This window comes from Ictidomys tridecemlineatus, chromosome 3, assembly GCF_052094955.1.
Source record: "Ictidomys tridecemlineatus isolate mIctTri1 chromosome 3, mIctTri1.hap1, whole genome shotgun sequence".
In the NCBI taxonomy this organism is placed as follows: domain Eukaryota; kingdom Metazoa; phylum Chordata; class Mammalia; order Rodentia; family Sciuridae; genus Ictidomys; species Ictidomys tridecemlineatus.
The window spans coordinates 205,971,589-206,079,600 of record NC_135479.1 but is presented as its reverse complement, the minus strand read 5'-3'; the positions used below and the strand labels follow the sequence as shown (position 1 = coordinate 206,079,600).

The following is a 108,012-nucleotide window of genomic DNA, read 5'->3' as shown; positions in this document are numbered from 1 at the left end:
CAAGAACATTTTGAATTTCCTTTGCACTTGGTGCCTGGGTAGCAAGGCTCACTGATTCAGTGGTCAAATAGGACCAGGCTGTTTAGTTTCTATGTATCTGTACAATTCCCAGGGGTTCTTTTATGGTTGATTTCTAATTTTATTCCACGTGGTCAGAGAAGATGCATGATCTAACTTCAGTTTTTAAAAATTAGTTGAGACTTGTTCTGTGGCCTAACATGTTGTCTGTCCTGGGGAATGCTCCATGTGCTAATGAGAAGCCTGTATTCTGTAGTTGAAGTGGCACCCCCTTTCTCCACAGAAAAGCCCGCTTCACCATGGCTGATTTTAGGACTGTCAGCAAAAGAGTCTCTGTGAAAGAGTCCAATGTAGATAAACTTCTTATTTTCGTGTTACCCTGTTTTACTTGGCCACTGGCCCGGAAGATACCAGCACTTCAGGTGATGGACACCCCCTTACTAGTTTTTCACAAACATATCCAGTATAGTACCTTGTAGAAATGTGCAAACAAGGCCTCTGGCCTTGGGCTGGGCTTCACAGAGATGTCTACATTTTTAAGATAAGTTACAATTGGGCTCCATGGTAACAGCTGGCAGGGGGAGGAAAGAGAGGGGAGAAGAAGCTCTCCCCTTCTCAGGTGTTGTCCTTGAAGAGTTAACTTGCCCAGAACAGTGAAAGAAAGAGCTGCTTTTATGTGAACTTCTGCAGACTGTGAACTTCTGAGCCCCTCCCCTTACATGCTGGGTATAAAATTCTGAAATTCCCTGAAGTCGGGGTTCAGGGGATTAATTGATTACAGCAAAAGCTGTGCCCTTTGAACCTGGCTGCAGCCAAATAAAACTATTTCCTGCTATCTTCGGTGCCTTGCCTTGTTTGTCCCTACAACATAGTCACTGGCTGAAACGACTTGCACATATCTGTTAGGTCCATTTGGCCTAAAGTAGAGTTTAACGTCAATGTTTCTTTGCTGGTTTTGTGTCTGATCAGCCCATTGGTGAAAGTGAGGTGTTGAAGTCCCCAACTACTATCATATTGGAGTCTATCTCTCCCTTTAGATCTAGTAATGTTTGCTTGGTGTGGTCCAGTTCTGGATTCATAAGATCTGTTCTACATGTATGAGTATAGCCATTCCTGCTCACTTTTAGTTTCCATTTGTATTGAATATATTTTTGTTTTTTGTTTTTTTTGGTACCAGGGATTAAACTTAGAGGTGCTTAATGACTGAGCCACATCCCCAGATCTTTTTATTTTGAGATAGAATCTTGCTAAGTTGCTTTGATCCTCCGTAAGTCATAGAGGCTGGCTTTGAAACTGTTATCCTCCTGCCTCAACCTCCTAGTCACTGGTTATATAGGCATGCACCACTGCACAAGGCTTGTATTCAATATTTTCCCCCATCCCTTCTCTTTCTATGAGTCTTTACTAGTAGGGTGAGTTTCCTGTAGGCAGCATATGATCATGTCTTTTTTTTTCTTAATTCTGCCAGTCTATATCTTTCACCTAGGGACTTTAGTCAATTTACTTTCAAAGTTTTTAGTGATAGGTAAACAACCTGTTTTCGTTTTGTTAATTACCTTATGGCTGTTGTGCATATTCCCTTCCTTTATCCCTTCCTTTCTCTTTTATTGTTAATCTTTGAGGTTTGGTGGCTTTCCATAATGTTCAGTTGTGATTCTTTTTTCTCTCACATTTGTGCATTTGTGCTACTAGTGAGTTTCATGTTTTGTGTGTTTTTGTTATGGTCATTATTATCCTTTTGCTTCTAGATGTAGATTTCCTTAAGCATTTCTTGTAAAATCAGACTGGTGTGGATGAATTCCTTCAATTTCTGCTTGTCTGAGAGGACTTTATTTCTTCTCCATTTCTGAAGAATGGCTTCGCTGGATATAGCATTTTTTTGTTTTGGTGAAGTGGCACCCCCTTTCTTCACTGAAAAGTCTTAACTGGGCCTCTCCAGAAATCTTCACCATGGCTGATTTTAGGTCAGCAAAAGAGTCTCTGCTGAAGAGTTCAATATAGATGAACTTCCTATTTTCATCACCCTGTTTACTTGGCCACTGGCCTGGAAGATACCAGCACTCCAGGTGCTGGACACCCCCTTACTAGTTTTCACAAACATATCCAGTACAGTACTTTGAAAAAATGTGCAAACAAGGCCTCTGGGCTTCTCAGAGATGTCTACATTTTTAAGATAAGTTACAATTGGGCTCCATATAACATCTGGCAGGGGGAGGAAAGAGAGGGGAGAAGAAGCTCTCCCCTTCTCAGGTGTTGTCCTTGAAGGGTTAACTTGTCCAGAACAGTGAAAGAAAAAGCTGCTTTTATGTGAACTTCTGCAAACTGTGAACTTCTGAGACCCTCCCCTTATATGCTGGGTATAAAACTCTGAAACTCCCTGAACTCGGGGTTCAGGGGATTGATTGATTATAGCAAAAGCTGTGCCCTCTGAACCTGGCTGCAGCCAAATGAAACTGTCTCCTGCTGTCTTCAGTGCCTTGCCTCGTTTGTCCCTACAACATTGGGGGATTTTAATTTTTTTTTTTTTTTGAGAGGGGTCTTGCAATATTCCCCAGTCTGGCCTCAAACTCCTGGGCTTAAGCAATCCTCCTATGTCAGCCTTGCAAGCAGCTGGGGCCACTGTGTCTAGCTGGGTATAGCATTTTTAACTGTTTTTTTTTTTTTAACATTTCAGCACTCTGCATATATTATCTCAATGAATATATTATCTCTTCACTCCTGGCTTGCAGTGTTTCCATCAGAAAATCTGCTGTTAGTCTGGTGGGCCATTCCTTACATGTGAATTGATATTTCTCTCTTGCTGTAGAATTCTCTCTTTGACTTTTGACAGCTGGATTATAATGTGCCTTGGAGAGAACTTCTTTGGGGTAATTCTAACTGAGGTTCTTTGAGCTTTGTGGATCTGGATGTCCACATCTCTCCCCAGACTTGGGAAGATTTCAGGCTATGATGTCATTAAATGTCTTCTGGGCCTCACTGTACCTTCTCTATCACTCACCATAATGTGACTCCACTTCTTGGCATCCTGCATTTCCCACAGACATTCTTTGTTCTTTTTCCATCTGTTTTGCTCCACCTCCCCCACAACCAAGTTAATTAAAAATCTTATCTTCAAGTTCAGGAATTCTTTCATCTGTTTCATTAGTTTGTTGTGGCTATAAATTGTGTTTTTATTTTCTTCCTTGAGTTCTTCAATTGCAAATTTTCTGTTTTTTTATGATATCTACTTACTGAATTTCTCATTCAGATTATGTGTATTACCCAGTTTCACTGAATTGTCTGCTTGTATTCTCTTGTTTCTTGCTGAGTTTCCTAAAAGATCACTTTTTAAATCTTCTTTTCAGTCATTTTATAAATTTCCTTTTCTTTGGAGTCTATTACTGGAAAATTATTGAGTTCCCTTGGAGGAGTGGTAATGTTTCCTTGCTTTTTCATGTTTCTTATGTCCCTACACTGAAATTTGTACATCTAGTTGAAATAGTCGCCTTTTCCAATTCTCTGGTTTTGTTTGCTTCTTTGTTTGTAGGGAAGGGCTTTTCCCTGTGGTTGAGTGCCATGGGCATGTTGTGTTGGCTCCGACACAGAGTGGGCTTAGTAATGTTGTTTCTGTGCCATTTCTTCAGCTATAATCTTCATCCGTGACATCTGCAGTTGATCCAGTGGTCTAGGCTGAGCGTATTTGTGACTGCAGTGGTGTGGCATGGTTATTCTGGGGGTGGGATCCCTGCCCCACTGGCTGGACCAGGCAATGGCCGCTGCAGGTGCTATGGGCTGCTGGTGGTAGAGCAGGTATTCTGGTGGGCAGGGCTTTCTGTCATCTGGTTGCTGTTGGGCTAAGTTTGGGCATTGATAGGTATCATGGGCTGGCTAGTTGTGTTATAGATTCACCAGGAAGTTGAGGCTGCTCTGTGACTGGCTGCTGGGTCAGGTTAAGTGTGTACAGTTGCTGCAGTACAGTTGATCAGGGAGGAGACAGGGTCACTACTTGGCAGACTGTTAGGCCTGGTTTCAGTGTTGTGGGCACTGGTCAGTTGTGTGGTGCATTCATGGTTAGGGGGCAGGGACTGCCTCCTGGGTAGCTGAGGAGTTTTGGAGTGTGTCGATGCTGCAGGTGAGTTGCCTATGTAGCAGGCTCCTCAGGGAGGTGGAGCCCAGACCTGCTAGCCGTTGGACTGTGTGCAGGCACACATGGCAAATCAGGCTGCTGGCTGTGTGTCAGCTTCCCCTCTGTGTGTGAGTCCACTTGTTCTCTGGGGAATGGAGCACCACACCCTGGGGAAGCTGTGGTCTCTGTCTTTCTTCAGGGCCTTAACTCTGAACAGCTGGGTTTGTGGTGCTGCGGCCACCCATATGAGCATGGTGGAAAAATGGCCCAGCCTCCAGAATGGAAGTACACTGGGGTTACTAGCCTCCAGGGTTGGACATAGTGTAGCAGAGGGTCTGGTTTCAAGATGGTGCTGAGCTAGAGTGGCTTAGCTCCTGGGGTGAAGTATTCCATTCTGTGGCAATACAGATGCATGAACTCTGGGCAATCCTCCACATGGTGTCTGGGCCTTAAACGGGCTGTGGGCATCTCCTTTGAGCTCCATTGTCTCAAGTAGCAATGCAGACTTCTGGGTCTCCAAGCTGCCTTCTCCTTACAGGAAGTCTCTTTGGGCTCTTAACTGATTAGTGTGGGGAGACAGTGTGGGAGAGGCAGAGCATCTAGGTGTCTACTCTGTGTGCTGTCTTGGGCTTTTGTGCTGCACAGGGATCTTGCTACTTCCCTGCTGTTCTCCAGGAGTTTCCTAGCTGCTCCAGTTGGAATAGAGTTCTTTCCTCTGTGTTGTGTTGGCTTTTTGTGTGGGGGTAGGGTGGGGACAGGAAACAGGCACCTTGCTGATGTTACTCCCTCAATTTTTTTAATTTATTTTTTTTAAGAGAGAATAAACCTGTGGCATCTGAGGAAGGGTAGCCTTGTGGAAGCTGGAATGAACGAACCCCAAGGACTAAAACCTTCATCTCCAGACTGTCACTCAATTGCCCTGGTTTCAACTTCATCCTTGGTCTTGCCTCCTGAGGTACTCAGCTCATTCCCACCCTGAGCCTTTCTGGGGGGCTCTGAGTTGTTCATTGACTGAACCTTTCTTTACATACTTAGTTTCTGGGCTTCACTACTCCAACTGCTCTTCCTTTATTGACTTTTCAGATTTGCAATATGTGTTGACATCCTCGATAGTCAGCTTTTCGCTGTTGTGACCAAAACACCTGAGAAGAACAATGCTGAGAAGGAAAGTTTATTTTGGCTCCTGGTTTCAGAGGTTCAGTCCACGGTGGACTCTATTTCTCAGGGCTCAAGGTCAGAACATCAAGGCTGAAGGAAACCTGCTCACCTCATGGCAGCCAGGAAGCAGAGAGAGGGAGACGGGAGCGGGAAGATGTACCCTTCCAGAGTCCACCCCTAGTGACCCACCTTCTCAGGCCACAGCCCTCCTGCCTACAGTTACCCTCCAGACATTCAAATAAATGGACAGATTAGATTCCAACTCTCATAATCATCTCACCTCTGAATATTCTGCACTAACACAGGAGCTTCGGGGAGGACACCTCATATCCAAACCGTAACAACATCTCTTGTCTATTATTATCCCTCTTTCATGATAATCATATGCATGAGTTTTATTTTTTTTTTAACTCTGCTCCTATGATTTGGGTTGCGTGTTTTGTACTTGGAACCAAAGTCTTTGCTGTCTTAAGGCATTTCCTCAAGATAACCCATTTAAAAATGAAGCAATGTGGATTTGAATTGAGGCCAACTCATCCTCAGAGGGAAAACATGGGGACAAATAAGTAGGTCTAACTGTCCAGTCTCAGTGACAAGGGGCTGAGGCCTTTATGGCGAGTCTGGGACCGTGTGTTGTCATTCTTACACAGAAAACAGACCGTAACAGATCATAACCTGGTGCCAGATCTGACTCCCAGATGTCTTTTTAAAATCTTTTAAACCCGTAAAAGATACACACGAGGCAATCAAACGACTAACTTGTGTAATGCAGGACTCAAATGAAGAGGACCGAGAATCCCATGCTGGCTCTTGGACTCCACAACAGCGTGGGCAGGACCTCCTTGGACTGGGCCAGGAATCCAGGCTTTAACTGAGGTCGAGGATAAGTGTGCACATGCACAGGAGAAGACTGGAAGCACCCAGCCCCTGCCCCCTCCTGTTGCCCTCCCTGTGAACAACCTTTGCACACCCCTTGTTTGCAAGGCACTGCCTTGGGTCACCCTCAGAAGTTCACCTCAGGATAGGGGGTAGGGCCTCGGGTTTCGGATGTAGGCTTTTCTGTGTTCCATCCACTGCCCGTGGACTGTGCACCGTGAGGATATTCTGAGGGTGTCTTCACTCCCCTCCCGGGTCTCTCTGCTGTAGCCACACTGGACCTCTTGCCAAGCCTTGATCCTCACAAACCATGTGCCCACACAGTGCCTTTGAGCTGGCTGTTTCCCTTAGCGAGGACACAGTTTTCCCTGAATATCTGCAAATCTTGCTCCTTTGCCTCCTTCAGGTCTCTCACTCAAATGTTTCATTTCTACTGAGCCACCCCTGGCCCCACTTTTGGCCCTGACATTTTTTATCTACTATCTTCTGCTTTATGCTTCCTCCTGGCACTTGCTGCAATCTGCCATGACATATTTACATGCAGGGACTCTGTCTCATTCTCTCTTTTACTTAGATAATACCTAGAACTGTGTTCCTAGCACTGTAGTTGCTTAATAGACAGTAGTTGAGTGAATAAATGGAATGAGTTGGTCTCATTTGATCAGGATCGAGATCCAGAGATAGTGCATGGTCAGCAAGTTGTGGTCAAGCTGTAACTCAGTTCCAGCAGGGATGGATTAGTCATTGATTGTTGCATAACAAATTAGCCCCGATCTTAGCCTAAAACAACACACATTTACTACTTCATAGAGTCTGTGGGTCAGAAATCCAGAGACACTTAGCTGGCTTCTTGGTTTGAGGTCTCTCACAAGGTTATAATCAAGGTGTAGGCCAGGGTTAGGGTCTCATCCAAACACTAAACTAGAAACATATCTACTTCCAAGCTCCTGTGGTTATTGGTAGAATTCAGTTCCTTGGGGTTTGCTGGATTGAGGACCTCAGTATTTTGCTGGCTGGTGGCCAGAGTATCTTTAGGTTTTGCCATGTGGGCCTCTCTACCACAGCAGCTTGCTTTGCTGGAGTGTGCCTTCCGAGAGGCAATAGATAAGCCAGCAAGATATATATCACAATCAATGAAACCTAAATAGGGAGGTGGTATCCTGTCACCTGGGTCCCATTCTATTGGCTAGAAGCCAGTCATATTGCACCTTCTGCACAAAAGGGGAGGGGATTACACAAAAGATGTGAATCCAGGAGGTGGAGATTACAGGTGGCCATCCTAGAGTCTGCTTGTCATGTATTCTGCAGCCAGGCGAGTTGGGTTCAAATGTTGCCCGTGTGATCTTAGGTAAGTTTCTTAATCTTTCCATACCTTTGTGTCCTTCTCTAAAAAACAAGGGGAATAATAGTATCTGCTTCATTGTGTTGTTGTGGGAATCAAATAAAAAAATGTAAAAGTGCTTAGAACAGGGCCTTCACACGGGAAGCACTAAATAAGAGTTGACTCCTGTTACCCCACTCCATCCACTCCATGGGGACAGATATGCAGGGCACCCTTCACTGGCAGCCACCTTGAAGGGCAGGCCCTGGACAAAAGGCAAACAGAACATGAGTTGAGGCTGCCCACTTTTGCTGTTTTTATTGCATTGTTCAACCCAATTTAAAATCTGTCTTTGTAATGATTATCCTGCTTATAGATAACATTCCCATAAGTCTAATATTTTTTGCTAGAGTATGATAATAATGATCATAGTTGTTTTTGTTAATATTTACTAGGATAGAACCCAAGGCCTCGCTTATGCTAGGCAAGCGTTCTACTGCCAAGTTATATCCCTAGCCCCTAGGCATATTTTTATTCATAAATCAAGAGCAATAAATCTGGGCTCATAAAAGCCTGGCTCATTAGTTAGCGGCTATTTAACTAAGACCTCTGAGGAAGCTGGGGCGTGTGGCACACCACTTTAATCCCAGCAGTAGAATCCTGGGTTCAAGGCCTGCCTGGGCAACTTAGGGAAACCTCACCTTAAGGAAAAAGTTCTGGGGGACAAAGAAACAAAGACATTATGTACGGCTGGTCAGCTGTGTCTCACCAAGAGTGACAAGGCAGCCAGGAGAAGTAACCATGAACTTGACCAGGAAGAAAATCACGGGGAATCTCTGGAGATGACACAGGCTCCCTGCCTCCCTTGTTTGCCCAGGAATTGGGTGGGCTGGGCTGAACATTTTCTGAACAAGAGCTCAGGAAAAGAGGCAGTGACTCAACAGGCCCCGTCCCCATCAGGTAAGTCCCTTGCAGTGAAAGGATGTGTGGCTTCCTGTACTTGACCTGGAGCAGTCATTTGCCTCCTTCTTCCCATTCGACACACTGAGTTCAAGGCCTGCCTGGGCAACTTAGGGAAACCTCACCCTAAAAAAAAGTTCTGGGGGACATAAAAACACTAAAACTGGTCAGGATAGAGCCACACGTCCTTTCTCGGTTTTAAGTTTCCCATTGCTGCCCTGGCAAATTCCCGGTAAGGGAGTTGTTCAAACAATAAGAACAGGTTCTATCGGAGTTCTGGATTCCAGAAGTCTAAAGTCAAGGTGTTGGCAGAGCCATGATCTACCCAAAGCTTCCAGACAAAGATTTTTCCTTGCCTCTTCCTGGCTCCATTGGCAGCCGGCAGTCCTCTGAGCTCCTCGCCTTGTAGAAGCATCAACCAGTCTCTATTTATCTGCACTCAGTTCCCATGGGTAGGGCTGTCCTTTTTGTCTCTTTGTTTCCCTTTTTATAAAGACACCAGGCAATGGATGAGGATTCATCCTAATCTAGTATGGCTTTATTTTAAACAAACTAACTCATGTCTGCCAAAACTCTGTTTTCAAATAAAGTCCCATTCCGAGATTTTGGATGGACGTGAATTTTGGAGGATGCGACGTAGTCCAGTACAACTACCCAACATCTTTGCTAGTTTCATATGCTTTCTCATTATACTCTGAGATCCTCCAATTCCGGAGCCACAGACATCATATTGTGATCCAGTTCTAGAATTTTGTTTTTTTGAGAGAGAGAGAGAGAGAATTTTAACATTTATTTTTAAGTTTTCAGCGGACACAACATCCTTGTTTGTATGTGGTGCTGAGGATCGAACCCGGGCCGCAGGCATGCCAGGTGAGCGCGCTACCGCTTGAGCCACATCCCCAGCCCAGTTCTAGAATTTACTGTTAAAATGAGTTGGTTGTTAGCATCACAGTCTTGCTGCATCCCTTAGTGTTAGATCCCTTGAAATGAGCTCAGAGAAGCACCTGCCACCTGATCTTTCCTATTTTAGATCCAAAGCAGAGATTTTATTTTTAACTGGTGAGTATGACTTCTTTCCTCTTTCCCTAATTCTTCTTCTTCCTCCTCCTCCTTCTTTGCTGGAGACTGAACGCAGGGCCTTCCACATGCTAGGCAAGTGTCTACCCCTGAGCCATCAGCCTTGAGGGTTCCTTCCAACAAAACTGAGGAACGCGGTGAGCCTTTCCGTGAGCCAACAACCAGTGACAGCGAGTCGTGGGACGCACAGCCTGCACTTCTGCCTCCTCAGCAAACACTAGACACCACCCACGAGCCTTGGCAGTCATCACCGCCCGCTCAGACTCCTGCCAGCTCAGGAATCGGCATCCCCTCCTCTTCAAGGTCTCCCAGCCCTGAAGGCCAGCTTCATGCCGAGAAGGAGGTATCTGCTTCTGGGGCTGCTCCTTGCCTTAGACCAAGGCCCTGATGGCAGGGTGGTCCCTCTGGTGAGCTGACGTCTGTCTCCAGAGCCCACCTGCAATGCCCTGCTTTCTCTTCAGTCTTCCACAAGACAAACCAGGAGAATGTCAGTCCCGATGCCATGTACGAAAGCACCCCCACCCCATCACCCCTTCCCTGTGTGCTGCAGATTTTCCTGGTGCTACCAGGACCTCAGCGTGGATCTCCGTGTAGGATCAGATGCAGGCCGCGGCCGAGAGCTGAGATGGAGTTCCTTTTCTTTTCTATTTTAAACTTCTGTGTTTTATTTTGAAATCATTTAAAATGGAGAAGTTGTAAGAGTCAGGCAAGGAACTGCTGGATACCCCGAACCTAGGTGTACTGGTGGGCAGTTGGTGTTTTTTAGAAAATGGAGATGGGCCCCTGGTAAGGCTGTGGAGGGCTCTGCCAATGGGGCCTGCAGCCTCCTCCCTGGGACTGTGAGAACCTCTGACGACTACAGAGCCTTACGGAGATAAGGACACAGAGTCACCACAGGCCTAGTTGGCATCATGTTAATCTCCAGCTCACGGTCAAGCCCTGGCCTTTCGCTCCTGTCAGTCCTGGTAGGGAAACCTCCATTCAATGAGAAGCATCTACAAAGAATGTCTGGTGGGGCCGGGACTGTGGCTCAGTGGCAGAGCGCTTGCCTAGCATGTAGGAGGCACTGGGTTCAATCCCCGGCTCCACATAAAAATAAACAAATAAAATAAAGGTGTTGTGTCCATCGACCAGTAAAAAAAAAAAAATATTGAAAAAAAGAATGTCTGGTTAGCTTTCCTCCATCGTTGCAGCTCGTCAGATTAAGTCCTGCCACCAGGACTAAAGAAAATAAAGAGGAAAAATTTAAATTATGACTCGTAATGTATAAAGATGAGAGTAAATATGACTTGTAAAAAACGTTCCTCGAAGCATTTACTTTAAACCTGATTTGTAAGCATCTCTCAAACTGGATCCATTCTAAAGACACAGTGGGCACCCAGTGAAAGTGACCGATTCAGAGTGGCTTTGACCTTCTAAAAGGACTGCTGCTAAGACTGTACCACAAGAATGAGCCAAGAATCCTTGGAGGCCTTTTTTTTTTTTAATTTAAAGAACATGACTTAAGTGCACACACTAATGGGGTTCCATGTGACATTTTAATATATGCATACCGTGTGCACTGATTAGTGAAGCCACAGTAGGGGTAGGAAGAGCGCGGAGGCGAAGGGCCACTGCTCTGGGTAGAAGGTGTTTTGTTAACTGAGAACCAAGAGGAAACTCTTCACCTGCTATTTTTGCTGCTTGGCTTTTCCATCAGAGAAACCAGTCAGACAGGAAAGAGCAGATGGCAAATCAAAGCTGAGGCAAGGGTAATGGAGGGAATGAGCGCTCACCTGCGGGGCTGGAAGACCCTGTGGTATCCGAGAGATAAGGGGGTTGAGGGTGCTGAAAAGGCCACAGAGTAAGGGCAAGGAAATTCCCCAAACCAAACCAAACCAAACAAAAAACAAACAAACAAAAAAACCCACCAAGCCTAAAAAAAACAAACAAAAAAAGCTACAGGGCACGTCAGTGTCCCCTCAACATCGAATGAATTCTCCGGCCTGGCTCACAATGTGAGGAACTGCTTAACCACAACCCAGAGAATCACCTTTAATCCAGGGAAATTTGCTGGGGAGGGAAATTCGTCATTGAAAAAGCAGCAGGAAGTTTATCCAACATTGAGCCCTCGAGCCGGCTGACCAGGCCCCTTCTCTGAATGTCTCTTCTCTGCCCTTTTTGAGGAGAATCAAAAGAATCTATTCCTGGTATCCACCAGATTCAGTCCTTGGCAGCAACCTGCCCCCTTATTTCTCTATAATAACCTGGAACCAGATTCTCTTGCCTAAATTCCTGCTATCCTTTGGGTCTGGAATTTCTTTTAAAGGCCTCATTTGCAGTTCAGACTGAGAATAGTTTCAGTTCTCAATGGAATTGTGTTTTTTTTTGGGGGGGGGGATTAACCCAGGGGTGTTTAACCATGGGTCATTGAGGGTGTGTCCTTGAGGAGGATTGTGGGATCCTGGACTCTTCCGCTTTGTTTTCCTAGACGTGAGGTGAACCCTTTGCTTCACCGTGTGCTCTGCCATGATGTGCTGCCTCACAACAGGTCCAAAAGCAATAGGCCAACACGGACTGAAACCTCCAAAATTGTGAGCCAAAATAAACCTTTTCTCTTTATAGAAAGTTGATATCAGGTATTTATTATAGCAACAGAAAGGTGACTGGTACAGAGTCCAGTTCCCATCACTCTGCTCCTCTGATGCAAATCAGACAGGCAATTCCATGAAATCCATGCAGGGAAATCCTGGAAGCACTGGACCAGTGGAAGAGCTGGCAGTAGAAAGTATGAGACAGAAGTATACTCATTAAGGAAAAGGAAACAGGGACTTAGCTTGGGTAGGGGCAGTGAATGCATGCAAAGCTTTAACAAGAAATGTTTTTCCATCTCCCAGTGAGTCTCAGGGTTATTGGTGGACTGAGGAAGATAGGCAGTGAAGAGTGGCAAACTTGAAAATGGCAGAAGTCTCTGCAAACATCTGTTAGCATCTTTGTTGTTCCAAAGGCTGAGGAGACCAGGTCTTGGACTGCAGTATGAGTTCCTTGCTAATAGTGGGTTGAGATACCATGAGCAGAAAGTGTTACAAGATGCTATGCTGCTGTTGAAAACAGCCCAGCAGTTCCTCAAACAGCTAAGCATGAAGTTATCATGTGAGCCAGCAATGCTACTTCTAGGTATAGACCCAAGAGAAATGAAAATGTGATCCACACAAAAATGTGTGCATGAGCATTCGGAATAGTGTTGCTCATCGTTATCAAAAAATGGAAACAGACAAATGCCCATCAACAGATGAGTGACTTAAACAAGTTGTGGTTTATCCATAAACTAGAATGTTATGTTTATGTTATGTTTAAATTAAAACAAATGAGGTATCAATACACACTACAGCCCAATGAACCCCCAAACATGCTTAGAAAAAGAATCCAGCTTCAAAATATCACATTCTGTATCATTGCACTTACACAAAATGTCCAGAATAGGCAAATCCATTGACAGAAAGTAGATTAGGGGTTGCCCGGGAAGGGATGGGGTGGCAGGAATATGGGAGTGGCTGCTAATAGGTGGGGAGCCTCTTTTGGGGGATGATGAAAGTCCTGCAGTGAGTGGTGATGATTGCAGAATAAGGATTGAAAGGCACCTAAAGTCCTTCTCTGTTAAGAACTTCGGGAGGCACACTTTAAATGGGTGAATCGCGGTGGGCCAGGGTCCCGCAGGGGATCACACAAGCAGTGGGGTTCTTGTGCACTTGTGGTGGTGGGCTCCAGCTGGGACGCAGCATCAAGCCACTCACTGACAAAACAAAAGAAGTCCATTTTGCGGGGGGTGGGGGGTGGGGGGTGGGGTGGGGTGGGGGTGTCCTAAATTGGAAGGAAAACCACGGAAGCTTATTGTACTCGTTTCCTGTTGCTGCTGTAAGCCACATTACCAGTGGCTTCAAACTATCCATTGTTGTCCCTCCTGCACTTCACCTCTTTGAAGGTGGACTCTCAAGGGAGCAGAAAGGATGTCCGCTGCACGTCGGAATCCAAGGCACCAGTGACTCTTGGGGACTTGGCCATTTACTTCTTCCAGGAGGAGTGGGAATGGCTGAGCCTCATTCATAAGGATTTGTATGTAGATGTCCTGTTGGGAACTATAGGAACCTGTTTCACTGAGTTTTTCCTCTTGGAGGCCAAATGTTTTCACCCTACTGGAGAAGGGGAAAGCACCCTGAAGGGTGGTGCCACCAAGAAGACTCAGGGGCCCAGACTCGGGGTCTAAGTATGAGACCAAGAAATTACCACCAAATCAATGCAACAAATCCAGGCAAAGGGTTATCAGAAACCAGTTTCTGCAAAACAAAAGATTTCCACAGAGAAGTGGGGCTACAACAAAAATTCATTCCAAACCAAACCCCCAAGAAAGATAATTCAGGGAAGAAATACTTAAAATGCAATTACTGTGGTGAAAAATTTAGTTGAAGTTTCTCTCTTAAACTTCATGAGAACTCACATATTGGAGAGAGACCTTATGAATGTGAAATTGTAGAAGAGCTGTCAGTCAGATCCCATTTCCCACTCCTCACCAGAGAGCTCACAATGGAAAGAAAAGTGATAAAAGTGGGGAAAGGTTCAATTAAAAAAATAACCCTTATTCTACATAGAAAAATTCATAATGGAAAGGAAACGTTTAACGGGAAGGCCTTGAGTCCATGCCCGCCATCTCTCCAAATTTGTTGAGTCTACCAGTGCAGAAAACGTGGGAAAGCCTTCAGTCGGAAGTCATCCCTTTTAGTTCAGAAGAGAATTCACAGCAGAAAGAAAATACATAAATGCAATGCATACGGCAGAGGCTTCAAAAAGAAACCAGCCCTTGTTACACATGAAAACATTCATATTAGAGAGAAACCCCATAAAAGTGGAAAGGTCTTAAGTCAGAGCGTGCTGCAGAGAAGTCACCGTTTAGAGAATGCCTTTAAATGAAGAAAATGTGGGAAAACCTTTAGTCCGATTGCCCCCTTCCGCTTTATCAGCAAATTCACACTTCAGGAAAACCCCACAAATGTGATAAATGTGAGAAGGACTTTAGGTGCCTTTCAATCCTTATTCTGCTTTGAAGGTTTCATAGTGCAAAGAGGCTGTATAGATGCAATAAAGGCGAGAAGGTCTGTGCTTGGCATTCACCCCTTCCTTATCCAACATCAGAAAGTCCACAAAAGGAAGAGGAGGCTCTTTGAGTGTAAGGAATGTGAAAAGATGTTTTCTGGAACTTCAAACCTTAAAACACATCAGAACATTCATTCTGAAAAGAAACCTTGCAAGTGCAATGAATGTAGTAAAGTACTTGTCCGCCAGTCATTTCTTATTGAACATCAGAGGATTCATACTGGAGAAAAACCCTATCCGTGTGAGGAACGTGGGAAAGCATTCAGCCACCAAATCTCTTATTTGACATAAGAGAATTCATACTGAAGACAGACCCTATGAATGTGATCAGTGTGGAAAGGAAGACTGCACATCTTGCTTGTATGAAAGAATTGACACTGGAGAGAAGCGTGCACATGCAAAACATGTAGGAAGGCCTTTAGTCAGTGCACATCCTCCATGAAAGGAGTGATCCCGGAGAGAAACCTTGCGTGTGTAGAATGTGGAAAGGCAGTGGTACAGACTTTATTTGGGACATCAGAGAAATCATTCTTCAGAGAAACTCTGTGAATGTAGCAAGCATAGGAAGGCATATAGTTGGAGCTGGTCCCTGATTTGACATCAAAACATGCATTCTGTTTTTTATTTCTTTTTTAAGTTTCAGATTGGGGGCATTTGGGATTTTATTTTATTTTTTAGTTGTAGATGGACATAATACCTTTATTATTTATCTTTATGTGGTGCTGAGGATCAAAGCCAATGCCTCACCCATGCTAGATGAGTGCTTCTGCCACTGAGCCACAACCCCAGCCCCCCAAACACACATTGTGAAGAAAAGATCTAATGTTTTAAATCTGTCAAATCTAAAGAATGAGGTTATGAAAGAGGCGGTCAGAAGCATGGGGGAAATGTTCCTTGATGTATATACTGGGGTCTTCTCAGATGTTCCTTAGGATGGGGCCGTGTCCTAGTAAAACTCATCAGAGGCTGAAAATATAAAAAACAACACACTTAAACTACCATGCGGCCCAGTGTCGGGTGCTGGTCATCCACCCCCATGATCACACGGCTGACTGGGAGCTGTGCCCTCTGCTGCCGCGCAGCTTCATAAGAGAGTGTCCCATGGCCTGCTGCTAGCCTGGAAAAGATCACCATTTGAAATACGGTTTCTACAGTACACACTGCTTCTGCACCATCAGAAAGCCCCAAACTTGTAGGTTAAACCTTTGTGTCGGGAGGTCTAATATATTTTGTATATATGGGATGATCTGATGATGTGTCTAGTTTTGAAAGTCAAAGAGCAGAAGTCGCTGGTGACTTTTGACTTGTGGCTTTGATATCAACCGAGACAAGTTCAGGAGATTAGTCTTTGAGAACACGGGCTATTTTTCTTCTAGTGTAGTTTTGAAGATATTTCACTGGCCACATACAACAGAATGGAATTGCAAAAACTGTTTTTTTTTTTTTAGGTGGGGCATTGAGCCTGATTTGAGTTCACATGAAGAAAGAGTTTGAGTTGGTTCCTCAGAAACTAGAACTATCACATAAAAGGGACTTCCTGACAAAATAGGATGCTGCTTTCCCCCGACAGTGAGTCTTTAGGTGGATAAAGACAGCACTCGTAAGTGTGTAGCAGCGATCTTACCATACTGATTTCCATGGATATGAAGACACAGTGTGAAAACCGAATATGGCCAAGACAGGCTAGTGGGAAAGAACCAGGAGGGAGTGAAAAAATGAGGAACTCCAGAGCAGGGAAAAATGATTTTTTTATTTGAAAAAAAATTGTTTATATTTATAAACATTTTTTTTTCATGTAACATTGGTGTGCAATAAGTGACTGGTGAAATATGTTACAGACTAAATGTGTTGTGTCTCCCCCAAAATCACATGCTGAAGCCCCAAACCTCAATGCATGGTGTTTGAAAATGGGGCGTCTGGGGGACATTTAGCATTAGATGAGGGCAAAGTCTTCACGATGGGTCACTGTTCTCGTAAGAGTCCACCGAGCTTACTCTCTGCACCATGTAAGAACACAGGAAGGCAGTCAGTCACCTGCAAACCAAGAAAAGAATCCTCGCTGGCACTTGCCCAGGCAGACATCCTGATCTCAGAAGTCCAGCCTCCAGAGCTGTGAGAAGTTAATTTCTGCTCCTTAAGTCACCCCGTCTGTGGTATTTTGTTCTATCAGCCCAAGCAGACGAAGACATGGGGGAACCTCTAGGTGTATATACTGGGCTCCTCTCATTTTAGCTGTTTACCTATTTCCAGGGTGGAAAACATGTAAGAAGTAAAGATAGAGTTCTGTTTTGTGATTAGAAAAAAAACAATGGGTGAATTGTCTGGTGTCTGAATTATTTCTCAGTAAAGCGGTTATTTATTAAAATGTTCAAATTACCGTTGACACAGGATGCTGGGGCAGGCTGCGAGGGTAACTCACGGGGTTGAGGGTTTGCAGAGAGCTTCCTGTGTTCAGAGTCTGCAGCCACCAGCCTCACTTCTCTGAGCAGCTTCCTAAAGGCCCTGAAGTCTGGGCATGCAGGGTATCAGCCCGCCACACCTGGCATTGTGATCTGCCTCTAAAGCTTCCTCTGGTTTAAACAGGAAGCATCTGAGTATGAGACGCCCCTCACTTTATTTTTATCTGTTAGGTTTCTTAATCTGGAGATCAAACCCAGGGCCTTGAACATACTTGGCAGGTGCTCCACTAGTGAGCCACACCTCCGGTCCCCCCTCACTTTATTTGACAAATGCAACATTTTTTTTTTGTGTGTGTGTGCTGTTTTTTTAAAGCTATATGGTCTAGTTGGGTATTCTCCATGAATTTCTGTGAGGCTAGAAAAAGAAAGGGAATTTATTAGATTTTTTGGAACAAATTTTCTCCTGCATTAGTTACTCCCTCCCTCTTGTAGCTCCTGTGTTTGGATTCCTCGTCTATTGGTGAGAATGCACTAGTAACCAAAGGCATTTCTAGGACAGCAATTTAACTCTTGGTGAGTGATGGTCATAGCCTCAGGACTCCATCTTGGTAGGAAATGAGAATCAGTTTTTGAGGAAAAACAAAATTGAGGTCATAGAAGCCCCCCAATCCTCATATCTGCCTCTAAGGTGATCAGAGTATCAAAGACTGAAAACATTTGGCCATTAATCTAGAATTCTCCAAAACTGGGCTTATCTGAACAGCCAGAGAGCTGAATTTTGAAACGTTCACTTGGTAAAAATATTCCATCATGAGTTCTTGTGCTCAAAGATGACTTTTAACAATAAAAGAAAGTTTGCCACTGAGGTTTAACTTTTCACCTATAATCAGGGCTATATTTTAGCAGCAAAAAACCAAAACTATTAAAAGTAGAACCAAGATGATGCAGAACCTGGGTGACTTCTTATGTAAAGCTGAAGTTGAAAAACAATTTCAATTTGATTTTAAAGAAGCCGGGTGTCTTAGACTGTTCAGAATCAGCAATTCACAGATGTGTTTTGCTAATGCTTCTGGAACCTGGAGTGCAATATCAAGGTATCAGCAGATGGGTGTCTGGTGAAGACCTGTTTGTCATAGATGGTACCTTCCATTTGTTCTCACGGTGGCAGAGGAGGTGAACGGCTCCCTGGAACCTCCTTTATTAGGTCACTAACTCCACTCTTGAGGGCTCTGTCCTCAAGACTTAACCACCACCCAAGAGTTCCACTGCTGAATAGACTGGGGATGAGATTTCAGCATGAATTTTGAAGGGACAGAAATAGTCCAACTGTGGCATCAGGATAATTTGTACACGATATAACCTTTTACCCAGAAGATTTTTACTAGTTTTTTCTCTTGCATATGCTTTATGGTGTTTTAGTTGACTTAAATTTTCTATTTAATCTCAATCTTTGGCTTTCTGAGTCTAGATTATTTCACTTAGCATGATAGTTTCCAGTTCTGTCTATTAAAATTTTAATTTAAAAAGTGCTGTTTTGAACACACATGGAAATTGAAAACCTGTGGGAATGGTGACTCTTTATTATCATTTGCCTTTTCATTGTAATTTTCCCCAACTCCTATTTTGAAAAATTTTAAACCTTTAGAAAACATAAAGATATCTTTAGAACATAAAGATACAGAAAGACTGGAAGTAAAAAAAAAAAAAACAGCAAAAGATATTCCAGGAAAAAAACACAATACCTTTATTTTTATGTGGTGCTGAGGATTGAACCCAGTGCCTCATGAGGTTTTAGGCTGAGATCCCCTCCATCTAGGTCACTATTAACACTGCCATATTTGTTTTCTCTCTCTCTCTACACACACACACACAGAGACACACACACACAGATACAGACACACACACAGACACACACACAGACACACACACAGATACAGACACACACACAGACACACACACACAGACACACACACAGATACAGACACACACACAGACACACACACTTTAACACCTCTGACGTTGAGTTGTGCCCTGCCATCATATGAGGCATATTTTAGGGGACAACATTTTCCTTTTCTCCCAGGGGTGCATCTTATAACAGGTGGTGTCTTGGGTTCCATAAAGAACTGCACTGGAGTGTGCTCAACAGCAGGTGCTCATCGTCCGGGCTGCAGAGGTGTCAGCTATCAGTATGTTCATATGGTGGTGACCTTGGCCATTCTCCCCATGGCCGAGTCAGTTCTGCTCTATTTTGAAACCGTGTTGTGACACGAAATATGTTTAGAACTAATCTATCCTCCTGATGAGCTGAAACTTTTTATGATAATGTAATGGTGCTTTGATGCTTTGTGGCTTCGAGCCTGTTTTACGGGATAGTAATATAACAAAAGCTTCCTTGGTTAGGATTTTCCTGGAATACCTTTTGCTCTCTTTTTACTTCCAGTCTTTCTGCATCTTCATGTTCTATGTAGGTCTTTTAAAAATACTTAAAACCTTACTATTTACATTGAAAAAATATGATCTTGTCTCTGCTGGATCATAGTCCACTTAATTTTTTACAGTATTTTTTAGTTGTAGATGAACACAATACCTTCATTTTTATGCGGTGCTGAGGATGGAACCCAGGGCCTCACACAGGAGGGGCAAGTGCTCTACCACCAAGCCACAACGCCAGCCCCACGTCCATTCTCTTTTGAATTTACTTCTATTATTTTACTTTATGTTTTCTATTTGTTCTGTCTACCCCCTTCCCCAAAGTTTTCTTCTCTCTTTTCTGGTTGGAGTAGTCTCTTTCCTCAGTAATTTTTCTCTTCCATTTTTCCTCTAGGACAGGGTTTCTCAAACTCTACGCCACCGACTCCTTGGCCTGGGTGACTGTCACCGGGTGTGGGTGCTCTTTCTGCTGCTGGTGCTCGGCAGCACCCTGGCCTTGGCTCACGGGGACCAGCCATCCTCCCTCCAGTCGAGGCCGGGAGGTGTTTCTAGACGATACCGATGTCCCCAGCACACGTCTCCCCCCACCCCAAATGACAAACACTTTTCTAGCAATAAGTTTGCTCTAGACGTTTTCACACACTGACCTTAAGCCACGTCTGAAACTACTCAGTGCGCTTACCCTACTCCCCCAAAGAACCTGAACTTCCATTTCCCCCTCTTTGGTGTTTTCGTTGCTCTTAAAACTCATTGTTGTTTAAGTTTTAAAAAAATCAAATTCAATTCAATTCAATTTAATCCAATCTTTATCGAATGTATTTATTGTGGGCTGGCTAAATCGGGCTAATTAACATATATATATTCCCTCACGGGCTTAACAGGCTTTGGTGTCCTTTGAGAACACTTAACATCTACTTTCTTAGTGATTTGCAAGGATACAATGCATCGTGAAGTGTAACGTGGTACAACAGCTCTCTCACTTAAATCATGGATGTTTTACACGACCCGTGTCTGTTTGGATCAGTCAGCTTGCTTATGTTTCTTTCCTTTATTTCTAAATAGCCTGCTTCCCTCTGGGATCAGTTTCCTTGTGCCTGAAACAATCTTTTAAATATTTGTCTGATACAGGTCTTTTGATGCCCAACTCTCTCACTTGTTGTTGGAGTCTTTATCTCTCTTCCTGCAGGACGTTTGCTGCAGGGTGCACGGTTCTAGGTTGACAAAGTTTTTGATGTACCTGGACGGTGTTCCGCCCCGTCTGGCCTCCTCGTGGCTGGGAAGTCACCCACAAGCTTATTTCTCCTTTGAAGGTCACCTTCGTCCTCCGTGTTTGGCATCTGCTGTGATTTCTTTCTGGCCAAGCTTGGGATTTAGACACATCGGAATTTGGGATTCTAAAATGTATAGACAGGTATCTTTCATCAAGATCTTTTCAATATTGCGCTCTCCCTCTCTTCTCCTTCTGGAACTTGGATTAGACATCCTTCGTGTGTCTTGTATCTTAACCACTCATATTTCTCATCATCTTGTCTCTCTCTATTAGGCCCTGGGGAACCTCTTTTTTAAAAAAGTAAAATGGTCTTTGTTCAGACAATGTAAGTTTATACACAGAAAATTCTAAAGACCCTGCAAAAAAAGCTACGAAGCTTAACAAGATCTTAGATTTTTAAATACCAATTGTATTTCTATGTAGATGCAAGAAACATTGAAAAAAAACTTGAAAAGGTAGTCACAGATCTACTTTCCCCATGGTGGTTAATTCTATGTGTCAATGTGAGTAGTTCATGGTACAAATACTTGGTTGAACACTAGTCTTGATATTACTGTGAAGGATTTTTTTTTTTAGATGACATATTTCCATCAGTAGTCTGAGTAAAGAAGATTACCCTTCATAATGTGGGTGGGTCTTATCTAATCAGTTGAAGGCCTTATGGGGGCAGGGGAGAGATGAGGATGTTTGGGGAAGAGTTAATTCTGCCTTGAGACTGCTATTTTGGATTCAAAAAACTGACCTCTTCCCTGGGACTTTAGGCTGTTAGTCTTCCCTGCAGATTTCATAGTTGCCAGTCTCCTCAATTAAAACAAATCTCTATTTATACACATATTCTATTGGTTCTGTTTCTTTGGAGATGCCCTTGCTGCCCAGTTCGCAAATTTCTTCAGCCATGTCTAATCTGTCATTACTCTGTCCTCTTTTTTTCTTTTTTTGTACCAGGGATCAAACCCAAGGGTACATAACCACTGAGCTACATCCCCAGCCCTTTTAAAGTTTTTTACTTTGAAACAGCATCTCATTAGGTTGTTCACAGCCTTGCTAATTTGCTGAGGTTGGCTTTGAAACTGTGATCCTCCTGCCTCAGCCTCAGGAGCCCCTGCACTCTGCTTGTTCTCTGATTTTTTAGAAACTTTAATTGTAATTTTCACTTCTAGAAGTCTTTGTCCCCTCCACCCCATCTGTTCAGTGGTTTCCATAAAAGTTCTAGTAACCATTGCATTTCTTTCCCTTTGGAAGAAATCCTTTAGCCTAGATCTGGGAATGAAGAAGTCTCTGAGACTAGAACAGACCCACAGTTGTCTTCCAGCCACATGTTGCCTGGACAAGAAATAAGCCTTTGTCATAAAAAACCACTGAGATTTGGGTTTACTGTTAGCCCAGCAAAGCTGAGTGATGCAGCCTCTGGTGGTGTCCGCACCCTATCAATGCCTTCTTTTTAAAAAATATTTTTTAGTTTCAATGGACCTTTATTCTTATTTATATGCAGTGCTGAGAACTGAACCCAGTGCCTCACCCATGCTAGGGGGTGTTTATCACTGAGCCACCACCCCAGCCAGCCCTGATATCAATGCCTTCTTGCACTTAATACTAAACATAAACACAATCCTGGTGAGAAATTTATGTCAGCATCTGCAGTCTTGGTGAGACAACTTAGTAGCTGCTTGTCGTTTCTGTGGGAGTTTGTCCATGATGCATTCATTCTGGGTTTTGCGATCTCCAACAGTTAAAGTGAAGTTTGGCCACCTAGGCAGGGTGATTTGTGGGTGTGGACCCGTGTGAGGGCCAATTTAAGATGATAATTTCTCAGTAAAGAAGGATTTTGCCCCTTCACTTGGAAACCCAAACCCAAACTGAAATGGTTTCCCTGTGGTTCCTGGTGAGGGTGTGTGGTCGGCTGAGTAAGGACCCCAGAGATATTAGGTCCTAGTACCTGGCACCCTGGCACCCGTGAATGTGACCTTATTTGGAGAAAGGACCTCTGCAAACGTTATTAAGAATCTGGAGATGCTCTACATCAGCAAGAGTGTGGTGACCTGTTGCGGCAGCCGCAGGAAACAAATGTCAAGATGGGAAGGAGATTCTGTAATGCCTAATGCACCCTTCGACAGCAGGGTGAGGAGCTGTTGGAGTTTCCTCTAGGCCTCCACCTGGGGGATCCCTGGTGTTTTAATCAACTTTTTTTGTGGCTGTGACTAAAAGGACCAACCAGGCAACTGTAGAGGAGGAAAAGTTGGAGGGCTCAGGGTTTCAGAGGTCTCAATCCATAGATAGTGGGTTCCATTCCTTGGGCTTGAGGTGGGGCTGAACATTATCGCTGAAGAGTGTGGCAGAGGCAAGCAGCTCACAGGAGGATCAGGAAGGAGAGAGGGAGGGGTGGAGTGGGGAGGGAGGAGGGAGGGAGGGAGGAAGGAGGGAGGAAGGAGGGAGGGAGGGAGGGAGGGGGAGAGAGGTCTACACTTGCCAAATTACAAATATATACCCAAAGCCACTTCCTCAATTCCCACCTCCTCCAGCCGCACCCCACCTGCCTCCAGTCACCACTTAGTTAACCCCCAGCAGGGAATTACTCAATGGTTAGGTTAAGACTCTCACAACCCAACCATTTCTTCTCTGAATCGTCTTGCGTTGTCTCACACCTGAGCTTTTGGGGGACACGTCACCTCCAAACATAACACCTGGGTTTTGTTTGCTGCCCCTGAGATTATCTTTGAGGTGAAAATGGTGCTTGACTAATTTCTCTAGTTTTTTTTGGCATCTAAATATTTCTTTTCTTCCTTCGTTGAAACATTTTAAAAGCTCTTCTTCCAACATCACGCCCAGCATTTTAGCTGGCTTCCTCTGAGGGTCATGGAGGTTGTCGGCCAGCTATAGTGTGTACACTGGAAGCCTGTTGTGTTTCTTCACTAACTTGATGAAATCTTGCAGGTCAAGTGAGAGAGGCATCTCCTTATCATCCCAGAGACACGAGCAAACTTCAAGGCTGAGAAGCCGGCCCAGCGCGAGGCAGGATTGTTAGGACAGTGCCATGGGGTAGATGTGGAGGTTCCCACGCTGGCAGCTTGCCCCCCGGTATGGTGGTGTTGAGGTGGTCGAGCCCATGTGAGCTGAGACCTAGTGGGAGGTACTTGGGTCATAAGGCCCCACTCTCCTGGAGGAACTAACACTGACTCTGGGAATGCGTTCAGTCTCGTGGGATGAGATTAGTTGCCAGGAGAGTGAGTTGCTATAAGTGACCTGGCACCTTAACCTAAATCTCTCTTCTGCCTGTGCTCCAGGTATTGTGATGTCGTCTACCATCAGGCTCCACCAGAGCTGGGTAGAAACTAGCACCATGATCCTGAACCTCCAGAACCGTGAGCTAATAAAACTCTTTCCACTCTGAACTTTCCCAGCCTCCGGTATTTTGTTAGAGCTACACAAAATGGACTAAGACAGATAGTGACTATATGAAAGGACTTGTTTTCAGTACTAAGCAAACACCTATTCATGGATCTGAGTGAGTGTGTGCAGAGCGGCGGTGAAGAGACAAAAGAGTATATTTCTCAATGTGGTTATTGGCCTTGGTCTTTGAGCTGCCTTTGATTCTATCCTGGGGTCTTCCCTAGGGGGATGAGGGGACTTTGTTGCCAGCTACTGGCTCAGGAGGACCTGCACTTACCTTTCCTCTCCCTTCCAGTGGTTCTCCCATTCTCCTGCCCCCAGCTGGCCAGTCTCTGGTCTTTTAGGACTTTCCCCTTCTAGGGGGAAGGTGCTGTCTCCTTCCTCGGCTGGGAAACTGTGGGGAGGGTGGGGCAGGGGTAGACAGAGGGAGAGAGAATCTCGTCCCTGCCCCATTCCTGCACACCTTGATGGGTAGATTTTGAGGACTGGGAAATCCATGTCCCCACCCCACACCCCACTCTCTGAGGTCTTCTCAGAGTTTCAGTTTCAAACAAAGAAACCATCCCTAGTGACAGACGCCGAACAGTTTCTTAATGTGATTTTGTGGAGCTCCCAGACTCACTGTAAGGGCTGGAGAAAGTGCCTTGATGTGTCTGCAGAGGGGCCACCTCCACCAGCCCTGCCACCAACCCGACATCCAGGGGGAAGAGCTTAACTGGGAGAGAGAATGACTTTCTCTTCCATCCTAAGACCTAATCAGAGTAAGAAGAAATGGAAATTGCATCAGAAACAGAAATGCAGTGATTTCTTCCTTAGCAATGTTAACTGAAAAAAAATTTTAAATCAATACTGTAAAATGAAGGTGAGGAAGTCCCCCAAACAGATCCTTCTCTGTCATCATGCTTCATTTCAAGGTCTCTAAGCAACAGATGGCTGTGGAGGAGTCTACCCCCACCAGGACGGAAACGGGGTGGTGGACAGCGAGGCCATGTGGAAACTGTCTGACTTCTTGCTTCCTGGAGCCACCAGGTTGGGGACAGCTATTGCAATGTCATGCTGCACATGTGCCTGGAGAAGATGCAAACCCCTGTCGCCAAGCGCTGGAAACACCTCAGGACTCAGATTCGGGCATTTGCTCCCACACCGTGTTAAGCAGCGCCTTCAGGCCTGCAGACCAGGATGACCCTTGTCACCTGAATGGACCCCTGCCCTGTTGTGCTCTGGAGAAGAGCCCTTGTCCATCCACTCTAGATGCTGTGCTGTCCCCAGGGGTCTGAGCAGCGGGGAGGGTCAGCCGCTCAGATGCAGGGTCTCACACCCCAGGACCAAGGACGTGTGATGCTCTCCTCTTCTCCTCCACCCAGGGGCAGGCCCAGAGGGTGTCCATTGGCAATCAAATGCCTGTTTGTTTAAGCGTAAATTTGAATTTAAAATTGAGGAGGGGACATAGGACAAAGATAGCATTAGATCTTTAAATAGACCATAACAGTTAAAAAAAAAAAAAACACAAACCCCCAAACCAACAACAGGAGTGTCACCGAGGAGATCTGAAGAGTTCCTGGGGAAGGGGACTTTGACTCAGGATCAGTCACCTTGACAAACATCACAGAAATGAATGTGTCAGAGACAAGTTTTTTTTTTTTTTTTTTTTTTTTAAGGAAAGCAAGGGACACACATTCAGGGGAGGATACAGTCACCTCAAGAGCAAGATGATTGGGGGATTTTCAATTTCTTCTTTTTTTTTTATTGGTTGTTCACAACATTACAAAGCTCTTGACATATCATATTTCATACATTAGAATCAAGTGGGTTATGAACTCCCAATTTTACCCCAAATACAGATTGCAGAATCACATCGGTTACATATCCACGTTTTTACATGATGCCAAATTAGTGACGGATGTCCCATGCCCAAGTCTCCTTTAAAAGAAGAAATTGAGAAATAGAAGAGGATCTCAATTTCTTCTTTTAAAGGAGACTTGGGCATGGGACATCCGTCCAGTGATCACATGACAGTCGATGGGGGTCTGGTCCTCTTGGCATCCTTAGGCTGACCGGCCTTCATTATCTGATCAGTAGACAATGCTGGAAAGTCCTGTAGGTGTCAGGCTTCTTAAATGCTGTATCTCTCTGTGCTTAATCTCTTCATTACAAGGGCTGATCCACAGGCATGACTCAGTTTTTGTGAGGGAGTTTACAGTAACTCTTAGACTACAGGTTTCTCAGAAACTTGGGAGTAACCGATGTGGGAGGATAACAGGCCTCTGGAGTGAAGGTATGAGGAAATTCAGCACCAAGCTTTCAGGTTCAAGTGAAAGACTTTCTTTTTCTTGTCTCCTTTCTAACCTTTTATACTTTTTTCTATTCTACCTCAGGAGTACGTGCTGGTGAGGTTTAAAGACCTTTTCAATGACGTTACAGATGATCTGAGTCTGTAAAGGCCATTAGGTGCCTCTCTGATTCCCGGCCCGACCAGACATTTCTGCTCTTAGCACTGAAAGGCACTTGTTCCCGGGTTGGGTCCTTTTCACATCCTCCTTGTGGGAAGGTAAATCCAGCGGGCGGAGTGGTTTTCCAGTAAATGTCCACTGTCATTTCCACTCTTTTGGACGATGCCCCCTGCCTGTGTTCAAATAGTCATTCAAAAGAAAAATGCCACGTGAAAGTGAGGGCTCATACCATGGTATAGTGTCATCGCTGTGAACCGAGGTTGTCTCCTACAAAGCTCTGCTTATTCTGTGGGCAAGAAAACCCTGTCACCCCACCAGAGCCTAGGTGACCCCCGATTCTGCTGTGCCCTTTACAGAGACCACGATGACCCTTCCAAACGAGGCTGCCTGCCGCCCTGCAGAGGTGCCAGGTGACATTTGCCAAACACGACATTTCCACTAAGATTCAGCCTCTCTCCCTTCCTGGTGCATCCGTGTCTCCTTGGAAATAAATAGCGTAGGGGAAACCATTTTTGGTACAATATAAATTTCACTTAAGGAGGCTGAACATCTTCTAACAATGAAAATGTTTCCCATGTAAAGTTAGGAACTTGGTGGAGTGTTGTTAATAACCTTCAGGGTTGCAGATCAGCTTGGATCACACTGTCTTGAATCTCACAACTGCCTGGGGAACTGAGAGCCGGGACTGGTGCCTGGCAGTCATGAAAGTGAAACTGACTGGCGGATGAGCAACGTGACTGTCTGAAGCAGCGCTGGGCCATTTGGGATCCCGACCCTTAGGTTTCACACTGCTTTCTGGGAACACGCCTGTGACTCCTTCTAAACAGCGAGCAGTCCCCTGTGGGGCTGACTCAGACCCGACCTTCCATTCCCTTCTCTCATGTCGCCTTCCCACCAAAGAAACAAAGCCGACTGCAGCTTAAACCACGGAGGATTTCTCCAGGGGCTTTAGAGATTTTCCAACGCCACCTGTCTTAAGGTACAAATCACATTCTACAAAAGTTGGAGTAGATTGTATTTGGATAGATATGTGTGTGTGTGTGTGTGTGTACATACATATGTGTGCACGGTCATTTCCACTCTTTTGGACAATGACCCTGCCTGTATGCCACTAGTCTTTGACAAGAAAAATGCCACTTGAGAGCGTGGCAGCTCCAGACCATGTTATGATGTCATTCCTGGGTGCAGAGGTCGTTTCCTACAAAGCTCCGCCTCTTCTGTGGGTAAGAAGAAAGTCCTGCATCTGACCAGAGCCTATGTAAATACACACATTTAAATGTCTAATGATTTCATTCACTTACTTGTGGGGCTAGGGACCTAGCCCAGGGCCTTGCATCTGCCAGGCAAGTGCTCTATTGCTGAGCTGTACCCCCCGCCCAATGTCAAATTAACTAAAAGAGCACTTTTTCTGTTTGGGGCCTCTGATGGATCTGCTTTACTGGACAATCCGGCACAAAAGGGACATCTGTTGCTGGCCGATGTTTGCAGAGTGGTCACGCCTGTGAGATGATCGAGCTGTAGGAAGAGCTGCCATTTATCGGCTGTCTACTGTCTACGGGTGTTGGCGCAGCATTTTAAATGTTATTGCCAATCCTTAGGCCTTTCCATCCTCACACAGGAGAAAACGACAGGGCACAGACTAGTGTCTATGTTGGACAAAGCCCGGGGAACCTTCTGTTCCATGAAGCTTCCCCAGACCCAGCACACGCCTGGTGACAGCACTGCTGAAGGAATGGATGTCAAAAATGGCAAATGGAAGGGCTGGGGTTATGGCTCAGGGGTAGAGTGCTTGCCTAGCATGTGTGAGGTGCTGGGTTCAAGTCTCAGCACCACATATAAATATCCATCAACAACTAAAAAATATTAAAAAAACCCTGGCAAACTGAAGCCTCATTCACTAACAATTATATAAAACATTAACACTTTTATAGTTTGGATCTTATATGTCCCCAAAGACCTGTGTACTAAAGACTTGGAACCCAGCCTGTGGCCCTACTGGAGTGTGGCAGAACCTTTAAGAGGCAGGGCCTCATCCAAGGAAGTTGGGTCATTGGGGTCATGACCTTGAAGGGGATATTGGGACTCTGGCTCTTCTCTCTTTGGCTGAAAGGAAGGGAACAGCCTCCTCCACCATGCAGCCCACCATGATATACTGTGCCGCTACAGGCCCAAAGCCACAGGGCCAACCAACACATGGACTGACACCGTGAGCCAAAAAAAACCTTTTCTCCTTTTAACTTGTTTATGTTACATACTTTGTCATAATAACAGGAAGCTGACTGAAACAAACACAGATTAGATAAGAGAATCAAACTTTAACAGAGCACCTGCAGTACATAAAACACAGATAAATAGAAAAAGAAATATCAAAGTCTTCCTGAAATCCAAAAAAAAATCCCTGTCTGTCCAGTGTGGTGCTGACCGCTTTGGAGTTGAGGTTGGTTTTTAGGTTAGCTGATCAGCACCCTGGAAGGATTTCATACCATCTCCATTTCATCCCTAATTTTAAATATTTGTTTCTCACAAATAAAACGTGGTCCTTGTTTTGATGAGTATGAGAGGCTAAAAATTATACTCTTGAAGTCAATTTCTTTTTTAATCATTAAAGTCTTTTTGGAGTGGTGAGTTCACAGGATGGAGTAGTTTTGCCACATGAGCCTTCAAAGCTCAGCTCCTTGGACAGTCCACGTGTAGGAGTTCTAGATCTGGGGTTTCCTCAGGCAGTCACTCTGATCACCCTCTGAGGCAGATGAGAGAAGTGGGGAGTCCCCGTACGGGTCTCCTCCTTGGAAATGAGTCTCCTCCTTGGAAATGAGCTCTGGGGGTCCTGGCCCAGATGGAGTCCCAAAGCTGCAGCTGTCACCAGGATTCTGCTTGCTGCTTTCACAGTCTTCTGAAATGACACTTAATTTGTCAAAAACTTCGTTCTCATCCGAGAGCGGGAAGGAGAAGAACAGAAGCTTGCTGTGATGGGGGTTGCCCAGAAACTGTTGGGGGAAAGAGGACAGTTCAGTACCATTTCTTTTTTTTCTGGCCTTACAAAGATTTTATATAGGATTTCTGGGATGAAAAATATTATTTTAAAAACATAACAGTAACAGTATGGTGCTTCTTTTATAAATAAAAAACAGAATTATCATATTACCCAGCAATTCATTCCTGGGTACAGTCCCCAAAGAAATAAAAGCAGTATATTGAAGAGATATGGATACACCCATGTTCACAGCAGCATTATTACCAACAACTGAAGGTGGAAGCAAGCCCAGTGACCACGTGTGCATGAACATACAACAAATGTGGTGCATTTGTTGCAATGGAATATTAGTTAGCATTAAAAAAGAGGAAGTTCTGACACATGCTACACATGGATAAACCCTAAAGACATTACACTAGGTGAAACCGGCCAGAGGAGATATACTGTGTGATTCCATTTATTTAAGGGTGGAAGAGTTGGATTTATAGAGGCAGATAGAAGAATGGTTATTGCCAGGATTTGGGGGAGAGGGGATGGGAGTTAGTGTTTAATGAGTAAAGAGTTTACTTTTGGAAAATGAAAAAAGTTCTGAATGTGAATGGTGAATGGTGGTGATGGTTGCATAAAAGAAATGCAAATCAAACTAAGATTTCACCTCATTCCAGTCAGAATGGCAATTATCAGGAATATAAGCAACAATAAGTGTTGGCGAGGACGTGGGGCAAAAGGTACACTCATACATTGTTGGTGGGACTGCAAATCGGTACAACATTATGGAAAGTTTCCTCAGAAAACTTGGAATGGAACCATCATTTGACTCAGCTATCCCACTCATCAGTTTATACCCAAAGGACTTAAAATCTGCATATTACAGTGATGAAGCCGCATCAATGTTATAGCAGTTCAATTCACAATAGCCAAACTATGGAACCAACCTAGATGTCCTTTAGCAGATAAATGGATAAAGAAAAGATGGTATATATACACAATAGAACATTACTCAGCCTTAAAGAAGAATGAAATTATGGCATTTGCAAGTAACTGGATGGAGTTAAGAGAATAGCACACTAAGCCAATCCCAAAAAACCAAAGGCCAAATATTTTCTCTGATCTGCGGATATTAATTCACAATAAGGAGGGATGGCAAGGGAAAAATTAAAGTACTTGGCATTAGGCAGAGGGGAGTGAAGGGAGGGGAGGGGAATAGGGGTAGGAAGGGTAGTAGAATGAATTAGACTTTAGTACCCTATGTACATGTATGATTACATGACCATGTGATTCTACAACATGTACAATCAGAAGAATGAGAAGTTATACTTCATTTAGGTATGATGTGTCAAAATGCATTCTATTGTCATGTATAACTGATTAGAACAAATTAAAAAAATACACCACCAACAGAAAATCTAAAGTTACATGACATGTATATACTTTATATATTGTAGTTTTCGTGTGTGTGTGTGTGTGTGTGGTGCTGGGGATTGAACCAGGGCCTTACGCATGAGAGGCAAACCCTCTACCAACTGAACTATATCCCCAGCCCAGATACCCCATAATTTTAATGTAAATTTTATTACTTGCTCTGATTTTTAGGCATGCTTATTTTTGCTTTATTGATTTTTATGAACTGCTGAGCATCAGTTTGATATCAGTTGAAAAAATTTATAAAAGTGGGTTTTTATTGTGGGGAAGTATGCAATTCTGGTATTCATTTGTAAAATCCCAAATACACTCTTAAAAAAAAGGGGTGGGGGAGGGTTATGATGGCCAGGTGTGGTGGCACACGCCTGTACTTCCAGTGACTGTGATGGGGGTAAGGGGCTGAGGTAGGAGGATTTCAAGCCCAAGGCTAACCTGGGCAACTCAGTGAGACCCTGTCTCAAAAGGAAAAGGAAAAGAGCTGGGGATGTGGCTCCGTGGTAAAGAGCCCCTGGGCTCAATTCCCAGTATAAGAGTGAGAGAAAAAAAAAGATTACGTGGGAATTTTGTGCCATGTGTATTTCACCACAATTTTAAAAGATGTGACAACGAGATGTGCAACTCAGTTGCTAAGTGATCCCAGGTCGCCCTCTGATAGTTCCTTTTTTATGTGGGTGTGCTGGGGATTGAACCCCAGACCTTGCACATGCTAAGCATGCACTCTACCAACTGAGCTACATTCCCAGTCCAACAGGGAGGACTTTCAGCTCAATCATGACGCTGTGGGGCATACGCAGCCTGGCTGGCATTTCCTCTAGGAATCAGGGAGACTGCAGGCCTGGATGATCATGTCTTGAAAGAACACAGGATCTCTCTCACGTCCTCAGGCTGAGTTAGGCCCTGTTTGACATTCCCCGCCATCCTACCTGATCCATGATTTCAGCCCTTAGCCCTGAACTATCTAGGATGGTAGTGGCTACTGACCACTTGGAATGTGGCTAGATTTGTTCTATGTGTGCTGTGTGAATTACACACTATTATGTAGGGGCTATGTAAAAAAAAAAAAAGAATGTAAATACCTTAATAACTTAAAAATACATTGGTTACATGTTGAAATGATGCTATTTTATACACATGAGGTTATATAAAACATGTGATTAGTGTTTATTTCACCTGTTTCTTTTTACTTTTAAAAATCTAGCAAAGGGGTGGGGGAGGGTTATGATGGCCAGGTGTGGTGGTGCACGCTTATGGCTTATGATGTGTTCCTATTAAATTGTGCTGTCTCAGTTCATTTGATGGACACTGACTTGTCCACAGGTCATTTCTCTCATAGACAGGGCCAGTTAAGTGCTGAGAGCCCAGGGAACATAGTCCAATCACACTTATCTAACACTTTGAACAATGAAGATGCCCAGATATATTTCTGGAAATCTCTGCTAATTTCACGTTCTTCAGTCTTCATCCCGATAGGGGAGCTATGCCCTTAATGCTCACAGTTACATGGAGAAACATGTAGTGGAGAAATTTTTTAAAGCTTTGCACTTGTAACCTGTCCCCTCCCGATGGAACGCCGTGGTCCCCCCTTTAATCCATTAGCCCATTCTGTCCTGCTCAGACTTTTGATATGCTGCAGCTGCTGTGCTGCTGGTTTGGACCTGTTATTTCCACCCAAGGAAGGGAGTGGGGAGGCCAGGGGAACTGTGTCCAGTTCCCTGCTGGGAGAGGACAAAGCTGGGAGGAGGCGGAAGTTCCCTAAACCTCACATCCAGTAGATTCACGAGTCTTGCTGAAGTTACCCTTTATTCTCCTGGGGAAGGGAGAGGAAGGGAAACCAAGGGAAGGTGCACTGAATTTCAAAAAAGCAAATATCGGGAGGGGCTGAGTCTCCCGGTGGGACACAGAGAAACAGTGGTGACTCAACAGCTCAATGCTGAATAACCCTTTCTGCTCTCAACTCAAAGCTCCCTCCCCAGCTCATCTCTCTAAACCGCAAATCATTCTCTGGGCCGTGATTAACTCATTCTCTACAATAAGAGCCGAGCTGGAGAATTTGGTGCTGGGGAGATCCTGATAAGCCCTGAAGTGCTTTGGAACTTCCTTGACCTTTACTCTCCTCGGCCCTTCTCCAGCACCCCAACCTCCGTGTTGCTCAGATTTCACAGGAACTGCCAGCCTCGCAGGGGAGCACTCCTTCCCACGACCCCCTCCATTACACTAGCCTCAGCTTTGATTTGCCATCTGCTCTTTCCTGTCTCACCAGTTTCTTTGATGGAAAAGCCAAGCAGCAAAAATAGCAGGTGAAGAGTTTCCTTTTGGTTCTCAAGAAAATACTTTCTACCCAGAACAAAGGGCCTGACCCTCTTTGTTGTTCTTGTGCCTTCACAAGGCTCACGCCTAGAGGATTCCTGATGCTTCCTAGTGCTGCAGGGCTTGCAGGCATCCTGTGGAGAAGGTTCCAGCTGCTCTCAAACACTCACCCCCCAGTCATGAGTTCCACTTTCTATCCACAGAGGGTGCTGCCCTGTGCAACCCAGACCCTTTCATGGTGGATCCCCTTATTCTCCAGCTTCCTGGAATGCCAACAGCTGGAATGGCTCACAGCCGGGTCCCTTGCTGGGCAGCGCCCTTCACAGGAGACAGTTACCTTCCATAATACCACGTCTCTTCCCAGGGGCAGCCCTGGCTGGTTGGTGTGGGGACAAAGGCTTCGTGTTAGCTATCACAATGCATCAGTAGGGCCAGAAGTTCAAGAAGTGCCAAGGCACGGGTAAGGCACCCACTGCAGAGGGTGGCGAACTCGCCCTATGAAGAAACAGGGACCTGCCACATCAGGGAAGTTGGAAGGGTCCCGTGGAGTGGGGCATGCTGGGACTGAATTAGCATATGTGACATCCCTGAAAGCAGGAGTACACTGAAACACCAGGTCCTGGGAGCATCCGGGACCTAGCCAAGCCTAGGTAAGCATTATGCTGAAGGAAGTGACTCATGTAGTGGAAACTAGGGCAGAGAGTGTTATCTGTGGAAACTGCTTTCTAGCACGTGACCAGACAACTGCTCCTTAGATGCTGAACAAAGCAAGCTAATGACACTGCTGCTCATGTGGCTCAGCCTAGAAGCCCCCTCCCTGAATTACCTGGTGTAGAACAAGCTGTGGAGAGGACACCACTGAGCCCTATTTTATATTTTATTTAGAGACAGGGTCTCACTGAGTTGCTTAGCACTTCGTTGTTGCTGGAGCTGGCGTTGAACTCACCATCCTCCTGCCTCAGCCTCCCCCAGCCGCTGGGATTACAGGTGTGCGCCACTGCGCCTGGCTATGTCTGGGTATCTTCTTTGGTCTCTCAGCAACTTATCTCGCTACCCCAGCTCAGTGGGGCTATGAACAGTCCATCATATGTCACCCCTCCCGCCACTAAGAAGGACGAGCTAGCTTGGTAGGCCCCGTTAGGCGCTGGAGCAGCACATTCCGCACACGGGGATTCGCTACAGGGTGTTTATCGGGAGACTGAGGGCTGCTGTCTGGGGGGAGCCAGGGCGGGCAAGGGCCCCGCAGCAGGAGTGGGCTACAGAGCAGACAGCTCTACCTCTGCTTCCAGACAGGTGCACTCTCTACCATGAGGACAGACTAACTGAACCTGATGGACATGTGACCTGGCAGATCCTTGAAGTGTCTTTGGTGCAAAATGACCTTGGGTGGAGTTCACAGATCAATCCCAAGAAGAAAATCACAATGTGGACACTAGAGTTCTGGGATCAGGCGGGTGGTATGGAGGCCTGGCAGGCGCAGAGCCTCTGGCCATGAGATACTAGGTGACAATGCTGTCCGTGAGTGACCACTATGAAAGTTAGGTACCAAAATGGAGCCACTTAAGTCAAACCAAACTAAATGGAGTTGGAAGGTCTTAAGCGGGGGTGGGGATGGGGTAGGTGGGACCCTCATGCACGATTTCCCTGATAACAGGAACTGTTACAAGAGATTCCACCAAACCACAACTTTGTGCAAAGACCATCTCTTCAAGGACAGACATCTGTCCAAAAACCACCCTCACAACCCTGTGCTGACACCAAGGTGGTTACTCAGAGCCAAGGATCATTACTTCAAAACCGTAACTTTCTTCAATTTACCTTTTAAAACACCTGTTTCCTTTGCCTCTCCGGGTAAGCCCAAGGGTTCCCATGGTTTGCCATGATGCATGTTCCCTGGATGTGTGAATCATCCATCCTTCCATCCTTCCTTTCTTTCTTGTTTTTTATTATTATTATTTATATGTGTGTGTGTCGTTTTGGGGATTGAAGCCAGGACCTTGTGCATGTGAGGCAAGCACTGTACCAACGGAGCTATATCTCCAGGTCTAAAATCATCTTTTTTTTTTTTGAAAGTTTGTATTGTTACATAAACTAACACTATCTTTGGGGCCTGTTCAGACACGTCAGATCCTAAGACAGGGTCAGAGGGCACAGGTCAGTCACATATATAGGTGGCTCAGACTCCCATGTCATCTGTCCCCATGCACCTTGCTCTGCCCCTGCTCATACTGTGAGTAGATGAGGGACAGGTCCTTACGGCCAGCTGAAGAAGAAGGGAAAAGCCAACTCTGGTTCACAGGCAGCTGACATGGCTTGTGGGTGCAAGTTGGAAATGTCCTGCTGTTGCACGGGCTCCCCCCTCAGGCAGAAAGCCCTCCAACAGGCGGAGACTCCGACCATGTATCCAGTCATCTACATTATATGCAAAGTGACCAAAGATCAGGTTTGCCATGGACTCACAGGCTGAGGTCATGGCTGGGCTGGAGATTAGAACCTAGCAGAAGGAAGGCTGGAAGGTCAGGGACAAGGACACGCCCTGGGGAAGAGGCACGTGGGCGGCAGTGTACAGCTGAAGTGTGTGAATTCCTGTAACATATACTAACCCCCACTGACAGCATGTGCCATGGAGAGGGAAGAACCAAGGAGACAGGATGACACAGCCAGTGGCAGCCGGCCTCGGCCATTTGCCACCCCTATGTGGCCCAGTGGGCTCATAAACAGAACAGCCCTAGTGCCACGGAGGGAGGCTCTGCATGGACCCACGAGCTGACCTCCTGCCCCCCAAGACTGACGTGGCAACAGCTGGGGCCAAATGTCCAACCTCCTGTAGTAGAGCCCAGTGCTGAGCCCGTGGGATGACAGCACCCGCAAGGAGACCAAGTTGATGACATCAAATCCCTTGTTCCCTGGAAGTGATGGATCCTTATTAGGTGGACAGTTATTTCAGAAATGACTTGCCATTTTGTGTCCAACAGGGCCTCAGTCAGCACCATGGAGGTCTTACTGAGAATTTGGTCTACTGGCACACACCGTAGCTTGAATTGTGTCCCTGTAAAATTTTACATAAGTCCTAACCTCCAGTACTTCAGAATATGAACTTACTTGCAAACCGTCACGAAGAAATGATTAGGTAAGTTAGAATAAGGTCGAACCGGAGCACAGCAGGCCTCTGGTCCAACTTGACCAGTGTCCTTATTAAAAGGGGAAATGTGGACACAGGCATACCCAGGGGAGAAGGCTATGTGAAGGTGAGGACAGAGGGTAGGGTGAGGCTTCTATGCACCAAGGAATGCCAAAGACTGTCGGCAACCAGCAGAAACTAGGGCAAAGGCCTGGAGTGACTCTCCTCACAGCTCTCAGTAGGAACCAATCCTGCCCACACCGTGAACTCAGTTTGTAGAAATGTCAATATACTGCTGTTGGTTAAGACACCCAATATGCCGTACTTTTCAGTGGAAGTTCTAGTAAAACAATCCTGATATCTAAGAGGGCCAGGAGTGGGCACCTGCCCATGGGACCCACTAATCATATCGTACAACGCACCACCCAGCAGCTTCCAGCCAGGAAGAATAATAGAATGGCCTGTTCCAAGTGGGATGCCTGCTTGGAGACAATACCCTGTGAAGATGCCCCAGCACCTGGCACGCATCTAGAACCAACAACCACTATTTGTTCCTATGGCCTCAGGAGGTAGAACACATGGGTTCAAGAACCAAGAGATAGATAAAGGAGTGGCTCTGGTCACCACTTGGGTAGATTTTGTGAGTCTACAGCAGGAGCAAACTACAGTCCATGAGCCAGATCTAGTCCACTGATTATTTCTGTACAGCCCATGAGTCGAGATTTTTAGATGATTACATTTAAATGGTTAGATACGTACCTGTGTAATTTCGATTTTACCACTTGGTCTGCAAAGCCTTAAATATTTTCTATCCAACCCTTTAAGGAATAGTTTGCTGAACCCTAGTCCAGAGCATTCTAGAGTAAGAGCATTTGACCAGTGAACACAGCATGAGGCCCATTCAACTTGAAGCTATGGCTGCTGCTTCTCATGTCAAGACCAATAGGCAAAGAAAGGAGTGACCACACTGGTCACCAGGAAGGGCTAATGCTGCTGCCACACTCTGGTGGGTGCCCAATGGAGTCACTGGGGCATCTTCTGGCTCTCTCCTGCCCAGTTCTGATGCAAATGGACAGGCAGAGCAGTCACTGCCCAAGAAGGGCCTGGGGGCCAGAGCTCAGTCCTGCTAGGCCAGCAGAGGCTAGTCACAGGACGAGAGAGGATGAATGATGGTGAAGGAAAAGATCATGAATATTACTCGAGGTCTTGGAACCAGCTGCAGTGGTGGGAGATGGGGTTTGTCTTACTAACTTGCTCTTGGAACCTTCCCCAGGAAAAGAAATCCTGAAGGAGCTGCTCCTGGTAGGTCCCAGTGGTCCAAGGGGCAGGCTGTGGCAGATGCTGTGAGAGGCCCTACAGCTCTCCCTTCAGGAATGAGGCGCCTGCCCTCCCAGCTGCCAGGAATACTGGTGCTGATGCTTGTACCTCGTCCTAGGTGAGGTCCCTTCCCCGGGGTTTCCCGTATCTACCACATGGCCACTGAGGGGTTCCCAGGTCCAGCTCTCTTGCCTCAGCTTGGGACACATCTGAAGGGCTATCCCAGCTCAGAGCCCTTGGGGACTGGGTGAGGCCTGTGTTGCTGCTGCATGATAGCTCAACCTCTCTGTGCCCCATTCTGCCATCTTCATGCCCAAGAAAATTTACCATGGAGCCTTTTGAATGCAAATTTCTATCTTAGCATCTTAGATAGGTGCTTTTTGGGTCTGCGCTTGGCATATTTTCATTTTTAAGTGTCAGTAAATAGTTGTCCTTCAGTATCCATAGGGATTGGCTGTAGGACCCCTTGTGGATAGCAAAATCCATGATTCCTTACATAAACTTGTGTAATATTTGGATGTAACCTAAGCACGTTCTCCTGTATACTTTAAATTATCTCTAGATCATTTATACCACCTGATAAATGTAAATAGTTGTTACACTGTATTATACAGAAAATAATGACAAGAAAAAAACTCTGTACATGTTCAGTACAGATGATTCCCCCTCCCCCACCCCCAGATATATCTGATCTGCAGCTGGCTGAGACCATAGATGTGGGACCTGTGGACACAGAGGGTTGATTGTGTACCCAGAATTTTATTTCTTACAGCCTCTTCAGTCCTAAGTCTTCAGATGGATTAAATCTTTTTTCTTCTAAATCCTAAAAATAGCCTCCCTAAAGTCTTGGATGCACACTCAGATTGAAGTCATTCTCAGATATTCCCAAACTAAAAGCACACCTCTCCCTGCTCCCGTTCTCCCCCTCGGCTCCTCGCTGGCACTTGGCCCACAGTGTTCTCTTTCTCATCTTCTCTGTTGGGAGCTTTGCTCTTTCCTTTCCTGCCCCATAACCATCAGCATGGCTCCCTGAGGACATGGGGCTTTGGGCAGTGCAGGCCAGAGAAGGCGCCGTCAGGTCCCATCTGAGACAATCCTTTGCTTTCTTCCTAAGGGCTGGTCTTTGGACTCAGGTTTCTCTGAAATGGGCATATGGCGATGGACCAGCACACAAGATGTGTACTATTCCCCAGGAAAATACTGTCTGGAACAGGCAGCCCTGACCTTGGAACAGGCAGCCCTGACCTTGGAGAACTCTTCCAGCAGGGGTTTTCTAGGGCACGTCTCGCTCCCTCCTACCTACCTCTTTCAGGTGCTGTGGAAGAGAATTCCCAGGGGAGAAGGTGTACTTGGTCTTCTTGTAAATGTACCACAGGGAGACCGAGCAGCCGAGGAACATCAGGAACACCACGAAGACCGAAGCTATCAGCACGACGGCCACCACCCAGGAAAGGGTTGTTTCTGCCAGGGACAACAGGGGGTTACACTCTTGTCATGTACAGGTTGGATCTCAGTGACCTGAAGGCCATGTTAGCCACTGCAATTCAATGGCAATCCCTCAAAAGAGCGCCCATTTGTCCATCTCAGGGAGCGTCTTAGAAATCCTGGAAAACACAGCAGAGGGGTGGAGGACCCACGGTGCCCACGGAGTCGCACCCCCTTCCTGTTTCTTCAAAGTTTGGTCTCTGGGATTACGACTGGCACATCGAACAAGAATAATAGGCAAGGATTTGGGTCAATTTACTTACTTTTAGGGGGCAATAAGCCCCCTCTCTGGATCCACCTCTTAGGTCTTGAAGCAGCAAACCAACCCCCAAGGCCAAGCCCAAAGGAGAAAGAGCCATAGTGCAGAAACTCACCACTAATGACCCCACCTCTAAGAGACCCACCAAGCTGCAGCACAGCTCCTGGGAGCCGGAGTTGCATCCCTGGGATGACCCAGCCCCTCTTGAGCTTCTGACAGAAGGCTCAGCCTGTTTAAAGAGCACACCCCGTGGCCTTGCCAACACAGACCATGGGCCCCTGACCTGTCCTCCTGAGAGCTTTCACTAAAAAGCGCTTGCCACTGTGAATCTTTCCTCTCCCTTTATGCATATAGTGGTCTGCTACAACCCGGGGGTATCTTCTTCAAGAAACTGAACACCATTCCTTTGAAGCTACCAGAGAGGACAGTCCCCAAGGGAGAGTAGGAGCCTGACTTTGATAAATGCCAATTAGCAGACACAGGTGGTCTAATGGCAATGGCGTTTACCTGAATTTTGTCATTTTTTCACTCCCTCATTCTCCTGTAAGGGGTCCCGTCTCCTCTGCATAAACGGAGCGGGCTCTTTCTCCTACTGCAACATCACTGAGGCAGATCTGGTTTTACAGATGGAATCACACTTGGCTTCTCCAGGACAGTATCCAGGACATCACCTGGTCATTCCTGGTCTCATCTCTCCTCATTCACCAGCAGGCCCCTTCTCCAGTTGCCCTGGCAGCCAGGCCTCCCTATGCCCTGCCCCTGCCTATCAGTACCACCCTCATGAGTAAAGTCCAGTGCATTTGGTGCTAAGAGAGGCCAGGAGATCGAACTCTGCTTATTAGAGAGCAAGTCATTTGAAAAGGACTGTTTGTGGGGAAAATGTCAACTGTCACTCAGGGTTGATCAAAGAACTCTGGGGGCAGGGGTTGTGGCTCAGAGTAGAGCAGTTGCCTAGCAATGTGTGAGGCACTGGATTCGATTCTCAGCACCACATACAAAAAACCCCCCCAAACCCAAGAACTCTGGACAGTGTATTGGTCCTGGAGCTACCTTAACTGCAGGCATCTGCTGGTATCCCAGGGAATGCGCCATGTGTGTGACTCGGAGTGGACATGCCTTAAATACTGGCATCTGTGCGGAGGAGAGGCTGGGAGGCACCTGCTGTGTCTTCTGCCTCCTTCCCTCCTCCTCTTCTGTTTGCATCTTTGCCGGCACTGCCCTCCCGTGTCTAGCACACACACACCCTCACCAGGTCCAGGCCTCTGTCCTAGCTCCCCATCAATTCCTGCTTCATGTGCTAGAACTGTCACTCACTCAGAGGTGGGGCTAGGCTCTGAAACAAGACGGAAGAAAAATTTTTCCCCCCCAATGTTCTGGGGAACAAAGCTTTTAAAAGAGAAGAGGTGTCAAAGTGGGACAAAAGGCAGGAAACATACATATGCCGATTTTGCAGTTAGCCTGCTAACTGAACAACTCCTATTTTCAGATTTTTTGGTATCCTTTAGGTGGGGGGTGGATGTGTGTGCAGGAGGGGGGCGATGGGAGGCGGGAGGCAGGCAGCCCTTCAGCCTTTCTCTCACTATGAGAAAATACAGGATGCAGAAAAACAAGTTACCAGGATATTCCCCTTAATTTCAGTCTATTTCACACTGTGGGACAGATCACCTTTCTGTTTTATCATAGGGATGTGATGCCTCAGTTTACCTTTGGAATGAATATGCAGGCAGAAAGTTACAGGGGACACAACCCAGGCTTAGACTGGTCTGTGTTCTGTTCTGTCCATGTCATTTGCTAGCTGAGTGCTTTGGGCAACTTAATTGTTATCTCTGAACCTTCATTTTCTAGTCTGTAAAAGATCCTTACAAAGGGGAAAAGATCCTTACAAAGCTCTCATTAAAAACTGATCGTAAGGGCAGGGGTTGTGGCTCATGGTTTCGCGTTTGCCTAGCACGTGTGAGGCCCTGGGTTTGATCCTCAGCACCACATAAAAATAAATAAAATAAAGATATCGTGTCCATCTACAACTAAAAGTATTTTTAAAAACCCCATAACTGATTATAAGATTACATAAAGTGAGAAAGAAAAACAAAAACAAAACCAAAACACCCACCCAACCCCCAAAACTAAAATGATATTTGACAAGAGCACATTTTTGGTCATTTACTTTTTCCTTTTCTTTTATAAAATGTTTGGCTATTGTCAGAGTAATCACTTGCAGTTGTGAACTATTTAAAATATTTTTTCTTTTTAATCAAATTGTACCCCTCATGCCAAGCTTTGTGACATGAGTGGTCCTACATGTGTCCCATCTTCCAAGGTCTGAGCTTCCCAAACCCTTTGACTGTGTCTCTGCGTAACAAAAGAGGCTGCTCTGCTATGCAGACGACATGCAGGTGACAGTGCTCCCCATGAAGCTCAACCACCACATGGTGCACATAAAGCACCAGCACCCAGGCACCTGCTCCTCTCTCCCCTTCACCTGCCCCCGTCTGCTCTTTTAAGAAACACCAAGTGTGCAGGCACTGGGCTGGACACTGTGGTCCCCACCATGTGTGCAGGATGCAGGTGAGGGCCTATCTCATAATTGACAAGGGGCTACAGCAGCAGCACCAGCTGTGGACAGTGATGAGGTTCCCAAACCCTCCCTGCCAGTCCTCATGCATCTGCAGGACTGGTGTATGCCCTGGGAAGGAGACTTCCAGGGTACATGGGGGTGTGGCAAAGCTCCAGTTCTGCAGGGTGGTCTGGGGAGAATGGCCTTGCTCTGGGGAGCTGGAGAGCGCAGTCAAGCAAGGCGAAGACGGGCTTGTGGGGCCAACTTCAGCTGCCCAATGGACCACCCTGCCGTCAATGAATTGGGCTAAGCCAAGGAGCAGTCTCAGAAGCGGGCCTCTCCTTCTCAGCACGAAGCTGACCTTCAGAGGAGGGGATGCTGATTCCTGAGCAGGAGTCTGAACAGCTTGTGATGATGCCTGAGGATTGTGTGTGGTGTGTGTGTGATTCTTTTAAAATGCCGCAGAGGCTGAAGCACACCCTGTGCGTCTCACTCACCCTCCATTGTTTGCTCACACACAGGCTCACTCCATTCCCCAGTTTTGTTCCGAACAAGAAGAAATGCTTGAACTTGAATGCAGTAAGTTGTCCAGGGCTCCAGGTTTCTGAGGACCCCAAAGTCATACTGAAGAGTAGTTTGAAACTGGAAATGGGGATGAAACAAGAACACACCTTAACAGTGAAGGGAGACCATTATTTTTCTTCTCTTTTTTCTCACACTTAACAAGCTGTAATTACTGCTTCAGACTTAAAATAGTGAAGATCAGATGGCAGGTGCTCGCTCCTCCCAGCTCATTTCAGGGACTCCACACTATTCTAAGGGATGCAGCAAGACGGACTGTGATGCTGACAAACCATCTTTTCTTTTGTTTTTTTTAAAAAATATATATTTTTTAGTTGAAGATGGTCACAACTAAAAAACTTTATTTATTCATTTATTTTTATGTGGTTCTAGGGATCAAACCTAATGCCTCACACATCCTAGGCAAGCGCTCTACCACTGAGCTACAGCCCCAACCCAGACAAACCATCTTGTTTTCCAAATTCTCTACCCTAAATAATATGCAAACTGCCCCTTCCCCAAAGATAAACCAGTTTTAATGGGTTGAACTGTGTACTGTGTCCCTTAAAAATTCTTGGGCTGGGGATGTGGCTCAAGCGGTAGCGTGCTCGCCTGGCATGTGCGGGGCGCTGGGTTCAATCCTCAGCACCACATAAAAGTAAAATAAAGATGTTGTGTCCACTGAAAACCAAAAAAAAAATTCATAGGTTGAAGTCCTGGTACCTATGATGTGACCTTATAGGGAGGTAGGGCCTTTACAGAGGTCACCAAGTTAAATTGAGGTTATGAGGTGGGTCTCTAATTCAACTGGACAGAGGAGTGGGACAAATCCCCGCAGCTTCAGATGGAGCACGGCCTTGTGGACACCTTGGTCTTAGATTTTCAGCAGACAATAAATTCCTGTGGTTGAAGCTACCTAACTGTTGGCATTCTGTGACAGCAGCACTAGCTACTAATACAGAGCATGTTTTGATCTTGGCTGCGTGGGGTTCTCCAGAGGCCCTGGCTCACTCAGGTGCATTCCACAGCCTGTTCTTCCCCGGCAGCTGGAGTTACTGACTCATCTCAGTTGAAGCTGAATGCAATATATCATAATTAATGAGCTATTTCTCAATTTGAGAAACTGAAATAGTTCCTAAAAAAATAAAGGGCATTAAAAGAGCCTACAGAGTGAGTGCAGACTCCTTTTTTAAAAAAAACTTTGGCACCTGGATTGGTGACAGCTTGATTACTGTATAAAAAAATCAAACTCTCTGAGGGCAAGATTTGACTATACTGTTGAATATATGAAGAGAATGACAAGAGTTTCTATGAAGTTAATTTAAAAAACAAAGCAAACCAAACCAAACCACACCTAAAAACTCCTGGCTTTCATTTCTAGAAGTCCAGTGCCTCTGAAGCCTTACAATGCAGTTTTTGAAAAAAGACTAAAACTCAGACCAGAATTTCTAAAAGCTGTTCGTGTTATTAGTGTAGGGAACTAATCTGACTCTGTCTTGAAATGTTTGCGTTCTAGAAGGGAACCACATACGCGGGTAATGATGACATTTAGGCCCCTGGGAGGGAGCAACTGGGGAACCAGTGGCCTTTCCAGCAACACAACCTTTCCTTCCACACAACCCAGCAAAGTGAGAGGACAAATGTGTAACGAGGTGCCTGTGCCGTTGCTGGTGGTGTGTTCTAGAAGCTTAATAAAAAAGAATAAATATAAGGAGCTAAATATAAAATGGGATTTGCATTTCATGCTTAGTTTAGTGTTGCAGGCACTTAGCTACAGTGGGGTGAGTACAGAGCCAGATCCTTAGAGGATGCTTCTCACCCCGGAGGGGGTTCTGGGTCTTCTCTTTTAGTCTCAGGGGTTAGCAGAAACACCTGCATTGGATGAGTGGGTATAAAACCAAATATTCTGTGTTGCTTTCCAGGCACATTTCCTGGAGTCTTGACTATAACCAAATCAGCTCTTCTATGAGGAAGCAGATGCCCCCACATGCCAGGGTTTGAATGTATGTGTCCCCCTGCTATATTCCTACCCTGAAGCTAAATCACCAATATGACAGTATTAAGAGGTGGAGGCTTTACAGGGTCACAAGTGAGCCCTCATGAATGGGATTAGCAAGCTTGTGAAAGAGGAATCAGGGGCTCTGCACCCCCTTTGACTTTCATCTTGGGCTAGTTAAGATGCTGCAACAAGACCTCATCTTGGGAGCAGAGAGAACAGCCCTCACCAGACCCTGAATCTTCCAGTGTCTCCATCTTGGCCTTTTCAGACTCCAGCATATATCTCCAGTATTGTGAGAAATAACTTATACTGTTTATATTTTACACACTCTGTGCTATTCTGTTATAGCAGCAGGAACAGATTAAGATACTGCATCATGATGAGAATTGTGGGGGGATTAACTTTTATTGTTGTTGTTTAGTATGTGTGTGAATATGTGTATTTAATTAAGACGATAAACATGGATGATCTCTTCCTCCCAATTTCTTGAGAAGTAAGTGATATGAGCAACATTTAATGAAATACATCCTATATAACATATATGTAAGTCAGTTTAGGACTATGAATGGTATTCAGTTCAGTAGGTCTGAACTGGCAAACTAAGTCTGCCCAAGGATGAACACAAATGGCCTTAATATGTCTACATAAAGGGAAGGGGACTTCATGTAGTGATCACATACACTGTTCCAGGAAATGGGACATGTTTTTCACTTTGTGATTAAAACTCTCCAACAATCCTATGAAGTGAATTATTACCCTGTTTTATGGATGAAGTGGGTTATTATAACCGTTTTGAAGACCTGAGGAAGCTGAAGACATTCATGTTACCTGAGCCACATGGTGGCAGGGGAATACTCCCACCAGGTCTTTCGGATCTGAATGATATAGAAAATAATAACCCCAGGGGGCTGTGGTTGTGGCTCAGTGGCAGAGCGCTTGCCTGGCATGTGCGAGGCACTGGGTTCAAGCCTCAGCACCACATAAAAATAAAGAAATAAAATGAAGGTATTGGGTCCATCTACAACTAAAATGTCTTTAGAAAAAAACAGTAATAAACCCAGGGAGAGAAAAACAAAACAGAACAGTGAGTCCCAGGGAGAGCAGGAAAACAATGGACCCTGGACTTTCACGACTGTCCCCCTGACTGCCTGACATTCTGCTGTGATTCAGTCTAACTAAACCCTACAAAACTCAGACCCCTATCGTAACCAGCTGCCATTCTCTCTCTTGAAAACGTGCCCCTTAGGTGCTTAACAGAGCATCGCTGATCCACTGAGGTCTGTTTCCATTTCTTTTTCTTTCATTTTGCTTTCAAGTTCCAAAGCCAAGTTTTTAAAGGAGTTGTTCCCTAGAGAGGAGAGCAACAGCGAAAACTGTGGTAAAGAAGGTGAATGGTGGCCTGGAATGGTAGCGCATACCTGTAGTCCCAGCAGAGGCTGAGACAGGAGGATCCCGAGTTCAAAGCCGGCCTCAGCAATGAGGCGCTAAGCAACTCAGTGAGACCCTGTCTCTAAATAAAATACAAAACAGGGCTGGGGAGGTGGCTCAGTGGTTGAGTGCCCCTGAGTTCAACACCTGGTACCCCTAACCCCCTACAAAAAAAAAAGAAGGTGAATGTAGTGTCCTGGGGTAGGGGGTGCCTTGACCCCAGACTTGACATATCTGATATGTGACTGATCTGGGGCATGGGGTGTTGACGCCATGACTCAGCAATCATTCAGCTGGTCACCTGATTCAGTGGACTCCAACTTCCCCCACCAATTGCTGACTCAGCCCTGCTCTCTCCTGCAACTTCCCTTCCTGGGAAAAGGGTCTATTCTCGTTATGCAGACTTCACCCTAAAACCTGCTTTCTGTATTTCCATTGGGGGATGGGAAGTTTGAGCCCAAGGTACAGTCATGCTTCAGCCTGGGAAGCTCTGGCTCTTAGAAGCCTTAGATCCTCTGGACCATGGATGCTGCCATCTTGCAAGGCCCTGCCTGGGTGGACTCCTGCCTTCTTTCATCGAGTCAAAACTCAACAGAGAATATGGGTGCCCACATCGAAGTGCATGTGATTAGCCAAGTTTACCTTCTTATCAGTTCCATTTTTCCAATAGTGCACATTGTAAGTCCATGAGGAATAAATGTTCTTCATGGTCCATGTTTCTGGTTCATTCTCAATTTGAGGAGCTAAGAATTGCATGTGTAAAGAATCAGCAAGTGCTTCTACTTGCACTGCAGGAGGTCCAATAATGGCTAAGTATAAGAACAAATCAAAATGACAAATAATAAAAGTCACATTTTTAAAACACTATTGCAACACTAATTTTTTATAACTGTGCAGGACAATTAGTCTATTTAAGTACACTGTTCTTTGATAGACCTTGCCATAAATGAGGGAGTAAAGGGTGATAGGTGGAGTTTGTTTCTTTAAAATAAAAATCTGATTCATGCTTCTAATGCCAACTATTCAGAAGGCTAAAGCAGGAGGATCACAAGTTCAAGACCAGTTTCAGCAACTTAGCAAGACCCTGTCTCATAATAAAAGAAAGGGCTAGGGATGTGGCTCAGTGGTTAAATGCCTCTGGCTTTAATCCCTGTACCAAACAAACAAAAATGGGCTGGGGATTCAGCTCAATGTAAGTCACCCTGGGTTCAACCCCAACACTATAAAAACAAAATCTGATAATCTTTATCTTTATTAATCACTTTAATTCATTTATGTTTATTATAATTGCTAATATTTTTAGAATTATTCCAAATCCATTATCATGTGTTACCTGTAAGGACTGCTTTAAAAAAAATTGTATTTTATTTTGTTTTTCCTCCTCCTCTTTTTTCCTTCTTCTGATAGTTCAAATTTTCTTTCCTTTTCTGGGCTGGAACCTACAGATAGTAGTTCTATTATTTTCAGTGGCAACCCTAAAATGCTTAACATATATAATTACCACGTGAATTTTTCTAACCTGTCTTTTTCTAGATCTAACCTATCTTTTACTAGATCAGTTTTCCCATTAGAATCTATGTTCCATGAGAACAGGTTTTTTTTTTTTTTTGGCCTTGATTGCTACTGGAATTTCAACACTGCGCATGGCCTGGCACATAGTAGGTGCTTGATAACAATCAGAGGGAACAGCTAGTGGCTCTGGGAACCTGCACTGTGTTGACCTATGTCCTGTATTCTTTTCTGGCCACTGTTACTTTCTGGGGGCTGCTAAGGAGCCTACTTCTACCATTGTAATCTGCTGGTCTGAAAACCAGACAAGAAAATTTGTTAGATACTTTCTCAGAGCCAATATAACAGATTCCCCATGATGTCACGAAGCACTTTCTTATTGCTAGAATACTTCAGGAGGTGAATATCCCATATAGGGCCAGAGCTGCTAAGAGCATGGGCATAGGGGCTTGGGTCTGAATCCTTGCTCTGCCACTTATCACCTGTGTGACCTTTGACAAGCTGCTTAGCCTGTTTTTAAAGGGAACTTCCACAGATGGGACCTAAAATAGGATTTGGAACCAGTCAGAATCAACTGGCAATTATAGGAACAGAAACCTAAACAGATGGTCTTAAACTTATGATGTTTTGGACTTTATGATGTTGTGAAAGTGAGCTGCATTGACAGAAACCTGGGATTTTGAATTATGCTCTTTCCCCAGGCTGTCGATATGTAGCCCAATCCTCTCTTGCAATGCTGGCCAGTGGTGTCTGGCTCTGCAGCTCTGTCAGTCACACAATATCAGGGGAGACAACTGGTACTCTATTCTGGGTTGTGCTGCTCAGCTAGGATGTTTGAAAGGTTTTGGGTCTTAAATGCATTTTGATTTATGATATTTTCAGGTTATGATTGAGTTACAGAAATGGGACTCCACTAAGTGAAGGAACACTACACTGAGTTTTGAAGACATGACTATTGTTAAACTGGACTTTTTGTATTCATTTTTTATTTGTTTTTATAAAGAAAATCTTAGAAAAGATAATGTAACTTTGATAATTTTGGATTCCAAAAATAAAAGTCTGCCCAAGCTGGGACAGAATTTGGGAAAGAAAAGGACATCCTGGCCTCATAGTCTACGAGGGAGAAACACAAGAGTCCAGGGCAGGAGACGCATACAAAGACCTTTCCCTGCATAAAGACAATTCTCTCAATTCCTCTCTGTGACTGCTCCTTAGAGGGCTTGTTATGGTTTAGATAAGTTGTGTTCCCCAAATGCTTATGTGTGAGATAATGCAAGAAAATTTAGAGGTGATATGATTGGGTTATGAGAACTTTTTAATAAAATCAGTGCATTAAGGCACTGATAAGGATTAACTGGACAGTAACTACAGGCAGGTAGGTTGTGGCTGGAGGAGAGGTCACTGGAGGTGTGCCTTTGGGGTTACATTTTGTCCCCGGTGAGCAGAGCTCTCTCCTCTCTGCTTCCTGGGGGACATGTCCTGAGCTGATTTTCTCTACCACACCCTAATGCCATGATGTTCTGCCTCACCTTGAGCCCCAAGCTATAGAGTTGGCCATCTACGGACTGAGACCTCTGAAACTGTGAACCCCAAATAAACTTCTCCTCCTCTATGTGGTTCTTGTCAGGTCTCTTGGTCACAGTGGCAGAAGAGCTAACTAAAATAGCGGGTATGTGAGTGTCTTGAAACCCTGAATTGTCTTTACTGCCTTAACTGCTACAAGGTAGCTTAATTGGTTTTCAGTTCCTGATATTCTAACTGTGCTTGTGGTGGGTCCTCATGGCCTCTGGGTGTGCCCTAGAGCTTTCTTACCAGCAGCCTGATCCCAGTCCACTAGCCATCAGCTCTCTCCCCTTTCTGTCCTTCCTCTGGGCAAGCTGCCTGTCTGCATATGGCCTTTCTGTCCCCATACCTATCTATACTCTTCTGCCTTTCATGTCATACTTTTGTTGAAATCATAATTCAAAACTGACTCCCATTCAGAAAACTATCATCTGAATCCTTCTCATTAATAACAGTGCTGGCCTCAATGCCATGAAGGTACTGAAGTTTCAATTTTATATTTAATTATTTCATTTCATCCTTTCCTGTTGTGCCCCTGTGCTTCTTTAAGGCCTCGGCCTTCTTTGTTATATTCCTCAAGCTCCTTGTGCAGAGCTATCTACTTCCCGCACACTCCAAGAATTCTAGTTGATAGACCAACCCAGGTGGAACAAAACCAAGGCAATCGATAACACCCAACAGAATGGAAATCAGAATGGCTTACTGTCATCCACAGGGCAGAAGGAGATGTTCACCCAGTCTGAATATTCATCTGCAAATTCAGACCTGACTCTCAAGATGTGGTCGCCATACTTGGAAAGATTTGAGAAGTCGCATTGGGTCGAGGTAATGTTCTTGCATTTATCTTGGAATTTCCTATAACTACACAGTTAGAAAGACAAAATCATGAGAGCTCGAACTTCAGCCTCTTTCAGGCTGACTGGTGCTTTATTCTTTCTGCTACCAAAGACTAACTGGGGATAAGGAGAGAAAATAAAGCAATTCTTAATCATCGATCTTGATGAATTACATGCATGATTTACATTAGCACTTTCCAAACTGTGCTCCGTGGGATACAGTTAATGATCCTTGGGTCATCATAAGAAATTTCAAAGATAATCTATCTCATGGACAAATAATTTTGGGGGAAATTGCATTAAACATAAAATTAGATGTTTTCATATTAGAATCTCCCAGAGACCTTACATCCTAATAAGCATGTGTCTTTCCAGAAAGGGGTTGAGTATTCAAAATATTTGACCAAGAAAGCTTCCTTCCTTCCTTGGTTGTGTGTATCTTAAAGCAGTGAGGCATGATTTGTGAGATTTTGATACATACAGATTAAATAAGTATATTATGCTGATTTCAAATAATGTCCTAGAAATGGTTCACACTGTTTATTCTAGAAAAAGTATAAAACAAATATGAATTTCAGTCAGGACAACAGCCCCAAAAGCGACCACTGAAGACAGGGTGGAAAAACATCATGGGGAAGAAGAGAGGACATTTGGAAACACCAGGATGCTAAGCAAATTCCACCTCCCACAACTTAACCTTAGGAGAGCCTGAGGAGGGTAATTGGCACCATCTCATGGACACACAGCCTCCCTTCCTGTAAGTGAGGAGTCTGACTAGTTTTCCATTGTATCTTCCTGTCTAAATGTCAAAACCACTTTGGCTGTCCTCAGAAGTGACAATGATGGTGATGTTGATAAGATAATAATAGCAACATTCATCAGCTTAGGGGTCAGGTATGCAGAGCCTAGGAAACCTGTCCAACTACATTCAGTTGTGTTTCACTTTAGAGTCTTGGAGACTACATCTCACTGCATTCTTGGTGATGTTTAGAACAATCCCTTGCAAAAAGTAGGTAGAGACAATTGTGATCATACTATTTTATAATTTACTTTTCCCACTTAATACTCCCCAGACAATGAGTCAATTAATCAACTCTTCATGGCTGTCTTATATCCGATTATCTGGAAAATGCAGGGGTCATGTCATTAAGGGACTTTCCTCACATTTGGCCATTTCCTTAATTTAAACTGACGGATCAGTTGGCTGACAGCATTTCAAAAGTTGTTTTGCAATAACTTCTAGGTTATTTTAATTGCTTTCACAAATAACTCTTTCCCCATTCAACAGGTAACATGACCCCTTCCCCATATTTACATCTAAGTTTTGGATGTTTCCATATTGTAACCACCAATCTATCTTCTAGAGAGCCCCATCCTGGCCAGCCTGACAACAGACGCACAACAGAAAGCTCCTGTTGGGCAACTGTTCAGGCTAAATCTAAGCAAGACTTCTGTGAAGCCAAGTAAGAGGAATCAGATCTCCTGGGACCAACCTCTTCCCCAAGGACGTGGCCAGCATGTGTTTATTTGTCTGTGGTTTCCTGAGCAGGACAGCTGGAGCCCAGGTGCTGACTTGGTGAATGACCTCTCCCATACCTTCACAAAGTCCCTGAGACCTCTGTCTAAAAGACAATGGCAAAACTACTACAACGGCAAAACAGCAAAGCACAGACCACCAAAATAAACCACAGGGAAGAGAGACAGAAAGAGAGGTGCTATGGTTTATTCCCTCTAAAACACAGGTCGGTGTTTCTCCACTGTGAGGTATTGACCGGGTGGACACTTAATTGACTATGTGTTCAGAGGGCCACTGGGAGGTGATTAGGTTTAGATAAAGTCAAAGGGGCAGAGGTCCCATGATTGAAGACTAGTGGCTTTGTAAGAGAGAGACCAGTATTCTCATGTGTTGCTCCCTGTCACTCACCATGTGATGGCCTCTGCTGCCTTGGGACCCTGCCAGCAAGAAGGCCAGATATAAACTTTGGCCTTAGACCTTCAAAACTATGAGGAAAATTTTTCTTTATAAAGCTCCCAGCCTCAGGTATTTCATTGTGGTAATAAAAAACAGACTGATAAAAGAGGATGGTTAATTTTCCAAAGTGAAATCTCTAAGGATTTCCAGACTGAGTGGAGAAAAATATGAGTCCTAGGACTTAGTACTAAGAATATACCCCAGGAAAAAAAAAAAAAGTTGTGGAATGACCTTCCTCCAATCCTTGGACTCTATGCTTTGTGCCATGTTGACGTTGCTGAATTTGGTAACTATGCTGTGGGATATAAAAGATTATCCTTGTTCTTATGACACATACATTGAAATACTAAGGGGCAAAGGGCATTCTGTGTAAGAGATAGACAGGAAGGAGGGAGAGGAAATGTGGCAAATTTTAAAGCTGGTGAATTTGGATGTAGGCTATCTAAAGTTCTTAGTATTATACTTGGAATTTTGGAATTTTTTGTTGTGTGAAATTATTTTAAACTAGAAACAAAACAAAAACCCAACTTGTAGATAAAGATTATCTTTTTTTTTTTCCTACTTGGATTCATGGGCCTTGGGTGTGTTCATTAAATGACAGCTGGGTGGGGTGGGGGATGGGATTAACAGGATTGAAGGGAATTTCCTCCTGCCTCACTGAAGGGCTGGTCTATCCTCCTCTGAGCCACAGGCATGTCACTCATTGGCCTTGGGCCTCCTGCTGCTGTTTGTACCTGGTATGAAGGTGTGTCACCTATAGTCCAACCTGTGGCAGATGGTGACAGGCTGCCAAGGGAGGGGTGGTATGGACTTCTTTATCTTTTATCAGGCACAGGGAAATGTGACCAAGCAGAACAGGTAGAGGGTGTTCAGAGCACTCCTGAGATAATTGTCAGGGGTGACAGTTGTCTCGAATCTCTGTTGTTGTCAGACAATGGAGTTTTTGACAGTCCACTGGGCAAGTCAACTGCACTGCTTGGCACTGGGGTGGGCTGCTCTAATCCATGGGAGGCGGTGGATGGTGTGGGGGCAGGGGTCTTCCTGCCTGCTTTGCATATCTTGGTTTCTCGGATAGTCAGCTTCTATTTGGACACTGACTTGTATCAACATTACTCTAATAACTGGAGATGACAGCAGTAGCATTTTCCTCTTAAAATACATCAGTGGTGATGAGATAGTTTTAGCATAGCACTGAGTCACCGTGAGACTACCACTGTGGCTGACTATATCTACACCCATGATAACACGTCCAGATCTACAAACAGCCCAGTAATAAACAGTACAAGAGGGAATCATAAAAAGGAAAAGCTGGCCACAGGAATTCCCTAGATGGAAAGAGAAAGGTCAGCAGGGAGACTCAGCTGTCATGGGTGATAGTTAGGTTTCCTCCCTCTATGGCCTGGCCCAAGGCCACCATGTTCTGGCACCTTCCTGCTAAGAGCCACCAGACCCACCTTTGGTATTGAGTTGTGAAAGTCAGATTCCCTTTATGAAAAACAGGCGACGTCCACTGTAGAATGTTCTTGAAATTAACTGAATTCATTCTGACATTTTCAGGAGGTGGCACCAGCCCCGATGCTGTAAAAACAAAGGAAAAAATATATATATATCTTTTTTTTCATCAAAAATATTGCCCCCAAAGTGACACATTCAACACCTTGGTCTCCCCTAGGGCTCTGTGTCTTCAAATGACATGTAGGTGAGGGAGAGAGAGGGGGTGTGTTAATTGTGCTGCGGAGACTGGATTTTATTTGAAGAACTAAAATCTTCTTAGTTTTAGTTTAAGAAGAAATTTTGGGGTGGGGGTAGGTGGGAAGCAAAAATGAAGTGGGGACAGATGATGGTGACCTGGATTAGAAGAAAGAAAGGTGTGAGAGTTAGGGCTCAGCAGGTGGATTTCAGATCTATTTCCAGAGGTATAAACTCTAGACTTTCTGATGTGGTGAACTGAAATGAATGTCCATTTCTGGCTTATGCATCTGGTGCCCTGATTGGAGCCTGAGCAGGGAACCATTTCAGTTCTGAAATGGGAGAGGCAGAAAAAAGATTCAAGGGGGGAGGTCAGGTAAACAGCTGGATAAGCCAGCTTGGGAGGGCGGTCACAGGGAGGGCCGGTGTGAGGTAGAGGCAGAAATTATTTTTAAACTTTTAAATAGAATTTTCTAGACATACACACAAGCAGAGAGGAGAGCATAAAACACACCTATCACCCGACTAGTACCAATAGACCCAAAGGTGAGAGTCACAGGTCTATTATTTAATGCCACTGGTCTGTTGAAATTTAGGGGCGGGAGAGGAGGCTTGGTGATGAACTCAACTACACTGAGATCAGGCAGAGGATCCCAAGTAGAACCATCCTGAGAGGTATGGAGGAAACTGGAGAGTGTGGGCTTCAAAGGCCAGCACAGAGTTCATCCCAAAGAAGGAAGGGCTCAGCCATCGCGCTGTTTGAACCTGGGCACTCGTTGTAGAGGAGGGCAGAGAAGGTTTCACTGGATTTAGCTCGCAAAAGCCCCACAGCGGAACACTGCGCGGCAGAATGCAGATTTCCAGGCGCAGGGCCGAGTGCTTAAGGGGAAGGTGATGTGGACCCTTCTGCCAGGAGGTCTGGTGGTGATCGGGCAGAAGGAAGAGGATGTGTAATGGGCCTCGTGGAGGGGCCTCCTCCAGACTCCAGGAGGGTCTGAGACAGCCGCCGGGGGAGGCTCTGTGCCTCTCCGGAGGCCGCGTGGTGAGGACGCGCCGGCGGGAACTGCAGCAAGCGCGAACCCAGCCCGCGGGGAGCGCCCCTCGAGATGGCCGGCTGCACGGTGCGGGCCGGGAGTGGGTGGGGCTCCTCCCCAGCTGCAGGATCCAGGGCGGCGGCTGCAGCAGCCTGGTGCGGCGCCCGGTCACGGCACCCGGTCCCTTTACGGGCACCCACCGGCTGCGATCTGGGGTCGCCGCCTGGGGAATCGCCACCCCGCGTGCGTAGCAAAGCATCTCGCCGGGCCCCGCGGTTCCCTGGCGCCTCCGCCCGCGGCGGTCCCCCTGCCCCTTCCCGCAGACCCCTCACCTGACACCAGCAGGCAGCCGCCCAGCCAGCAGGCGAGGCTCCGCGCCATGGCCGCGCCGGGGGCGGGCGAGGGCGCCGGGGGCGCCAAGGGAACGCGAGACACTCGCCGCGGCCACCACCCCGCGCGCGCTTCCGGGAACCCGCGTGGAGCGGCCTCAGCGCTCCGCCCCGCCGCGACCCCGCCCCCGGGGCGGCCCGCGCCGCTGGAGCAGCGGCGGTCGGGGGCGGGGCCTCGGCGAGCAGGAGCGCGAGGCGGCCTCGGCCTGCAGAGGGCGCTGCCACGCCACCAGGTGCCCCGGGTGCGTGCAGTTGTGTCTGGAAAGCGCTCGGTGAGCAGACCCCAGCCTTCTCCAGGGCTCCCCGGGAGGAGCAGGCCTACACGTCATTCGTTTCCCAGATGCTAGTTGGTCACAAGACTGCTGGGGAGAGCTTTAACTTCCTCTTCGGGGACTTGCTCAAGGGTGGGTGAGGTTACACAGCGGGCGGACGTGTTGGGCAACCTAGGGCTTCCCCTGAGCCCGGCGCGTGCCCGGAGGCCAGGGGCCCTTGTCGCTGTAGAGGGAGCTGGTGCCATTCCGGGATGCCAGCAGAAGCAAAAATCTGCGGCACAAATACACTCTTGGAGGAGAAAAAATTCTGAGGCCCACATCAAGTTTGTACGAAAAAGTATTCTTGTATTATTACCCTTTACCAAACACCCAACCGTTATACAAAAACTTTAAAAATAAAGCGCCAGGGGTGACAAACCAGCACCATAGAGAGGTCATATCAAAAGAGCAATGTGAAATCTTTCAAAATACGATACAGAAGGCGAAGTGGTGGCTTTGGTGTAGGACAAGGCCTCTTTCCTAAGGGATTTCATTAGATTCTTAAATAAGGGTTTCCTAATTGGGTTACTTTACAGCAATTACATAAGTTACCTATTAAAAATCCTTGAGCCACGACCTGCATGACTTTTGCTTTTCCCCTTTTGAATAGGCCCAGGAGACGGGTCTGAGAAACCTGCTCTTGGGGTAAGGGGAGTGAGATGGGAAGATCCTCGACCTTTCATCCTTCCTGGGAGCCTGGCAGGGTCATAGAACTTCTGTATTTATTTCTTATTCCTGTGTGTTTTTAAATATTTCTCCTAGATTCAAAGGGTCTTAGAGATTAGTCACCCTAAAAAATAATTTTTTTAGAAATTTTGTTTAAAAAATAAAAGAAGTTGAGACTCGAGAGGCCAAGTAAAATGCCCAGGGTCATACAGCAAAATTTGAGCAGTTAGAACTCCAACTCTGACTCTCAGTGCTTAATAATGTTTGCTACATGTCATTCTAGGATTTCACCCCCCTTCCTTGCCCCATTTACAGAAACTGGTCCCATTGAGGACATTTGCAATCCAGCACATAGCACTTTAAAATTTGACAAACAGGATCTCTTAGACTTGTAGGCCACCTTTCTTCCAAAGACCTTGAAGCATTTTTTATTTTATTCTTTTTTTAGATCTTTAAATGGGACACTGAGATTTTTATCCCTCTCCTTCATGCAATGTGTCCTGCCTGATACTACAGTTATTAATATGCATATCTGTATTTCACTCTTAGAGCCAGGAAGGGCTGCGTGAGCACCTGAGTGGAGTTCTCAGCTTGGCGGTGACAATATGACATCTGAGAGGTGCCCAGGGACCACTGACTGAAATTGCTGGCCCTTCCCTTGTTTCCTTATGCATCTGCATCCTTTCTCTCCAGCTAATCCTGCTCCAACCCATCCCTTCAGCCTGGTTTATTGCTCATTCCTTGAGCTTCCTGGGCTCAGGGTCTCTACCTGCTCACACTACTCATAGCTCCTGCTAGGATTTTCCCTTCTTTCTCCCTTCTCCCATCCTGGCAATTCAATTGTTTCCCAGAAACATTACAGGGCCAGAGGGATAAGGTCACCCTGAAGAACACAGGGAATCTTGCTTACTGGGAACCAAGATGAGATTCCTAAGAAGTATATTAGAATAAAGGGAGAAGGCAGGGCATGCATCTTCAAAATGTATCACTTGGACTTGTAAACAGTGTGCTCGATGATACTATATATTCCCTTACGGGGAATGCTCACAGATTATGTCATCAGGAAGAACTGGCCAGCCCCTGTACTCCTTGTACTCCTTTCCTCACAGACCACTTGTGGCTCATAAGGCAACAAGTCTGTGTACAGGGCGAGAACCCTGTGTGGACTTCTTTGTTCAAGTTAATGAGCTATATTCAGAATCATCTCATGATATAACCGTCCCTTCCAGAGTCAACATCAAAATCAGAAGTATCGCTTCTATCAGATGGAGTGTCTTCCTCAGTCCACAGGCACTGGGAAAAGGGGCTGAGGTCGAGCAACTGTGACCTTTCCCCACTCGCCACCAGAAGACTGGATTCCATTTGGTCAGGATCCTCTTCTAGGTTGATGATCTCTTCTGGAAGAGATGACACCAAAGGGGATTCTTCTGAGTCATCGTCATCAGGAGCTCTCATAAACACAGAGTTTAAATTCACATTAAAGGTAATCCTGTCCCCGGACCCTCCAGCGGAGCTGCAGTTGTCCTCAGGAAAAGAGTCCTGGCACAAGCTCTCTCTCCTCTCATAGGGACCATTTGTGTGGCAGGGGCTGGGCTTTGGCACCGTAGGGGGCCCGGGGTGGGGCTCAGGCTCAGCCTCGTATGGATCAGATTCCTCAGCTTCAGAGCCTTCCATCTCAGGCTCCTGGGAGGCAGCAGAGACCTGGCTCAGAAGCCTGCTGGTCAGTCCGTGCATGGTGTAACCACCGGCGCTAGTTCTGAGAGCCACTTCATGGTCACTGTCACTGTCATCGTCATAATTATAATCCCATACTTTCTTCTTTTTGTTGACAGAAATGACTTCCACTGCATTCACAGCTTCTGTTGGTGGCAGACCGGGAAATATCTGGGCTACAAAGTTATGAAAATTCTTGAGAGAAAGAGAGAGAGGGCAGGGGGAGAGGAAGAGACAGATAATTAGTCTATCACTGTGTTTGCTCTTTATTTTCTACATAATAAAGCTGAGTAGCCACTACACTATGATGGGGATGAGGATGATGACTGCAGGAACAACAGGGGGAGCCGGGGTTAGGTAGTGCTCACTGGTGCCAGGCTGGCTCCTGGTGCATGGCACAGCTGGCCCTCCAGATCCCCTGAGTGCACGTGCCTTATATAACGCCGTGCATTTGCATGGAACCTCCACGCATTCCCTCTCAACTGTCAGGGCCCTGGAGGTGGCTCACACACTGGAGGGACAGCTGTGTGAATGGCTGGCATACTGTATTGCTCAGGCAACAACCACAAGAAAACAAGTCAGTACAGACACAGTCTTTCCCAAATATTTTTGAATGTGAGGACTTTGCTAAACGTAATAATCCTAAATAGTTTATCTTTAGAATCATGTGACTTTTAAAATTTAGACAATCACATATCATCAATAAAGTATCATTGTCTCTACAGCACTTTCAACTCTAAGGTGTATGAGGGCGGGGGTTTTTGACCTGCTGTGTCCTCCACACCCAGAAACATGCTGACATGTTTGTTACACTTGCGAAATGAAGAGAAGATGCTGCTTTAAAAAAATGTTAACAGCTGTTCTTTTTAAATTTTTAATATTTTTTAGTTGTCAATGGACTATTCATTTATTTATATGTGGTGCTGAGGATCAAACCCAGGGCTGTACACATGCCAGGCAAGTGCTCTACTACTGTGCCACAACCCTAGCTCATAACAGCTATTCTTGATTGAACACACATAAGCAAAGGTGCTAGGCCTAGAGTCAGTTTCTCCATTCCCAGGGTTTTTAACCTAAACATAGAGTAACAATTTTTAATGGAGAAATACTAGACAGACATATGATATCAACATGGTAAGATGATCATGAAGGATGCACTTTTTTTTTTTGGTACCAGGGGATTGAACCAAAAGCTACATCCTCCATCCCTTTTTTATATTTCATTTATTTAAAGATAGAGTCTCACTAAATTGCTGAGGCTGGCTTTGAACTCATGATCCTCCTGCCTCAGCCTCCCGAGCTGCTGGGCTTACAGGTGTGCACCACCACGCCCGGCCTAGGAGTGCACTTCTATCAACCATGAAGGAATGTTTAATTATAATGGCTGCTGAAAAATTAGAATTAGGTGTGTGAGTTCAAATATAAACAATAATGTATTTCTAAATGTTACTAACATAAAAGGAAGAAATAAAATAGGGAAAATGGAAAATGATGGGTGAATGCAGTCGAATAAAAAAAAAACACAGAGGTTTAAAAAGGTGTACGATCAATATCTAGCCTCTTAAAGGCTCTAAGTTCGAAAAGCACAGAGAGGAAATGAAAGTAAACAAATGGCTGTTTTTGTTAATAATCAAAGTAACACACATGAGAGCACCTCCCAGGGAGCCTTATGTACACAATGAATAAAGACAGTAAAAATGATTCATTGTGGTCAGTGGAGCATTAGAGAGAGATAACATCACTATTGGCTCAGTTCTTGTAGATTTTTTTTTTTTTTTTGGCATTAGGGGTTGAACCCAGGGGCACTTAACCACTGAGCCATATCCCCAGCCCTTTTAAAAATATTTTATTTAGAGACAGGGTCTCTCTGAGTTGCTTGGGGCCTCACTAAGTTGCTGAGGCTGGCTTTGAACTTGTGATCCTCCTGCCTCAGCCTCCAGAGCCCCTGGGATTACAGGTGTATGTCACTGCGCCTAGCTTAGTATCAGTTCTTTAAAATATCATTTATAAGAAAAATCTACTTGGTGTGTAGATTCCACTGAAATAATTCAAAATAAAACAAAACATAATCCATACAAAAATTTCCTTTGCACTATTCATAATGTCCAAGGAAAGAAAGGAAAAGAAGTGAAAAAGAAATCAATCCAAATGTGCTATAGTTAAAAATGTGATACAATAATAACAGTGGAATTCTGTGTAGTCATTAGAAATAATATAATAGGTGGAAATAAATAATAGGTGGACAGTATATGAAGAGAAAACATAAGGCACAGACACACTGTAAATATATTTTTGCAGGGATGGAAAAGAACCCAGCCTGATAAGACTTGTTGGTGTTTATGGAAATGAGACTTTCTTCTATGAAAATATTTAAATATATAGTAAAAATTTTTAGTTTAGAAAAATTAAGATACAAAAATTTTTAAAACCACATACCAGGACTTTGGGAAAATTATCTCTTAAGCATATATAACCAATTCGCTTCAGTAGTATGATGGTGCCTAGGAAGACGAAGACTACTGAGAACACAGTGATTATCAGACTTATTTTGGCATTTTCGGATGATTCTGTTGGAAAAAAAAAAGACTTTATTTCAAAAGAAATCCAATAAATGATCACAGATGGGAATAAATGCACATTGGTCAGAGGTTAGAAAGTGATTATCTGAGAAACAGAAGTTTGAAAAATAATGTTTTCTATTTGCTAAATACCAAAGCTTGGAGAGCAAGCCAAGGGCGTACTCTTTAACCAATAAAATATATTTAGCTTTTCATGTATTTCAAAGTGAAATTTCTTTTGGTTTATGTTCTGAAACTGCACTGTCCCACTAGCTGTGACTGTTTAAATACAAACAAATAAAATTGTGCAGAATTAGAAGCTCAGTTCTTCATCACACTAACCGCACCTCAAGGGACCAACAGACACCTGTTAGCATGTGTCACGGGAAGGGAGAAGAGGAAGGAACTGAAGATGCCACCTGGGCCATCGTGTGGATGTTGGTCACACTAGGAACGAAAGTCAGGCCCAGCTGAACTCGCCATTCCCTATTGTGAGTTCCTCTTAGCTTCTTGTCAAAATTCTTTTTGGAAAATTTCAAGTTTCTGACAAACTTTTCCCCCTAAGTATGAATGGTCAGAGAGGTAATCAGTAGTTACTTAACCAAGGCCCTCTAAAATTTCCAGAAACATCTTTATTAGTATTAATCCTGCATCCAAAGGCTGAGAAAAAGTAGACACAGGAGAGTAAAAAGGAAATAAAAGTGGGCTACATACTTTAAGTCTTTTGAAAGGGTGAGCAAAGAACAAAAAGAAACTTGGTGAAGACCCAGCACTGGTAGGTAGCATGGACTTCACAAACCCAGCCTCATCTCCATGAAGAATGAATGAGGTGGGACTGCAAATTGGTGCAACCACTCTGGAAAGCAGTACAGAGATTCCTCAGAAAACTGGGAATGGAACCACCATTTTGACCCAGCTATCCCATTCCTTGGTTTATACCCAAAGGACTTAAAATCAGCATACTACAGTAATGCAGCCACATCAATGTTTAGAGCAGCTCAATTTACAATAGCTAAACTATGGAACCAACCTAGGTGCCCTTCAATAGACGAATGGATAAAGAAAATGTGATATATATGTATTTTTTTTTCAATGGAATATGACTGCACTTTAAAGAAGAAAGCAATTAGGGCATTTGTTGGTAAATGGATGGAGTTGGAGAATATCATGCTAAGAGAAATAAGGTAATCCCCCAAAACCAAAGGCTGAATGTTCTCTCTGATATGTGGATGCTAATTCACGATGGGGGTGGGTGCTAAGGAAGAACAGAGTTACTTTAGATTAGGTAGAGGGGAGTGAAGGGAGGAGAGGGGACCTGGTGATAGGAAGGAAGGATAGTAGAATGAAAAAGACATTATTACCTTGTATACATAAATGACTGCATGACTGATATGGTTCTACAACATGTACAATCAGAAAAATGAGAAATTATATCACATCTCTGTATTATATCAAAGTGCGTAAATGCATTCTACTGTCATGTATAACTAATTAAAACAAACAAAAATTTTTTAAAACTGAGTGCAGGATCATCAAATCAAGGACAGTCCTAAAATCTGTTCTAGCTGCATAGATGCACCTTTATGATGCAAAATTCTTCCACATCTCCTGAAAAGGATGGTGAACCCCAAAAGGACTTCATTGGTGAAGCAATGGCATAAAACTGAGGTTCTGACTCATGTACCCATTCAATTTCTGGAGAGTAGCTACAAAGGATCTTGCTATAGTTTGGAATGTCTAGAATGTACCCCAAAGGCTCATGTGTTAAAGGCTTGGTCCTCCGTCTGTGGTGCTATTGGGAGGTGTTGGAAAACATTTAAGAGGGAAGGCCTAGTGAGAGATCTTCTGGTCACTATGGGCATGCTCTTGAAGGGGACAATGGACCCAGTCACCTCTCTCTCTGTCTCTTTTGCACCCAGCCATGAGATGACCAGTTTGCACTGCCATGTGCCCTCCACTGAGATGCGCTGCCTCTCCAGAGCGACTGGACCAATCAACCAGGGACCAAAACTTCCAAAACTTGAGCCAAAATAAAAAACCTTTCCTCTTTACAAGTTGATTATCTCAGGTTTTGTTACAGTAACAGAAAGGCAACTAACACAGACCAAATGCAATCTTTAAAATAGGACATCCTACAAACTAAATTATGTAAATTGAAATTAACAAGCTAGAACAATGCTTGTCAAATTGGGGTATTCTCACAAATCTGAGCATTCTTTGTAAGAACTTAAAATTTTTGTCTTTATTTATTTTTTTATTGTTTGGTACTAGGGATTTAACCCAGGGGCACTTTTCCACTGAGCTACATCCCCAGTCCATTTTACTTTGTATTTTGAGACAAGGTCTCACAAAGTTGTTTAGGGCCTTACTAATTTGCTGGGGCTGGCCTCAAAACTTGCCATACTCCTGTTTCAGCCTCCTGAGTTGCTGGGATTATAGGCATGGGCCTATAATGTTTATATTTAGCTCGATGATAATCTAAAAAGACTGGCAGATTATGCAAGTATACTATTTTAAAATATTCCTATTTGAAAAGAAAGGAATTGTTTCAATGTTCCAAGTCAGGAGGAAGTTGTAAGTGGACTTTATTTCTGTTAACCATCTTCTTCATAAAAGAGGGGTAAGATCAATGCATCTTGAGAAGGGGAGACCAGGTTGTGTCTTCAAAATTTGGATTTTCCATGGAATTGCATTGGGATTTTCAAAAAAATAAAGGACCTTATGAGAAGAGGGCTGAGCTGAGCAATAAGAATGGTAATATCTGATTACTATTTTCTTTTTTAATGGAAAAGAAAAAGAACTTTGTCAAAAGGCTGATTGATGACTAATGTCAGTTTATTGGTGTGGACCGAAAACCACGACATGGCATCTAGGTTACTGTAGTTCCAGCCCATTAGTCCCCTGGCTCCCCCACCTGGTGGCAACCAGACATTCAGATCTGTTCACATCCCTTCTGGGTCCCCACAATGGCATCCAAAGTCCCACATCTGGGTCCTCCATCTCTATGACTAATCTGTTACTATTCTTCCTTTGCTCAGCTCACACTTGCCATCCCATGCCCAGCCCACTCTGCCCAACCACCCCATCAGTCTGACCCATCCAAGCCTGCAGTGCTTTGGCTGGGTCTGAGTAAGTCAGTGCTGGTCTCAGGTTGCCCCTCCAAACTCCTCAGCATTTGCCCTGTGTGAATCTTGAGCTTGTCTAGTTGAGGGCAGTTCAGATGGTGAGTAGATAGGGACAGATGCCACCGTATCCAAACCTATTTGGTTCCTGAGTTTCAGAAGAGAAGAATCCAGATGTCAAGTATTTGGATAGTCTAACTGTTGGACATGATGGATGAGTGAAGGCTGACTTAATAGGCAAGAGGACGTGGTCAGGCCAAGTGTAGATGGAATGACTGGACGGTGCTGCATGACCATTTCTCAGCAGGTAGATTAGAGAAAAGTCAGGGGGAAGTGCATCCTCCCATACATGTCAGCCTCCAAGGAACTGTCAGCTGCCCAATCAGCAGCTCTGGGTTTCATCAAAGCGTCATCGTATTGTCATTTTAACAATTTAAGTTGTATTATATATGTGAGAGTTCTGTTTTTATATAAGACTAGGATATAATTTCATGTATGTCTCTCTATCTGTCCATCCATCCATCCATCCATCCATCAATATACCTCTGGAATCTCTGGTTTTTGTCCTGGGCATAAAACCTCAAAAGCTGTGGAACTTCCTAAGAGATAGCAGCAACTTTTGTTATTTCTAACAAGCCCCATTTAGGGACTACTGTGGTTGAAATGAGTCCTCCAAAGCTCACTGAAATTTAATTGTCACTGTGATATTTTGGGGAGGTATATAAGTCATGGGACCCTGCCCTTCTGAATGGATTAATGCTGGTATTGTGGGAAAGGGTTAGATGTTGGAAGTAGTTTTGTTATAAAATGAGCACTCTCCCCCATATGTGATGTCCTCCATCCTGCTACCCAGTTTCAGGACTCTGTTATAGCAGCAGAAAATAGCTAAGATTGATTTCTGAGTTTATGCTAATGAAGTGACTCATGGGGGTGCAGCTAGGTATCTTCAGGACGAAGGCAGATCAATAGAAAAACTAATCATTTGATCAGAGGGTTGGAACTTCCTCCCAGCCCTACCCCCAGGAGGAGAGAAGATGGAGATGGAGACTATGTCCAATCTTATGGCCAATGATTTAGCCAATCACACCTATATAGTGAAGCTCAATAAAGCCCAGAACACTAAGGCTTGGGAGCTCCTGAGTGGGTGGACATACTGATGTACTGGGAGGGGGTACACCCTGATTCTATGGAGGCAGAAGCTCCTGCATTGGGACCCCTTCCAGACCTGGTTCTACGTACTTCTGCATTAGGTCTTGGTGCACAGGCTCTGTAGTAAAATGATAATCAGAAGTGTGGCATGTCACTGAGTTCTGTGAGTCAATTTTAGCAAATTTTGATTACAAAAGAATAATAGGTTAGGTCAGAGAGATGCAGAACCCAAAAGGAACACTCTAATTTGTAGTCAAGTTGACCTGGGACCCCCAAACTTGTGGCTGCCATCTGAAGTGGGGGCCATCATGAGTCTGAGCCCTTAACATCTGGGGTCTATGCTGACTTTGGGTAGTTAGTATCAGAAATGAATTGAATTGTTGGACATCTTGAGGTCGGATAACTAGCTTTAGAACATGATTACATGGAGGAGGAGAGGATACAGTTCAGACCCTGAGGCCTAGAATCAGAGAGGCCCTGGGAGGTGCAGCCGCCTGAAGTTCCTGGGGGTGATGCTTTAGAATTTAGAAGTTATGTTGAGGTGTTCTTGGATGGAAGGGGCAGGAGTTAAAAAATTAGCTGGCCCCTACCCCCATGAGGTTGTGGCCCCCTTCCCCAATTTTTCTTCATGTTTCTTAAAAGGCATTTTCGTTTTTTAAAAATCTGTACAGCAAGAGCAAATTTTTCTGTCAAATAAAAATGAGAAATGCAAAAAAAAAAAAGAACATAATTACATAAATTTCTTCTGTGTTTATACGTTTGTAAGAGCTAAAGGGAAAAAGATTCTGTGCAGTTTTTGGTTTTCTCTTGTTTAATTGATATTGTAAAAACAACTGAAACGAGAGGATTGAGATTCTTTTTCCTTTAAAATCAGCCCACATGTGCATCATTCAGCTTTGAGGAACACGAGAGGACAAAATCACACTGTGCGATGGCCACAGCCAGTTGCAGCCAGGCACTGCTGCATGTCTTACTGCATGTGCAACAAACATGTCACTTAAAGTCATCTCCTTACACATCCCACTTATCTTACTCTGGTAAAGCAGAACATTAAAGATACTTCCACCAGGGCTGGGAGGATTAGAAGAGCTTTTTGCCAGAAGACCTTTCATAGATTTTTCCCTTTTGTTACAACAATATATATTGGCAATAGAGTGACTTCCTGAGAAAATAACCAGCAGGGAAAACTCCTAAGCTCTATCATTCTCCTGCACACTTCTGCACACAGAAGAGGGTTCAAGATCACACTGTTGGCTATTCTGGTGTTTTTGCAACAGAAAGGCTTTCCACCTTCATCATTCACCTTCTCCTCCTTGCTGGCAAGGCTCAGCTCGCCCTCATCTGTGAGCTAGAGTCAATGCTCCTGGGAGCCAGGTCTTACCTACAGACCATACCCAGCCTCAGGCAGCCAGCTAGTGGGCACCCTCCCATGCCTCTGTATGCAGTTGCTTCAAGCAATTTCAGCATGCCATGAATTCCACATTCTTTGCTTTCAATAGGTTTTCTTCAGAGTAAACCTACTGAAATTTCAAAATATGATTTTCAGAAAGCCACACACCTGATTCCTGGTCAAGGCGAAGGAAGGTGCATTTTGAGGAAGACTGTATTCTTTTTTCCAGATATTTAGGTTTAAAATAAACAGATATACAGTAGTTTGTGTTTGGAATTAAATTGTCAATGACATAGTTGAAATTTCCAGTGGTGTTTCCATTTATTTTGGGTTCATGCTGTAAAAAGAAGCAAAGAAAAAAAAAAAACTTAGTAAGACTCACATGAGACTTTCATTTGGAGGTAGCTCTGTAAGAGACTCCTTGAGGTTCCATCTTCAAATTTCAAATAGGGTTAGAAATATCACATTAGGTTAGAAAACTACATGTATTTTTGCCTAGGCACACACATATATGAAAACCATAAAATCTAGTCTACCAACTTCATTATACACACGAGGAGAAAAGGTCCCAAAGATGATAAAGGTCTCTAGCCTGCCATTTTTCAAGATGATCTTGTTGAATTGATAATGTGTACCTAGTTTACACTTCAGAAAGGACTTCCACTAGGGTAACTCCTCTGACTCTCAAAACAGCCTAGGCATCATTCCATTCTGCAGATGTGGAAACCACAGCTGAAGTGGCCAAGTAACTTCTCCAGGTCACAGAGCTCGTCCGCAGCCACGCCCTGAGGCTGCTGGCTAACTCACCCCACCCCTTCCTTTCCCCAGCAGTTTGGTTTCACTTTGGAATTAAAAAGATGTTATGAAGGCTCTTTTCTGAATAACAATTTTTTTTTAAAAAATTTCATTCTATAGTTTCTAAAATATATTCTCACCAGCAGTTCTGTAAATTGGGATTTCTAGCAGTTCGAAGGCAGCCTTTGGTGATAATATGTTTCTCTACGTTTCTTTGGGAAGGAGAAGGAGCTTCTCCTTCTATTAAATAGACACACACAAAACAAAGTCAAAGCTCATGCATGGAAGTAAGTAATGAAGAAGGAAAAGGTGACAAAGAGTGGAAACAGCGTGGTGGGAGGGCAGAACATCTGGGATCCATGGGGCCTTGAGCAAGTCTGTACTGCCAACTTCCTATTTCCCACCAAGCAAACAGAAGCTCCCACAATGGTCCTGTGCTGTGGTTTGAGCATGGTTTTGAGTGTCCCTCAAGCATTCATGTGTGGAAATTTAATCCTTACTGTGAGGTAGTAAGAGTCCTGAAAATTGACTCTAGTGTTTAGAGGAAGGGCCTATGGGCGGTGATTAGTACTGGTTAAGCTCACCAGGGCGGAGCCCCAGGTTGAATACAGGTGGTTTGATGAGAGAAAAAGACCATAAGAGACACACATGCTTGCTGTTTCTGACCATGTGATGCCCTCTGTCACTTCCAGACTCTGCCAGCAAGAAGACCATCATCAGAAGCAATCTTTCAACCTTGGACCTCTAGAGCCATGAGCCCAAATTATCCTCTTTTCTCTACAAGGTATGTAACTTCAGGTATTTTGTTATAATAACAGAAAATGTACAAAGAGACCCTCCTTTACACATCTGTGTTGCACACTCCACTCCTGTGACTGGCAATGCTCCCAGCCACTTCTGGAGATCCCACCCACTGCAGTTATGCTAGGACATTGCTCCAGCAACCTCCCCTGAGACTTTTCTCATCTGCATGTGAACATGCTACAATTTCTCTCATCTTAAAAAGTCTCTCCCTTCACTCCGTCTTCCCTTTTCCTCCACCTACCAGTTCATTTCCCTTATTCTCATTATTGAACAACTCCTCAGAAGAATGAGCTCTCTAATCCTTCTCCCTCTTTCTAGAACTCACTCCAACCAGCCCTTTGCCCCATGACTCACCAAAGCTGCTCTAATCTAGAGTCTGATCCCAGGGCCTTCAATACGCAGGAGTGAGTGGTTTCCCAGGACCCCTCTTTAGCTGGGAGATCACCACTGAACACTTGGTACATCCAACTCCTGCCCCAGATCTCCTTTTAGGTGCCTTGAACTTGACATGTCTCAAACTGAGCTGCCATCCGACTCTCACCAACTTCATCCAGAATCTTCCCTATTTTAGTTAATGACAAGTCCAAGTGATGGAGTCCTAACTTCCTTCTTCTTTTACCTCATTATGAATCTGACTTAACTGAAAATAACTGTGCTCCACTTGCAAACCCCATGCAGAATTTGATTGCTTCTCACTACCTCCACTACCACCAAATAATCCAAGCATCTCTCCCTTTCTCTCTCTTTCTCTCTCTCTCACACACACACTCTGCCCCTCCCCTCACCTGGGAAGTAACCTTTTTTTTTTTTTTTAACAAAAAATGTAATTTAAAGAAGATGCCTGTCAACTATAGTTTTCCTCTTACAGTGGTATTAATTGTCTAATAAACATTTTAGAAATATTAATTTGTAATAGTTCATAGCTCATGGTTGGAACATAAAGAGATGGGGCTGAAATATAATAGTTAATGGTATCTGACACAGTCCTTGAGACATATAAACTTATTTTTCCCCTATTATTTTGTTCTCTTTTCCTAGGGTGTTGATTATAATCCCATGTGGATATTAAAGGAAAATGATAGTAATTATATAGTTTATTGCTGCTTATTAAGTGATTACCATCCAAATAGTATCTCAACTTTGACTTCTGCCACCTATGGTCTGTCCTCACGTACCAGCCGGGACATCCTGTTAGGTCAGTGGCTGCTTCTCTCATACTCAGGAGATCTGGAATCACAAAGCCCTCCAAGGTCTGGCTTCATTCCCTCTTGGACCTTACCCATCCTGTTTTCTTTACTCCAGTCACCTCCTCCTACCATTTCTCAAGTGAGCCACGAGGCCCACTCCAACCTCACGGCCTCTGAACTTGCTGTGCCCTTGGTTTGAAGTGCCCCTGCCCTAATCCTGAGGGCTGGTCTTAGTGCAAGGCTCAACTGGCAAAGGGCTCTGCAAATAAAAGATGCTAATAGAGCAAGGCCTACTGGTGAGTACCAGGGTCACCCAGAGGTTACTGACATCCAGTTGGGTCCTTTGGGGAGATCGGGTGGGGACAGAACTGCTGGAAAGTGCCACTTTCTGTGCTGTGTCTGAGGAATGGAGAGGCAGCAACAGGTGTTTTCCATGCATGGCTCAGCTAAACTGCCCTTTCAAGGAAATGTCACCCTGGCTTGCTGAGATTTGGCCATCCCCCCATCTACGCCACACACTTCTCTCTTCTGTGTCCCCTGATGCTGTGTGCATGGCTTATTCTCTTAAAGAGCTCACAACTGGGCTAAATCAAGATATCTCAGCAATAAACGGACTTCTTCTTTCCTAAATTTAGGCCACATTCAAGCCCAGACCCATTGGTTTGAATTTCGCAACAACACATTTCTGTTTTTGAGAGTCGAGTCTGTTAGTGCCCTCTCAGAACTGTGTTGAGCCTAGTGTCGGAGACCACTTACTTACCATCTTAACAATCCCCATGGACTCTTCTTTGATGAAAAGTAATAAATGGTGCTGTATTTCTTCCCCATAAATCTTGGGAACAATAGGTGGAAATTTCACTATCACATTAATGCGGTCTGTAAAGCCAACAATCTCAAACTCCGGTGGCTCATACAATACTGTTTAGAAAACAGAAACAAAATCCCACCTGAGTTGATGACTGCATATCAACAACACCCCCTGTTGTTTGAACACGGTCATTTTGCCAATTTTTGTTCGGTCTTCTAAACAAAATTAAAAATGACTCATTTTTATATTTCAGTAATGAAATCTACTACTACTAACACTTAATCATTGTAGAAAATATGTATAGGCAATTGTCTTAATCATCTTTTGTGTATATATAAATACATGCATATTCACATGTATTAACTAAACGAGGATACACATATTTACAAACATAAATATGCATATATATACACACACATACACACACATTTATAAACTAAAATTAAATAACTTAACCTACACTGTTTTTATGATACATAATTTCACTTAACCACATTTTATAAACATATTGACACATATTTACCTACATCAAAGGCCAGTCTGAAAGTTTATTAAAGATTATAAACAGAGATGAAGAAGAATATGGGCCAGAGACCATATGTGGTTCACAAAACTCTAAACTATTCCTTCTTTGGTCCTTTACAGAAAGTCTACCAGTCCCCTACACCATAATTGTTTATGGTTAATTCAGTTCCTTCAAGTGGCTGAACTGTGATTTAACCAATTCACTGTTTTGAACATTTAGATTATCTCTACTTTTCTGAACGGAACTGAGGTATCAGTAAATATTTTTGGAACTAAATATTTGCATTTGTCCTAATGATGTCTTTAGGGCAAAGTGGAATTCTGGATTTGCTCAGGTTTTTGGGGGGGGTGGGTGGGTACCGGGCATTGAACTCAGGGGCACTCGACCACTGAGACTCATCCCCAACCCTGTTTTGTATTTTATTTAGAGGCAGGGTCTCACTGAATTACTTAGTGCCTTGCTTTTGCTGAGGCTGGCTTTGAACTCCTGATCCTCCTGCCTCCCCAGCCCCTGGGATTACAGGTGTGCGCCACGGCACCTGGCAGTGCTCACGTTTTTAATACCACTGCCCAATACCTACAGAAGGACTGTGTCCAAGGACACTCTGCATTCCTTCTAGTCCTCTCTCTTTATGTACTTTTCATATTTGTCATTTGGACCACGAAAAAGACCTCATTATTACTTCATTACACATTCTTCAACAATCCCAACACCACAGTCTATATACTGTGCTCTCCTTTCCTTTCTACATATACACACAGATATGACTGTTCGTTCCAAAGGTGCACTCCTGTTCATCAGTCTCACAAGCATGGGATTCAGCCATCATCACGACTTTGTGAAAACTGTGTGTGTGTGTGTGTGTGTGTGTGTGTGTGTGTGTGTGTGTGTACACTCCCACCCACCCTGTAACAGGGCCAAAGCTGACCCGTTCTCTTGGAAACAAGTTGAAATTTGGAAAACTGAAAAAAGTGATGAAGCTGGACCTATTAATGCAAATACCTTAGGGTGTAGACACTGGGTACAGAGAAAGGAAGGATGAAGGAGACCTATGCTCTTTGCCTCTGTGCTGCTTTGGGCCCTAGCTGTATACACATCTGGGTGTTTGCACGTGCAAGATGTAGCAGTTGAGTTTCAATCTGGGGTGGGGTTGTGGTACAAGGGAAATACTGGCCCAAAGAAGCCTGATGTTTAGATACAAGGTACTTGAACCCTGCTCCTCACTTCCTGTCAGAATGCAAAGTGAACAGAAAAATAGCAGCTACTAATGCCCAGGAGAGCTTGCTTTGCAAAGAACAGGTTCCATTCTCAGGTAAGAAAGCTGAGACTCAGAGCAGCTCTAGTAACTAGTCCCTGTTACAGAATGAGGAAATAGCAAGCCACAAGGAAGCCTAGCTCTGAATCCAAGACACCTTTGCAGCCCTTCCTTTCTCACGGCAGAGCAAATAATGATGATCATGAGGAGGAGGAAGCCATAGAGAAACAAATTGACTCACTGTTGGAGGACAAGGTGGAGCTGCTGCAGTTGAATAGCATCGCTTTCCCTCGGAATCCCTGCACTTTGAGAACATAAGTCTCATGTGCTTGTTTCCACACATCCGTTACATCACAAAATGGCGTGGTGACATTTGTACAGCTCTCAATAATCTCCATATCGTCCGTTTTACTTTGGAAAGGAAAGAAATGGAAAATGGAAAACTTCAGCATTTTAGGTATTTAGAATCCAGTCTGTGTGCCCCACTTCCTCATTTCCTTTAGGGCCCTGCACAAATAACGTCTTCCCTAACCACCTTATTGGAAATTCAATTGATCCTTTCCCCACCCCCACCCCTCAATCCCTCTTACCCTTTCAACATTTTTCTTCATAGCATTTATCTCCACTTGTCACATTATACCTGTATTTGTTTAATGATGTCTCCACTTTCAGAATTTCAGCCCACAGAGGGTAGGGACTTTGGCTCACAGATGGATCTACTGGCATATAACAGGTGCTCAGCAAATATTTGCTGGATGAATTAATGAATGAACCTTGGGCTTTCATCATAGAGGCCTTAGATCTTTCTCCCCCTTCAGGACAGTAATGACTGCTTTTCCAGAGACTCCCTCCCTCCCTCTCTAGCTGAAAGCCACATGGTCTGGTCCTAATTCATCCCTGAGCTAGTTTAGAGACAATACAGATATCTGTTGTACCAAGCCACAGAAAGGTAGGTAGACAACACATGTGAGCACTCAGTGCAGAGAGAAATTTTAAGGCTTTAGCAGGCAGAGGAGAAACTCACAACACGTCCTCCCCTGGGCCAGCAGCAAAGCTACAAGCCAAATAGACCATCAGCGAAAGGACACTCCAAGGGGCTACTGGATCAAAGGAACCACTTATGGTAGCAATGTCAGATGCGGGAAGAAGGGAGACAAAGAAGTTTTCCATCCATTATGTCACTGATTTTCGAAACACCCCTAAGTGGTGGCATTAGCACACAGAGGCTGAGCCCCAAGCTGAGTGTCAAGCTGGTCAAGGATCCTACCATCTTAGTACTCAGCATGTGCTGGATTGGTCCAGACTTCTCTATGGTGTCCCACATGCCTCTCTGAGTAAAGAAAACTGAACATAAACCATCAATATGGTCAATAGACCTTTGGACTTTTGGAAAACACAGGACTTTTAAACATTCAGATTGACTGAATTAGAGAAATCATTTGTGAGAACCCTATAACTGTTTTGCTTCTGAGGTTCTGACAGGTAGATATTGACTTTGGTAATAAATACTGCTTTGTCAAAAGTAGCTTTGGATTATGGAAGCATTCAAATTAATTAAAAACAAATGGGTGACAAAACTATTTCCTTCCTTTACTGCCACAAAAATACTCTGTAATATAATTTTCTTTGTTTACTTTAGTTGCATTAAAAAAAGAAAACAAAACAAACCAGGAGAGAATACAGTAGACTTTACATGACAAGAAGTTCAAGTTGAGCACAATATTTAATTTTATACACCTCCTCTATTTTATCACATTGTTACTAGTTCTATAATTATTATATTTATTAGCAAATAAACACGTATGTAAGTATGAAAAGAAAAAAAATGAATGGGTGTTTTACCTTTGGTCAAAAAGACTCCAATAAACAATGGGGCGGGGGAAGACACCACATAATCAAAAGATGATATGTTTAGGAAGAGAAAAACGAGATGTAACCAACCTCATGACTGTATACCATAATGTATAGTGAGTTGGCACGGTGGATTGTTTTTCTAATTCCCACGACAGAATTAACCGGAAATTTCGAAATGTCATCTTTAAATTACAACTTCCATCTGAAAGACATAAAGAGAACAGGAGGAGAAAAGAGGCTTTCTGGCCACTGTTCAGTCTGTCCCTTGGGATCTAGGACTGGGGCTTCTGCAGAGAGACGTCTTCTGGAAGCCTGGTATCTTGGAAACTCCAGACATGGGAAATTAACTAATACAGCTTATTAATGAGTAATATGCTGTCAGGGTAGCAAAGCTTAGGAACCAAGAATTCGGCACCGTGTAAACAGAATTTGGACTGAAGGGCTCCTCCAATCAGGGACTTTCTGTAGCTCACCAGACCAAAAGGATCCAGTTCATCCTGGACTCTTGGTATGCTTCCCACTCCCTTCCGGCCCCTCCAGAGGCAGTTCAGCTCCGCCCACTGCAAGTTTTCCTTCTTCGGGATTCTCCCTGCACTAATCCCCTGGTCATGGGTAGGAGGGCATCTAATGTGTGCTCAGACTGGTCCTTCCTGGGCATTGAAGCCCCACAACAATGCTATGTCACGAAATTTTCTAGACCGTGAGATTAGTTATGCGGTGGCAGGCACTGGAAAGTGGCAATGGCGAATGGGACTAATGCTCCTCTTGTCAAATCCTGATTTTCTTTGGGAAAATTTTGAAAGATCACCTAAGTTTTCTGTGGTTAAGGCCCAAGGCCTTTGCTTCCTGGTTGCTACCTCCTCATCCCCACCATTTAGCAGAAGGCGATACATACATTTAATATGGGAAGCTATTGAAGTTTTGTAGACAGATTTATATATGCAGGTAAGATTTAATGAAAGATTATTTTTCTTTATTTGGAACCAGCAGGTGGAAGAATGTAAATTAAATAGAAATTATTTTTTTGTTTGGCGTAGCGTGTGTCTCCTTATTCTTCTCTTAGTGAGACTACTGGGAGCTAGATATTTTTTCAAGGGGTTTGTAAATGATCTCTAGTATCAATTTCTTATAATAGTTTTGTGAGACAAACAAGAAAATCAAGAGTAGTTAATCTGACCTCCTTTTACAGAAAAAGGATTCCAATAAAATAAGCAATGTATTTGGGATCAAAAAATCAAATTTCCCATATTTTATACATCTGAATGGTCACCCCAACACTTTGATCCTATCCAATATTTAGTCAAGCCAAGAACATCTCTTACCAGGAAGGTTGTGTGAAGTGACGAACATTAGACTCAGGTACACTAGGAAGAAGAAAAACAAGTTAGAGAAGCAAGAATGTTTACTCTGGGCTCAACCTAAAACAATCTAGGTTTGATATTCTTTTACACTCATGTATTAATATTGGATTGAGACTTTGTTGTACTAATAAAAATACTCAAGTAAATGGTTCTTAGTTGACATTGGTACCATGACACATGGTCCAAGCAGTGTCCTGAGGGGGTCCAAAATAAGAGATGGATTTGGGAGCTGGTACTCACAATCAGGGTTGGGCTGATTGAGGGAGTTTCCTAAGAAGCAGTTATCTATCTGAAAAAAAATTCTCAGGTATGAATAAGCATATTGCTAACCAACACACTTTAAAGGGTGGTAGAAGAAGATAGCGTATTTTAACGGGAATTGGTGAGTCTCATCCCCTTGAGGTTGTGGGGGGCTCATTTGTTTTCTGGGTATCACAATGGCTTTAGGGGATATGGGGCCCCTGGCATTTTTAGAGGTGGAGACCAAGGATGCTGTACATTGCCCAGTGCGTGGACAGTCTACACTTGTCCGTGAACGGATGCCTACTGATGAAATATGGAACAGAAGACACTAAGATACTGAACTATTATCAGAAAGAAGGCAGAGAAAAGGCATGAATGAATAGGACTCCAGGGAAAAATAAAAAAGATCAATAATAAATGAAATGCAGAAACCTAAGTTTAGGGATGATTTTTCTCTGGGGGAATGGTAAGAGAGAAGGGGTTTGGCCTCTTCCCAAATATAGGGGTAGGGTGATAAACTCCACAATGGACTGGAGTGAGGATAGCAGGAGAAATCGCTCTTTCAGTTGTACACAAGGACAGTCCCCAACAGTGTTGTGGCTTATGTTTTTCCTGCTCATCTATTTGGTTCCCTACAATTAATATTAGGCAGAAACCCATATTGAATCCAAGCCATTGGCACTGACTTACTACCTTCTGCTGAACCCCTGACACTGGGCGGGTCCATCTGGGTCCTGCAGCCTAGGAAATCTGTTTGCTCTCTGGGTGAAGAACACAATGGCATGCTCTTAAACACCCGGGGCGAAAAGCAGCACTTACCCATGAGGCACAAATTGCGTGATCTGACAGCTGAGGAACCGTGGCTCAGGAGCATCATTGTTAGTTGTTAAGTCCTTTCTTCATTTTCACATCTGAAAGGAAAACCAACATTAGGTGTTCAAAATTCTGAAGTTCTAATTAAATTGTAAGAATAAAAATGGGGGCAAAGACATGACAATAAAAGGTCAGCAAGAGGGCTGGGGATACAGCTCAGCTGGTGGAGTACTTCCCTCACCTCACATACACAGGCCATGGGTTCAATCCCCAGCAGCAAAAATAAATAAATAAACAAGAAAGAGGGAACTTCCTGGCTCCAGCCTTTCCAAGCCTGCCAAGAAGCTGAATCATTTACCCCATTTACTCAAACAGCTCTGGCACCAATTTCTTAGCTAGTCATGGTCATTTGGTTAAAAAAATTTTTAAATCCATTACAAAAAAAATGTGAAGAGTCTTGTTCCTCTCAGAAAACTTTTATTCTGGTGAATCCTTTATGCATAGCAAAACCAAATATATATTCTGATTTTCTCCCACTTTTTAGGCAAGAGATAGTATGTACAGACTCTATTCTTGATTTTTTCCACTTCATATATACCTGGGAAGCACTTCCATCCAAGAAAATATTCTTGCTTTTGTTTTAAAAATAGTCGCATGATGTTCTCTTCTATGGACATGCTATAATTTATGTAACTAGTCCCCTACAATGGACATTTGAATTGTTTCTAATCTGTTCTGCAAGGAATTCTCTTAGACACATATCATTTTGCACATGTGAAAGTCTAAACACAGGCAGACTTTCAGATGTAGGATTGCTAGGTACTAGGATTTGGATGTGTCCTCTAAAGTTCATGTACTAGAGAGTTAATCCACAATTCAACAGCTGAGAAATCTCTCCATAATAAACCTTGATATTGAGGAAGAAGGTTTATTATGGAGAGAGTTTGTTGTAAATGCAAGTTTGGTCCTCTCTTGCTTTCTTGCCATGCGATGTCCACATTATGATGCAGCAAGAAGACCCTCACCACATATGGATGGCCCCTTGACCTTGGACTTCCTAGCCTCTAACACCATAAGCAAAATAAATTTCCATTCATTATACATTATCCAGCCTGTGGCACTGTGGCATGAAATGGGCTAAGACACTAAGCAAAGGGCGTATGAGCCAGCAAACCACAGAGCCCAGTTAGGATAATTTCAGAATGACTTTAATCAAAGGACTATGTATAAATGTGTGAGCAAAACGCAGGCAGGCCATAGGGGAGCATGCAGTTCCTCCAGATAACAATAGGGGGCGGTGGCGGGGCTGTTACCACTCAGGACTTGAAGGGAAAAGGAAAAGGTGCTAATACTGGAATTTGGAAGCAGAGAATCCTGTGAGGAGCTGACAGGAGGCCCAGGTGACTGCAGGGAAGGGATCAGGGATAAATATCCTTCTTTTCTCCTTTTCTTTTCTTGGGGTTTCCCACTAGCTAATCAGAAGCTTTAAGGCAAAGGGGCAGTGGTTCTCTACTGGACAAGAGCCTGGGCAAAGTGGAGGGCAGGGAAGGTGGAAGGGGTGTCTGGAGAGGTAGTTAGAAGAGACCTGGCCTTGGGGCTACGAATTTGTCATTTTGATAAAAACTGCCATACTGCTTGCCCTTGGGCTGCACCAATTTACATAACTACCTGAAATGCGTGAGAACTTCTGCTTCCCCACAGTGTTTTCATAGAGGTATCACCAAGCTTTTTATCAGATTTCTAAGTGCAAAAATGTCCTCACTAACATTAATTTGCATTTCTTTTATTCTGAGATTAAGTGTCCTTTCTTATATTTAAGAGCTCTTTAATAACTGTCTATTCCAACTTTTGCCCATTTTTCTATTGAGTTGTGGTCCTCTTCTTATTAATTTGCAGGAACTTCTTTTTAAGTATGAGGGAAACTGATCCTGATGATATGAATCACATCTTTTTTCTCTCTCTCTCTCTCTTCTCCTGGTTTGTCACTTGCCCTTTGACTAGCTTGTGATTTTTTTTTTTTTTGTTGTTGTTGTTGTTGTTTTTTAAACCACTCAGAAGTTTCTGGGTTTTGTTTTCAGATTTAAAGGTACCATTGGCCTGCCATGTTTGTGTTCGAGTTTTCCATCTGTGGATTCAACCAACGTAGATCAAAAAATGAACAGTTGTACTAAGTATTATATGCAACCCAGAGATTACTTAAAACATACCACAGGACGTGTTATATGCAAACACTATGCCATTTTATGCAAAGGAGGTGAGCATCTGTGGAGCTGGGTGTCCATAGGGGATGCTGGAACCAGCCCCAAGGACACTGAGCAAGGACTATTTTCTTCCTCATCCTCTGGGTTCTGAGTCTTAGAGTCTTCCCTACTCCAAGGTGAGATGGGAATTTTTCAAGGAGCCCCAATCACTTATGTCCTTCTTTCTTTCAGACCTTTTTTCTCCATCCAAGCAATTAGGTCCTATAGGTTCTGTCTTCAGTCCCCCCAAATATTAAGGCAGTACTGAACCCCCTGTCAAAATGGGAAAGGACTGTGAAGCAGCAAACAGAGCTCAAGCTACAAACAACTTGACTTTAAAAGTCTTATTTATTTATTTTTATTGGTACTGGGGACTGAATCCAGGGGCGCTTAAGCGCTGAGTCACATCTCAGCCCTTTTTAAAAATATTTTACTTTGAGACAGGGTCTCACTAAGTTGCTGGGGCTGGCTTTAATAATTTCATAATTTCCTCCTGCCTCAGCCTTCCGAGTGCTGTCGTTCCAGGTATGCACCACTATGCCCCACTAAAAATTCTCTTGACTTCCATGGTTCCCACTCGTGGTATTCTTTTAGAAAAATCCAAGACACCTCAAGTTAAAATTTCTACTCCTGATGCAAACTCATGCCCATGAAATACCCAGGCACCTTTCTTCACAATTTATCCCATAATATATTCCAACATCGGCTGGAATATCTTTGTGATATATGTTGTCATCTTTCCTGTCATACCTCCATGGCAGCATGGTTATGGACATTCCTCTAGATGCAGGGCACACCTGGAATTGGAGAATGTCACATCTGAGGTTACTGAGTTTTGCTTTAACATCTGACCTGTGCTCTCCTTCATCCTGCTGCTTTTTTTCTGATCATGGTACATCTTTGTCAGGTGTCTGTAGCAAGACTCAGTCTCTTCAAGAGCCAAGAAAACACTTGGGAGCGTGCACACGTGCATGCACACACACACACACACACACACACACACACACACACACACACACACACAGAACTAGAAGCCCTGATTACCCCCTCTAGTCCACGGAATGCCTCCTTCCTTGCTGTGTTCCTGGTGACCCATTGTCTACTTTGAACCAGATGTCTGATACCAGATAATTACTTATTTGCAAAATCTAACTTTGAGTTTTTGGAGTCCAGCCTGAATTGTTAATGAGGCTCCTTAAAACTCTCCCTATGAATAGATCATTCTTCCTAATGAGAGCTCTGTTGTCTCATTTCTGAAGCCTGGGCATCTCAGTCCATCAGGGCCTGGCATGTAGAAGGGTCCTACACTTGGTTTAATGCTCTCCTGCGGCCATCTTAAAATTCCTAATAATTTCATCTTTGAATCTGTGTTTGTTACTGCCGGCAATTTGGAGCACACAGAGGGCTGGGAGCTTCAGCTCATATTTGGATCACTTCCCCATCCCCAACAGGATGGGCTCTCTGTGCCCCTGACTGCTGCTACCCTTTGGGTGACCCTGACCGCTGCTACCCTTTGGTTGGGTGTCAACTGCATCAAACTGGAAGAGGGCCCAGCATTCCCTGGAGCCCTCCTGGTGCCAGTCCTGGGAGGTCCCGGTTTGGTGCTCCAGTCCCACCATGGACTATGCCAGGTAGAGCAGAGGCTATTCTCTCTGGGCTGGCAGTGCATGCCTCACTCAGGGACAGCTGGCTGGAGGTTGGGTCTGGTTGAAATAATCTCTAGGTCATGCTTGACCCAGGTGCTAGCATATTCAGAGCAGCGCTTTAAAGGCCCTTGGATGTGGCCAGTATGCTGTGGGTTAGGATGGTGGGTCCTTGGGAAAGGGAGATGTAAAGCTTGACTTCACCAGAGACAGAGGGAGTTAGCAAGAGGTGGATCCTGGCAATGTCAGGCGGCATCCTGGTGCCCAAGGACACTCCCTTGGTTTGCATCTTCCTGAATCTAGCTTGAGTTTGCTTTTTCTAGCTGGCTTGAAGAAACTTCCCAACATATGTTACAAACCCCAATTCAGTGTTTTGTTGGAATTAAATGCTCTTTTATCTGCATTTAAATATGATAAATCTGATATCTGCACAATATGCACAACTGCTAAATTCATGCTAAATGATTAAAATTTTACTTTTTGACTTAGAATGGCATTAAACAGGAAATTTAAAAATATGACAATGGGGGAGGGTAGAAAAAGGGAGGAAGAAAAGACTTCCTATTTTTCTCTTTAGTGACCCTTGTCCTTGCTTTTTAAATGACTGGACCCTACATTTTTATTTGTTCTGGTGGACCCTGCAAATCCTGCCGCCAGCTCAGTCTTAGCCCACCATGGCCCGACAGCATGCAAACTCCAAAGACTGAATTTAAGGCTGTCACCAACTTTCCAGTTTCCCCTGGAGTCACTGTCCCAACCATCTGCTAAGCTCCAGACACAGATCACCCCTGGCTTGGTCTTCTCCATTCTGGGGGTCTCTTACCTGGGAGCTGTCCTTGCCACTTACACGCCAACAAACACTACTGATTTTCAGAGTTTAGCTCAAGCCTGGATGAAATTCTTCTTCTCTGAATTCCAACTCCTCCTAAGTGAACAGACAGACAACCCTCAAGGAACCTGCTATCTCACCAACCCTGGTAGGCAGCATAACTGTCTTTTCTTCAATCCAGCTGGCCTGGGGGTTGGGACACTGCCAGGCAGCCCGTGAATAATGAATGGACTGGATTCAGAAATATTATACAAATACAATTCTACAACTTTTCCTGGAAATTAAAAAAAATACAAAAGAGTACAAAGAAGAAAGTAACAATGATCCTTATTGCTACTATCCAGTATCGGTCATTAATACCTTCACATGTCTGTTTCAAGACTGTTTTTCCACATATATTTTTTGTTTCTGTAAAAATTCAACCTGCTCATTAAAAAAATAATGTCTAAAAGTACAGATCCCAGCATCCAAATATCATCATTCACATTGGGTGAACATGATCCCACAGATCTTCCTAGGTCCTTCAATGCAAATGCAAGTACACACACACACACACACACACACACACACACACACACACACACACATACAGGTTGATTTATAAATTTAAATCTACTTAGGAAAAAAAAATGAAGCAAAGCTGAAGGAATTGTTGAAATATAAAACTTTTTTTGTCCGTCAGAAAGAATAGTGTGCGGCACTACCATATCCCTCTGAGGTTTAAAAAATTTTGAAAAACGGTAGGAAGTTACACTATTAAGTATTCACAGTACCTTTTAATTTGAAACCATATTTATTGATCCATGCTTTGAAAGATCAGAACATTAGCATTCTAATGTTTTTTCTCCCCCACTTTCTTTTCTTTCTTTCTTTCTTTTTTTCTGTATATACTTTGGTCTGGAATTATAAAAATTACATCTAGTCTACATACAATTTCTATAGATGTTCTGTATTGTTTCCACACTTAAATAGAATAAATATCACATCTCCTGTACTATTTTTTTTTACTTCTGTTATCTCCTTATGTTCTCTCTTCTTGTAATATTTATTTTTTAGTTGCAGTTGGACACAAAACCTTGATTTTACTTATTTTTTATGTGGTGCTGAGAATCAGATGCAGGCAAGCAGGCAAGTGCTCTACCCGGTCCCAGCCCTTCTATTATCTCTAATTGGCCATTTCCTGGAATTTGTTTTCCAGGCAGATTGTGTGTGTGTGTGTGTGTGTGTGTGTGTTTTCTTTCTTTCATCAGGCTCATGGTGCTATACACTCTGCTCTACAGAGTTGTGAAGGTCCCCCGCTGACTTTCAACTTGAATGACAGAGTCCCTTGGGGAAAGGTTCTTTCCCTTAGAACTTTACCCTCAAATCATTACATTCTGGCCTTTAGTGTTCCACTGATCGATTTTGTTTCTCCCTCCTTCAATTTTTCTTCTTGCATTCCTAAATAGTTCTTTTTATTTGACTTGAAACCATTTAAAATATCTTGGTGCTGAACATTTCCATTTGAAAATTTCCTGGAAATGGCCAGTTCTTTAGTTTACAGACCACTTTTAAAAAATCTTCATTTCAATTAATTTTTTTTGGTCCTATTTTTATTTGTACTTTTGCACCATTTGTTGGTTTCTCTCTTCCAGGGATCCAGTTATCCTAAATGCTTGGTTGTGTTTGGCCTATCTTCCAGATTAGATTCTTTCTAATTGATTTCATCTTGTCTCTTTCATCCCCAAGGGGGCTTACATCAAGCCTTTCCTCTACTAAAATATTTTAATACTTTCTCTCTTCTTTCCTCTAACTTATTTCTTCAGTTATTGTGTTTTCATGATCTTCAGTTTATTCCATTATGTCTGCAATCTTTCTTTTAATGTTCATTTAGATTTTTTCTCATTTTTGATATTGTTCGAATTTTTATTGAGTTGTTGTAGGGTGTACAAATTTCTTTGGTTTCAAGATATTTATATGTGTACACACACACACACACACACACACACACACACACACACACACGGGACTCCTTGCAAGAACAGCTCCTTCATGGTGCACTATCTTTTTGATAGGTTTTTGTATTCAATTTGCTAGAATTTTATTGAGAATTTTTGCATCTATGTTCATTAGAGATATTGGTCTAAAGTTTTCTTTCTTTGATGTGTCTTTGCCTGGTTTTAGAATCAGGGTGATATTGGCCTCATAGAATGAGTTTGTAAGTGCTCTCTCTTTTTCTATTTCCTGAAATAAATTGGAGAGTATTGGTATTAGTTCTTCTTTAAAGGTCTTGTAGAACGCGGATGTGTATCCATCTGGTCCTGGGCTTTTCTTGGTTGATAGGCTTCTGATAGTGTCTTCTATTTCATCATTTGAAATTGATCTGTTTAAATTATGTATATCATCCAGATTCAATTTGGGCAAATCATATAGACTCTAGAAACTTGTCAATGCCTTCAATATTTTCTATTTTATTGGAGCACAAGTTTTCAAAATAATTTCTAATTATCTTCTTATCTCTGTAGTGTCTATTGTGATATTTCCTTTTCCATCACATGTGTTAGTAATTTGAGTTTTCTCCTTCTCTTCGTTAGCATGGCTAAGGGTTTGTAAATTTTATTTGTTTTCTCAAAGAACTAACTTTTTGTTCTTGGATGGGCAGAATTAAAATTGTTAAAATGACCATACTACCAAAAACATTATACAGATTTAATGCAATTCCAATCAACATCCCAATGATATTCCTCATAGAAATAGAAAAAGCAGTCATAAAATTCATCTGGAAAAATAAGACACCAGAATAGTTAAAGAAATCCTTAGCAAGAAGAGTGAAGCAGGTGGCATCACTATACCAGATCTTAAACTATACTATAGAGCAATAGTAACAAAAACAGCATGGTATTGGCACCAAAATGGTAGACCAATAGTACAGAATAAAGGACATAGATGCTAACCCACATAATTACAGTTATCTTATATTAGACAAAGGTGCCAAAAGCATACATTGAAGAAAAGATAGCATCTTCAACAAATGGTGCTGGGAAAACTGGAAATCCATATGCAAAAAACTGAAATTAAACCCCTATCTCTCACTATGCACAAACCTCAACTCAAAGTGGATAAAGGACCTAGGAATTAAACCAGAAACCCTGCATTTAAGAAGAAAAAGTAGGCCCCAATCTCCATCATATCGGATTAGGCCCCTACTTCCTTAATAAGACACCTATAGCACAATAATTAAAATCAAGTAATAGAAACTAAAAAGCTTCTTCTCAGCAAAAGAAACAATCAGTGAGGTGAATAGAGAGCCTGCAGCTTGGGAGCAAATTTTTACCACTTGCACATTAGATAGAGCACTAATCTCTAGGATATATAAAGAATTCAAAAAGCTAAACTTAAAAAAAAAAAAAAACAAACCAAAACCAAAACAAAACAAAACACAAATAACCCAATTAATCAATGAGCCAAGGAACTGAACAGATACTTCTCAGAAGGTGATATACAATCAATCAACAAATATATGAAAAAATGTTCAATATCTCTAGCAGTTAAAGAAATGCAAATCAAAGCTACTCTAAGATTTCATCTCACTCCAGTCAGAATGGCAGCTAATAAGAATACAAACAACAATAAGTGTTGATGAGGATGTGGGGAAAAGGTACACTCATACATTGCTGGTGGGATTGCAAAATGGTGCAGCCAATATGGAAAGCAATATGGAGATTCCTTGGAAAACTAGGAATGGAACCGCCATTTGACCCAGCTATCCCATTCCTTGGTCTATACCCAAAGGACTTAAACACAGCATACTACAGGGACACAGCCACATCAATGTTTATTGTGACATAATTCACAATAGCTAAACTGTGGAACCAACCTAGATGCCCTTCAATAGATGAATGGATAAAGAAAATGTGATATATATATATATATATATATATATATATACACACACACACACATATACATATATGTGTGTGTATATATATATATATACATATACACATACACATATACATACAATGGAATATTACTCAGCAATAAAAGAATAAAATTATGGCATTTGCAGGTAAATGGATGGAGTTAGAGAAGATAATGCTAAGTGAAGTTAGCCAATCCCAAAAAAACAAATGCTGAATATTTTCTCTGATATAAGGAGACTGATTCATAGTGGGGTTGGGAGGGGGAGCATGGGAGGAATAGACGAACTCTAGATAGGGAAAAGGGGTAGGAGGGGAAGGGAGGAGGCAAGGTGGGGTAAAAAAAGATGGTGGAATGAGATGGACATTATTACCCTAAAGTAAATGTATGAAAACAAGAATGATGTGAATATACTTTGTATACAAACCAGAGATAAGAATAATTGTGCTCTATATGTGTAATATGATTTGTAATGCATTCTGCTGTGATATATAACAAATTAGAATAAAAAAATTAAAAAAAAAAAGAACAACTCCTTGTTGTTCTTTCCCTTTCTCCCCCATCTCCCCTGCTGTACTTGGAAGGCTTCGGTTACCTCCTACTGTGACATTGTGCAGTGACATCTTGACTTCTTTTTACTACTGGTACATTGAAGAAAAGATAGCATCTTCAACAAATGGTGCTGGGAAAACTGGAAATCCATATGCAAAAAACTGAAATTAAACCCCTATCTCTCACTATGCACAAACCATAGTGTGTTCTGGAAAAGCCAGGGAAGCTTCTCCAGACCCTGCCTGAAGGATTGGTGCTGGGATAGGAGAGGAAAGAGAGATCAGTCTGACACTCCTAGGGGGTTTCTGTAAGCATCCTGCACACCCTGTTCCCTGTCCCTATGGGTGAGGTGAGGCACAGTCAACAGTTTGGGCATGACTCTAGTGCAGGCGCGCCCTGCTCCCCATCAGCCCTCTAATTTCCCATCTCACTCGCCCTGCCCAGCACAAATGCATCCTGCTGTCACATATAACAAATTAGAATAAAAAATTTTAAAAAAGAACAACTCATAGCTGATTATGTCTGGCAAGACTTTTATTTATTGCACTCTTTCTTATTGATTAGGGAGAAATTTTCAAGATTTTTGTTGACTTGCCTGTTTCTAGTGGTTAGGGCACACTTTTTTTTTTTTTTTTTTGGTACTTGGGATTGAACTCAGGGGCACTCAACTACTGAGCCACATCCCCAGCCCTATTTTGTATTTTATTAGAGACAGGGTCTCACTGAATTGCTTAGCACCTCGGTTTTTTGCTGAGGCTGACTTTGAACTTGTGACCCTCCTGTCTCAACTTCCTGAGCTGCTGGGATTACCACCTGCACATTAGATAGAGCACTGTGCACCACTACACCCAGTCACACTTAAATTTTAAACATAATTTTGGGCCCTCAGAATTGAAAAACAGTCAAGCAAACAAAAACCAGTGATAAAGCTTAAGGCTTTCTGGTTTATAAAGTAAAGCCCTGGCTTCCTGGGGTAACTGAGTGTGTTCGTTTTCCTGCTGGCTCCAGAGAACATTTTCAGTGGCTCCCAACTACTTATACCTCATGCTACATACCTCTTTTCTCTACCCCTCCCCACTCTTAAGGCAGCCAACCTCCTCTACTAAAAAACAACTTTCCCTTTATTTTTTTCCTGGATTGCCTACCACTAGTTCATTCTGTAAGGAAGAAAAGACAAAGAAAAGAACAGTGGACCTTCAGTATCCCTTGGAGATTGGACCTAACTCCTAGTACACCAAAATTCAAGGATGTTCAAATTCCTTACATAAGATGGTGTAGTATTTGTGTAGAACCTATGTACATCCTCCTACATGCTTTAAATCAATACAATGTAAATTGTTGGTATGTTGCATTATTAGGGGATAATGACAAGGAAACATGTTTGTACAGGTTCAGTACAGACTGTTACTTGAATCTGCAGATGCAGAACCTGCAGATGAGGAAGGCTGACTATAATGTCAGGCAATATGCTAGTTTACTAATATTTAATAAATTATAAAGCAACTTTTTATTTTCCACATTAGAACATTTCTTTACTTAGAGGGCATTTCCAGTAGTATGACACATAGCATGCCTTACAGTGATTTTTTTTAAAAAACTTAGTTACATATAATTTTAGTGCATCAATGGAATTTTAGTTTGGATATTAGTTTTGATAAAACATGAAGATTAATAATAAAAGAACATACATGTCATTGACTCTTCAATAGTTTGAAGGTCTATTAATGTAACAGGAAAATAAACCCAGTGTGGTTTTGTGTGGATGTGAGTGGTGGAGTACATATTTTAATATAAATTTCACTTCTAAGACAGTACCTCTTGGACTATGATCCTTCTGGTTTCTGTCTTAAACAAGGTACCTTTTGTCAAATAATCTGAACCAAATCTCACGCAGATTTTTCTTTAACTTTTAAATAAACGCAGGAGAAACTTTGGAGGAAAGACAGGTAAAGAATGAAGAGTCATGCAGATTTTTGATGATTTAAAATTGAAGACAGCCTGTAAACTACAGAAACTAAAAGTTCAAGCTACTTCCTGAGACAGAAAAAAATCTTAACCACAGCCAAATTGCTAGTGACATTTATTAGTTTCCTTAGAGAAGATTTTGGTATGGCCTCTTCCATCTGCCTAAATAACTACAGTCGGATTGGCAAGGGTGGGACTGGGGACAGCTGGTGGGACAAGCTCCTGGGTCATGACATGAGGGGGGTGGGGCAGCAGGACTCTGGTGCTAGAAACAGTACCTCCCACCAGGTTCTGTCCCAGGCTCAGGCTAAGTTTTAAGACCTCTTGCTAAGCAAAACAAGGACATCAGATTTTAGTAAAACACAAAAGGAGGTGAGACACCCATAATTTTTCCATAAAGTCATCGCCAGCGCAATAAATGGATGGGGGGGGGGTCAACTCTCTAGGGCAGATAACTGGTTTGCTCTGAGTGGAAACACAAGCGAATCACCCAATATATGCAGAATATCGTGACATTATGTCATCCCTTCCCACCCAAGAGGGGCCCGCTCTTGGGTGGGGCTGCGGGGTCGCTGGAGCGCAGGAGCGCAGGAGCCAAAATGCCCAGGACAGGGAGGCTGGGCAGGAGGAGGCGGAGTCCGGGAGTGAGGCAGGAACAGGAGGGGGATTCCGGGAACTAACTGCAGGCACAAGGCCTTGGTTCTGCTGTAATCGGCACCTGCGGCCTCCGCCGCGACCCGCCGCCCGCGCCTTACCCTGGCAGTTCGCCCCGCGGTGCGGCTCCGAGACGCTCCCCTCCGCCCACTCCCGGCCGCGGTCGGCGCCGGGGTTCGGCTCCCGCGGCCGCCAGGGCACTGCTGGCGATCCCGGGGGCAGTGTCAGCAGGCGACCTCTTCTGACGGGCGCCGACTAGGCCGGCGTGGGGCAAAAGCGGTCCGGAGGCCGGTGGTGGCCCGCTGACGGCGCTGGGGAGGGTCACCTGCGCGGCCCCGGCTCTCCTGGCCGCCGGGCGAGTGGAGCTGACAGCCGGGGAGCGCTAGCTGCAGTCTCCGGACGCGGGGCGGGGACTCCGGGCTGACGTGGGCGGGGCCGGGGCGGGGCTACCAGATGAGGTCATTTGCATCTGCTGCTCACTGTCCCAACCTTTGCTCGCCTGGGTCAAGGGCGGTCCACCGAGGAAGGGCTGATGGATTCCTGTCTGTTTCGTTTCCTGCAACGAAGTCATCGCCAGCGAAATCAATGGACAGGAGGGCAGATAACTGGTTACGAATATCACCCAATAAAGGCAGAATATCTTGACATTCTGTCATCCCTTCCCACCCAAGAGGGATCCGCGTTCCCCGGGGCTAGAGCGGTGCACTCACAGACATTCAGCACAAACGTGTTGAATGAATGAATCAGGGAAATGGATCCTTTCCTGTCCCCCAGCCCCCAACTTAAAGCTAGTGCTCCCCGGCTTCTAGCTTTTCTCACTACTTTTAAAAACCTATCTGATCATGATTCTCCAGTCAACAAAACAGGGATTAAAAATACCTACCATTCAGTTGTAAAGACTTGGCAGGTTGGGGGTTTAAGAAGGCCTTTGTAGACATCGTTACCCACCACCCTGATCCTCAGTGTGTCTTTCTTTCATGCTCCTACCCACGCTCAGCCCCCGCTTCTCAAGATGTTTCAGAGTAGGTGGACGGGAAATACAATATTAGTTCGTTTACCTGATATTATATCCTTTCAACTTCCAAAACAGAACATGAGGCAGCTTTCGGTAACATGTAAGTATATTCTGGCCTGGCGCGATCGTGCACCCCTGTAATCCCAGGGACTCAGAAGGCTGAGGCAGGAGGATCACAAGTTCAAAACTGGCCTCAGCAACTTAGCAAGGTCCTATCTCCAAAAAAAAGGTGGGGGGCACCAGGGATGTGGTGGTTAAGCACCCCTAGGTTTGCTCCCAGGTACCAAAAAAAAAGTGTATGTATATTCTAAATATTAAAGATATGAAAATGAAAATGTTAAAATCATTTCCAAGAAGAGGAGGGAAATGTTATAAACCTAGCCTATGATAATTAGGCTTTCACTTTTACCTTCTGGTGACTGAGGAAAAAGAGAACTCCTCCTTTTCAGATTATGCTTCATAATTTTTGTAGATGGAATAAAAAGGAATATTTTCATCTGTGGAGTCTAACCTTGGCTGATACTCCTTTGTAGGCTAGGAACAGGGGTATTCATAAAGTGAATGCCACCGCCCTACCTATCGTGTAACGCTGGGCAGAATTCCCACCAATCCCACAAGATTGAAGGGAACTCATTTGGGATCTTGATTCCTTACAAAAGACATTCAACATTGACAATGTTTTCAGCCACCCTTTTAGAGAAGTTTCAAAAATATCCTCTGTAAGAGGGAGAAAGACAATCCCAAACTCCATGTACCCTTTTATATAAACATATATATTAATACAGAAATATGTCAAAATGTTAACTATGATTAATTGGAGATGGGGCAAACAGATCAATGAAACAGAAGAGGGAGCCTAGAAACAGACCCACACAAATAGTCAACCGATCTTTGACTAAATAATAAAGCAATTCAATGGAGAAAGGATAGCCTTTTCAACAAATGGATCTTAAGTGTCCCCCAAGGTCCTAGTGTTAAAGGGTTAGACCCCAGCTTGGTGCCATTGGGAGGAGGTGGAAAGTCTAAGGGGAAGGGCCTATTGGGAGGTCTTAGGGTCACTGGGGGTGTATCCATGAAGGAGATCATGGACTCCCTGTCTGGTCTTCTTCCTCTCTCTTTCACTTCCTGGTCATGAGGTGAACAACTCTGGGCTTCCTGCTTTGATGTGCTGCTTACCACAGACCCAATAGCAATGAAGCCTCCATCAGGGACAATAACCTTGGAAACTAGAAGCCAAAATAAACTTTTTTTTTCTTGTTAAGTTACAGTTCCAGAAAGCTAACACTCACAAATTGGATATGCAAAAAGATGAATCTAGACACAGATTTCACATTTTCCACAAAAACTAACTCAAAGTGGATCACGGGCCTAAATATAAAATATAAAACTTGAAAACAACTACAAGATAACACTGGGGAAAATTTAGGTGACCTTGGGTTTGGTGATGACTTTTTAGACACCACACTGAAAACACAATCCTTGAAAGAAAAGAAAAGAAAAAAAAGATAAATTTGGCTTAGTTTTAATTAAAAACTTCTTCTTTGTACGGACACTGTAAAGAAGAAAAAGTCAGACTATAGACTGGAGAGTGGGAGAAAATATTTGTAAAACACGCATCTAATAGAGGGCATGTATCCCAAATATACAAAGAACTCTTAAGGTAAGCATAAACAACCCAATTAAAAACTGGGGAAGGAATTTGAACAGACCTTTCATCAGAAAGACAAGAGATGAAAAAATAACATATAAAAAGATTCTTGCTGGGCATGGTGGTGCACACCTGTAATCCCAGTGGTACAGGAGGCTGAGACAGGAGGATCACAAGTTCAAATCCAGCCTCAGCAAAATTGAGGTGCTAAGCAACTCAATGAGACCCTGTCTGTAAATAAAATGTAAAATAGGACTGGGGATGTGGATCAGTGGTCGTGTGTCCCTGAGTTCAATCCCTGCTCTCTGCCCCTCCCCCACAAAAAAAGAGATTTTTAACATTGCACATCATTAGAGAATTACAAATTAAAACAAGGTTTGCTGTGCCCCTATTAGAATGTCTAAAATCCAGAAGACTGACAACCCCAGATGTTAGTGAAGCTGGGAAGCAACAGGAACTCTCGCTTCTTGCTGGTGGGAATGCAAAATGATACAGTTACTTTAGAAGACAGTTTGACAGTTTCTTAGAAAGCTAAAACATCTTACTTTGTCCTCCAGAATCATCCATTTACATGTTCAGGCGGAAACCTACACATAAACATTTATAGCAGCTTTATTAATAATTTTTGCAACCTTGAAACAATCTTTGCAACAATTATTTTACAAACTTGAAGCAACAATTGCTTCAGCATTGCAATGATTGTTTCTTCAATAGTTAAATGGGTAAGCAAACTGGGGCACCTCTATACAATGGAATATTATTCAATAATAAAAAAGAGATGAACCACTAAACCACAAAAATACAGGGAGGAACCCTAAATGTGTACCACTAAATGAAAAATAATCAGTATGAAAAGGCTACGTACTATATTACTCTAATTCTATGGAAATCTGGGAAACATCAAGCTATGGACATAGTGAAAAGTTGAGAAAAAAACTCAGTGGTTTCCTGGATTTCAAGGTGAACAGGATAGAGATGAATAAGTGGAGCCTAGGAGAGATGGGTGACAATCAATCTTTCGTAGGATTCCATAACGATGTCTACATGTCATTGTACATTTTCCAAAACCTCTAGAATGTTTGACACCAAGAATGAATCCTGATATAAACCATATGACTTTAATTCCTAATAATGTATCAATATTGGCTTGTCAGTTGTAACAAATATTCCATTCTCATGCAAGATGTTAGTTATGAAGAAAACTGCATGGAGGGAGATGGGATATATGGGAAATCTCAGATGTCTATAGTCAAATTTTTTTTCCTGTAAACAGAATGCACATCTGCTTCTTCCCTTAGTACATATTTTCCTAGCATCTCCCATGCCAAGCTCTGCTGAAGGTGTTGGAGACAGTGTGGGCTATATGGTACAGAAGGAGTCACTATCCCCTCACACTCTAGTGGGTATGGCGATGCCTATGCAAACCCTGGAGTGCACAAGTTAATTTCAGGATGACATGAAGGCAAAGCGACAGGTGATAAGCTGCAGAGGGCCTGGGAAAGCGGAGGACATGAGACAAGGCAGTGTGGAAGGCCCTCCCTCCACGGAGGACCCCTGAGCTGAGACCTGAACAAGGACCATCCTGGGGCTGTGGTCCACAGGGCTGGGCTGGAAGAAAAGCAAATGCTGAAGTCCAAAAGGCCCAGCCAAGGAGGAAAGGAAGGAGTCCTCTGTGGGGTTGGGGTGACTTGTCCCTTGGGCTTGAGCAATGGTTGGATGGAGTATCATGTTTGACATGAGAGACTGAGGGAGCTAAAGTAGGCTGTTGGGACAAGGGTACGTATTTTACTTTATTTTATTTTTTAATGAATAGGTTGTATTTTTTTAACCTTTATTTTATTTATTTTTATGTGGTGCTGAGGATGGAACCCAGGGCCTCACACGTGCTAGACGAGCGCTCTACCACTGAGCCACAATCCCAGCCCAGTTGTATTTTTTTTTTTAAGATCAGGTTTCAGTTTATGGAAAAAAATGAGTGGAAGATAGAGTTTCCATATAACTCCTTTTAATATCCTCCTCTGCTCTGCCCTGACAATTTCCTATTATTATATTAACATTTTACATTAATGTGGCACATTTGTTACCATTGACGAACATAATCCATACATTATTATTAACTAAAGTCCATGGTTTACAGTAAGTTTCAATGTTGTTATTGTATGCTCTGTGATTTTTGCCAAACATATAATAACAACTGTATTACTATATTCCACAGAAGAAGAGATTTTTTTAATATTTATTTTTTAGTTGTATTTGGACACAATACCTTTATTTAATTAATTTATTTTTATGCAGTGCTGAGGATGGAACCCAGGGCCTTGCACGTGCTAGGTGAGTGCTCTACCGCTGAGCCACAACCCCAGCCCCCACAGAACAGTTTTACTGCCCTAAAAATTCTCAGTGTTCATTTGTCCTTTCTCCAACTCCAGGCAACTATTGACTTTTTCAAAACTGTCAATTTTTGCCTTTTCTAGAATGTTATCTATTTGTAATCATACAGTATATGGCCTTTCTATAGTGACTTTTTCACTTAGCAATATGTATTTGAGGTTCTTCCATGTCAGGTTGTGGCTTGACAGCTCATTTTAGTGCTGAACAATATTTTATTGTCTGAACAGTTTGTGAATTATTCACCCGTGGAAGAAAATCTTGTTTGCTTTCAGTTTGAACAATAATGAAGAAAGCTGCTATAAATGTCCACATGCAGGATTTTGTGTGAATATGTTTTAAATTCATTTGGTTAAATACCGGGGAGCTACATTGCTAGATCATACGGCAAGATATATATATATAAAAAAGATATGATTAGTTTTGTAAGAAATTGTCAAACTGTCTTCCAACATGGCTACACCATTTTGCATTCCCACAAGCAATGAATGAAAGTTCCTGTTGTTCCTCATCACCACCAGTATTTGGTTTTGTCATGTTTTGGATTTTAGTCACCCTGACAGATGTGCAGTGGCATCTCAAAGGGTAGATATTTTTAAGGTGGGAGATTATAATGCATGCCCATGGTGTATGAGCATGATCCTGTACAGAGTGATACATTAATACTGGGGAAGAGTTGATATAAAGGTGAGAGTGAAGTTGCTGAGATGGGAATAGTGGGAAGCATCCAGGAACCTGGAAGGGTTGAACTTCCATAGGAGCAGAGACTTTGCATTTTTTTTTTTTTTTTTTTTGTAACAGAGGAAAGGCACACAGATCATGTGTTTAGATTTGGATTGAGAATGTAAAAGAGTTCCTGAGTGACAGCATCTGTGTATATATAGTTGCAGTTGGACACAACACCTTTATTTTATTTATTTATTTTTATGTGGTGCTGATGATCAAACCCAGGGCCCCACACTTGCTAGGCGAGCGCTCTACCGCTGAGCCACAACCCCAGCCCCCAGCATCTGCTTTTTACAGGAAATATGTAGCAATGTGTTTTGCTGAGAGGTTGCATGGTAAGGGTCATGAAGGAGACTTGTGGAGAAAAAAAAATTATAGATGTGGAATGTTCTTGTGTGTCAAATATTTCATGGTAGAAGGTAACTCAGTGAGCTGGAGACAGTTATTTATGTGGGGTTGACCCTTCTTTTTATAAAATCTATACTCCTATAACTTTCTGCCCTCTTGGGTGGGGGATAATCAGTAAAAAGGGTGACACATTAGGAGTCTGGATCTGGTCCCAACCCTGGCATGATCTCCTTATAGGTTTACTTTTGAGGCCAAATGCTCAGCTCTATTATCCTCTTGGCAGGTTCTGGATGAAGCTCCAGGTGGCTATCCCATGATAAGCTATGAACTTGCCCCACACGTGCATGTGTGAGGAAGGTGGGGGTCAGTTCCTCCAGGGAGACTTTGCCTGAGATGTCCCAAACCCCCATTACCAGACTTCGCCTCTCTCTGGCAGCTGCCCTCCTTAGCCCAGACAGGTAGAGGAAGTGGGGAGGGGGAGGGCTGCTTCTTCAGCTCAGCTGCAAGGTACCTACTCAAAGGGTGCTGCAGCCAGGGTGAGCTTCTGGCCTTATTTGATAAAGTGGCAGCTGAATTCATCACACCCAGCCTCAACTCAGCTGTGCACACGTGACCCTCCATCTTTACCTCTGATTCTCAGAATAGCTTATTTCCTTCCTCTTTCACTGTCTTTTCCAGTCAGCAATATAATCTAGAGCTCGGTTGTACCTGCAGCTTCACCGTACCAGCCTTCTTTTGGGGAATGTACCAGAGCTAAGGGGTTGCTATGGTCGTATGGTGGCTTGACCCTTCTCCAGGCTGGCCTGAGAAATGTGCTCAAACAGTGCTCAAAAGAAAGAAAAAAAAAAGTAGCAAGGGGATTTTAGCCAGTTTTCTCATCTAGAACATGTTGATGGACCAACTGAAGTCTCTTGAGACTTTGTAGAATAGCATTGAGTTATTTTACATACACTGTACTGCATCTCATGTAGCAAGTGACTACAAAAATGTAGATTCGTTAAAAAACTAAACTGAAATCTCACCAACTGCTTCTCATGTGCTTTGAGTCTGCCATGGGCCCAGCTGTCATGTCCAGGGAGATCTAGGCACAGGAGGAGAGGACCCATGACTCCCGGGGGGGGGGGCCTCCTTTCTAGGAGAGAAATCCAAGAAGGCAGGTAACTCACAGTAGGCTGGCAAGGTCTAATGGAGGTGTCTAAACTTGATCCTGGGTCCTGGTGAGGTTGGGGAGCAGGAACACCTGGGTGCAGCCTCTCAGAAAGTCCCCAGTGTCACCCCAGGGAGAACTCAGTGTCTCCTGCAGGGACAGCTGTAAGAAACTCAAAGATGAATGCCCCAGGGATCCCCATTTCCCCACATTGCAATATGAAGTGCTCTGCTAAACTTCTGGGGACCCAGAGGAGCTGGGACCCAGAGGATGCTGGCAGTGAGGGGACCTGGACTTAACATTCCAAGAATTTCTCTGGGAGGGAAGGACAAGCTGCAAACGACTTCCAGGGACCTATATGTTGTTGCCCCGACCTTCTGGGCTGTCTCTCGGCCAGGAAAAAGTGATCACTACATTTGTTTTCATACAGTTTTTTCAATTTTTCAATTTTTTTCTTGAGTTCAGAGCCCAAATTGGACTATTTTGTTTCTGATCAATTGCTTGATCAGGGAGAGAGAAAGAACCATCCATTGGGTCTGAAAATTGGGAAGGGATAAAAGATAAATATAATGAAGTCTGATAAAGAACAAAAATCCAGTAAGATGGCCTGCCCTTGGTGGGAGGAGTTAATGATGAATGGCTCCGGGTTAGAGGTGAGGAGGCAGCAACATGGGAGAGACTCATGGCCACTGGGTTAAGATGAATGATTAGAGAGTTGGACTCAAGCTATAGGTGAGGGTGGGAGTTGGGAGTGGAAGTCCAGGGAAGGGGGTGTGAACTTCAGGGTAGAGGTTCTCTACGTAGAAAGTAGTGGGGGTGGTATGGTATTCGTTATCATGGTGGTGGGCAGGTAGTACCAATATTTGGGGGGGCAGAGGCCAGAGATGCTGAACATTCTGTATTTTTAGGACCACCTCCCATGATAAAAGTGGTCCTGAGCCTGTTAAGACTCTTCAGTCCTCGATGTAGGTAAAAAACCTATTGGTAATTAGTTGAGCTTAGAACCTAATTCTTTTTTTACATTTAATCCTATGTTTTGTTTATGATGAAATGGTCACTCCTGAAATTCTTATGAGGAAGTCCTAACACCCAATGTAATGGTATTTGAAGGCAGAGACCCTTGATCTAGGTAATTAGATCAGAAGGATGCAGTCCTCATATGACATTAGTGCCCTTATAAGAAGAGAGTAATCAGAAAGAGCTCTCACTCTTTCTCCACCATATGAAGACACAACAGGAAGAGAGCTATCTGCAGTCCAGGGTAACCTGGGGGTAGGTGCTGGGTATTGATCCCATGTCCTCATGCATACCAAACATATACTTTACCCCAGGAATTGATTCATGATCTTGGAGAAATAAATCTCTGTTGGTTAAGCCACCACATTATGCTTTTTTTTTTTTTTTTGGTGATAAAGCCAAACAAACTCAAAACAGTATGATTTTAATATCACCAATTTTTCTAGGAATGTAATTGCTGCACAAACTGGAAAAAAATTGTACTTTATTATGTTCAGAAATTTACCATGAGTTCTTCCTTTTGGAAAGATCAGCACACCAATAACATCATTCGTGATATCTGAGTCAATAACAATCTACCAGACAGTGTGGCAACTGTGTGGCATTTGTGATGAGCCCAGATTAAACAGGAAATTAGCATGATCTCATTTACAGGTTAGTAAGTTCTTTCTCCATGCTGTGTCTTGGAAAGATTTGAAGAAGATTGGGGACACTAATAGGGAGGAGGCTCTTGTAATTGTTAGTTCAGAGTCCTGGACTAAGATATCAGTGGATGGATGGGTCGGAAATAGGAAGGTAAGTAAATAGAGTTTGGTTCTAGATTGGCTGTGTGGTTAGGTTCACATAAGGATGCAAAGTAAACTCCCAAGGTCCTGGATTAGGCATCTGTTAGATGGTGGTACTATTTTCTAAAATAGTATGTGTAATGGCTAATTTAATGTATCAATTTGGCTAGGTCACGGTGCCCAGTTCTCTGATCAAACCAGTCTAGATGTTGCTGTGAAGGTACCTTTAAGATACGATTAACAGACCTGGCACAGTGATGTTCACCTGTAATCCCAGAGGTTCGGGAGCCCAAGGCAGGAGGATAGTGAGTTCAAAGCCAGCCTCAGCAATTCAACACTAAGCAATTCAGCAAGAACCTGTGTCTAAATACAAAAATACAAAAAAAGGGCTGGGGATGTGGCTCAGTAGTTGAGTGCACCTGAGTTCAATCCCCAGTACAGAAGGGGGAAAAAAAAAGGTATGATGAATATATGAATGAATAGATTTTTTTATTAAATTTATCTTAGTTGTAGATGAATTTTATTTATTTATCTTTATGTGGTGCTAAAGATCAAACCCAGTGCCTCACCTGTGCTAAGCAAGCCCTCTACTACTGAGCTACAACTTCAGCCCTGAATCAATCGATTTTGAGTAAAGCAGATTACCTTCCATAATAGGGATGGGACTCATCAAATCAATGTTAAAGGGCTAAGGTCCCCTTAAGAAAAGGGAATTCTGCCTCCAGATACCTTCAAACTGGAGCTGAGACACACCCCTTCCCTGGGTCTCCAGCCTGCCGCCTGCCCTGCAGGTTCAGATCCCAGTCCTACATCCCATGAACCAGTTTCTTAGGAGGTGAGTCACCAACTGCTGGCGGCCTCAGCCCCTGCCAGAGATGGGTCTGCTTGAAGTAGGTGGAATCATTCCTGGGTTGGATATTAGACAGGAATAAAACAAGGTTAAGATAATTCCATTCCTTGCCTCTCACTGAGTCACCCGCAGATTCAGCCGTGGCCTGCAGGCTTCAGATGTTCTCTTTAATTTTTCAGCTGGTGATTTCTGGAGTTGCTCCATTTAGTACTTCAGTGTTTGAATCACCAGACATGACTGATTCTTTCTGCCTGTATTTATAGCCTCATCTGTTTAATAGCTGGATTGACTGTTGAAGAAAAATTAAAATAAGACACAAACTGCCCCCCCCAGACCAAATCAGCATTGACCCTCTGTAAGAGTAAAAGAAATTGAAGTTAAAGTGTAGAAGACCGCGCATTGTAAAGTTTCTAAGCTGCAAGGCCTGAGTTAAAAAGTAAAGGACTAGATATTGTAAAGTTTCTGAACCACACACAGAACCTGAAATTCCTGGGGCAGTTAAGACTATGCCCCACTGACCCTCTGGTTGTTTAATAACCTAGAACCCTGTGAAGCCTGGCACGTAGGCATTCAGGGCCCAAACCAATCAGTTTGAATGTGTACCCCGCTTAGGAGTGACCAATCACCCCCGCCCGACCTGTTCCTGCCAATGAATGTACTAATCAAGTCTAAGAATTGTTGTTTGATTTTCCCGTGGTGTATGGTGATTTGTTAAAGGAGACTGTAATGTGTGTAAAGTCCCCGCCCTCCCCAAAACGTGTACTTAAGCACTGCTCAACCCTTGCCCAGGGCTCTGGGCTCTCTCTCTTCCTGAGTTGGCATGGAGCCCCAGCATGCTGGATCAATAAATCCCCTTCTGCCAATTGCATGAGTGGTCTCTTGGTGGTCTCTTCCTCCGACACTTCGCTGGACCCTTACACCTCGAGACGTGTTCTGCTCTATTCTGTTCTGTTCTGTCCCATTCCATTTTTTCATTCTCTTCAATGCTGCCTGAGACTCACTACACTGTCAGTATTCTTGGGGGATTGGTTCCAGGACACCCTCCCCATACTAAAATTCACAGATGCTCAAGTCTCTTAAATAAAATGGCATAGCATTTACATAGAACTACACACATGCTCTGTGTACTTTAAATCATCTCTCAATTACTTTAAAAACCTACTATGATCTTAATGCTACATAGTTATTAGACTGTTGTTTAGAGAATAATGACAAGAACAATGTTCAGTAGGGTCACAATTTTCCACCCAAATATTTTCAATCTGAGGTTGGTTGAAGTCATGGATTCAGAACCTGCAGATGCAGAGGATGGACTGTAAACTTATTTCACGAACCAGTTGCAGTTTGGAAAACATTGATTTGGAGAAAGACAAAGGAAACACATAGGCCCTAGTGAAATTAAGGAGTGATTAAGAATGGAAACTGGTGAGGTATTTCTTAGGTAAAAAGTAGCTGTGCAGCCAGGCATGGTGGCACACACCAGTAATCCCAGTGGCTCTGGAGCTGAGGCAGGAGGATCACGAGTTCAAAGCCAGCCTCTGCAAAAGTGTGTTACTAAGCAACTCAGTGAGACTCTGTCTCTAAACAAAATACAAAATAGGGGTGAGGATGAGGCTCCGTGGTTGAGTGCCCCTAAGTTCAATACAAAGTACCCCCCACCACCCTGCAAAAAACAAAGTTTCTGTGCAAACAGAGCAAGCATGTCTCCTGGCCGCGCGCCTCTTCCACTCCAATCATTGGCCAGAGCAGCCCCAGGAGGAGGGGGCCTCCTTCCCTAACTGTGTCTCAGGCCAGGGATCCCCCAGGGAACGACTGCTTATAGGTAGAGGGCAGGCTACAGGCTGAAGTTCCGTTTCTTGGGAGCCTGTGTTTTCCAAACTTTTAGCAGGCTATGAAATCAATTTAGTGAGTCTCAGAATCATTAAAAGAAAAAAATTAAGAGAAAAATGTAATGGAATGGAATATAGACTAGAATAGAAAATAGGGTGCACAGTACCTGGTAAGGATAAATACCAACCTGTTTTGGATTGTGTGGTGTACATAGTGGTACGTGTGTGATATGTGATCTCTCCAGTGGATGTGTAGGTGGTGTGTGTGTGGTGTATGTGGTACATGTAATGTTTGTGTGGTGTTTGTGTGTGAGGTGTGTGTGTGGTGTACGTGGCATTTTACCGTGTGTGGTGGGGTATGTGCTCTGTGAGGTGTATGTGTCGGATATATATGATGCTTGTTTTGGGGAGCATGTGCTCTATGTGTTGCATGTGTGTGTGTAATATTTGTATGGAGTGTGAGTGTATATGATGTGTGTCCACGTGGCATTTATTGTGGTCTGTTTGTGTGCATTTGTATGTGGTGTGCATGTGTGTGGGGGTATGTGATTCATGTGTATTGGGTTGTAATCAGAAGTGGCTTTACCCTGAGACTAAAGAAGCTCAAACTTTAAGACCTACCCTTTTGCAAAGCCCTGAACCTAAGCTGCTGTTTGTAATGCTAAATTGTTGCATTCTTTCTCTTAAAGAGGGATGTATGAGTTTACTTTTCATCATGAAATGAAATACCTGAGGCAAAACTTACAGAGTCAAGGTTTATTTTGGATCAGGGCTCTGGAATTTCCAGTTCAAGATTGAGTAACCCCATTGCTTTGGGCTTCTGGTAAGAGGGGCACATGGTGGCAGGAATGTGTGGCAGAGCAAGCCATTCACTTCATGAGCAAGAGGAAGAGAATAGGCTCACACGTTCCTTTGAAGGCCTATCCCTAGGACTGAAGGACTTCCCACAAAGCCCCACCCCTAAAATTCCACTGCCTCCCAATAGCACTACTTTGGGGACCAAGTTTTAAAAATAGGGAATTTTGTGGGAACACCAACCATAGCATTGGGAACCCTCCCAAACCATGGCAATGGATGCATTTCATTTCCCAGAAAGTGTTTGTGTTTGTGATGTTGTATGCTTTACTTCCTGTGAGTCATAGCTGAATGTGGGGGAAAAATCCCAAATCTCACACTCCTACCCACTTTCCACACAGCCACCAGGCCAGCTTTTTAAATGTAAACTTGCTCTCTTATGCAAAACTCCTTGGGCTCCCACAGTCCTTCAAATAAAATGCTGACCACTCTCCCTCGGGTCCTGGGCCCCCTGTTTTATCCACACTTTGTTGCAGCCTTCTTTCTGCTTCTCATCCAGCTCTGTCGCAAGCCATCCATGGGCTGAGTGTGTGAGCTACGTGCATTTAAGAGCCTGGTCTGCTGTTGTGCACTGATTGAGCTGTGCAACGAAAGAGTGCCTTTCCTCTCTTTCTGCCTGTGATGCCATACAGCACCTGACATGGGTGTGACCTGTCAAGATGTCAATCAATCTGCTGACCACAAGACATCACAAAGCAAGACTCCACCTTTGAAACCCAATTTTCTGCCTTATTTGGTGAAGAACATTCCATCCCACTTCCCTTGTGTGCATCCCTCCTATAAAATAAAAAGAATCCGGGTGCATGTTCTCTTTCCAGCACTTCCCAGTGTGGAGCTGACCCTTGGCGTCACAGAGCAGTCCCACCCTTGATCTGAGAAACTCATGTGCATGGGCTGTGTGGTTTCTTTGCTGTTTTCTTAGTTATTGATACAGCCAGCTCCTTTGAAGCCAGCTCATCTCGCCCGCTGGGCCAGCTGTTGACACAGCTCCTCATCCCATCTCCACTCCTGCTTTGCTGAACCAGGGTTCTGCCCCCAAATGCTTCATCTGCCCTTTTCCCAGTGGAACTGGGCTCATGAAAGCTGTTCTCTTCTCCTAAAGACCCAGGTTCTCCTTTCCCTCCTGGACTCAGCTTAATTGTCCCTTCCTCCAGGAGGTCATTCCCTCTGCATCCAGGCTGGTCCATGAGCAGGACTACCCCACCCTGGATTGTATGAAGCTGGGGCACGAGAGGGGAATCGGGGGGAGCGAGTCTGTAGGCTGGGCTTGATGACGTCTGGTAAGACCCTTAACATGTTAGAACTACCCGTGCTGCAAGAAATGGAACTCAAGTGGGTCTGCAAGGCAAACTTGACTTCTTCCAGAAGAGCATGCTACCGAACCTGGCTAGCAAGCACACTGGGGCTGGCAATCTACCTGTTTTGGTATCTAATGTAGCATTGCCCCTTGCCCTGACAGGAGGAGCTCGGGGCTACGATCTATGTGATTAGCTCATTTTAAAATTGGGGCAGGCAAAGGGCTATAGTTAGAAATGGCTACAATTCGATCTTCACATTCTAATTAAAGCTAAATACTATATTCTGAAAATGAACCAGTGACCTATCTCTTTCTCACAAGCCTTCTCTGTTTCTCTTTATACGTTTTGGTTTCATTTTCATTTTGTATTGCCATCCGTCTTAGATATATTAAATTTTTGAAGTGGAGATTGCCCGTGGTAATGAGTCTCCCCTTTTTAGCAGTTTGAATAACCATCCTGGTAATTAGGAACATTTGGTAAGGTCCTTTCCAGCTCTGTAGAAGCTTGCCTCCCTTCCAGGTTTTGATTAAAATCAAGTCGCCAGGTTGGAAGTGATGAATTGCAAACTCCAGGAGAGTCTGAGCAGCAGTTTATAATAACCAGACCATAAATAAATAAATTAATAAATAAAATAAAGCTCAGGTGGGTTTCAAATTGACTCAGAACAACCTTGTGACTCTGACAGAGCTTTTTGTGATATTTATCAGATACTTCGGTATAAAAACCCTTCCTTTATAACTTCCCAGTTTAGCTTACTTTCAGGAGGACTCACACAAATGTATGTCTCAAGTAAAAGCACCATTGTCTTAACTTTTAAATGTCCATGTATGTCTGGGTTTTGGTCATACTTTCTTGCCAGGTGTTTAAGGCCAAACTGGTCAAAATTGACCTTTTCCCTACCTACTGTTAGAGTTAGCTGAGAGTTGTCAGGGATCACTTTTGGAAATTGTGAGAAGCCTTTTGGCTCCTTTAGTTTTTATTATACCAGTGGTGCCATCTGCCAGGATGGGTCAGTGTCTTGCTGACCTTTGTGGCTTCTCTTGGAGGCATCAGGGATATTTCCCTCTCCAATGACCTTCCTCTTTGCAGAATGTGCACTGGTTGGCCTCCTGTTTTCTAGGGTCCTCTTGACACTCCTGATTGGGAGCTCACCAGAGTTGCAAGGCCCTTCGAGAAGTTCTGGTATTCCCTGAGTTTTGGCTGACCTAAGAGGTCAAAAGCCAGAATATTGGCTATTTTTCCTTAGCTCTTTTATTTCCTTGACTTTGGTCTCCAGGTTTGGTTTTAAACATCAGCGGGAAAGATTCACCAGTCTTAAAGTGGGAGTAATGGGTCATATTTTAAGGCTATAATTTAATTAATAGTAATCCCTTTTGTTTAATAAGGGTCAGTATCAGTACTAGAAGTCAGCTTTATATCCTATCTGTCCTATAGGTGATGGCTTATTGTCTCAAATTAATTCCAGTTGTTCTATTTGAAGCAGTGGTTCTGCAAAACATGACCAGAGAACAGTCAGACATTTTTACAAGGAAAATACAAAATGAAACAAACATGAGCAAAAACATTCGGGTTATATAATAGCTATAAACCAAATCCTAAACCTTTATTTTGAAATTCCAGTAATCATTACAACAAAAATCTCTCCTTTGAACTTTAAATGAACTTAAGTTTAGCTTACTTTGGAGCCATCCTAACATGTAGTAGGGTGAGAAGCAGAACCTCATCTCAGGTAAGGCAGGACTCTTGACAAACAATACAATTTGGCATCACATATGAAACATGAATTAAACAAAAACTAAGAAAGCACCTAACTTCTCTTTGTGGGATAAATGGCAAAATGCTTTCATGTTTACAATATCAACCTTTAAAGAAGTAAGGACCTCCTTACTGTCTTTCAAAAAATACATTTAAATTCCAGTCCCATTGTAAAAAGTAACACAAAATTTTATATATATATATATTTGATATCAGGTTACCTTCATCCAGTTACAGAATATTAAATGACATAAATAAATCCCCAATTAAATTTGCTATTTCTATATAAATCTGAAGGAGATTAACATTCCAGACCACTTTATTTTGGTGAACACCAGCTTGGTGAAGTGCTCCTCTAAGCTTTTAAATGTGTACATATCTCTAGTCACACATATTTAGGGTGTGTGGCAAAGCTGCTTCAATTCATGTTTTGAAACTTTGTCCAGAAGAGAATGGATCCCCATTAATGCCTCACTCTTAAGGGGTGTGTGTGTGTGTGTGTGTGTGTGTGTGTGTATTTTTTCTTCCTGGGGCAAGTTATTCCCTCCTTAAACAAAATCTCAGTTCAGATAATATTGATCATTTATCTCAGGGTCCCTAAGGCCCAATTAACCTTACTCACTTTACTGGACCTCCAGCACAGCAGGCTTTGTTTTCTTTCCTGGGACCGACCCATTTGCAAACGAAGCTGTTGCACTTTGTGTAAGAATGTTACCTGCACATTTAATTTACACAGCAAGTTTTACCCCGGGAGAGGGGTGGACAATCTGGCATACACAAAGACAAAACCAAACCAAACCATGTCTTAATCCCCACCTCCCAGCTTGTATTCAGAGTTGGCACACAGGAGGTTGTTAACCTGACCCGCATCCCTTATCCTCATCATCATACCATCAACTTCATTCCCCACTGTCAGTTGTACCCAGATGCTCCTTTGGGGCCTTTTTCTTACACGAGGCATATTGACGTTCAGTGGTGGAGGCCCTTTTCATCTTTTTCTTTAGGCCTCCTTGGAGATCCCTTTGCATAAGCTGCCAACAAAACACAGGTTGGCTTTTGTTTCTGTTCCTCCCAGACATTATACACCATGAAGGTACCATCAACTAGTTGTGAGGGGTTTATGTCAGAGTTTCTCCTCCCTGTCCAATGAAGGTCACATTGACCATATGGAGACTGCTAGGGACCTCCCTATATAGAAATCAGTATGACCAAGACATAGATACCTGCCTACATGGGAACTCCAGGAGGACATTTTGTTTAAGTTCTGTGGGCAACAGGCTGGACTCTACCCTGAACATCCTACTAGATCTTAAAAGGGGAGAACATTTTTTTTTTGTCCCCAGATTATAATCTAATAGCACTGGAAACCTTTGTTATGTCCTTTGTGACTAGCAGTTTTCACCCCCTGAATAAAATAGGACAGTTAATCATCAGGCACTCAGGGTAATAGAACCCAATCAACTTTTATTATTATTATTTTAATGTGAAGGCCACTCACCAAGGTTAAAGCTTCCAGTCAATTCCTTTGTCTCAGAGCATCTGGGAAAATGGAAGTTGGGGTGGATCCACGTGAAAGTTACAGAAAAAATTTAGATTTGAGAACTAACAGGGTATAGTCAATTAGACAACCATGGGCCAAGTCAATAGACTTGGTACCCTCCCGATGCCTGTATAACACAGGTTCCAACCATTAACCCCAACATTTTTCTTAATATCTGTTCATCACGGACTCTGATCAGTGCCTTTATCCAGAAGCCGTAAGTGGAAAAAAACCCTCTCTTTAGGTTCCCCCTTGTGTCATAGGAGCTCAATCTTCTCTCATTCAAACAAATCTTACTCTTTTTAAATAAGATGAAATACTTCACTCTTTTGACAGTACTTTAATCAAAACACAGCTGAAGCTTTTTGTATACATATAGAATTACACCTGTTAGAATTTTAACACTTGGCAACCTTGCTTTTAGGTTAAGACTCCAAAACACGCAATCTTAAACTTTTTTTTTTTTTTTTAACCAATTTGTAATGGAATCAAATATATGTTACCTTATGGAATTCAAGAAGCCAAGAGTACCTGAATTTATACTTAGTTGATGTTTTAGCACTTTAATTTTGCAAGTTAATAGATGTGTCCTCTGACAAACACATTTATGAAGATTAATCCCATTTATGTTAAATCGAATTTACCTGTTTCTAACTTAGGTTACCCATGAAAACCAAGGTATTGAACAAGACTAGTTAACACTTTAAGTCAGTTATTCCTGCCAAAGAAAAATCCTTAGAAGCAATGGACGTTGCACTTGAAACATTTTATGGAAACCAACACTCTGATTGGCTGGCCACCTAGAAAAAAAAAATGTGTGGGTTAGTAGTTTCAAATGCATCCTTACTCTTACCCATTTAGATCGACCCTTTTTGTTAAAGTTTTATTTAAGTCATGTTAATTGAAAGGCATTTGGACCCATTCGTTAAATTTGTGAGTACTCATTTATCTATAGGCCCATTTTGATACCATGTACGTGATACATAAACACAAGCACATATGTAGACACAGCATATAATACACAGGTGTGCACACATATACATGACACAGGAAACAAAGATCTTGTAATTTTTTACAGGTATTAGATCTCCACAGGTAAGAGATAATAGCTACAGATATTTATTACAGTCTCTATTAGATCTAAACTTCTAGAAGTTAAAATAGGGTCTATCAAAAATTTTTATATTATGACTTAAACACAAGGTAGTCCTGTTAGTTGGAAATATCAGGTGTGTAGTCTTTCAGGCGTGATGGACACTGAAATCAAAGGTTCAAGTAGCCTTGTCCTCCACGGGGGCAGATTTTCTCCCACCACCACCACTGTTTATTTTCCCTATGGGGTCTTTTCATTGTCTTTCCCTGTTCCTAGGTCTAGACTTTTTATTCCTCATTTTTTTTTTGGTAGATTCCTATAATTAAGTTCCCCTCTCTGTGCTCCCCCCCTTATTGGAGTTTTCTTGTACACCCCAGACCCCCTGTGCACACCCTCCCATCCCACTCTCTTAGATGTGGTCTCATATTTTGGAATAGACTCAGTCAGACTCACACAACTTCTGGGATGGCCTGGCCACCAAGGAAATACTTCTTTCTGAGCGTGAGAATAGATTTCCCTCCTTTGATCTGTGCTCCGAGTTACCTGCCACGTGGTGCTTGCTTGGGTCCTTTCTCTGCATTGGCCGATCCACTTTCAATTTGGGGTTTGTTGTCAGCCTCAGGGATCACAGTTTCCCCCCTACTCCGAGGCCACAACAAGGCAGCAGGATGTATCTCCTCTAAGGAGGGAGTCCTCGTGACCCTTGGGTGATGGACGGAGCTCCATGTTGGGTGCCAAAATTGCTAGAAATACTGAGGTGCTGCAAGAAATCAAACACGTGCTCAGAAGTGGGTCGGCAAGGCAAGCCTCACACTGCCACAAGCGTGTGCTTCCGAACCTGGCTAGCAAGTGCACTTGGGTGGGCAGTCTGCCTCTTTTTATCCCTAACATAGCGCTGCCCCTTTCCCTGATGGGAGGGGCTCGGGTTTATAATCCGTGTGATTAGCTAATTCTAAAATTTGGGGCTGACAAAGGGAAGGGCTAGCGTTAAAAATGGCTACGATTGGATCTTCACCTCCCAATTCAGGCTAAATACTTCATTCTGAAAACGGACCCCTGAATTTTTGACTTCTCACAACATCTGCAACTCCCCATTTTGTGGTTCAGGGACTTCTTGGCCTCTTTAGAGAACTGAGAATTCATGCTTCCTGTCTCGCTGGTTTCCTCCTGTGTCTTTAGCTGAGTGTACATGCAGGGCCTACCCTAGCAAGACCCAGGCCTGCCTTCCTACCAATCCAAGCACACCGCGTTGGGTACCAATCTGGTGATGAGCACAGACTTTAAACCATAATCATTAGGGGACTCAAAACAAGGTAGGCAATGTAGTTTTTAGAAAACATCTATATTTTTGAAATACAGACACTCCTTGATTTACCCCAATAAGCCCATTTGTAAGTTGGAAATATCGTAGATCAAAAATGCATTTAAGGCATCTAACCTATTTAGCATCCCAGCTTAGCACCAGGCACAACGTGGAGCGTGGGCTGCTTTTCCTTCGTGAGCATCCTGGCTGACTGGGAGCTGCAGTGGGTCAGACTGAACGTGGACGGCCTGAGAATGCCCCCAATTCAACATTTATAGCACATTTTCTACTGATGCATGATACTTTGTCACCATTATAACATCCATCCATTTTAAGTCGAACCAACATTTTTTAAAGGTCGACAAAGTTGAAACCTGAATAGCTGTTATGGGCTGAAATATGCCACCCCTTCCCTATTCGTATGTTGAAGTCCTAACCTCCAAGTACCACCGAATATGACAGCATTTGGACAGAGGACCTTTAAAACTCTAATGAAGGTGAAACTAGGTCCCTAGGGGGCCTCATAAGAGGAGATCAGGGCATGGACACACAGAGAGATGGTCACATGAGAACACAGAGAGAAGACAAAGAGAGAGGTCTCAGAAGAAACCAATCATGCGACACCTTGATTGCAGACTTCCATCTCCAGAACTGTGAGAAAATACATTTGTGTTTTGGAAGCCACCCAGTCTGTGGTACAGGACAACCCTGGAAAAATCATGATGGTATCTTGTTGGGGTCCACGGCTCCTCTATTAGGAAATCACTCCCTCTGCTGGTTCTTTGAGTCATTGACTTGAAAAAAAACGAGAACTTCATGTGTGAGCAGCACAGCATTAAAGAACAAAGGACTTAGATTCCTTTCACGGAATCCTTTATGGAATTTATGTATTATAAGGAATATGGACTCTTTGGTGAATTCTTTGTATGCTCCTTCACCTGTAATCAGGTATTAAGAATGCAACTGGGTCTCCCTTCTCAGGTCCTGCACTGGAAGATTCAACCAATCATGGATAAAAAATATTTGGAGAATAGATTGCATCTATACAGAATATGTACAGAATTTTGTCATCATTTC

At 43.7% G+C, this 108,012-nt stretch overlaps 2 protein-coding genes and 2 long non-coding RNA genes across 7 annotated transcripts; 2 read left to right on the top strand and 2 right to left on the bottom strand.

Moving 5' to 3' along the window:
- Window positions 1–4,943: 4,943 nt before the first annotated feature.
- LOC144375908 (uncharacterized) lies at window positions 4,944–5,543 on the top strand. The gene is made up of 2 exons (XR_013435758.1): window positions 4,944–5,078; window positions 5,207–5,543. It is a non-coding gene; the product is annotated as an uncharacterized LOC144375908 (long non-coding RNA).
- Window positions 5,544–28,799: 23,256 nt separating this feature from the next.
- Window positions 28,800–55,110, bottom strand: Il10rb (interleukin 10 receptor subunit beta). 2 transcript variants are annotated; one of them, XM_078044552.1, is made up of 7 exons: window positions 54,944–55,109; window positions 53,343–53,466; window positions 49,784–49,941; window positions 46,651–46,817; window positions 42,518–42,662; window positions 39,026–39,183; window positions 28,800–29,568 (listed from the first exon to the last, which is right to left on the bottom strand). In XM_078044552.1, exons 1-7 carry the CDS (start codon window positions 54,990–54,992, stop codon window positions 29,281–29,283), a joined length of 1,089 nt encoding a protein of 362 aa, XP_077900678.1. In that variant the 5' UTR covers window positions 54,993–55,109; the 3' UTR covers window positions 28,800–29,280. The 2 variants fall into 2 exon arrangements, with proteins under 2 accessions (XP_077900678.1, XP_077900679.1); XM_078044553.1 differs by lacking the exon at window positions 39,026–39,183 and having other exon boundaries at window positions 29,374–29,568; window positions 54,944–55,110.
- A 14-nt stretch (window positions 55,111–55,124) lies between these two features.
- On the top strand, window positions 55,125–62,302 carry LOC144376476 (uncharacterized). Its single transcript, XR_013437000.1, has 3 exons — window positions 55,125–55,272; window positions 57,207–57,460; window positions 57,810–62,302. It is a non-coding gene; the product is annotated as an uncharacterized LOC144376476 (long non-coding RNA).
- Window positions 55,597–87,757, bottom strand: Ifnar2 (interferon alpha and beta receptor subunit 2). 3 transcript variants are annotated; one of them, XM_013357829.4, is made up of 9 exons: window positions 87,440–87,757; window positions 75,562–75,653; window positions 74,461–74,502; window positions 73,226–73,340; window positions 71,526–71,695; window positions 69,456–69,613; window positions 66,078–66,246; window positions 60,127–60,257; window positions 55,597–57,885 (listed from the first exon to the last, which is right to left on the bottom strand). In XM_013357829.4, the coding sequence occupies exons 2-9, from the start codon at window positions 75,617–75,619 to the stop codon at window positions 57,178–57,180; spliced, it is 1,551 nt and encodes a 516-aa protein (XP_013213283.2). In that variant the 5' UTR covers window positions 75,620–75,653; window positions 87,440–87,757; the 3' UTR covers window positions 55,597–57,177. The 3 variants fall into 3 exon arrangements, with proteins under 3 accessions (XP_013213283.2, XP_077900677.1, XP_077900676.1); XM_078044551.1 differs by lacking the exon at window positions 87,440–87,757 and adding an exon at window positions 80,262–80,382; XM_078044550.1 differs by lacking the exon at window positions 87,440–87,757 and adding an exon at window positions 78,546–78,635.
- Window positions 87,758–108,012: the final 20,255 nt, after the last annotated feature.

Bases quoted from the DNA above. Each gene is read 5' to 3' on its own strand.
- Il10rb (XM_078044552.1), bottom strand. From the start codon at position 54,992: ATGGCGCGGAGCCTCGCCTGCTGGCTGGGCGGCTGCCTGCTGGTGTCA. The intron at 53,467-54,943 runs GTGAGGGGTCTG...TTGTTTTTACAG, and splicing joins CGGCTGCCTGCTGGTGTCAG to CATCGGGGCTGGTGCCACCT. The intron at 46,818-49,783 runs GTAAGCCATTCT...TCTTATACTTAG, and splicing joins CTTCTGCCCTGTGGATGACA to CCATTATTGGACCTCCTGCA.
- Ifnar2 (XM_013357829.4), bottom strand. From the start codon at position 75,619: ATGATGCTCCTGAGCCACGGTTCCTCAGCTGTCAGATCACGCAATTTG. The intron at 66,247-69,455 runs GTAAGTAAGTGG...TTCTTTTTACAG, and splicing joins CCATGGGGATTGTTAAGATG to CATGAACCCAAAATAAATGG. The intron at 57,886-60,126 runs GTATGTGGTTTT...CTTTCTCTCAAG, and splicing joins ATAATTTTCCCAAAGTCCTG to AATTTTCATAACTTTGTAGC.